Source organism: Nylanderia fulva, unplaced genomic scaffold (genome assembly GCF_048542155.1).
Source record: "Nylanderia fulva isolate GAGA-0341 unplaced genomic scaffold, ASM4854215v1 Scaffold47, whole genome shotgun sequence".
NCBI classification, from domain to species: Eukaryota; Metazoa; Arthropoda; class Insecta; order Hymenoptera; family Formicidae; genus Nylanderia; species Nylanderia fulva.
This window is the reverse complement of record NW_028190554.1, coordinates 1197664-1334468: the sequence shown is the minus strand read 5'-3', so window position 1 is coordinate 1334468 and position 136805 is coordinate 1197664. Positions and strand designations below refer to the sequence as shown.

Sequence of the window (136805 nt, the reverse complement as noted above, 5' to 3'; positions counted from 1 at the left end):
CCGAACGGTACTCGCGTCGTGGAGATACTCAGTTTCCACAAGGTGCACGAGGAACAAAGAATTATGTAATCGCGAATTACGGATACCCCGAAAGAGAGATAGAGTATATAATGACGTACACTTGCTCAATTAGAACTCAGGAATTCGTAGTTAACGAATTTCATTACCTTTTTCGAACGAAGACTTCAAGAGTAAATTGCAAAGAATTTTTTGTCAATCAAATCACCGAGGAGATTGATTAGGATGAAGGATTGTTAGAAACGATCTGTCTTGCGAAATAAAATTTATAGAATAATTAAGTATGCACGGAGGGAATTTTATCTTAGAATTTACCCTGAAAATCATGATAATCGCGTGGAACAATATTGGAAGAATTTTATAAGAGTTTCTCTTATTAATATTTATCGCAATAAAAAATATTAAAACTGAAAAAATTATTAAATTAATAAATATTGATTTCAATACTGCCTGTGGTAAATCATTTATTTGAAACAAATTTTTATCTGTTTTGAAAAGGATTTTCTTATATCAAAAAAATATTTTTTCACACATCAAATCAATATTATTAGTTTCAAATAAATGATTTATAAGACAGTATTGAAATAAATATTTATTCGAATTTAATAAATTTTTTTTGTACGTAGGTATATAGTAAAATTAATCGAACATATTTTTTATATCGTAGTAGATATTAATATTTTTTATTGTAGTAAATATTAATCAGAGAAACTATTATAAAATTCTTCCAATACCGTATTGTCATTGTCCCACGATTACCATGATTTTTAAGTGAAAAAATTCTAAGAAAAAATTCTCTCTATGTGATTAATCTAATAAATTCATAGAAACATTAAAAATGTTTAATTTAAGATATGAGACTTGAAAGACTTGAACTTTTAGGCTATTTTTGAAACGTATTTAAAATTCGATGCAAAGTGTTATATCGAGAATTAAGAATTGAGGTAGCTGCGAATTTGAAAGATTAGAAATAAAGAGACGAAGATGGGGGAGGGAAAGTTGAAGGCGTTGGAAATGAAAAGTCGAAATCGACAGTGAAAAAACGAGAGTTGAAAATCAAGAGTCGAGTATTGAATCGAAGGGAGAATCGAGAGTCTGCGTTACAATTTCCATTCGGATTCATTGCATTTAAACGGTATTAGACGGTTCTAACAGATCTCTCCAGGGTGCATGCTTCTCTCTCCGGTATATAATACCGTAACTCTCAATGGACCTTTTTTCGCGGTGCGATGCGCGCATCTTCGCGTTGATGCAGTAACTATCCCGAGGCGGAAGTTCTGTGTGTGCGTGCGGTAGCGTGCGTACTACCGAGTAACACACACGCATGACACGCGCGTGTGTGTGTGTATCTGTGCAACCGCATGCCTGTATTTTCTGTGGAGCCGCTGGACCGCTCTAGGAGAGCCTGCGTACTCTCGCACGACTCTCAGCTCTTTCCCCCATCTTCAGCCGGATTCGAGTCGGAGGGATCCTTGACGAGAGACGACGGTCGACTCGGATTACGCAGTCTTCAAGGCCCGGGACCGATCGACCATCGCCTTCCGTCAATTGACGCTTGTTCGTTAAGAACAAAAATTCCAATACTTTTAGGGAGACATTTTGGGCGGAAATTTTTTCATAATTTTTTTCGCGATAGAGAATGAGATAGAAGACGGAGAGAATTTTTTCTTACACTGAAAAAACCTATGGATTTTAAATAATAATTATAATCCAGAAAATGTCTAATTTTTTTTATTCGATTAGATTCATAAAATTTAATAATCAAAAGGTGTAACTGCTCACAATCAGAGAGAATTTTCTCTTTGAATTTACCCTGAAAATCACGTGGGACAATATGGTATTGAAAAAATTTTATAAGAGTTTCTGCAAGTAATATTTATATACCGCAAATAAAACTATTAATATCCATCACAATAAGATATAAAATATGTTCGATTAAATTTCGTATGTATTAAACTAATAATATTGATTTGCCGTGAAAAAAATACTTATTTTTGATATAAGAAATCTTTTTTTAAAACAGATGAATATTTATTTGTTTTATTAATATTTACCACAATAAAAAATATTAATATATATATACATAGTAAAATTAATCGAACATATTTTATATCGTACATTGCGATAAATATTAATATTTTTTATTGTGGTAAATATTAATTAGAGAAACTCTTATAAAATTTTAAGAACAACTTCTCTGTGTATAATTACATTTCTTGATTTTTAAATTTTATGAGTCTAATCGAATAAAAATTAGACATTCAATTTTATAAATTATAATTATTATTTTTTCCAAGTTTTGTGCACATATGTGTACATATACTGCTGTTTGTGAAAATAGCAACACCATGAACGAATAATGATATTAGCTGTGTTGCAATTTTCACAAACAGTAGTGTATAAATAAATTTGAACATCTTTTTTTTGCAATTACAATTTTTAGTTGTATTATACTGTGTTTGATATTTTTTGACCTATAATAATACATGTACATTTCTGTTCTTTCGTGTTCACTTTCAAATTCCGCGCATGTCGATACGGTGGTGGCAATTCTATAAAGTTTGCACGCGTCTGGGTAGAAGTTAAATTGTTGATAAACATACCGGGAGAGAGACAGGTATCAACGGTTAGTTTTCTTAAGTCGGATTCCAGACGCCAGAAAGGTCAAGCAAGCTATCGAGACTACTTTCAACGCGCACATTGCAAACTGTCGAGAATTATCATTATCGTTATTTTTATTCTGTCCATCTTATTAAAATCGTTATTATATAATGTGTCACGCGATCAGCGTAAATTCTATGTATTTTGAATTCAAAAATAGCGTGCATTTTATTGCTTCGCCGCTGCAAGACTCTTCTAAAATAATCTTCGATGTAAAATACCAACATTTTCTATCTAAAATCGCTGTTATAATGATGACAAGATGAGAGTCTTTATACCAATAAGACACAGAAAATTAAACGAGCACAATTTATAATCTATAATTCGTTGATATATCTCCTCGTTAATCGACAGTACGACCAAGTTCATCAACGTGCATTACAGTACGCAGTTGTGTGCGTATTACATAATGGAATACCTACAGTATATTCCTCCGAATAGTCGTTACCGTTCGCTATGACTTATGGTCAAAGGGATACCCGGTGGCGACACGAAATTCCGGGAGAGATTCGAAAGCGACCACAGTTCCATTAGACGTGCTGCACATTCCAAGAGGCACGATAAACTCGCGACCTCGCGAAACGACCATCGATCTCGTCGGATTCTATGCGAGGTTTCCAAGTATCGCCGGTGTCGGGAATTCAAGCGATTCGTTGTTCGCTGATTTTCACAATCACTACGTGCGATTAGGTGTTCGAGTAGTTGCATATTCGAGACTTTGGATTTTATTGTTACGTGAGACATAAAAAAAGTAAAAAAAAAGTTTAAACTTGACACTTGAGATTGATTTTTTTATGCAACCGTTTGATGAATTTTATATTTAATTTGGTTGTCAAATGCGATACCAAAATAACATCTAATAATCGAATTTTAATTTTAGTCTCAAGAATGATAGTGTATAATTAACGATTTAGTGCTTTCTAATTTTCCACGAATGTTAATTAATTCGATTTCCTATCGTGAATGAGAACACGTGAGCTCTTGGTGTATAATTTACCGAGAGTCACATGACAGGTATTTAATAATAAGTGATATACGCTCGTAAATGCTTTCGCCTCTTTGACAAGCCAAGTGGCAAATCTTAAGCACGGGACTGTATATCGAGAAAGAAAAGAATTTACTTCACGTAACGTGTTTACTTCGCGATACGTTATCTCGCGGATTAAATGAATTTATAGCGAATTATTGTCGATCGCGTAAGTGTCGTTTTGTACCCAAGCATATATGCTGCAATTGCAACAGCTGTTTCACAAAGAAAGATGTCATCGTTATATTTATTCATTACGATAGTAAAGACTCTATTATAAAGACAAATCGTTTGCATAACAAGTATATGCAATATAATATATATATATATATATTTTTTTTTTTTCATAAAATGATCGTCAAATCCAATTTATTTCGAAATTAAAATTCTGTAAAAATTCTTCGAATATGCTACCGCTCTTCGTGACTTGCAAAAATAATCCAAGCGCAAAAAATATATAGTTTCTTTTCATAAATAGAAAATAAAAAATAAAATAAAGATTGAAATAAAATGAAAATGTTGAAAAACTGACAAGTCAGCTATACGTTTATAAATTTTCGGTCGAAATCGGAACCCGACACCGGAAGGATAATGTCGCACGGATCCCAGCGATTGTATTACCGATAATATTTTGCCAGGTTAATTAGCGACGAACATTTTTGACGTGACCCTTCGTGCACGAAGACGGAATACGGTATGAGAAACGACACGACACTTTATTTGGCTCACACGACGAGCAGGTTCAAGCCGTTCGCTAACACGGTGGTGAATGTAAAATTGTCGAGACACATGCAGGAATGTAGATTTTTCCTGTCGGCTTTCTACGTCCGCGTTGTCATGACGAGAATCATTGTTCGATGCATTTAAAAAATTCTATATCGGTCATATGAAAGTAATGAGAGAAGGAGAATAAGAGACGGAGAAAAATATATACAGGTAGATATATAAAATATATCTATATATCTATAGAAAGATATTCTTATTCTAAAATACGTATTAATCAATATATAATAATATATTATTTAAAATAAATTATACGTTCTTATATTTAACAACAGATTTTTCACACAATCAATATCCAGCAATGGATGTCTGAATACAAATTTAACAGAATATATGTTCCTTGACAAAAAGTCGCTGCTCCATTTGGCAACAGTTTTTTGTATGTACCCATTTTATGGGATGAAAGCATATATGGTTTCAATCTGGCGTCTCGCCATTCTAATTAATATCATATGAAATCATTCTTGTAAGCTTATAATATAAAAAAATGATCGCAGCTGTTCCCTCAAATATTTCAAAGAATTTAGACTCGTTAGTAATTAAACTTAAGATAACATTTTAATAAAATTATATTGAAATTTTTATATCTATTACGCGCATGAACATTTAAAGATAAAAAAGGTATATTAAACATATATTTCCACTATTCTACTCGGCTTTATTTTTATTATGAAATTATTGATAAGAAAAAGCTCTGTCTGCTGACTTCTGACCTTAGAAAATAGAATGAAAGGAAGAAGACAATTTTATGACGATCAGCGAGAAAAAAAACTATAATACGAATACGGTAGGAGGAAATCCACATTCTCGTCGCATATTTAGCGCTAAATGAGGCCATCTGAAAAACGTATTCAATGCAAACACTGGGTGGGAATCGGATGGCGGAGCCTTGTAAGCATTCTGAACGCAGATGAGAATAGACGAGAACAGGTGGTTGATTCGCGCAGTCTACACATAATTAACGATGCCACGTTGACAAATCGATGAATGGTGACAAATTTTTCGCGGTATTTCACGCGCTATGAAATACTGAACAAAAAGGTGGCCAGCAGCGGTTGAATCGCGCTGTCGCTAATGCATAATTCAAACAATTTATTGGCATGCAATAAGTTAACGGTAACGTTCGCTGTCGATCGCGATAGGCATAAATTAAGGGTACAAAATGTGTGACATAAGTGCAAAAAAATAATGCTTTGAAAAATATTTGAATAAAAGTTTACGTAAATAAAAAATATTAATATTATACAGAACATTTCACTTTTATCGGTCTAGTTCCTTAAAAAAATTTTCTTTCCGGCGGATCAAATTTCAAAAAATCGTATATTTTTCAATTACATTGGAAAATAGATTTTATTTTATTTTATTTTAATTTTTGATTTACAATCTGTATATTCTACATAAATTATTTACACCGATTTCTAATAACTTATTATTGCCAACAATTTTTTCCTCATTAATGCAGATACCGTATAAACAAATTTTATTTTAATAGAACCTTAATTTGTGTGCCTTCATGAGAAGAAAATATATATGATTTTGAAAATTGAAAAGTTGTTTACATTGTAAGATTTCTTTCGACATTTTTACTTTCTATAAAAAAAATCAATTCCACTTTGATTAAAAAATCTGTCATTAAAAATATATATAAATAATAGTGATTTACCATCTGTACATTTTACATAAATTATTTACATCGATTTCTAATAATCTATTACTGCCAAAACTTGTTTTCTCTCACTAATGCAGATACCGTAATGTATTTTTGATATTGAACCATCGATAAAATATTGATATACAAATTCAAAAAATTATATATTTTCAATTAAATTGGAAAATAGATTTTTGGTCTCTATATAAAAAATCAATTCTATTTTGATTAAAAAATATATAAATAATATTTACAATCTGTATATTTTACATAAATTATTTACATATCGATTTCTAATAATATTATACTGTCTAAACTTTTTTCCTCACGAATGTAGAATAATGTATTTTCCGTATACACTCAAAAAAATATTTCGCTGATATATTGTAGTTAGACGTTTAGATGTTTTTGTGTCTGTTAAAACTGTTGTTTGTCACATATAGAATTTATAGCAGGAATATATATTCTGTCTCTGTTACTTAGGCAAATTAAGTAATATTACAATACTTGTCAATTACTTAACTGTTTTAGTTAATTTTTTATACCTAGAAAAGTTTTGCTGTACTTGCAATATCATTTTTTTGAGTGTAATTTTCGATATCTCGAACACGGAAAAAAGAATGACCTAAATTTTAGCTGTCCATATATTACAACCTGAAATTTAGTTATCATGCCTAAATTTTATCTACGGTAACCAATATTTTTTAGCCACAGTTTAACGGAGAATGTTAAAGCTAAAAAATCTTAGCTGTCATAGCTAAAATTCAGGCATGATAACTAAATTTTATGGGTAATGTATGTATGGAGAGCTAAAATTGAGCTATATGGTAGCTAATTCTTTTTTATCGATATATACATATTCGCTGGGAAATTGAAACGTCTTCGATAGCGGCAACGCGCGGCATAAAAGCGTACACTCGTAACTGTATCATCTCGCGGAATTGTTCGCATGCACGTAAAGCTAACGGTCTCTCCTCCGGATACATCTCTCATTCTTTCTACCCGCCGGGGAGATGTTCGGTCGCGGAATGCGCATTGGCGCGTGCAGCCTTATTCATATCGCGGCATCCGTCCGGTGCAGATTTTCCGAGGGAATTAAGTCGATGGAGCGGAAATTTAATCGGCGCAAATATCCGCATCGATTACTTAAAGCGGTAAATCGTTCGGATTCCTCGAACCGGGATATATCGCGAGAATGTTTTTCCGTGAACGGTGAATCGTGTAATATCATCAAATCCGAGACACGCGGTGCATAGACGAACACACGATGCATCCAACAGGTACATTTTAATAATATCTATTTTTTCATCTGTGTGCTTATGTGCGAAAACGGTTCCGTTTCGATGACATTTCTTGGACGAGAAATCAGTGTTCGCAATATTTTGCACTTTTTATTGTGTTTATCTAAAACTTTTATTATATAATATCGTAATAGATGCATATAATTTATTATTATATAAAATTGCATTCCACCACTTTATTGACGAGTTAGCCGATTGGTTAGCTCGGTAATCACGTGACGATTATGAATAATCGGTAATAAATCGAAATCCCCGATAACGCATGCCTATATATTTTTTGAAAGTGACGTTGAAGAAATTATGATGGATATGTTATCGGAACAGGGTGCGCGATGTATCTCTTACTCAATTAATTAAGAAAGCCGCGCGTGTAACGGAGCCGCGGGTTGCCGACCTCTAATTTAAAGACGTTACGTTACGTTACATTTATACATATATGCGTACGTTACGTGCAGAATCTTCATCCGGCAGGATCGTTTTTACACGACGATACGATCTTTGGAGTAGGTGATTGCCACTTTCACTCTAAGTCTAACTAAAGAGCATGCACACCGCAAAATAACGTTCCTAGCTGTTTTTCTTTCTTTTCATTTTATATGTCGATATTATTTAAATTCATTATTGCGAGAGAAAGAGAAGTATAATTGTGTATTATTTTTGACGCATTAAATTTATGCAATTAATTGTATTTAACATAAACAATTAACGATTTAATTTTTCGTTAATTCGGAAACTTTTCTGTTATAAACATACACGGAGAGAATTTTCTCTTAAAATTTAGCCGGAAAATCATGGTAATCGTGAGACAATATATGGTATTGGAAGAATTTTATAAGAGTCTCTCTGATTAATACCACAATAAAAAATATTAATATACATAGTAAGATTAATCGAACATGTTTTATATCTTTTTAATAAGATATTAATTTATTTTTATTGTTGTCGATATTAATCAGAAAAACTATGATTTTCAGGATAAATTCTAAAAGAAAATTCTCTCTGTGTAATTTTTCGTACTAGTATATTCTAACACTAAAAATTGTATCATGCATTATATGTATATTATATTTCAAATTTTATTCTGAATTTAATTTAAAATACAAATACTTTATATGAGCAGAAAAATCCCTAGATAGCCAGTGAAATTTTTTTAACATTTGACTCAGATGGAAGTAAAGCATCATTAACTTAACGAACGCTTTTAAATTAGAAGCTATTCAGACCTAGTCGTACATGGTGAGAAAACCTGATGTGCTCTTCATTAGATCAGATTTCTATTAAGAAAACGCTTCGTTAATTTCGTGTTATATATACGACCTGCTTCTTCGAGCAGAGTTGTTAATTGTAATTAGTTCAACGAAAAATGTTCAATGCTGCTATGTTACGATCCGCTAAATTGGCATCAATTCTTAGCATCAATTATCAATATGCCGACTTCCGTTCGGCATGGCTCTTTATTCATTGGACTTTAAATTATCTGTTTATGCTCCGCGTTCACGTTATTCCGCTTTCTATTGTATTCATATCGCCAAATAGAATTTATTCACGCCCAAATATACAGCCGCGATTCTTTCTTAAAATACAAATGCACACTGTAAAAAATATGTAATGTATTACATAAAAATATGTAAAATTACACGATAAATAGTGAAAATGTGTACATTTTTATTTTTTATCGTGCAATTTTATACTTAATTTTTTATATCTAATTTTACATATTTTTATTTTTGACAGTGCAACTCCAAAATGCAAGTTAATATTAAAATTGTCGAAAAATTATCCAAAACAAAAATTGATGCAAATAAGAAACTAGTTTCTATTTTTGACAAAATTTATGAAGCTTTGTTATTAAATATTTTTATAATATTTCATAAAATTTTGTCGAGTAGAAATTGACTTGAAAATTTTCGTATAAACTATACTGTTGCATTATAAAAATTCGGGACTGGGAAAAAGCATCTATATACATTTTCATCTTAATATAAACTTATACTTTCTACAATGATAGTTTTCACCGGTTTTCACAGACGTGGATATACTTATTTCACGTAATGCAACATATTAAATATCAAGCAAAGGAAGGAGAAAGGGCGGACACAATAGAGCGGTAAATATAGCTCTGTCGAACAGGCATTAGGATAGCGCGCGAGATTCGCATAAGAGAAAGAGAATTAAAGACGAATGTGGCACGTGGGAGTACAAGGGCCATTAAGTCGAAACTTACAAAGGACATCTCGTACATGCGTGTCTCATGTGCGAGCGCTTAAGATACCGCAGCTAGATACCGCTACATTGTTGTTGCACTGCATTTTTCGCGAAATACTTAGCATCTTCCATTCACGTCGATCCCCCTTAGTTAGCCTCAGGCTTCGTCAGCCAACCTGTTTCCGTGCTACATATCGCGTAACAACGTATCAGTGAATTTTTTGTTCTGTTTAAATTATTTGGAAATATATATTTCAAGCAAATATATTTGCTTATTCAGTGTACACGATGAAAAGAAATGATTAAATTAATAAATATTTATTTCAATACTGCCTAATAAATAATAATACTGATTTGATGTGAAAGATATTTGTTTAATATAAGAAAATTCTTTTCAAAACAGATAAATATTTATTTGTTTCAAATAAATGATTTATTAGGCAATATTGAAATAAATATTTATTCGAATTTAATAAATTTTTTTTCCGTGCACGTTATTTCAAAATAAGAAAGAAAGAGAGAAATGTATCGAAGCAATAATTTCTGCGTTCCGTTTCTTCATCACAACATATTTTCTTATTCTTTCAACTGAAACGGTTTACAGTATAATTTTTCATATTACTTTGATGAGAAGTTTTCAATGAAAATATATAGCGCACAATCAAAGCAGAGCGTACATAAATTATGCAATTGATGCAGAATGCATACTTATATTTTGATATAAAAATAGAAAGAGAGAAAAAAATATGTTAATTAATTCCGCGCTTATTCCGCTCGTTAAACACTGGGAAAAAATAATTGACCAGTTTTACATGAATGTTTTGATAAAGCACATAGGGAATCTCAAGTTTCGTAATATAGTATAATTTATAATATATATGTTTCGAGAAAGCTACGATTCTCTTAATGCTTGCAGGAAACGTAGCAATGATTCATTCACACGCCGTAATAGGTCATCTTAAGAAGTCGTTCGCCGCAGTAATTACAGTTAATCGCCGTCGTAAATTTCAACCAAATAACGTTATGTCCCTTTAATTTTGTATCGCGCTTATGAAACGCGCCGCTAGGATCGTTTGAAAGTTTAAAAAGGAAAAAGGATGTTGCCTCGGTGGTTTCAAACCGTACGGAGTGTTGCATTTTTTAGAATTTCTAATTGATCATTATTTCAAACTACGTTGCAACACAACTCTCGGCAATTAAACAAGAACGGGAAAGGCGTGGCTCTTTTACGGAATCAGCTCCGTAACCGGTGCTATTTTTCTACACATCGGAATCATAATTTCACGGATAAATCTGTTTATATTTTCTGTCGGATATGTAATATCAGTTATAATTTATTAGCGCGATGAATTTTTCGCCAGGTTGCGATCCGCCGAGCAAAGCTCTCGTTCGCAACATTATATCTCATTATCCCATCAATTCAATCTTCCAGACCGACAGCCATAAAACATAAGAAGGATTATACATTTCCTCTTTATACGGCCGTCCCTCATCTTGCGCGTTATTCAACGTGTGGCGACTCTTTTGCGGGTTTCCTTGCAGGAAACGTCGTCGCGCAAAGATACACGATTCGCCGTTCAGAACTTGTTCTGCGTGTAATCTGCGTGTCGGATTTGTTTGTATTAAGCGATTACCGACGCACATCGTGAAATTAACAAGCTATTAACGCAATGCCGACCAGTCTTTTGCAGTCCGAGCGATGTTCGCGCGAGAGAGGAAATCGTTACTTGCCGCATCTTAGACGTGTTAGACGCATCAATTTTACTGCAAAGTCGCGTCGTGGGTAAATACATGCATATAAGAAGAAAAAAAACTTGTTATAATAAAGCAAGTATTTTTAAATGCGTATAAGTGTTTTTAAATGCAAACCGAGAAAAGATATTTTTGAAAATAATTTTTTTTGCAATCTGGAAAACCGGACAGGGAATTTTATAAATCTGGAATTGTCAGGGAAAAGAGTTAGGAAATTTTACTATTTATCTGGATTTTTTTACATTATTCTACATTTGTCCCAATAAATTTGAAACTTTTTATTAAATAAATATAAATTTTTTTTTGACTCCCAGCATGCTAATTTTTTGTGTTAAAAATTGATTTATATTTTTATCGTCGTGTTATTTTATTTCAATGTGTTTAATAGAGACAAAACTAAAAAATTTGATATAACATAAATAAAAAAGGTGATTATTTAAATAGTTTATAGTGACATGTTTGTTTCGATTATCGTACATAATGCAAATTGTATAATTGATTTAAATTTTGATTTTTTTTTAACTTCCGAATCTTTTCATTCTTGACAAAAATATCTCAAGGATTTTATGATTTAACATTTAATTGATTTATAATATAGATATATGCAAATTATACATATATTTGGAAAAAATAATACTAAAAAGTCAGGGAAAAAATGAATTTTTGCTCTTGGAAAATCTGAAAAAGTCAGGGAATTTTTTTCATTGAGTCTGCTGGACACCCTGTATACAATATCCAGATTTATTTCAAAAAGTTCTAAATTTTTCGAATTTCACATTTTAAAAATAATTAAAAAAATTTTTTTGATTAATACTTTTTTTCTGCTCCGAAAAAAGTTGTCAATTTGATATGAAAAACGAGCTTTCAGTTTAAGTGATGCATTTGACGCACTTGGTGTTACATTTCGTAAAAAGTGAAATGAAATCGAGATAGACATTGAACGATGGATCTTATTAAAACCATCTCTCTTCTTGTTTTTACCGATTACCATAATAAGTATTTCCTGCATTAAACCACAGCGGCTACTTTGTCTTCTGCGGCATCTCTGTACGCGAAGAACTTTGAGAGATTACGGAGCTGGCAATAAACGAGTCGTTGTGCAAACATTACGGCGATTACTGGGTGAATTGTCGCGGTTTTCTATCGCGTGTGATATGCGATCATAGATATTGCAAAATGGAAGAGTGCTTCTTGCAAAAGAACAAAGAGTCGCGTTATCATGTAACTTGCGAGGTAATAAAATTGTTATCATTCCGCTTCGTATTGAAGTTTCGTAAGTCACAAGTAAAATATTTTCGTAAAGTTGTATACAATTATTTCATCAAATAGCGACTTTTTCTTATATTTTATATTTATTTTATATTTAATTTTCTGTTTTATATATATATATATATATAAAACTCGGAAATAATATTGATGAAGTCTAAAAGGTAAACAAAGAATTAATCCCTAATTACATACAATATAATGATAACATGATAAGATGATATGATATCAGACCACAAAGAACAAAATATAATTATAAAAAAATATCTTGAACTTCTTCCACATTTTGTCATCTCTTCATTTATAAAATCTTACGCAATTTTAACGCATTCTCTTAATTTCGTCCGTTTAAGAAGAAACATCACACAGATGATCCATTCGTAGCAGAAAGAACGTCGTTGCGTGCTTGTTTACCGGATATTCAAACCTCTCTTAATTAGGCGAAATAAAGTACATTCATTGGGGTCAATTTCACCGATGGTCAGATTGACAAGTGGAAGATCATTTTGACCTTGCTCGTTGGCGTTATCATCGCGGCTTAATTAATGTTGAGCAGCAATTAGAGATGACTTTAATGAAAAATAAAAATCACCATTCAAAAGGTTGATCATATCAATACGTAATTATGTACGCGCTATTCTATAGATAATAAGAGCCTGTCAATTCGTATTGATATAAATCCTTTCGAGATCAATTTAAAATTATTATCGCGAAAATTGATCTGCATTATTGCATGTGAATAAAAATTTAATTGAAGTCTATTGTACTATAAAGAATACAAAATTCCAATTCAATGCTTGCTTAATTAATAAAAAACCTAATAGAGCATAGTGATCTTCATAAATGAAAAAAATCGAACGTTAATTTTAATTCCTTCAATTAAATATTAAAAGTGTATTTATTTGCATGCGAAATTAGCTGCATTTTTATTTGGTATTTTAAATACTTTATTATTAAACAAAACTGTTATGTATGTATATATAATATTATATTTCAAGTATATTTCATTTTGATGATTCGTTTATTTAGACAGAAATAAGATCCTGTAATACCAGGACAACGAAACTGTTATAATCTTTCGTTCGTTGACGAAGCACGCAAGATAAATATTTAGGGACATGAGGATATGTCGTCACGGTCGAGACATCTTTATATCTCGAAAACGTTTGACCATGAGGCAAAACGGAAACCGGCCGACATTATTATCCGCGATGTTAAATCATCGTAGAAATAAGATATTTACATACTCTTACGTAATATTTATTTCGAGCGATAAGAATTTTATCTTCGTCTAATTGAATCCGGGAATAATTGCAGAACGTGTGAACTAAGCTGGCTGCACATATTCGTAAAAATAGAATATATCACATTATATCAGATTTAATCAGATAATGATGATATGAAGTAAGAAAGACACGTGTTATACAAGATCTCGAATAGTTTCTCGAGACTTTTCTTGAAATTACCAAGTATCGTCAAGTTTTGTACATGCGTTGAATATCAGAAGTTTGCTCCATCTCACTATTTAATTGGAATGTTATTCGACTCGTACACAATGGCTTTTTTACACCAACGGTGCGTTATCGCGTCTTATCGAAACGATCTCGCATACCAAATTTAATTAGGTCGACGTAAATAAAGTGTCAGTGGAATTGAATTTCTATCTCAGCCGTGTGAAAAAATGAGACACCGTCTGTCCGGAGACATACACATACACATGTATACACATACGCGTGGAATAATTTAATCTTCTTGTAAATTAGCGCGAAGTCTGAAAATTTATATGGAGATTACGATCGTCATTAAAAACATTTCGAGTGCGTTTCACGGTGACGTCTTAATAGCGATGGATCGCGCTGATGTTCAGCGATTCTATTGCGCAATTCGGATTCGGATGAGTATGCAAGTCTGCCAGCAACGTCCTTTTCTGCGTTCCGCAATCTAATGGCTGAGTCACTTGCTGCGTTTTCGAACTCTTAGAAGAGCTGCACTAAAGTCATTACGCGTCGGCATGAGCTTGCATATGGCTTCGCGGCTGCGAATCGTTTATCTTCGCTCGCTACGATCCTTAAATCTATATATAAAATATACTTCTCTGTCTTCAGTGTTTGCTGTCATCTAAATCAAATTGTATAGATGAGCATTTAGATGAAATTTTCGCATTATCTTATCTTTATATAGTTAATAAAAATATGTATGTATTATCTGCATCTGCATCTTAGATGAAAAAAATTTTAGATGAAATTTTGGCGTTATCTTATCTATGTATAGATAATAAAAATATGTATTATCTATATCTGTGTGTGTGTGTGCATCTTAGATGGAAAAAGTATTATCTTTATTAAATTATCTAGAATTATTTTTAGCTAATTTTGGTTTAGCACATAAAAATACTTAAATAGTAGAACTTAAATAGTAAGCGATAAAAATTTATAAATAAAAATGTATAAATATATAAATATAAAAATATATAAAAATATATAAATAAATAATATATAAAAATATAAATAAATATAAAAATATATAAAATAAATAAATATAAAATATTAAAATTATAATATAAATTAAAAACATTATATATACATAAATCTAATTTTTTTATAAAGACTGAAAAGTGTTTATTCATATCAAGCTATAAAACAATGCAAATCTCTTGATAAATAATAGTCTTAGAATTGCAAACTTTGAATAAAGAAAAAGGAATTTGCACATCAGTTATCGCGCCTGCTTTTTAATTAGCCTGTTTCGTCTTCTTATGGATATTCATTATTAGACCTTTGAACTTCGTTTTTTTGCATTAAAGTTGGCTTTATTAAAATCGAAGATTTACAAGATAAAATTAAATTATTTTTGGAATATTAATAAAAAATATTATGTTGAAATTTTGATAATGTTTAGAAATATATATATATATAATTATTTAGATTAATTAGATAATTAATAACATTTACATCTTTTTCTTACAATTCATTTCTCTGATTTTTTAAAACTTGATATAAATGGTGATCGAGAAAGCTATATATATATAGTTTGATACATAATGTAGATAATTCCAGAAGAAGCTGCGTGATATTTCATAAAATGTATCATCAACGACATGTGTATACTTAATAAGATAGGATTCTATAATCGTTGTGGAATGTTCAACAAGAGATTATTCCATCGCAGAATAATATGCATATATAATATAATCATATGCTGGAAGATTCCTCTGTTTCTGCGAGAGTAGACAAATATTTTAATTTCTTCGCCATCTCTCTTCCGAGAGTTGTTATAAGTGCAAAGATGACTCAACAAGCTTCGTCATTTGTGAAGGAGTAGCAATACCTAATAGAGAAAATATTTCCTGCATAATTTTTGGTTTATTTTCAGATGCAAATAAAAAGTAAAAATAAAAATAATTTTTTTATAATAATAATAATAATAATTAAATAATTGCAGTTCTAATTCTAACTCTAAATCAACGCAAGACTCTAATTAAAAAGTGGCACGTGTGTTTACTCCTATAATGTCATAGCTCAAAAATAGGCATGTCGTCATTATCGTTTGAACTTCGAAGTCGTCATTGCGTTATTTCCTTGTATGTACACGTTGATATGAAAGTGAATCAGATATTGTACGGGTTATCAGCGTCAATAGAGATAGTCGAGAGACACCTAAATAATTACTAAATGACCAATTATTATATACCTTGATAGAATCAACCGATTGACCAATTGACATTTTTTATTTTCAATAATCAAATAAAATTAAAATATTTTAGTTACTTTATTCTCCAAAATAATGCATTACTGGTCAAATTAACGTCGCTCCTTCTTTAAAAAATTATTTCGTTTTATATTTACACTATATATAAAATTAATCATTAAATACCTTTCGCGAATTTTTAATTGTGTTCTTGGCCATTTCTTACTCTACAATCTTTAATAAGAAAATGTGTATCTGTTTTATAAAAATTTAGAGTGCAATTGCTTAATTACGTTGTACTTTAAATCATGTTCTTGAGCGATTAAATTTCTTCGTTTTTTCGAAGTAAGAATAAGGCGACCGAATGTCGCTATAAATTCTACACGGTACGTTTATCACAAAACTCGCTTCTGCTTTGGATACTCTGTAACATACGCGCGTATATGACGATATGGGAATGAATTAATGTTTGCCTTGGCTATCAGTGTCAACAGAACGGGTCGACACTTTCCAGGACGAGGGCTAATAATACGGCTCCGATTTCACCTGGTCCGCTAGTCTTGCACATGCGGCTCCTCTCTCGGCTCTTTCGGTGCGTTCACCGTATTTCCGGTGCAATTCCGCGCTTCCTGCCGGCAACAACAATGCCCTTTCGAATAGTATCGGTATCATCTTCATACGGTTCGATTTCTAGAGCGTTCAACTCGATCAAGTATATCAATTTGACATATAAAAATTCTTTAGAAATTCTCTCTACACAGAAAGAATTTTCTCTTAGAATTTACCCTGAAAATCATGATAATCGTGGACAATATGGTATTGGAAGAATTTTATAAGAATTTCTCTGATTAATATTTATCACAATAAAAATAGTAATATCTACCACAATAAAATATAAAATATGTTCGATGAATTGTACTATGTACATAGTAAAATTTATTATGTACATACTAAAATTTACTATGTACATATTAATACTTTTTATTGTGATAAATATTAATCAGAGAAATTCTTATAAAATTCTTATTGTCCATGATTACCATAATTTTCAGAATAAATTCTAAGAGAAAATTCTCTCTGCGTACAGTTAAATATATTAAATTGATTATTTATTTTCGGAAAATTACACAATTATATTTTGTCCATTATAATTAATAAATTATGACATGAAAGCGAAGCTATAGCACATAATTTTTTCAATCTTTTAATTTACTTATAGAGTTTATAATATGCAATTATTATTATATATGTTTTTTTAATGTGATTTTATTTTGGTATCATCATCATTATTTTAAAGCTTTTTTGTTTATTTCATCAACTTTTTTAATCTCATCTGCTTTAGTGTAAGCAATATATCTTTGTGTTTCCGATAAGATCAATTTTTATTCGCTTGCTTCATTGGCGCAGCTTTAAATTAACAGTATCTTGTTATATGCGAAGATGGCTTCTGGTAAAAAAACCGAACCCACTTTAGCACAATCGCCGTATTTCCGGTGCGATTCCGCTCTTCCTGCCACATTGACGGCCCCACGATTAAAGGGCCGCTCTTTAATTAACATACTATCACTGATATATTGGCATCACCGATTTTTCTCAGGCGATAATTTTCGATTTTTAATTATATACGTAATTTAAAGTTATTACTAGTTTTCTGAAAAATTCAAGATTCGTAGATGCGATCTTTTGTCAACAAAAACACGAAATTGGAAAATTGTTCTCTTTTTCTCTCTTTCTCTCAGATTTGATTATTATTCTCTTTTTGAGACGAAGGTACACAGCTACCAGGAGAGCTTCTTGAAAAGAGATTTACTGACCTTAAATGTGTATTCAGGGAAGTTTACTCAACAAAAATATACGAGTTTATAGCTTTAAGATTTACTTAGAAAATTATATTTAACTTCAGAATGCTCCAAAATCTCGACATTTAGTTAAAAATATTAAGCGACAGTAAATATTTAAAAGAGGCAATATGCAAAAGTGTTTAAATAAAGTTTTACTGCAATTTAAATTTTAAATAATCGGTGATATAAAAAAATAAAGAAATCTTGAAAAATCGAAGAATCAACAAAAGCAAGGTTATTTGTCTACAATTACAATCTGTAAAAATATAATAAGATAGATACTTGATGATAACCAGATATTGTTAATCTTGCTTTATTTCGCTCAGATTTCCGCTGGCTTCAAATATGAGAAGTCATGCTTATCGTCACGTACGTGTTATTTAAACATTCCATAAAAAGTGTCTTCTTTTAATGGTGTACTTTTTAGATAAAAAGAGATTCGGCTTAAGTTCCACGCCAATCTTATGCAATTGCATTCTTTGCATCAACAATTATAATCTGTCCATTTAATCATATTTTATTTTTTCTTTTACAAATTATATTAATCTTTTTGAAATACTGCTGCAAATTCACATCTAAATATAATTTAAAAAATTATCCTTAATTTAATTGCATAGTATCATATCATTTATTGTCAGCTTAAAAATTTAAATTAATTTTGACACTTAATTTAAAAATCACAACACTATGCATACAAATGTAATATTTCAAATTAATGTATTTTTAACTTTACAGAAAGCATAAATAATATCTTACATTTATATATTAAATGGAATCTTGATTGAATCTTGCAACAATTTTCTCTATTGTTCAATTTAATTATTATCAATTTAATTTTTTTTCCTCTACTTTAATTTCTCTCTATTTACTTTACTTTCTCATCGCAAATCCTATTAGTCCCACGCCTATGTTTTGCCACACACATATATGTGTACTTAGCTTCTGCTACATAAATAAGCCGGCCGACATAATACACATGCGATATGCGTGATAACAGTCCTGTCAGTGGTCTTCGACTGGTAACTGAATCAGTTGGGTGTCACCGTTCGTTCGTGTTTCATCTCGCGAATTCGCCCGCATTTAATTAATATATTTGTAATGAATTTCGAGGATGAAAATTGCGCTGCCGTCTAGATAGGAAGATCATTTCGTGTGTAAAAGCATCGATAATTCTATGGCATACAAACATTATTCTGGTAAATATACATGAGAACTATCACTGCGCTTGCTGCTTCGCAAATTCTTTCTCACCGTGTATATTCCGTTGTTACATAATTAGTTAATGCAATGGAATGATTCTAGCCGTTACATATATCTATATATACAATTGGGCTTGGATAGTGTCTAATCGTACTCTAATGCGCACACTGTTAGGATAATTTCATAATAACCGTACCTGTTTGCACCAGCTTTTCTTCGTAGATAAGACAAGCTGAGTGGAATTCCTGATCTGCCATTTGTCATTAATCTATCAAAGAAATTTTAAATTGTCCGACAAGATAAATTATACATTGAAAAAGTATAAACTACATGAATTAACTACATATAGTTAATTCAAATAAATATCTCAAAAGAGAGTTCATATAAATTATAAATTATCAACGTCAAGTTTCTCTTGTTTGCAGCAAATTCGAAAAAATTCTAAATTATAAAAATAAATTTTCAATATTCATTTACAGTTTTATAATTATAGCAATGCAAACAAGAATGTATGAAATAAATATTTAAAAGACTTATAAATTACGATTATATATTCTTTAGTCTATTATATATATTATATAAATTAAAAATATTTTTTTCCTCAAAATAAATGAGCGTAATTAGGACAGAAATAAAAAAAAACAGAAAATAATTAAAATAAAATAATTAAAATAATTATATTTTTCAATATATCTGTTATTGATCCGGTATGAGAAATTAAGCAGTGTCACCTTGATTGAAATATCATTACTAATACATATACGTATTGTATCTCCTTAATGTAAGCCGTATATCGAAATGTACTTAATGCGAGTTACGAGAACATATGTATGCACGTTGTGCACGTCACGCTTAAGGAATTCAGAATACATGTTACAGTCACGTAATACAGTGAGGAATACCGACTACCGTGTAGGAATACTCAGTACATGTCCGTCCAAGTATTCTAATCAAATCCGCCAAGATGTTACCTGTCATTAACCTTGCATTCTCTTTATATGTACGTATGTGTGTATGTCAGAAGCATAATTTCTTCGTACCATAAATCCTCGGTATCATAAATATTTAATTTTACATATTTGTTGCATTTTAAATCTGTATGGTCTTTATGGCTGTAATATTTTTTCTCGTCAATTTTGCATGCATTTCTAATAGATCTTCGGCATGATAAATTTTCGATATCATAGATTCGCTACCATCGTTATAAGAAGACGCTTGGTATCATAAATCTTTGACATCATTGATCTACGATACCATAAGTCGCTGATGGATTCTTATGGTTACCGGTTTACACCATAAATCATTGATATTATAGATTCTTGGTAGCACAGATATAGATCCAGGTACCGCTACTTCAACTTTTAGATAGACCGCAGACCTTTAGCAATCACTATTCTTGTTATCATTCTCGGTACTAGAAATTTTTCTTAGATATATCTCATTGTCGGTTCCTCGACATATAGATTTTTTCAATGATAACCATTTTTAATATCACATTTTCCATAAGATAATATTTTTTATTAGAAGAACTACTTTTCCACTCAAAATGCTGGCAGTCGTGAGTCTCCATAAATTTCCAACTTCCATTTCGATAACCGATATCTGTCACATTCTGTTTAATATATCGATATGTGAAAGCGTTCAAAACACGACTCGTCGCAAAGATGTCGCATTTAATTTACTTTCGAAACAAGCGGCCCAGGTGCGCGATTCTGGGCGTGATCACAAACCAGACGATATATGACATTTAAATTTTTCGCTCATATGTATATAAACGAATTTCGTCGATTTGTGAAAGCGTGTCCTTTAATCTGTATTCGGTGAGATACGTCCTTGATCCTTCTCTTCGTTTCTTCGCGAGGAAAGAAAGAAAGAAATGACACGTTTTCTATTAGCAAACTTTCTAATACGTGTTTCTAGCGATTGACATCATTAACACTAATTCTCAAAGTCGCTAATTAATTAACGATTATTAATATTAAATATATTGACGCATTCATTAAATGAAAAGTAAAAATAATATCAAAATGATACATAATATTGAGAAACCAATATGTTTATAAAAATTACATTAATACCGCAAATTAAATCTCTATGGATATTGAATAAATCCTATTGCTAATTTGTATCAGTTTTCTGTTTTGAGTCAAATAATTTATTTTATATATATATATATGTATATATATAACGGAAAATAAAAATTAACTACTGTAGCTAAATATTTTAGCTGTCCCTACATTATAATTAATATTTGTTATAGAATTCTTCATTAAACTACAGCTAAAAATATTAGTTAAAAAAATTTAAAACTTATTTTAGTTATAGTTTAACGGAGAATTCTATAGCTAAAAATATTAGCTGTCATAGCTAAAATTTAGGCTATCATAATTAAAATTTATGATAATTAAAAAACAGTTAAAATTAGTTATGGTGACTAATTCTTTCGTGATATTCTGTCCAAATGTAGATTTGTTCATACATGTATGTAAATTCTCAGACTTCAATCTCCTCCAACTCTCAGTTCTTCTGGGCTTTCATGCTACTTTAGTAGTAAACGGCTGGAGTTAATTAAAAGTCCAGACTCTACCTCTCTTCTCTTTCCTTCTTCTTATAATGGAGCAAGTAAAAGTGAAAATAAAAAGTCCACGAGATATTAATGAAAGAAGACAGAGCGCGACAAGTTGAAACAACGTTTGGCGGCCTAGCGTTAAATCGCGTGGATACGGAACTACAAACGCGTCACGCACGTGCAAGTGCACATTAACTATCATCCTGCTGCACGTGCAGTCGCATGCGCGCAGCTGCTATAATTGACACTTGAAAGTTGCGCGTGCTTTTTCCACTATATACGCATGCATCCCTTTCTTTTGCACTCCCTGCATGCCGGGCCAATTTACGTTCCCGCTAACGCGTCCTTTTAAAGGCCGGGAGAAAAATTTACGACAGAGCATCTCCAGAGCACCAAAGTGACAATAAGCGAGGACAATAATCCCGCCGAGTCACGAATGCTCGGCAGGAAACGAGTCGTCCTGCCTTGAGCGCATACAATCGTCATTCGTGCACTTGCTCGTATTATCGAACTGTGGTAATATGGAGTATGCGAGCTTCGCATTATTAGCATTCTGGGATCATTTCGGAGAAAATTAAACACGGTTCGTCCTTTCTATTTCGTTTTTCTTTCATCCAGTAAGAAATATTTAGGGTGTCTAGCGGTCAGGGAAATCTGGAAAACCGGGTATTGTCAGGGAAAAGTCAGGAAATTTTACTATTTATTTGGATTTTTTTACATTATTCTACATTTGTCTCAATAATTGAAATTTTTCATTAAATAAATCTAAACTTTTCCTTGACTGTCAGCACGCTATTTTTCTGGGTTGTTAAAAATCGATTCATCTGCAGCGTGTTTATTAATTTATATTTTCATCGTCGTGTGATTTGATTTCAATGTGTTTGATAGAGATAAGACTAAAAAGTTTGATTCTAATATAAATAAAAAAGGTGATTATTTTTAAATAGTTTATAGTAACATGCTTGTTTCGATTATCGTACATAATGCAAATTGTATAATTAATTAAAATTTTTGTTTTTTTAACTTCCGAACCTTTTCATTGTTGACAAAAATATCTCAAGGATTTCATGATTTAACATTTAATTGATTTATAGATATATATACAAATTATATATTTAGAAAAAATAATATTAAAAAGTCAGGGAATTTTTTTCATTGAGTCTGCTGGACACCCTATCTGGGATAATTTCGGAAAAAATTAAACACGGTTCATTCTTTCTATTTCGTTATTCTTTCATTTAGCGAGAAATATCTCGTATCATTTTTTATTATTAATGAGAAATTTATTTCATCAGAGATGTGAATCCCGAAAGAAATACTAATATTCTGAAGAATCCCTAATTAATTTGACAAGTCAAACTGGTCATCAAATAACCGTGAATTCTTTTGAAACGTCAAATTCGTTAATTTATTTTTATTAGTGCTGATATACCCCATATAACAGCTATTTTGTTTAGAAGTATATTTATGAGCTTCATCATCATAAAGAAGTTAATTCATGATATGCGATGATCCTTGCCCAAATTTATCGTCTCGTCTTTCGGGCAGTCAGAATTTTTTTCCCGCAACAATGTCGATATTTGCATTTCTGCGCATTTTCGATTAATATTTAATCCACGTAATCCCGTAAATTTGGATTAAAAATGTCGCGAATATTTTTACACGCGACTTTATTCTCGAATATTGATTTTGGCGTGTACGAGTTTCGATTCTCCGCTTATCTGCCTGCTGCGTAAATATTGCTACTCGTAAAAGTTATCACGACTCGTTAATCCTTCCTCGAGAAGGAGATGCCTCGTTATTCGTTCTGTCGCACGAGAAAAGTCGACGTGTGCTTTCATCTTAAGCAGCATACAATGTCCACTCTCCCAGTTAAAAGCAATCAATCTCTTTTATGATAGATACGTTTCATTACGTTATCGCGTAGATACCGGAAAAAAAACATACAACATACTTCTTTAGGCTCTCCGACTTCTTTAATTATCTAAAGTACAGAATATATTTAAAAAAAAATTCCGATTAAATACAATTGTGTAATGAAAAAATACAATATTTTTAATCATTGTTATATATATTTTTTCTATAATTTTTTTAGAAATTTTTGTATTTTGTACGAACAATAGAAATAATTGCACACGATATGTTTTAATCTAAAATTAAATTCTATAGAGAGAGATAATTCGATAGTTCCTTATCGGCATGGCTATTCAATGCGTCATAATGAATCGACAATGCTATATTGCAGCGGATAAACGTGCTAGAGTATTATATTTCAAAATAATAAAAGGTTATAACTTACAGGAGCTATATCGAGTGTCTTTGTCTCTCGGTTATAATTAAACTACTCACGCCAGTAAATCAGCATGTCCAATAGATACAGTAAACCCCTGTTTATTTGAATCGGAATCTGAGGATTAATGAGACGATTCTTGATATGTAATTTTCCTCGCTAAAGGTCACTTGTAAAGAGACCAATTTAAAATTCGTCGCCTCTTTCAAAATGCAATACAATACTATAAATATTATTCGCGATTAAAAATACACAATTTTAAATTAATATATACTGTAATCAATTTATATTTCCCTTTTAATTATGGACTTGCATATTTTCGTAGTGCTTTTGCATAATTTTATTACAAAGTGCTAAAATCTATATTTTTTAGGAACTTATTTAATTGAAAAAATAATATTGCGTTTTATACATTTATATATAATATTTTTACAATTAATTTTCTTTTATTTTCGCTCGAGTCTTAAGAAACAGTTACTCCGAAAATTATTTTGTACATCTTGATTTCGTTATTCGTCGCTGATTAATTCCTATTTATAATCTTCATGGGGCGAACCGCTGCTTACGAAAAAAGAAAAAATCTCAAGCACGTGCTTGCCAAAAAGAAAATACCGTTCATCCCTCGTCCGCGGGGACCATTTACGGTCGTGTTTCCGTCTTACGCACTCTGTGTTTACAATACGTTTAGCAGAACGCTAACAGAATTAGTTTGAAAAAGCGGATGTTTTTTGTTTTTTTTTAGGGGCGCAGTATGTGCCCGGCGCCGGGTCCAGCGTCGCATCCCAAGAAAGGATCCGTAGCCTCGAATACGCATATCCGCCACCTAGAGTTGACAGATACAGGGGTGGTGTGCAGATACAGAAGAGAATGACTCAGAGGGAGGACGTTCTCAAGTTCGAGCAGGGCCGCATCAAGGCCCTGCAGGAGGAACGTCTTCATATTCAGAAGAAGACGTTCACAAAATGGATCAACTCGTTTTTGTTAAAAGTAAACATTTTCTTTTAAATATAAACATTTATTTATTTAGCAATTATTAGAGTTGTTCAGTCCAATAACATTTGTTTCATGTATAAATTATTAAGCTACAATCATTCAATATGACAACTTACGCAAAAGAGTTTAAAATGAGGTGTCTTTTTATATTGTTGGTTTGTCTTGTGTCATCTTCAATAACTTTTTTAAAAAGAGACGTGGTTAAAATTGTCAAGAAGGATGATGTCAACGTCTACGGAACGTTTTAATTTCTCGCATATTAACGATGAAACTATTCGAGATCTGAGTAAAATCAAAAATCATATCGAGGCGAACATTGTTGGACATGACGGATTAAAACACGCGTAACTGCTCGTAAACTCTCGACTCTGAATAACTAAAATTAAATTCGATATTATGTAAATTTTTTTATGACTTTGTAATTATACTGAAGAAGACCGCGTGCGGTCGAAACGTTTATTTTATTATTTTAGAATGACTGTATTTTTGCGTAAGTTGTCATATTGAATGATTGTAGCTTAAATAATTTATACATGAAATAAATGTTATTGGACTGAACAACTCTAATAATTGCTCGATAAGTTGGCCTTTCATTTATCACTTTTGTATTTCAATATACGAGCGAATCTTTATATCAATTGATTTATTTATTTATTTTATCAATTTATTTCAAATTTATTGATTTATTATATTATGTACAACTAGCACATATACTTTCATTTTTGTATATTTCAAGAATGTTCTCTCAAAATATTTTGCGATATAATTAGTTGTATGTGAGAAGCGTTATTTTTTCAATGAATAATTTTTCGTAATTATGATTAATTTTTCTAGGCGCGCATGGAGGTGGACGATTTGTTCACCGATTTAGGGGACGGCAAGAAATTACTCAAACTATTAGAGATCATCTCCGGCGAGCGATTGGCCAAACCCAATAATGGGCGCATGCGAGTTCACAAAATCGAGAACGTGAACAAGTCCTTGGCGTTCCTCCATACCAAGGTAATGTGTATTCCCGAGAGCATGGCTCGCCTCTTTTCTGTCTCTCTCTCTCTTTCCATCTTTTCGGGTCTCGAGTGTGTGTTTCTTCGAACGTTGCTCTCACTCTCGAAAACCTCTCGAGAGCGAAAGATCAACTGCGGTCCAGCGCGGTTGCATGCGCCGGGCGCACGAACAACTTTGTTCGCCGAGGAATAAATAAAGGCCCGAGGCGAAAAAGCTCCCAAGAACGAAGTCGAGTGCTGGATAAATTAGCGGGGCAATAAGCAGGCCCGTTAAATCCCGCTCGTAACTTTTCCGCCGGATTGTAGATCGTCGTGACAGTGTACATTTCGATGCAAATGTGTTAAATATATTGTCCCAGACTTCAATTTTCGCTAACTACCAGTCTAGATACAGTTTAAGCAACTCGAATACTCGAATTATCGATCAATATTATCGGTATCGATACATTATAATATTAATATTCGATTTGTCACAGCATGAATATAATTGGCGTTAATGATGTTTTATTGCACATATCGTAATCAATATTAATATAAAATATCATTCGGATAATTAATCGAAATTATAATTAAACAAAAATCTAGACGATTTGATTTCATTCGGTTTCTCTCGGCATATAATACATACATAATGGAACTTGGTATAACCCACAAAGTATAGAGGCCATTCATGAGAAATTTACACTTGATGGGTTTCGTCGGGCTCATTACGACGTGGTGCCGCTGGCTTCTGCATCGAATTCACTCGAGAAAGAAATGTCGCGGAATACGCGAAATACCGAATGTCGCACGAGATGGTTATCTCTTTTATAAAGCGACTTCATAAAATTGAATTATTTGTAGATTTTACAGCGAGATAAGGTAAGATCGAGCGATAACGATCTCGGTAACTTTGATAAATAATAATTATTTTTAAGAGCCTCATTACTTGTCTAATTCAGGTGATTCAGGTAAGATCTTACAGATGCTGCTATTGATATACAGAATTCACCGGAACAGATTGCGCGATATCATTTCTTAATTAAGATTATGATCTTGTCATATGCAAAATATCTTACAACGATAGAATTTTAAAATCAAAATTAAATTGCACTTTTAAATATTTTTGTTAATTAAGTAGCGAGTGAAAAGTGTAACATTTTATGATACTAATTTTTCAAAAATTATTCGTGAAGTGATAAATATAAGAATTAATTGAATATCAAGTAATAAAATTTCATGTTACTTTCATAAGAATATAACAATTCTCAGAATTCGATGGCAACATGTAATGTATGTAGTCTCAAGATGTTACCACTTGCAGTAACATCTTTCAATGGCGAAATGATGCTCGATTGTATGCTTTTTACCAGACAAGTGTTTTATTGATATTACGGTATGAAATGGACGTAAACGTTAGGCATCATTATTGAAATCTTGCGTTTTTTACATATAAATTGCTTTTACATTTCAATTGTTAAATTGAGTACAGCAATCGTGTGCATGTGCAATCGATTGCATGCATTGAAAAAAAGCTTGTTTTTCGACATATTTCAACATATATTCATCGACTATAAAAACTGACTATGATATCATTGTTTGTTTACGAACGAATTTTCATTTTTTTAATTATACTTTTAAGATGAAAATAATTATATAACTTTAAAAAAGTTATATAATTTATTTCTTTTATTTTTTTATTTTTTTTATTTTTATTTGTTATTTAATATTAATCTATTTTAAATTTATTATGTGTATACGTGTGTGTGTGTGTTTATCTAATTATCATAAATCCATTTCTACTAAATTATAAAATAAAAAATATAATTTTTTAACTATACACGTTACACAATATAGTGGAATTGACAGTTTCGCATAATCTGCGAAATACAAATATATCTAAATTGAAATAAAAAATGCTGTCCAAAATATAATTAGTATTTCAAAAAATAATTATCAGACGAAATTGAATTTTTTATTCTTTTTTTAAGTAAATCTCCAATAAAAGAACTGAATAATTTGTAATGAAAAAGAATGTTTTCTTATATATGAAGTTTCATAAAATATAACAAATTCGAAATACAACGTTCAAATATTTCACATGTATCTTTACAAAAATATTAATTATTATTTAAATATTTTAAATATTTTGAAATAAAGTCTCATATATTTTGCTGTCACTCGATGTCTCTTGTTCAGTCTTCATTGCTGTGTTATATGGCACTCACAAAAATATAGTTAATTATGACGTGCGTACTAATCAGCAGAATACAACGATCGACACTTTATGGCACTCTCGATCACACGCATTTTATTATATCACGACAGAAAAATAAATCTCAAAAATACAATTTGCTTGACATTCAAAAAAGAATGCAGCCAAATTTATGCACTATTCGCCACGACTATTTTTGTTGTTGACGGAAAATATTTGTATCTCAGGACATTTTTATTATTTCACATTATAATGTAAATAGATAAATATACAAATCAAAATTGTTGAGAATTTATGTGATTATTAATAAGAACTGTATTCATTAATAAAACGTATTGCAGCAATATTTCGTTATAATCGAAAAACACGAAAATATCAGCTTCTTGATTACGTAAAATTATACGATAATATGCGATAAATCGCTAGAAATTATATAATTGAAATTTGAAATATAGCAAGTGTGATACATTTACTACACATAAAAATCCGGAAAAATATACATAAAAATTAAACAGTCAAAATGTATACGTTTTTTCGTTATTTGGATCGAATAGCTATATGCGTATGCGATAATTAATTAATTGCCGCTTATCGTGGGAATTAATCAATTGCGCGAATTAATAATCGTTAATGGAATAAATAATCGCGGAGAATGATCGCGTTTCAAAAGATAATGGGACAGAGAGCGAACTGCGTTGCTGCCTGCTCACTCGAGTGTCGCCGCGCGAATGACATCAAGGCCGTGGTATGTAAACACCACTATTCTATACCGCACACAGCAACACCGTGTGACGATTAATTTGTTACAAAATATTCACAAAATATTTCACGTATTATAATATAAAAACGCGTGAAATATTCCGTTGCGTGAATTTCAAATTAATTATTGACAAATGGTTGATGTCCCTGCTTTTTTTACGTTACTTTAATCACTCAATTCTGAAACTCGCATATTACTGCGTATTCTTAATCCGAAAATGTGATTGGCGCGTTACATCTAAATTCGCGAGACAATATCATTTTGAAGTAAAAATCGAAGTATGATTGGAATTATATGTTATTAGTTTATTATGATAATTATCTCTTTAATGCTTTGATTTAAATATATCTTCGTCTTACATGTGTTCAATTTCTCGCTAATTTAGATAATGTGTCAATTTTTAGATGCAATACGCAGTAATGTACGAATCTCATATACAGGATCAAATTATTAAAGTAACAAAAAGTTGTGATTACATTAATTGTTTAATAATAATAAATTAAAAATTTCAGAAACAAAATATTTCGTATACTTTCATTTTATAATACGTATTAAATCTTTTCTAATAATAACGAATTTAATATATACAGTGATGTAATTGGAAGTATATTATTTATTTTTGTGGCATAGCTTATTTACCTGGCCTTGTTATCATTCCAGGCTCGACTGAGCAGGTAGCTTGTTCTCTTCGAGAGAAAGAAACGTGATCATATGATAAATATTTTCTATCATTATTTTAAATAATTATAACAGTTTATAAAATTTATTTTTACGACAAATGAATCGTAAAAATATCACGGCTGCTTGATCCAAGTAACAAAAAAGATATAATATATTGATTGTTTGTCAATAAATTTATCGAATAAATTTTTTATTTAAAAATTATCGATAAATTTTACGAAATTTATGTATAAGAAATGTATACTTAGAAATCTATATTTACGATATTAAATTTTGATTATAAATTTTCTAGCGATTGATTGTACGTCTTAATTTGACTCGTCTATAGTATCGCACAATGTCAAGTAAAACCGACGTCATTTTCGTATTACATTTTTCGGTGATTAACAAACCATCAGTTAAATGATATTCAAGTCGATTTTGATGTCGTATATATTGTTTATTTAGTACATGCAATAGTTGTATATTTTAATAATTATCAATTTCATACCATATAAATTTATTTGTGCATCGTTGTCAAGAAATGTATTTTGCGCGAGATTTCTTCGATCGAAATCTATTCTTCAAGTAATCGACAAACGTAATTATATTTTTAATATGATCCGTACTTATTTTTAATTTTAACTTGTTTATTTATTTACTATATTAAAATGATTTTATGATGCAAGCTATATTATTCGTCAGCTATAGAAATAACATTGTCAAAACGAATAGCACATAAATTTGATCTAATAATAATGTTTAAATGTTGAGCAAGTCATCGTAGATTTTGTATTTATTTTCTTGTTATAATATAATATCGTATCACGTGTGATCATAAGTGCACATGCAAAATATTGCGCTCTTATTGTATTCTGTTGATTAATATACACGACCAATCGTAAACTATTTTCGCGAGTATATCATATGAATGCCATGAAGAAGCAATGAAGAATGAATAAAAGAAAAGAAAGAGATCTGAACAAGCATTGGATGACAGCGGGAGAAATCGTTTAGGATGAACAATTTATTAACTTAATTTATTCTTTATTACTTGTGAAATTAAAATTGCTCGTATATCTTCGCAATAGTGGTGCATTTTAAATTATTATACATGTAATACAATTCATAAATACATTCCTAAGTTTATTTTTAAAATTATATTTATATTTATAAAATATTTATATAATATATATGAATATTTTGATATATAGATACATGTGTGAAATATTGACATAATATGCTTAAGATTTAAAATTATTTAGATAATTATTTATATAAAATATAGATTTTTGTTATATTTTTGTACAATCTTTTTTTATTAAAAAGATAATTTAAAAAGCGGATGCAATTTTTTTAGTACAATTAATTATTTTTTGAAATACTAATTTTGGACGCTACTTTCTATTTAATTTGGATATACATTTGTATTTTACAGATTTACATTGATCAACTCTGCTATTACGTATCGTATCGGTAAGTTGAAGATTACTTTTCCTTCAATTTAAAAGTGATAAATTTATAAAATTTGATACATATACGCTGGTTGGGGATCTTTAAAACTTTTTGATTTTTATTAAATTTTTCCATCGATTATAAGATTACACAGTTAGGAAGATTTCCGTCTCTCGTCGCGCGCGAATTATTTGCACGAGCTATTCGCATAGCTTTGATAGGCGGAATGCGACTGCATCTGCGAGCAGTAATCCATAGCTTTTGCTAAATAATGCATGACGTCGTTTACCGCCGTGTCTTAACATCGAAGACCATCATGGGAAGACGGGACAGTGCGCGTTTTTGCGGTGCAACTTTTTGCGACTCCAATCGGCAACGGTACATCGCCTGCTTGGCCAAAGACGATTTTCATCGGTTTCTCGTTTCCCTTTTTTCAACAACGCAGGAAAAGTCTCGTTTGGATACAAGTATGGGGAATTTACTCACTTCTTAAAGACCTTGAAACATACATATATTATAAAAATGTACAGACATCTCTTCATTCATTTGTCTAATCAGCAAAACCTTTTTAATTATAGGTTTTATATCGCCTAATTATAACGAAAACAAGTTGCTAACGAGTTTTTCTGTGCGATATCTTCGTATGAGTATCTCTTACTTTTTTCTTCAAGAAATACAGATGATATTCTATACAGCTAAATTATAACGAAATTAATATAAATTATGAAGTGTATGGAAAGATTATTTCTTTTACATTGAAAAAAAAGCATTTTAAAATCAAATTGATTAAATCTTTAATGAGGAATTTATAAAAATGAAGGAAAGCTTATGTGGAAAAGAAATTAGTCGCCATAGCTAAATTTTAGTTATCCCTATATTTTACAATCTGAAATTTAAGTATCATACCTAAATTTTAACTAATATTTTTTAGTTATAAACGGAGAATTTTATAGCTAAAAAGTATTAGTTATCATAGCTAAAATTTAGGCATAATAATTAAATTTCATGTGTAATATTGGGACAGCTAAAATTTAGTAGCTAATTTGTTACCGTGTGTTTAAAATTAAATAAAAAATATTAGCCTCTAATTATTGATTTAAATTCCAAATTTTGATTCGCCAAAACACTGAATAATCAGTAAAGTAATAAGATTATCGATAAAATTGAAGAACTTGAGATCGAAAAGCAAGCATTATTCTTCTCGATTTATCCTTCGCAAAAGGAAAGGCGTTTATGAAAGGTATTAGAGGCAAAAGGATTAAAGGCCACACCCCGAGCGTATGTCAAATTTGATTCATGCATTCGGGCAGCGCACAAATTGAATCAAGGTATTATTGCGCGGCTGTCTTTACGGTGACGATCTCACCTCTTACTTCGGGTCCCGAAAAAGGACACGAGTTATTTCTGGAGGATGATACGACTATATAGCTGCCCGTTACGAGCAAACATTCCGCAAGCGAGTGTGTGTCAATGGTGAATCCTTCTTCGTTTTCGCCTAAGGATGCTTTGATATACTATAGTGCACAGGGAGAATTTATAGTGCACTCGTAGAATTAACCCTGAAAATCATAGTAATCGCGGAACAATATATGGTATTGGAAGGATCATAAGAGTTTCTCTGGTTAATATTTACTACAATAAAAAATATTAATATTTTTATTATGTACTGAAAACAATTATTAAATTAATAAATATTTATCTCAATACCGCCTAATCAATCATTGATTTGAACAAATAAATATTGTTCACGTTCAATCAGTATTAGTTTCAAATAAATGATTTATAAAGCAGTATTGAAATAAATATTTATTCGAATTCAATAAACTTTTTTTCAGTGTAGTAAATATTAATCAGAGAAACTCTTATAAAATTCTTCATTGTCCCACGATTATCACGATTTTCAGGATAAATTCTAAGAGAAAATTCTCTATGTGTATTTTAATATATATATTTCGTTTCCGATATTAAATGAAAAGCAACGTCAAACGATTCGAGACAGATTTACATCTTGCGTGAACGATAATTGAAATGATGGACAATGAAAACAAACTCAAAAATGAAAACTGTTTTGAAAATGAATTTATTTAACATATCAATATCGAAATATAATAAAAAATTTATTGATAGCCGATTAAATTTATATACATACACTCAGACTCTCACTCTTTCTTATACTACAATACACGCGTGTAGAAAGTCGACGAGATTTTCGCGGCGCGACGAATTGATGAGAAACGCGCGTGTTCTCGTGCGTGAAAAGTTACCTACGAGGAAAAGTCACGATCCGGCACGAGTTTCTTCCTGGCATTCGCACGTTTCATAATAACGATACCGCTCGGTAGGCGAAGGTAACTTTAATGCTTTAAATAATGAGCTCTCGTTACTGCAGAATTATCTACATCGTGTCGTAATATCTACATAAATTTTCCTTTGAATGAATCCCTGAGAATTACTTAATTCATATTGTACACTGAAGATATACCGTGTACTAAGATAGGATTATATTACTAAGATCAATAACATTTTTTATAAATAAATTAATGAAATTCTCGAGATTTTTTTATTAGAAGGATAGTAATAGAGATCCAAAAGTTCACATGTGAGTTTACTGCTGTAAACTTCGAAGGGGATTTCAAAAATATGAAACTTTCAAACATTTATTTCATAAATTCTTCTCTTATTTTGTATACTATGCTTGTCTAATATTTTTCTAAATATTCTTTACGAGACACCAATCAAATATGCAATTAAAATCGCTATTGTGATACAATAGTATTATACATAAATGAAAAATAATCAAAAGAATATTCGATCCAAATATCCGAACATATGACATGTTACTTGTCATTATTATATAAGGAAACACAAATTGACTCAAAAGAGCGCCAAGAAGACGAGCTTTGGAAAAAACGGCGGTTCTCTTATCTCGCCCAAGGGCTCTTCTCAGGCAAAAATTCAACCCTGAAGTAATTAGGAAGCTATCCGTTTGGTTCTGAGAAGAGGACGATCCTTCTCGAGTGGTCAGCGCGCATTACACGCAGGCAGGAAATCTGTGAGAAAGAGAAGATAAAACAAAAGGCTATAAGAAGAAGAAAAAAAAGAGAGGAAGAAGAAAGCAAATTGAACAACTGTTTGATCTTTCCTGCTTCTTCTCGGCCAATTTTCGACTACTCATAAATCGGGAAGGAGGACAGGAAGATGCAGGTGGGTGCGACGCGAGAAAGAAGCGAGAAGAACTCGATAAGAGAGCTCGAGGAGAAAGAAGAAGACAAGAAGAAGAGCGCAAGGTGGTCGATGGAAGACGGAGGAAAAGGAAAGATGAGAGGTGGAGGTCAGCGACCGGCAGGCAAAACTTGCTAGACCGTCGCGAGGCTTTGCAGATGTGAAGTGAAAACCAGACAGCACCATCATAGAGAGAAGAGAATACAAAAGAACGGATTACAAAACATGTCTATTTTGACAAAAGATACGAAAAGGAAGCCCGGGAGAAAGAAGCGGAGCGGTGATTGTTGATCTCGCGTTAGAAGTAGATCGCGATTTTCAATATCAGTTTCTTTTATGAATCATTCTCTGACATTTTATTGCCTTCACCTCATTGCTATTTTTTTATGAAAATAATCGTATGTGATTATACACGGACAGAATTTTTTTTTTAGAATTTATCCTGAAAATCATGAGAGACAATATGGTATTGGAAGAATTTTATAAGAGTTTCTCTGATTAAATATTTACCACAATAAAAAATATTAATATGTACACATAGTAAAATTAATCGAAATATTTTATTTTTTGTATTGGTAAATATTAATATTTTTATTGTGGCAAATATTAATCAGAGAGACTCTTGCAAAATTCTTCCAACACCATATTGTCTCCCATGATTTTCAAGGTAAATTCTAAAAGAAAATTCTCTGTGTTTAACATTAAATATCTTTCTCTCCTCTGTCTTTCTCTATATTCTATTTTCTACGATATTTTTATTAATATTTATAGAGATATTCATGGCAGATTATATTCTCAATCTGAGAATCTGATTTGCGGTGGCTCTCCGTTGGCTGATTTAAGATTTAGACACGTTGCCGTAGACCGCAATTTCCTGCTGCCCTCAGGCTTCATTCTTCAGACTCAACACTATTCTCTCTCTGCTCTGTTGTGTTTTTATACTTATATGCGGATCTATGCTGAGCTTTGCGTGTTAGACAATGGCGTTTAGAACTGTTTAGAGCTCGACCTCGTCTGAGCTAACGTCCGTTACATCTTCACCTTGGCGAAACGTCTCCATCGCGGTTGAAATCTAATGGTCAAAGATGAATAGAACGATCTGGCAGGAAGGAATGATTTTATTTAAATTGCCAATATAACAAATATTGATTTACTGCATAAATCTCGCATCATAAATTTCCTGCAAACATATAACAAGAGAATATAACATTTATTCTTCTAACACAATATATATATTACTCTAACAATATATATATTACTCTAACAATATATATTAAAGAATAAATTCGCAGCTTTCAAGTCTTCGTTTGTCATTTATTTTAATCTCATTGACACTGTCATCGAATATATTATTTGAGCAATAACGCTAATGATTCATATTGGGAAAGAGAAGCCATGCGTTTATAATCTTGACAAAAATTTTATTTTTCTTGCGTAATTTTTGCACAGACTACATCATAATTTTTTTATCACTATGATAATAAATATTTGGGATGTAAATAATTATGGCTGATCCATCAGTCGATTTGATGCAATATGTAAATCCAATTATTTAGTCATTTAAAAAAATATCTCCGGTTGCATAAATCTAAACATTATTTTTCAGTGAAAAATTCGCTGAAGAAACGCAAAGTATGATATTAAAAAATCAAGATATTCAATCGATCATTGCGTGATAAGCATTTGACAGAAGCAACTTTATTTGAAGAATCATCGCTAAATTCTGATCATGATGAATATTATTATGAAGAATATATACACATTAATAATGATACGCGTAATCGATCATATAAGAAATAATTTCTGCTGAGAGGAAACCTTGATTGATTATTACACGTATCAACCAGTCATTTATAATGTCAAGTGCATCCTGCATAATATGTTATTAATGCTAATACGGTTATCTAATTTTTTTAAAAATATAAATAATTGCTATAAAAATTTTTTCCTTGAGGATGATATCTATATATAAACAACTAATTTATTTCACTTTATCAAAAAGAAGAATATTAAATCTATTTACGATGTGATATAGCAGAATCTGCATCTTAGCTGGAAAAGATTGTATTAAGCAAGTCACTGATAGCGCGAACATTGCATAAAATAGAGGTGAAAGTATAGCAAACGAGTTTAGAAAATTATTTCAATAGGAAATTAATACGAGACATGTGAAACTGATACGAGCCTAACATATCAATGAAAAAGTGGATATTGCTGTTGATAACTCTACGCTACTCTTCCCTCGCGACACTAAGAGAAAAGTTGTTTGCCTGATTTAACGTTTTATCGAACAATATGTACGTACTTAATAATCCGTAGATAACGTTATCTACATATATAAAACATCAGCTAAACCAATCCGAGAAGTGTAAAGATTAATATAATGCAAACCGTGATTATAATTCCAACTTTTCGAACAAATAATGAAGTCCATAAAACCAACGTTCAGAAGTCTTGAATAATTTCAAAATTATTTGTAAATATTACATTTTGCACTAATATTATTACTATTAAACAAGTTTAATAATTTAACTTAATTATATGTGAAAAACTTTATTTTTAAAATTTACACGGAGAAAATTGTCTCTTATAGAATTTACCCTGAAAATCATGATAATCATGGGACAAAGTATTGGAAGAATTTTATAAGAGTTTCTCTGATTAAATATTTACAATAAAAAATATTAATATGTACATAGTAAAATTAATCAAATATATTCTATATCTTATTGTGGTAGATATATTAATATTTTTATATGATAAATATTAATCAGAGAAATTCTCATAAAATTCTTCTAGTTCTATATTATCCTACGATTGCTATGATTTTTCAGAATAAATTTTCAGAGAAAATTCTCTCTGTAAAATTAATTTATTCAGACAGATAGATTTTTTAAACATTGTATTGAATATTTCTCAATTTTATAATTATTTTTATTATTTTTATGTTTCTTTTTTCGGAAAAATCTGCTTAAAAAAACAGTCAAGGATCGCACGATTATGTAACATTCTCAACTTTCGCAGTTTTTCCGGACAATCCTTTAGTCCACGACTACTACTATCATCTCTGCGAGAGAATCAGAGAATTTTTCTCTTACCATTATTCCATCTAATTATATATAATTATTTCGTGTGATTTATAATAGTTCAATTTGGATTACTTTACTAATATTTATTATTTAAGTAGCTTAATTGGTTTACCTATTTGGAAATAATTAAATTATTCAATAGAATTATTTGAAAATGGGACATCAATTTGGATTACTTTACTAATACTTTTTATTTAAGTAGCTTAATTGGATTAACTATACTTGGAAATAATTAAATTATTCAATAGAATTATTATAATAAGATCCATCTTTTTTTCATCTCAATATTATTTAAAGTTAAGTTTTTCAGATTGATTAAATTATTAATTAATTTTGAAGTGAAAATTGAATTCTGAACGAATTCTGAGCGAATGACCAAATCGAGGCTTTAATGCGAGGCAATCGCATAGAATGGAGAATCGGCAGTCAATTATCGCAAATGCATATTACCGTCGATCGGCGAGTCATGCATCTCCGAAGAGAATTCGATAGCTAAAGCTTTCCTGCCCTTTCATCTGGCATCATTGCGCGTTAGAATCAGCCTCGTCCTTACGTATCGCATACACGTTTAGAGTTCCCACAGGAATCACGCAAATTAAAAGAGCGCCGCTCCAAAGTACCATCCGAAAGCCATGATTATGTTAATCCCTCTTGATGGACCCGCGTGGCTTAAATTTGTACAATATGATAGACGTTTCATCTCTATTTACACGTTTTTCATCACAATTATGAAGTTAAATGCGAGGGACGTCGAATTATGAAAATGAAAAATTCCGAAATCAAAGAAACAAATCAATTCCGGCGCGTATATTTTCTATAGTTATACTTTTTAGTCTTTGAAATTTAAATTCACATTCTAAATATAATCGCGCGCGATATAGGATTTCCAATAATCGATGATTTATTGATGATTCATAAGGAAGGAATAAACGATGAATCGTGTGAAATCGTTTTTATCTCTTTTCACAAAGCCTTGATGAAAGGATATTACGTAAAAACATGTGACTAATGTTTTTTTTTTTTTTTAATAATGCATACGACATTATTACCATATTATGATTTTGATGCTTAGACAAAGTGGAAGTTATAAATGTTTAAGATTAATTTTGCTTTCGCATTACACGCATGCGTGAAGACAATACGTTCAATTATTCAGATTGATTGTAAAAGCAAGAAGACATCGAGTATCATATCTCAAAAAACATTTCAGAATACGCCCCTTGAATGACGGGATGTTAATGACGCCATTAGCGGAAAAAATTGTATAGGAAAAAGAAGAGAAAGAAAGATTATGCGATAAACGCGTGAGAGACTTCTCTTTCCCTATATGTGAATCATTAATTGTGAAGCAGTCCAGTTCTTGCGAATAGTGATGATTTTGTGATGATAAGCTCGACAAATACCGATTATTATAAATGTATCCTCCGAGATGGAGTTGATTAAAAATCGGTTAAGCCATTCGTCTTCATTTTATGGAATTCTCGTCAGCGCTTATTAACTCTTTAATTAAAGTTGTCTGTTATATTTTTTTGTAATCTCTCTATCTTTATCGCAGAACCAACATACTCGCATCACTATAAACGAAAATGTAGGTTATCGCAATTTTTTCTCCAAGTCTCGTTACAGCTTGTCACCATCGATCGTAAATCATTAATTGAGAACATGATATTTTATGATATACAACAGCCTGATTTTATATTACTTTATTGACTTCGAAAATTCTAACTTGCAGCTTCGTACATATCTATATTAACCAATTTTTATATTATTATTTTTTTATATATCGAAAACGAATAGATATTTAATAATCGTCTAAATATGATGAAGATTTTTAATATTTTTTATCTTTGCGAGATTGTCGTTTCCCAGGCCACATATTTTATATATTTATTATCTGTACACTGAAAAAAATGACTAAATTAATACATATTTAATTCAATACTGCCAAATGAATTATTTATTTGAAACAAATAAATATTTATTTACTTTGAAAAAGATTTTCTTATATCAAATAAATATTTTTCACGTCAAATCAATATTATTAGTTTCAAATAAATGATTTATTTGGCAGTATTGAAATAAATATTTATTCGAATTAAATAAATTTTTTATACTCATCTGAAAAATTACAAATGAGGATGAAATCATAAAGAGGCGGACGTAATGAAAGAAAAGATGGATCGCGCGCTGATCTTGAAACTTCCAAAATTCCAAGACGCTGAAGGGCTCTTTTCGCTCGAGTTTGCTTATACGCTTTGCTTTTTCTTTATACATATACTACACACGGACTTTGCACGTTTCTCTTTTGAGTGTTGTCGCAGAGAAAGCTTTCTACGCGTCCTTGTTCGGCTGCGCCCGCAGCATTTCCCCGATTTTACGATTCCGATTGCTACTTTATGGGCTCTCTCTCTCCTAGAAAACTGCACCCGTTGGCACCTCTTGTGACTCTCTTTATATGTATGCAAGGTGCCTAGCGAGCAGGGAAATCTGGAAAACCGGACATTGTCAGGGAAAAGTCAGGGAATTTTACTATTTATTTTTGCACATTATTCTATACATTTGTCTCAATAATTTGAAATTTTCTATTATAAATAAATATAAACTTGTCCTTGACTCCCAGCACGCTAATTTTCTGTGTTGTTAAAAATCGATTCATCTACAGCGTGTTCGTTGATTGATATTTTCATCGTGGTATTATTTTATTTCAATATGTTTGATAGAGATAAAAATTTGATATAATATAAATAAAAAAGGTGATTATATTTAAATAGTTTAGAGTGACATGTTTGTTTCGATTGTCGTACATAATGCAAATTGTATAATTGATTTAAATGTTTTTTTTTTTTTTTTTTTTAAACTTCTGAACCTTTTCATTGTTGACAAAATATCTCAAGGATTTCATGATTTAACATTTAATCGATTTATCATATATAGATATATGTAAATTATATATTTGGGATTATATTTAAATAGTTTATAGTGACATGTTTTGATTGTCGTACATAATGCAAATTGTATAATTGATTTAAATTTTTGTTTTTTTTTAACTTCTGAACCTTTTCATTGTTGACAAAAATATCTCAAGGATTTCATGATTTAATTGATTTATCATATATAGATATATGTAAATTATATATTTGGGAAAAATACTAAAAAGTCAGGGAAAAAATGAATTTCTGGTCTTGGAAAATCTGGAAAAGTCAGGGAATTTTTTTATTGAGTCTGCTGGACATCCTGATATATATATACCATATATATAGAGAGAGAGAGAAGCAAGTATGAGATACGGTCCGTAAAAGTCGAGGGACGTCTTTTCTAACGGATTTCTCGCATCTCGATATCCCTCTGCTCGCTACATCCCGCATCCTTCTTCATCTCATCGTCCTTCGCAGGCGGACACCAGTTGTTCAACCTTGTACTCCATGACCATTCACAGAAAGCGCGAAAGCCGACACAACATATGCGTGCACGTGTGCGCTTCGAGGCTTGAATGACGTCCGAACTCGTCGACGGATTATTTTCGAGACATCCGTCGTCAAGGATGTCTCGACACCGTAATATTGAGATTATTCTCTTTTGAAATTATATTGAAAAAAAAAATTCACATTCTTGATAAGACCAAAAAGTATTTACGATATGTAATATCTTAGCAAACCGAAACTGATAACGTGATTCTTAAATACTTACGCACAAAAAAGAATTTTCTCTTAGAATTTACCCTGAAAACTGAAAATCGTGGGACAATATTGATATGGTATTGGAAGAATTTTATAAGAGGCTCTTTGATTAATATTTATCGTAATAAAAAATATTAATATATGTACATATACCGACAACAAATTATTAAATTAATAAATATTTTATGATATACAACAGTCTGATTTTATATTACTTTATTGACTTCGAAAATTCTAACTTGCAGCTTCGTACATATCTATATTAACCAATTTTTATATTATTATTTTTTTATATACCGAAAACGAATAGATATTTAATAATCGTCTAAATATGCCGAAGATTTTTAATATTTTTTTTCTTTGCGAGATTGTCGTTTCCCAGGCCACATATTTTATATATTTATTATCTGTACACTGAAAAAAATGACTAAATTAATACATATTTAATTCAATACTGCCAAATGAATTATTTATTTGAAACAAATAAATATTTATCTTTGTTTTGAAAAAGATTTTCTTATATCAAATAAATATTTTTCACGTCAAATTAATATTATTAGTTTCAAATAAATGATTTATTAGGCAGTATTGAAATAAATATTTATTCAAATTCAGTGTAGTAATTTTTATTATGTACATAGTAATCGATTAGTTAATCGAGCATATTTTATATCTTATTGTGGTAGATATTAATATTTTTTATTGTGGTAAATATCAATCAGATAAACTCATAAAATACTATTGTCCCATGATTACCATGATTTTCAGGGTAAATTCTACTTTTGATCTCTGAGAATATTTTTTTTCTATTTTTTCATATTTTTGAAGTACAAATATATTCAAAAATTCGTATCCAAATTGAAAGAGGAAAAGAAAGAAAGAGAAAAAATATCAGAAAAATAAAATGTCATAAGTGCAGAATTTGAATTTTCGAGAGAAAAGAAAAATATATAATGTAAAGGGATAGATACCGCGATAGAGTTAACAGAGAGTAAATAACTGAATCTTTCCTTCTCGACTATAAATCAATCAATCTGAAAGAGGGGAACAACTTAATTATCTAATTTATTCCATCGCGATACCGATCAGTGAATTTAGGATCATGTCACTTTCCTCTCGGCGACTCGCGATACGATGTTTACGATAATCACGAAGATTTCTTCAGCATGGCGCGGCGTTTCGATAGAACGAGGGATAACGATGTAATCGGCCTTTTTATTACCTCGCACTTTATTGTGGCATAAATTTAACGCGCGCGGGATATATATTGAAGTCACATATAGCGATTCGTCGGGAGTCTCATTCCGACGAGAGCTTCATTAACCCACTTAGAACCAAGGAACTTCTGCGGGACTCGTTAGTTTTCTCGAAACGATGACGAAATAAACTGAGAATCTCGCTGTGAATGTTAGAAGCGGGAATTTCCTTTTTTTCACAGATGTCGTTTTTACGTGTCTGCGATCGGTATTCCGCATGTCTGCCAAGAATGTGCGGTTAACGTAGAAAAACCGTCACGTACGACCTGGTCCTTTGCACTTTCCCGACAAAATCTTTGGGAATAGATATTACCTGAACACTCCGTGTCTTTTCTTAAGTCACAATCTTATCTCGAAGTCGAGGGATCGAAAAATTGAACTTGTAGGTTTTTAATCCTGACTAATTGTCTTTTGTGAAATCGAGACTCTTTGAAGAATTTTAAGAGATTAAGTTATCTTCCCTGCTATCATTTATCGCTCTGTTGTTTCTAGAAAAGACTTTCCAGCTTTTAATTATTCTCGTAAACTCGTAAGAAAAAGAGAGACAATTTACTTAAAATGTTTACTTTGAAAGACACTCTTTCTTGGGGAAGAAAAATGACAGAAAAACATGTAAAATAATATACAGCCTATTACTGATCTTCCCTGCTATCATTTATCGATCTGTCGCTTCTAGAAAAGACTTTCCAGCTTTTAATTATTCTCGTAGACTCGTAAGAAAAAGAGAGACAATTTACTTAAAATGTTTACTTCGAAAGACACTCTTTCTTGGGGAAGAAAAATGACAGAAAAACATTTAAAATAATATACAGCCTATTACTGATCGCATGTTGATCGGTATCGAAAGAGAAGTTTGAATTAACCGCATCATCTTGCAAACGCCTTTACTTGTTACTTTTCCACGATGCAGTTACTGTCTTCGACAAGTAAACACGAGCGAACGGTTGCCTACGGCCGATTCAGAGTGAATGTCTGTACGTAGGAGTCGCATTCCACGGTAAATGCATTAGAATTGCTATTCTCATTCCACCGATTTTACAAGCCTGGCGCGGCCGACCGCAACTCCTAGCGAAATTAATTCCCGTGAATGTTTCCATTAACTCGCACCGCGGATGCGACATGCGGACGATAAGATCGCGATAATCCTCTTCCAATTAACTGTGAGAATTGGAAAATTCAATTTGAATCCAAGTCATATTAAGGGATTGCTTTCTACTGTGATGTCGCATATTTTCAAATTAATTATTAACAAAAAATATTCTTTTTAAATCTTGTAAAATCTTTGGTGGAAATTTTTTAAAAATCCAGTATTATCTCTATGCGTTAAAGGAGCTCGCAATCAATCCTTAAGAAAACTGGATTTCGGTGAAATTGGCTAGTTTTTTTTGTATATTGTTGCTTATAATCTACTGAACAAAAGATGTAATAGGTTCAAACACGGAAAATAAATTAGCCACTATAGCTAAATTTTAGCTGTCCTTATATTACAATTTGAAATTTAATTATCATGTCTTTAGCTATGATAACTAACATTTTTAGCTATAGTTAATGGAGAATTCTACACGGAGAAAATTGTGGTAGATATTAATGTTATATTAAAAAATAAAAAATGTATAACAGCAAACAAAAAAATTTATATCAGCTGATTTTTCTATGATCCGCTGAACAAAAAATGTAATGGACTCAGCTAAATAATAAACAGATTTACAGTCAGTCAAACATGAAAAGCTCGGAAACTGTTCATTATTCAGCTTTGATGAAGTTATTACATCTTTCTCTCGTTTAGCAGATTATAATTGTTCACCGAAATCCAATTTCCAATAAAAATTATTGGAGATGGCTCGATTTTCTTGGGACCACTCTATATTCTCTTGGCGCCAAAACAGCGTAGAGTAATCTCTATAAGTTTGGAAACACCTTACATTTTACAGTTAAAGAATTGCATGGCAGCGATTCGTTATAAATAAAAATGTTATTTAAATATTTTATGTTAATTTTATGATTTATTTATACAAAAAAATCTGCACAGATCTGTCAAAAGGATCCTTTTAATTTAAGAGAAAAATTCTCTAAAGAAATATTCTTTAATTAATTATTCGTAACATGCAAGAATATAAACTTAATGGAATGTTTTTTATCAGTATATTATTTGAAATATTATTAATCGTGATAACAAAAAACAGACTTATAAATGGACATGTGTTATTTATTGCATATACAATACCCTCCACAAGTTTGGAAACACTTAACATTTGACAGTTAAACAATCGCATGGCAGCGATCTGTCATAAATAAAAATGTTATTGAAATATTTTACGAATTATTGATAGAAAAAATCTACACATCGCTGCCATACGATTGTTTAACTGTAAAATGTAAGGTGTTTCCAAACCTATGGAGGACACATATGTATATAACAATTTGACACTTCTCTCGTGCAAAATGCCAGACTCGCGCATTATGCAATTATCAATTGAGACGATCGTATTTCATCGCGACGAGCGGGGTCGAGGCTCGAAAATTTAATCGACTCGATCGGGCACGCTTCAACACAATACGTCAATTAGGGGAAGGAAAGGCAATACAAGAGGCGCTCGAGGCGCTTTGAAATCTCGCGTAAATTGCGGTCGGCGTGCAACGCGCAAAAAGCGATCGCCGAGAAGAATGGGCGGCTGTAATCGGTCCGGTTGTTATTTAACATTGTTGCCCCCTTATTTCCAACGTATATATACATATATGGTCTCTTCTCTTGCGCGCGCGCGAGTTTTAATGCCCGGCATTTTAACTCGTGACGAGACGCATAACAGTATCGCGTTCCCCTATGGCGCTTTACTATGCAACTCATTCATTATTCATGCATTGCTAAAACTCAAACGTGAATGCACGCGTCTCGTCTCGCCTCGTCTTCTCGTGGCGAAAATTCGAAGGTACCTCTCTCATCGCTCGCCTCCACCTTTTATGACTAACGGACTGTGTGTCTACATCATTGTTAAGATAAATCGCGAGGAGAGAATATTGAAAAATATCGATCTACAATTTTTTCACAATACTTGATTGTTTGAAAATTAAGGAAAAATATTTTTTTTTATATTTGTGCTATTAAAAATACTATAAAATTTAGAATGTTCCTTTCCTTAGGATTTTATAATCGTATAATTGTATAATGCTGAATGCTAATTGTAAAATTTTAATTATAAACAGACACAAAAACAGGTATTTCAATAATTATATCTACAACAATATAATCGTATTTAATTCTGATATACAGATTTCAATCATGAAACAAGTATCAATTATTTTTTCAAAGATCAATTCCTGATAATAACTTGTATTACTTAAACTTTACTATGAGCTATGTTTATTCTATTTATTTCTCGTGGAAATATTTAAAAATACTTCGACATACAGTTAATTTGCCGAGTACAATTTCAGTGCATATAAACTGGAGTAATTGCATGGCTGCATTCAAGCATTTATCTCGTTTTTTTTTTTTTTTAATTTAATCCATTTTATGAAATTTGATGGTTCAATAAAATATCTCTAACACATAATACAAATTTTATGCAGAAAAATCGAATTCTAATTTATATATAATATTATATATTTAATTTCGTATTCGCCACTTGATTAATAACGTAATAAAAACGTAATAGTAAAGCCAAATTTATCTCGGATAAAATTACAATATAATAATCTATAAATCTCTCTCTCCTTACAAGAAAACATTAAATTACTAAAAAATTTCAGAACAATACACGATGTACAATTGAAATCTGTCCGTTGTAAGTGTGGATTTAGTTTTTATTTACGTTCCGTTTTTTATTTCACAATAAAATCCTGAGATTGAATTTGCATATATATTTTAATCAATTTTTTCCAACAAATCAAAGAGAGAGAGGTATCAAAAAATAGTTTGCGTGGTTTCAAAGGATTCTGCGCAGTTTTTCGCAGAACATACACTATTATAACATTACCTTATTGCGCTTCGCTTCGGATCGCATTTCAGCTTCGCGATGCACCGTATTGTTGAATGACAGCGTATCGCGTATCGTTGACAGCGCATTAAAGTTCCAGAGTTAATGACACGTTCGCGGGACGGGAGAGCGCGCAATCAGCTGATCGAGCCAGCTACCGATCATTGCGCCAGTCGACAGGTATGTCGCACATTGTTATTGAGGCCTCGCTCTATCATTATCGATACTCGGATACCGCTCGTAAATATATTATCCGCTCTTCTTTCGTCATTACGAACATAGATGTATAATGTTCACGGTAGCTGCAAATTGCACGGTGACAGCGGGAATGCGTTTGCTCCGGCGTTCTCGCCACGCTATTTAAGCTAAGTAGATCATTAGTCGCGCGTCCCGTTATCGTGTGTGATGAGTCACGTCACGAAGGGATAGACTTTTTTTATTACTTACGACAAATCGACTGCGACATTCCACACGCGCATGCTTAGTTAGCCTAATGCACCTCGTTCGCTACTTGTCACAGAAAGACTGTCTAATTCGGACAAATATGAGAGCATCGAGTGTAGGGATGATAAAAGACAATGCTTAGGATTTTTTCAGATTTAAAAAATTCATAAAGAATTAATGTAAAGAATAATCGATATAACTTTTATTATATGTATATAATATAACAGAAAAATATAAAATAAATATGTAATATAATATATAAGAAGCGTGCACATATAAATATAAAATAAAGACCTCGTCTTAAAATAATATGTGGTAAATATGAGATAATATTCACTATAAAAACTTGTCTTGCTTTCTCAAGTCAAACATGCTGAGTTTTCATCGACGTTCTAACTTTAAACTTAATTAGATAATAATAAACCGGTTTACCTAGATTACATTACACTCTTATCTATATGATCGTAGAGGAAATAAAGAAATCGTGTTATGTTAGATGTACGTGAACGTTGATCAGGTCCGGAGGAATCTAGTCGTTCCTCAGGCATCTGTCAGGCGAAATAAGTCGAGGCAAGAGAGAGAGCACGTGGCTAAGAGGACATGAGGAAGTCCGGTCTGATAGGCCGAGATGACGTTAGGATTCAGCAGCATTCGGCTCGTTAACTTTGTCCAGGATGACGACGACGACGTCGTCGTCGTCGTCGCCAACGCTTAACGGTTTACGTTACGCGTTCTTTTTGTTTTGGATTCCGCAAGCTGTCAGCCATCCCGACTGGTGCAAACGCCATAATTTCCATTTCCCAGTGGCCTTGATAGACCCTCTGGCACAAGTGATCGGACTGCATTCCAACAGCAGCCGAGGAACGTCCGCCCGTCGACGGGCGTCCGCGATTAACTACAATAGCGTGGCGAGAAACGCGAGCGAAACTGTATCGATCCCCTCAATATTTTGCGGTCAACATAATCGTATGAATTTGCAATTAAAAGCATATAAAGCAATGGTTCTTAACCGGAACATTAATGTTCCGCGAAAGTGTTACACAAGTGTTCCACGAAATTATGAAAGCACCTATACATAGAAAAAACTAGTATAATTTTTTTTTAATTTTATGAATATTATTTTTTAAATTTAAATTTAAATTTTTTTACATAATTTGTACTGTATAATTTTTAATAAGAAATATGTTGATGCATATTATTGCCTTTATAATCTTAATGATTTTGATGTTCCGCATATTGTTTCACGATTACCATAATTTTCAGGATTTTAAGAGAAAATTCTCCCTTTGTACTATGAAGGTAATCTATATATACAAACACACACACATTAGAAAGAATGTAAATCTTTAGATTATTTAATACATTGAGCCCTTTTACTTCGAACGGATCTTGCCTTCTGTCATCACGATCCAGTTGCTACAAAAAAAAAGTAATCCACTCTGAGAAGGAAGCGTTTTACAAGAGTACCTTGTTAATCTACCATACGTGCCTCCTATGCATGTACGAGCGTGACACCCACAATTATATCATCAGAGCTTACATCCGCGAGCGTTAAAGCGACCATTAAAAACGCATCGAGTATCATCGCAGAATTATTAGCGATCGACAAACATATAAAGACGCTCGATGATCTAACGCGTTACTTTCACCATCATCTCGCATCGACAAGAGATTATTAATAATGGCCCGAGACCCGAGCTGTCGCTGCCGATTGGGAGCGTAACAAATGTTGCGTTATCAATAAGACACCCAATTACGACTGAATTAACCGTAATGTAGTGACACACACGGCAATCGGTTCTTGCTACCGGCTGCTCTACGAGTATTCATTTCACCGAGACACCAAGAGATTCATGGCCGGAATAATTGAACCACTATTTTCGGAATCTTCTTCGGTCTGTCAGGGCTAAATTGGAATTTATTATATTTATTATCTCTACAACGCACGCACACATATTTTATTCTCTAGCTGATTCCTTGCTATTCGATTACCAGGTTCCTTTGCATGTCAATAAATTTAATTTTATTCCAGCCGTGACATACAGGATGTTTCTCAAACATATGTCAAAATATATTCAAGGGATTATTCTTTGGGTTATTTTAGGAAAATTTATATACCTGATAATTTTTTTGAAAATCGCTTCGTTTCTTGAAGATACAGGAGGAACAATTTACAAGAAACAAAATATTTTTATTGCATAAATATTACATGTAATAAATATAACTTCTTATTGATTGGTTTATTGGAATATCCTATACTGAACAAAATTATTAAATTAATTAATATTTGTTTTAACACTGACTTATTAATCATTTATTTGTAACAAATAAATATTTATCTGTGTTGAAAAGGAATTTCTTATATCAAATAAATATTTTTCACATCAAATCAATATTATTAGTTTCAAATAAATGATTTATCAGGCAGTATTAAAATAAATATTTATTCGAATTCGATAAATCTTTTTTCAATGTAGGAGTTTTCCGTATTAAATTTTCGAAGAATTATCAGAATATAAATTTTCATAAAATGACCCGCAAGGAACCACTCCTTGAATTTTTGACATATATTTAAGAGACACCCTGTATATGCTACGAATCGAGAAATATCGTTCCGCCTGTGATTTGGACCTTAGAGAGATTTAATGTATAACGGCCAGGTTCATTACTTTAAATAATTACGAGACCACGAGGGTCATAAAACACGAAAGCAGGTCACGGGCAGAAAAAAAGGGTGTCAAAAAAGTTTCACCGTCCGTTCCGCATGCGTTCCTCTTCGATCGCGCGGAATAAAATGCAATTATTAAATCGCACCGCGGTTGTAATTCATTACACGGCGCGGTCGCATAATTACTTCCGCCGCAGTCGAGTCCGCTCTCAACGGGATTTTACGCGCTTCAAAATTAATGATCCGAAATAAATTTCATAACCGTCCGTGACTTAAATAAAATTAAAAGGAATCCCGCGAAGAGAGTAGTACCGATATTTGTATTCGTTTCTCTTCGACCGCGTGCAAATGTAATATATTGCCGCTAAAATTTCACGCCTTATAATTATATACAATGCGAATGTGTTTCGAGATTTTTTTTATTTTAATTTTTGATACTGTGAAATATTTATTTTATTAATTTTTAATATTCGAAAATTATTAGACTAAAATGATAACATTTGACGTTTCATCATGACGTACATCGAGATTTTTTAGTTTAATCTTTGATATTCATAAATTAATTTTTTATTATAAAATTAAGTTTAAGTTATTTGATATTTACAAATTAATTTTATTAAAAAATTAATAAAATTAATTTAATAACACGTTTTGTAATAACATTTTTTACATTTAAAAATAAATAAACTAAAATGATAATTTCGAGGTTTGATCATCCGTATAACGAGAAATGATAATTTGCGGAAGAATGAGATAAGCACACATAATTCGAGTTACAAACAAAACGGCAAACGCATCTACCTTTTCTTTTTCAGATCTGTAAAATTACACCATTCTCGGTGGCAGTTTACAATTTTGCCGGTACAAGGCAGCGCCTTATTACTCTCGATTACTCAGAATCCATCGTGTGATTATGGCTACGTGCCTTTTCTATTCTTACAAATTACTCATCCGTTATTAAGACCTGTCATTTACGCAACCTGCGTCGAGCATTCCGCCGACGTAGGTATATTGGACGTGCAATAGATCGGAATGCAAATAATTATGCGAACGGCATGTCGCATAAATTACACGGGCGCATTATTCATTTGCTGATCGAGTACCGCAAAAAAAAACTTGCGAGGTCTCGCCGCATAGCGTTCTAAGTGGAGAAACTTAGAATTTACTGTATGTTAATGTAGGCGTTGTGAGAGAGAGAGAGGGAGAGAGAGAGAGAAGTCGAAAAGAGGAAAGGTACACTTTGAAAATTTCGCAAACAGTCTTCTCTTCTTTCTTATGTTTGAAAAAGTTTTTAACTTCATACTAAATATGTGCACAAAACATAATTGTATTAGCTTCTATAAAAGAACCAACCCATACAGCACCGATAGATTGCAAAAACATTACAACAATCTTTCACTGCAATATTGCAATATTGCAAATTCACTGCAAAATGTTGCTACATCATTGCTGTTGAATTGCAGCAATGTTAAAATGTCCGCTTTTTGGAAGATTGCAACAAAATATTACAACAACATTGCAATGTTATGAATTTGCAATAATGCATTGTTATTGCAACCATAAACTAATGTTGCATATACAGGTATATAAATGTAAATAAATCATTAATGAAAATACGTTGTAATTAATTTATATATATTACAATATATAAATTATAGAATTTGGATTACATGCAATATTTCCGAAATATTAATGTCATGTTGCTACAAGTGTGCTGGAATTTTGTGCACCTATATCTCTGCAATGTCTTTATAATGTTGCATTGCAACTTGCAACATTGCAACGTTGCTGCAATATAATTGCAATAATCTGTGCTGTATGGGAATATTATTGTTCGGTTATCGCAATTGTTAGAATATTATCTCATATCAAAATATCTTTTTACACAAAAATTTACACCATAGAATTATTCGCAAAAAAAAGAATTAGCCACCATAGCTGAATTTTAGAGCTGTTCTTATACTACACTTGAAATTTAGTTATCATGCCTAAATTTTAGCTATGAGAGCTAACATTTTTTTAGTTGTAGAATTCTCCATTAAACTATAGCTAAAAATATTAGTTAGTGGTAATTAATTTTGTTCCTCTTTTTAATGCTTTCCTCAGCATCTCAAGAATTACATTATCATTTTCAGGTTCGTTTGGAGAGTATTGGTGCAGAAGATATTGTGGACGGAAATCCTAGATTGATCCTTGGTCTCATTTGGACCATTATTCCGAGATTCCAAATACAAGAGATCGAGATCGATGTGGACGAAGAGAACGACAGCAGCGAGAAGAAGTCTGCCAAAGATGCTCTGCTACTCTGGTGCCAGAGAAAAACAAATGGCTATCCCGGTGTCAACATTCAAGACTTTACCGGTGAGTCGAGTTTTCTTGCATATGATTACGCGGCATGAATATTCGATCTTTGAAAGTCGCAAAACACTTTGAGAAAATCTCGCGAGATTCTTGAATTTAAAAAAATATTTATTACAGTTTTACAAATACCGCATATTTGTCTACAAATTTTATTCTGCATTTTTGAATATTTGACAATTCGGCAAATATGTCTGAGTAATATTTTACATTTCTCTTTTTAAATATAATATGCAATATAATAAAATAAAATTATATATACGATATCTTAAAATCTACGGAACCACCTGTTAATAAGAGATTCCTAAGATTATTTGGAGACTATTTTTCCTTAGTGAAAATGTCGACGAAGGTCATCATTTTTGCCATCATGTATCTTTGTATCAAAGTTTTAAATTAAAATTCTATAAGTTAATATATAAATATATTATAAAGTAAACTAAAATTAACTTGAAGATTTTGTTAATATTTTATTTTCACGAGGCTTAATTTGCGAAATATCTTTAATTTTCAATCTCTTATAACTTGAAAATTATTAGTGCATCGACATTTTTACTGAGGAATAATAATTTCCAAATGATCCTAAGAATCTGCCATTATAGAAATTGAAAGTATAAGAAAAATTCAAAATATATAATATTCTAAATTTTATACAAACAGGGTCCTGGAGAAGCGGTCTTGGTTTCAATGCTCTCATACATGCTCATCGACCAGACTTGGTCAATTGGTCGGAATTGCAGCAAAACAAGAACATCGATAATCTCAATTGTGCCTTCGACGTTGCCAATTCAGAACTCGGCATACCGCGACTCTTGGATGCGGAAGATGTGGACACGGCCAGACCCGATGAGAAATCCATTATCACTTATGTTGCTTCTTATTACCACACGTTCGCCAGAATGAAGAACGAGATAAAGAGCGGCAAGAGGATAGCGAATGTACGGTCACTTTCAAACTTTATTCAATTTATGTATGGAAAGAATTTATGAAACAAAATATATTTTTAACATTTTAAGATTTGATACATATTTCTCTCTGATAATTTTGTTTAAAATTTATATAAAAATCAGAGAATATATATGTATCTAGAAATTCCCATCATATTTTATATAAATTTAAGAAAGTATCTTATAGTTTCTAAAACATATCTTTTATCTCTGCAAAAAATGTGTCAGAATTTAAATATTCGCATTTCAGAATTAAAATGTTTCGGAAAGAACTAGAACAAAATTCAGGAATTTCTAAGTGTTCATTAAATTAAATTGAATTTTATATTTGTACAGATCGTTGGCCAAATGATGGATGCAGACAAGATGAAGGTTCACTACGAGAAGTTAACGACCGACCTTCTCGAGTGGATCAAAATGAAGATCGAAGTCCTGGAAAGTCGCAGTTTCCCGAACTCGCTCGAAGGTATCCAACGGGAGCTTTTAGCGTTCAAACAATATCGCACCGTAGAGAAGCCGCCGAAGTACAAGGAACGATCCGAAATAGAAGCATTGTATTTTCACATAAACACCCGGTTAAAATCTCTGAACCAGCCAGCGTTCACTCCGCAGGAAGGCCAGTTGATTCACGACATCGAGAGAAATTGGGTGGAGTTAGAGAGAGCAGAACACCGTCGCGAGGTTGCTCTGAGAATCGAGCTGTTGCGACAAGAGAGGCTCGAGCAATTAAATTATAAGTTCGAGCGAAAGAGCGTACTCAGGGAAGGCTATCTGAAGGAGATGATCCAGGTGTTGACGGATCCTCGATACGGCAGCAATTACGCGCAAGTGGACGCGACGGTGAAGAAACACGAGGCCATCAGTGCCGACATTGTGGCGCGCGAGGAACGTTTTCACGATCTAACGAATATGTCCGAGGAGCTTGTGCGAGAGAACTATCATGGCCTCGAGAGAGTCCGTAGTAGAGAACAAGAGGTGTTGCAGAGATGGAAAGAGCTGCTGGCTTTACTAGATCATCACAAATCCAATCTAGTCGCGCTGAGCTCCTTGATGAGTCTGATGAGAGAGATCGATACGACTCTAGCCTCAATCCAGGAGCTTCAACTGAACTTCCAGAGTACCGACGTAGGTCCGCATTTACTAGGAGTTGAAGATCTTTTACAAAAGCACAGTTTGCAGGAGCTTCAAGTAACGGCTCTGGGCGAAAGCCAGAGGCGACTCGGTAGACAGGCTGCTCAACATATTACGGCACAGCCGCAAAGTAAGGAAGTGCCACTGTTGCAGCAAAAACTGGAATTGCTAAATCGCACCTACGACGAGCTTATGGAGAACAGTAAAGAGCGCAAGGCTAGATTGGAGGATGCTCGAAACTTTTTTCACTTTCTTCAAGATCACGAGGACGAGGAGTCGTGGCTAGTAGAGAAGCAACGAATTTGCAAGGCTGGCATCTCCGCGAAAGATCTACGAGCCGTGATATCGTTACAGCAAAAGCATAAGGCCCTGCAGGACGAGATGAAGGTGCGCAGGCCGAAATCCGAGCAGCTCTGTGACGCAGGCAGGAAATTAATAACCGACAATCATCCGTCTGCACTGGAAATACAAAATCGAATAGACTCGTTGCAAGAACATTGGAGAGTCTTGGAAGAATTGGCGGCGTTGCGGAAGAAGCAGCTGGACGACGCGGCCGAAGCGTTTCAGTTTTACGCCGACGCGAACGAGGCGGATTCGTGGATGAATGAGAAAATGGCGTTAGTCGCTTCCGAGGACTACGGAGTGGACGAGCCAAGTGCTCAGGCCTTATTACAGAGGCACAAGGATCTGGAAGGCGAATTGAATGCTTACAGAGGTGACGTCCAGTCTCTGAATACCCAGGCGGAGAAACTTATCAAATCCGGCATTTCTACTTTAGAATTAACCGCCGATCCGGAACCGGTTGCCGAATTGGAACAAGAAGAGTGGAGCAAGGAGATCAGATTGGTGCCGCAAGATGAATGGGTGGACGAGGTAATTGAACGAATGGAACCGAGAATTGTTCATGAAGATAGAATGGTGCCGCAAGTGAAGAGTTTATATGCGTTCAACGGCCAAGATATACATATTGTGAAGGGTGAGGTAATGTTTCTGTTGAATAAAACAAATCACGATTGGTGGAGCGTTAGAAAAGCCGACGGCACGGATGGATTCGTGCCTACCAACTACGTTCGCGAGATTGAGCCAAAGATCGTACAAGTGCAGGTACGTAAACTCGAGAAAATTAAAACGACACAACGTGTGAAGAAGACGAAGATGGTTAAGCAGGTGGTTCCAGTTCGACGATTAAAATCCATTAAATCTACCGTGAAACCGATCAAGCGAAAGACGATGAGCGATGGCGACAGCGTGGAGAAACGACAGAAGAAGATCAACGATACTTATAGCGAGCTGCAGGAGTTTGCTGTGAAACGTCACGCATTACTGGAGGACGCTATCAGGCTCTATGGCTTTTATCGGGAGTGCGACGACTTTGAAAAATGGATAAAAGACAAAGAGAAGATGCTGAGGGTCGAGGATCCTCACGATAATGTCGAGACAGCGAGAAGAAAGTATGAAAAATTCTTAACGGACTTGTCGGCTTCCGGAAAACGAGTGGAGGCGATAGATGCGGCGGTTGACGAATTTGTTCGTCAAGGCCACAGTCAACTTGACAAGGTCAAGACCAGACAGAGGCACATTCATCAGCTGTGGGATCATCTAAACTGGCTGAAAACGCAGAAAGAGAAGAGTTTGGAGGGTGCGTCAAGCGTCGAATTATTTAACAGAACCTGCGGTGAGGCTCACGATTGGATGTTGGAAAAAATTACTCAGCTGGACACAGCCGAACTCGGACCTGATTTGAAGACTGTACAAGCTCTGCAGAGAAGGCATCAACAATTAGAACGAGAATTAGCACCAGTCGAAGAAAAGGTAAAATATCTGGAGCATTTTTTAGAATAATAAAAATAATAGAGAGAATATTTATATTTCAATTCTTATAAATTAATATGCTTACAGGTACGAAAAGTAAACTTGTTGGGCAATAGTGTCAAACATTCGTATCCGCACGAATGTAACAACGTGAATGTGAGACAAGACGAAATCCAGGAACTCTGGAATAAAGTCCAAACGAAGGCCAAAGATCGACGATCTCGTTTGCAAGACGCAGTCGGTCAACAAATATTTATGAATAGCTCGAAGAACCTGATTAACTGGGCTACAGATGTACAGGAGACGATGAAGGCCGAGGAACCAGTCAGAGATGTAGCCACGGCCGAGCAGCTCAAGAAGCAGCATATGGAGCTCGGAGAAGAAATACGAACCAAAGAAGACGAGTAATACATAATTTTATATATATTTTTATATATTCTAATTTAATTTAGAAAAATTTCTATAAATAAAAAATATTATATAAATTATATATAATTAATATATCTAAATATATATTATAAATATATATATATATATATATATAATTCATATATGCAATAATATATTACATATATAATTAATAATCAAATTATTTAAAAATATATTGAATTTATTATAAACTAGTTTTTATAAAACGATATTATTTTATCGAAAATTATTTACAGTAAATAATGATACATTGATATAATAATATTGAATAGAATTTCTTTGAACATAACTTTTATGAATTATATTTTTTGTACTTATAGATTTTGTGAAGTTGAAAAGCTCGCTCGACAGCTGTTACAACGTAATCCAAATTTGACGGATGTACGCGAACGTCTGGATAAACTAAATGGATTATATCCGGCAGTATCGAACAAATGGATGACAAAAGAAGAATGGCTACGACAATGCCTGGAATTACAACAATTTAACCGAGAAGCCGATCAGATTGAAGCTACTACTAGTTCCCACGAAGCTTTCCTTGAATTCACTGAATTGGGTGAATCTTTGGACGATGTCGAGGCTCTATTGAAACAACATGAAAAATTCGAGAACACTCTGCACGCGCAAGATGACAGATTGAAGGCATTTAGCGACACCGCTGACAAATTAATTGCCCAAAATCATTACGACAAAGATTAGTAAGTATCATGCAGCAACAGTTAATGATTAGTTATAGACATATATCTACTTAAGAGTAAATATATCATACGTTATTTTTACGTCTAATGACGTCAGTTTGCTGCTTATCTTTCTTACGAATGTCTGAAGTTATAAACAAAAATATTTTAATCGTAATTTTTTAATTTAATGTTAATAAGATTTTATAAGTTTTTTTATATAAATAAAATTTCCAGCATCAACGAAAAAAGAAACCAAGTACTAGCCCGTCGTATGGCAGTGAAGGACGCTGCTCAACGTCGAAGAGCGGCCTTGAATGCGTCCGAGCATTACCAACAATTCTCAGCCGAAGTGGATGACTTGCGCGGCTGGTTAAGCGACAAGATGAAGACCGCGGCCGATGAGAGTTATCGCGATTTGAATAATCTTGAACGCAAGCTGCAGAAGCACGAAGCTTTCGAACGAGAGTTACGTGCCAACGAAGGACAGTTAAGAACAGTCAACAAAGCGGGCAAGGCGCTGATATCCGAAGAAAATTATAGATCGGACGACGTAGGAAAAATCTTGAAGGATCTGAATGATCAATGGGATCGACTCGTAACACTATCGCTGGAGAAAGGTCGCAGACTGCGACAAGCCTCTTCGCAACACGGATACAATCGCACTATGGAAGACGCCAGGTTGAAACTAGAAGAGATAGAGAGCTGTTTGCAGAGTAAGCAAGTAGGCATAGATCTTCGTAGTTACAAGGAACTGCTGAAGAAACACCAGATTCTCGAGAGCGACATGTGTCAGTGGGAGCAGAAGGTGGACGATCTCGTAGCCATGGGTCAGGAAATGGCGCATGAAGGTCATTTCGATGCGGCGAATATCCTGAAGACCAGTCAAGCCACGCAAAAAAAGTATGTGAGAGTCCTTTGTCATTATTTAAATTTAAATTATACCGTCATTTTCTCTTATCTAATAAAATTGATTTTTTTTAATGATCAAATTCATTCATTGCTGAAGTAAATATAGATATGATGATACAGATAATATACGAAATTCATATTTACAGATTCCGCAGCTTAAAGGAACCGGCTAAGAAACGTCGAGATGCATTGGAGGAGAGTTTGCGCTTCCATAAATTCGGCTTCGAGTTGGACGCAGAATTACATTGGATCAAGGATCACTTGCCGCAGGCATCCTCGACGACGCTCGGACAAAATCTACACCAGGCCCAGACTTTGCATAAGAAGCACAAGAAACTGGAAGCGGAGATCGCCGGTCATCAGCCTATGATAGATAAGACTTTGACTTCCGGACAGGCTCTTATTGATCAGATTCATCCGGAGAAAAAGAAGGTGAATTGCGAGAAATTCTTTGTCAAATAATAATTTTTTTCTCTCGTGGATTCGCATGATGATCGGACATAACACGAGATTGGAGATAAGAAATTGTGATTTTTGCACAGCTGGAGCATCTCGAAGAGTACTGGGTCCACAGAGGTAAGGTGGAAGCACTGATGCATGGAAATGTTGTCACTGATGTCTGTTGCTTTTCCGTTAAATGTTATCAATCGCGTAATTAATAAATTATTATTTTTATAGGATTTTAATTGTATTGGACCACTTGTAGCGCAGTCCCTAAAATTATATTTCTTATAATTGACTCCTGATACACGAAAACTCTTCCTATTATATTATGAAAAGTAATATCAGATGTATATACAGTAATTACATATATAAAAATTGTGTAATTAATTTTTTTATTTCGATTTAAAATCACATGTATCCAGAGTCAATTATAAAATGTTTTTTTTTATATATACCTACAGGGATATTGAACGAGTATTTTATATAATTTTTTTATTTTTACTAAAGTCTGATTTTGCAGCTTATATCTATTCAAAATTAGGAATATAATATTTATCATTAATAGAGGATTTATGTAATTCTAGTTGTAAGTGGAGCTTATTGATTTTTTCCCATAGCTTGATAAGTAAGCCTCAATAATCGTGCGGTTGAAAATGTATATGTATTGCATGCAAATATTAAATAATATTTCTGCCACAGCAACGGAACTCTGGGCAGTGTATAGATTTCATCTGCTGAAATCAAAACTTAGCTTTTAAAAACAATAATTATTGAATAAATTAATTTGTATTTGTTTTACGCAAGTAACACATTGGAAATATAATAAATTGAGCTATTATATACGACCATAAGTAATCGATTACATTGATGCGTTTAATAGATCCAAGAACTATGCGATATTTTGGATGATGCCTGGAGGGACTTGCAAGATAAAGCGGGAGAGCGTAGTAAAGCGTTGGATCTGTCTCTGAAAGCGCAAGAATTTCTCTTCGAAGCCGGTGAGATCGAGAGCTGGCTGAACGAGAAAAACGACGTGCTAAGCTCCACCGATTACGGCAGAGATCGTGATGCCGCCACAAAATTATTAACGAAACACAAGGTATATATTGTAAAGCGTAACATGAAATATGACATCGATAAAACAATTCTGTTATTTTATTTATCTTCGCGGTAGGAATTTTTATAAGTTATAAATTAAAAGGCCAACTTAACGAGCTGATTTTTATATTATAATTTATATTAATTTTTATAGTTATAATTGTGTGAATATAATATTATTAATTATATATATAATTAAATTATATTATTAATTATGTACATGATATATTATCAATTATATATAATATATTATTAAATTAATTATATATTTAAATATAAATTTAACATATATAAGATAGGCAATAAGAGCCAAATCGCGGATGACAGTGCGTTATTCTAAACGAAACTAAATTTTTTCGTTAGAATTAAATACCTGTGCACAAGGCACCAAATTTTTACTTGGACACGGCCAAGATATAAAATTGGAATAATCTCTACAAGAGATTTTTAATTCCATGTATCCCCTATTCCCCCTAAAGAAATAAAGTGCGAGAGAAAAATATAGATCCGAAAGTCGCAGAATCGGGAATCGAACCCGTTCGGATCTATATTTTTCTCTCGCACTTTATTTCTTTAGGGGGAATAGGGGATACATGGAATTAAAAATCTCTTGTAGAGATTATTCCAATTTTATATCTTGGCCGTGTCCAAGTAAAAATTTGGTGCCTTGTGCACAGGTATTTAATTCTAACGAAAAAATTTAGTTTCGTTTAGAATAACGCACTGTCATCCGCGATTTGGCTCTTATTGCCTATCTTATATATGTTAAATTTATATTTATATATTACAGAGCCTAGTTAAACTCTTAATTTAATTATATATTAATATTGTTTATATTATTACAACTAATTGAATAAAATATTATATGAAAAATTCTGATTTATATCTACAGGCTGTTGAACTTGAATTGGACACATACAATGGCATCGTGACAGAAATGGGTCACACCGCTTCTGCGATGATAAATTCGAAGCATCCTGATAGTAAAGCAATAGCCAACAAGCAGCAAGCGATCGTTCAACAAATGCGCGCTCTGCAGCGACTAGCTACCGTGAGGCAGCAACGTTTAATGGAGAGCATGTATCGCCATGAATATTTCCTGGAGAGCAGAGAGTTGGAGCAGTGGATCAAGGAACAAGAACAGACGGCCGCGTCGGAGGACTACGGCCAAGATTACGAGCATCTGTTATTGTTACAAGCGAAATTCAACGACTTCAAACATCGAATAGAGGCAGGCTCCGAGAGATTCAATCAGTGCGAAGAATTGGCCAGAAAACTGATCGCGAACGAAAGTCCTTACATCCAGGACATCGAAAAACGTCAAGAACAATTAGGGTAAGTTTCTGGGTTGATCAAAATTTTTATCTTTATTTCTGCTACTTTAAAACTTTCTTTATTACTTTTATAAAACATTAGTATCACCTTATTTGCACGAAATAAATTAACAAGATGACATAATTGGTATATAAATTATATATACATATATATAATATAATATTGGCATCTAAAATATCTCTTTCTCTTTCTCTCTTTTGTATCTTTTGTATATATAATTCATCTACATTAATAACGGTAACTATATTTTAATATAAAAAAATCTATTTCTATTTTTCTCGGTGTTGGGTCTCACTAATATTCTTCCTATGTACATAATCTATGCAGATCGGACGAAGACGATCCGGTATTTCAAGTAGAAAAACAACATACAGTAATGAAGTGAGTACACTTTGCTTGGTTGCGGAACTCAGATGCACAAATTATATCATACATAAAATAATTCAAAGTTTATACATATGTTTATACATATATGCTTCTGCGTGCAAATTTTTGGAACTTTGCAATTTTTATATCCCTAAACTCTGCATATTTTACTTCTTGGTTTTTCTTTCTACTTTTTAACGTCATTTTTCAATTTTATATTAAATAGAATATTTTTATAAAAATAATATAAAATTTATTTAAACTTGAATAATATTTTTTAATCAGTTTAATCAGTTTATTAAAACGTTAATTTGCTAATTAAATTTTAAAGTAATATGTTAAGAATATTTAAATAGTGATATGTAAATAATATGTTATAGTACCTTATCCGCGATTAATACTTTTTGACAGAAATCAGCTGATAGCTGTCAAAACTACTCCAAATTAAAAAATGTATATAATTTTCAAAAAAGGTAATACAAAATTAATAATTTCTAATTTACTCTTGTTTAGGGAATCATGGCAACATCTCTTAGGTCTCATTCAAAATCGTGAACAGCGATTGCAAGCAGCAGGCGAGATTCATCGGTTTCATCGCGATGTGGCTGAAGCGCTCTCACGAATACAGGAAAAGGAGGCTGCTTTGCCAGAGGATCTGGGTCGCGATTTGAATTCCGTTTTGGCGTTGATTAGACGTCATGAAGGCTTCGAGAATGATCTAGTCGCACTGGAGGCTCAATTGCAAGTTCTAGTCGAGGATGCGTCCAGATTACAAGCTCATTATCCAGGCAACAACGCGACGCACATCGATCAGCAGCAACGAATCGTCGTTATTCATTGGGAGGAATTAAAGAATAGATCCGCTCATCGAAGGGATCAGTTGCAGGCTAGCTGCGACCTGCAACGATTCCACGCTCAGGTATGCTTCTTATTATTATCTTCTGTTTATGCTTAATGGTGTACATTGTTTCTAACGTAAAACTTATCCAGGCTAGAGACTTGATGAATTGGGCAGCTGGATTACGCGCTACGATGTCGACGGAGGAAAAGGTCCGAGACGCGGCCAGCGCGCAGACTTTGAAGGCGGAACACGATGCTCTGAAAGGAGAAATCGAAGCGCGCGAGGAAAATTTCAGTTCGGTACTCGATCTAGGCGAGGCCATGGTGCAAACTGGTCACTATGCCGCTATAGTAAGTTTAATAAATCTATGTCTTATCTTGTTTTTAAGGATTGCGGGACTCCCCGCCTTTCAGTCATTAGCTGGTTAAAGAAAGATTTATAAACTGCACAAGATATCTGTACATTTTCTTATTAAAAATTTCAAACTTTTTTCTGTAAATTGTAAACTGTCCAAATTTAAGTTTGAGTACTTATATTTTAGATCTAACAGATTTTCCAAAAAATATATAAGGGTTTGTCCGGAAAGTAATGCGTCGCATTTTTTTAAAAAAGAATTTATTGATCGCATAGGTAAAACAACTTAAAATTGTTCGAAGTATGACCCTTCTGCGTCAATACATTTTTGCCAACGCGATTTCCATGCGTCATAAGATTTCTGGAACTCCTTGACTGGGATGCTGTTCAGGGAGGCCGTCGAAGTAGCTTGTACGTTGTCAACCGACTCGAGCTGTTGTCCTTTGAGCTCCCTTTTCAGCCGAGGAAATAAAAAAAAGTCCGCCGGGGCCAAGTCGGGACTGTAGGGCGGCTGCGGCACCGTTGCCACACCGATCCGGGTCAGGTAGGCCGTAATATAACTTTATCGCATAGCGTTGCTCTATCGTTCTCTCCATCACAAGTTCGACGCGACCACTAAGCAGAGGTTCACAGAATAAGCCGTCCTAACCCTCCAAGCGCATGGAAACAATTGAGCGACCTACCGTTGGAAAGCTAAGGGTACCCCCCTTCCTCCCCAACCGGTCCCATCGCTCTGCGATGTATAGTCGCGTCACAAAAAAATGCGACGCATTACTTTCCGGACAAACCCTGTACACATGTGAAAACGCGATGAAACATATCCGCACATGAGACTGATCACTGATAATAAGTCCAGTATCCGTTAATCACGACGATATATCTTTCAGGATGTCGAAGAAAAATGCAATCAACTCTTGGACGAGCGACAGAAGTTGCACACTGCTTGGCAGCAGAAAAAAGTGCATTTGGATCAATTGATCGACTTGCACTTCTTTTTACGAGACGCCAAACAGCTCGACACTTTATCCAGCACTCAGGAGGCTGCGCTGAGCGGCGACAACTTCGGGATCTCCGTCGAGGAGGTAGACGCGCAGATGAAGAAACACAACGAGTTTGAAAAATTGTTGGTTACCCACGAAGAAAAACTAACTGCGCTGCAAGAACATGGAAACAAACTTTTGGCGCAAAATCATTTCGATTCGTCGACAATCGCCCGGCGATTGAACGAGGTCATTCAAAGACGTGGAAAAATCCGAGACTTAGTGCGACGTGCGAAGAAAAAAGTTGGAGGCCAGTCTACTGCACGCGCAATTTGTCAGAGATGTGGGTGAGGCAGAATCTTGGATCGGCGAGAAGCAGAAGAAATTGGAAGCGGAAGCGTCAAAAGGCGAGGTCTCCAGTTTGGAAGACAAAATCAAGAAATTGCAGAAACATCAAGCATTCCAGGCGGAACTGGCGGCAAATCAAAGCAGAATCGAAGAGATTAAAGGTAATTGATTGATAAATAAGTTGTAATTTTTCCGCTTACATACATCGGATTGATAATAAATTTATTTAAAACAGCAAAAGGAGAGACGTTGCTAGCGCGAAAGCATCCGGCTAGCGTGGAAATTCATCAACAATTGGAAAATTTGCATACGTCCTGGCGGAAATTGCTGTTGGAATCTGGAAATCGAGGTAGAGGTTTGGAGGAGGCTCAAGATATCTTGGAATTTAATAATCAAGTGGAGAAGATCGAGGCCTGGATCAGAGACAAGGAAATGATGGTCCAAGCCGGCGATACCGGAAAGGATTACGAGCACTGCTTGAGCCTTCAGAGAAAACTCGATGATGTGGACAGCGATATGCGAGTGGACGATTCCAGAATAAAAACTATTAATGCTTTGGCGGATAAACTTATAAAACAGGTAAAATTTTTTAATTTAAAAAATTTTTTAAATACATTTTTATTATAGTACATTAATTAAAACGTAAATTTTATTACTGAAAAACGTTTTTGCTGTTTTGATCAACAGGGTCGCGATAACGAATCAAAAGCAATTCAGCAGCGGCGCGATAACTTTAACAATAAATGGAAAGGTTTGCAAGGTGCGCTGAGTATGTACCGTGAAACATTAGCAGGTGCATTAGAGATCCATCTATTTAATCGGGATATAGATGATACAAACCAAAGAGTTATTGAAAAATCAGTGGCCATGAATACGAGCGATACAGGAAAAGATCTACCAGCTGTCGAACAACTACAAAGAAAACAAGAGGCTATGGAGCGAGATATGACGGCAATAGAAGGGAAATTAAAAGTGAGTCAAGAATTAATGTTCTATAAATTATTTTATTTTAAAATTAATAATTATATATGGAATAATTTAAATGAATACTAATAATTAATAAATTTATTAATTAAAAATATAAAAAATAATAAATTTATGTGCAATAATTACATAGTTTATAATACATACATTGGATATTAATAATAATAACTGCATATACATTTTATCTCTTTAAAGCTCAATCTTTCTATTTAAACAAAAAAATTATTACAATATTATTTATTTAATTTAATTTAATTTAATTTAATTTTATTATTAATTTTAAAACTATTATTTATATATATATTATATGTGTGAATATAGTTTGCGTGTACATTAAAGTATGATTAATTGTAATAATTCCAAGTACATTTATATAAACATAATTTTAAGTACAAATAACATTTTATATTTTAAATTCATTTTATATATTTTTTTAGGAGCATAAGGCAGAGTCACGAAAGTTGTCGCACAAATATCCGGACAAGGCATCCGAAATAAATGGAATACTGTCCGAACTGGAATCTAATTGGGACGATCTACAACGTCTCACTCGACATCGACGCGATGCTTTAAATCAAGCTTATACATTGCACAAGTTCCAAGCTGATCTGCACGAATTGGACATTTGGGTGGCCGATACTATCAAACGCATGGACGAATCCGAACCACCGAGTACCATATCCGAAGCTGAGGCTTTATTAGAACTGCATCAAGAGAGGAAAGCGGAAATCGACGGTCGACAAGATGCATTTAAAGGTCTGAAGGAACATGGTCAGAAGCTTCTATCGATCAATGAAGATATCAAGGATAATCTCGAGCATTTGAAAGAACTCAGACAGACATTGGGAAATGCCTGGGATGATCGTAGACAGAAATTGACGCAAGCGCACCAGTTGCAACTGTTCAAGGAGCAAGCCGATCAAGCTGATAGCTGGCTGGCGACGAAGGAAGCGTTCCTCAATAATGAGGATCTTGGCGAATCCCTATCGGGAGTAGAGACACTGCTGCGTAAGCACGAGGAGTTCGAGAAGATGCTGATGTCTCAACTGGGACGTATCGACGAGCTCGAAAAGTTCGCCAATGACATACTATCGCGCGAACATGCGGACTCAGGTATAATAAAGCAGCGAATTGCTTCCGTTTGCGCCAGACGGGACAAGCTAAAGAATAGTGCGACGGCCAGAAGGAAGAAACTTTTAGAGAGTCATCATCTGCACCAGTTCCTCAGAACATATACGAAGTGGAAGGTTGGCTGCACCAGAAGCAACAGGTAGCGAGCGATGAAAATTATAGAGATTCCTCAAACCTGCAGAGCAAAATACAGAAGCATATCGCGTTTGAGAGTGAATTGATGGCGAACAAGGCGAGAATCTTATCAGTGGCCAACGAGGGTGAGGCGCTCATCGAGGAAAACCACTACGCCTCGAAGGACATACAGGAACGGTTGGACGAGCTGGACGCAGAATGGAACCATCTGCAAGGCACCAGCGAATTGAAGAAGAACCGACTGAACGACGCGTATCAGGCCTTGTTGTTCGGCCGTAGTTTAGACGAATTCGAGACGTGGATGGACGAGGTGGAGACCCAGTTGCAGTCGGAGGATCACGGAAAAGATCTTTCGAGCGTGGCGAATCTGCTGAAGAGACATACCAATTTGGAGAACGACGTGCTCGGTCATAACGAGGCGTGCGAAGTCCATCAAAGAGACAGCCGCTAGCTTCCAGAAGTCGGCTCACTTCATGCGCGACGAGATTCAGGAGCGAGCATCAGTCACGATAAACAGGTATCACAGTCTCCAGGAGCCGATGCAGATACGCAGGGACAACTTGGAAGACGCAAAGTTGTTGCACCAGTTTGCAAGAGACGTCGAGGACGAGTTACACTGGCTGTCAGAGAAGGAACCATTAGCCGCGAGCAATGATCTCGGAAGTTCTCTTACTACCGTGAAGCGATTGCAAAAAAAGCATCAAGCTTTGGAAGGAGAATTATTGTCCAGAGAACCTGTAGTAGCTTCTTTGGTTAGCAGAGCAACCGTGATGATTCGAAGTGGACACTTTGCGGGAGACAAGATTGAACAATTAATTAAAAAGCTGCAAGAGGAGTTATCGCATCTCAGAGATCTGGCGAGCGTCAGAAAACTGAGATTACTCGATGCCGTGGAATCGCAAACGGTAAGATTAAATGTACCTTTATGATAATGTTGAAAATCATAGTGTTATTAAATGATAAGTAATGCATAGATAATTTGAAGATTTGATAATCATAGAGAAAAATGCATGATTTTTATATACAATATAAATTAAAAAATTTGCATTTTATGTACAGTTTTATGCTGAAGCCACGGAAGCTGAGCAGTGGATTAGAGAAAAACACCCGCAATTAACGTCAACTGATTACGGCAAGGACGAAGATTCCGTGCAGTCTCTGTTAAAGAAACTAGAAGGTATCGAACGTGACTTGTCCGGTTTCGAAAGCACAATTGACAACCTAAAGAAGCTATCACACGGTCTGGTCGAGCGGCATCACTTTGACAGCAAGAATATCGCTCAGAAACAGGCCGATATCGAATTCAAGTTCAAAGAATTGCAGAAATTGAAAGAATATCGATTGCAAAGATTATCAGAGAGCGAAAAGTTTTACAAATTTATCAGACAGGCGGACGAAGTGATCGAATGGATCGGGGACCAAACAACGGTAAATTCAAAGATAATTTTTAATAAGCTAATTATATAATTATATGTATACGCACCAAACATTTATATTCATAATTAATATTAAAATATAATTATTAAAGATATTTTAATTATACATATGGAACTACTATATTTTTTTACACAAATCTTCAACAATATTCTGCATAAAAAGTTAGTAAAGAATAGGATAAAAAATCTCATAAACTATTCACTTTTTGATCATCCTACCCTTATAACTTCTTATGCAGAATATTGTGAGGAATCGAGTTATATAAAAAATGATGGATTTATTTAAGAAATTAAAAGTGATCTTTACATGACTTAAACAATTAGCCAAGGTTGAGTCATTTTTATTTGAAACATTTTGTTCTAAAATTAAATGATATCGAGATATTTAATTATTAAAAATAAAACAAAACATCTTGTATACATAATTATTAAACTAATATAAAATATGACCAGGTTGCTGCATCGGAAGACTACGGCCGTGACGTGGAACACGTGGAACTGCTGATTCAGATATTCGACAATTTCTTATCCGGATTGACGACAAGCGAAAGCCGGGTGTCGGCTGTACTTGACGAAGGACAGAGATTGATAGAGCAAAACAATCCCGAGAAGAGCAAGATATCTCTTAAGATCGAAGAAACGAAGCAGCAGTGGGAAGACTTGAAGGAATTGGCGCACGCTCGGCAAGACGCGCTGGCGGGCGCCAAACAGGTTCACATGTTCGACAGAACGGCCGACGAGACCATCTCTTGGATACAGGAGAAAGAGGTGGCCCTTAGCTCGGATGGTTACGGCCACGACCTGGAGACGATTCAGGCTCTGGTGAGGAAGCATCAGGGATTCGAGACCGATCTCGCGGCCGTGAAGGAGCAAGTGGAGTCTCTGACGGAGGAGGCCTCGAGATTGATCGAGCTCTTCCCAGACGCGCGTGTACACATTGATGTGAAGCACCAGGAGGCCGAAGCGGCGTGGACCGAACTGTTGGAGAAGGCGGCTCAGAGACGAAGCAAACTCGCGCAAGCCGAACAGCTGCAAGCCTATCTGGGCGAGTACAGGGAGCTGATATCCTGGATAAACGAAATGGTGGCCAAGGTCACGGCGCCGGAATTGGCGCGCGACGTTCCCGGCGCTGAGGCGCTGATCTCCAGGCACAACGAGTACAAGTCGGAGATCGACACTCGCGAGGAGGCCTTCGACAAGTTTTACCGGATCGGGCAGAAGCTGATCGAACAGGGACATTTTCTCGGGAAAGAGATCGAGGATAAGATATCGGCACTGCAACAGCGTCAACAGATCTTGAAGGACACGTGGCAGCAACGGAAACTTATTTACGAGCAGAACTTGGATACGCAGCTGTTCAAGAGGGACGCCGAAATTTTGGAAAACTGGATAGTCAACAGGGAACCGATGTTGTACGACGATAAATTTGGAGAGAGTATCTCGCAAGTGGAGGAGTTGATCAGGAAACACGAGGATTTCGAGAAGACCATAGAAGCGCAGGAAGAAAGATTCAGCGCGCTCAAGCGAACAACAATGGTATGTTTGCTAATATGATGATATGAAGATAATATGAAGATAATACGGTGAAAATAAAAAGAAAAGAGATTGTTAGCAATTATTACTAATGACTTTTATAATATGTATCTATCTAATGTTATTAATTTACTTTCAGCTGGAAGAAGCCTTCCGGAAACAGCAAGAAGCGGAAATGGCCGCGCGCCAAGCGGAAAAAGAACGTGCGGAACGTGAACGAATTGCGGAACGAAAGCGTAAAGAGATACAGAGGATAACCGAAGAGCGAAAACGCGAAGGGGAACGTAGGCGATTGTTAGACAATTCTCATCGCGCTCAACACGATGAGATTAATGGATCTGTCGACGAACACGAATCTGTGAATATGTAAGTAAAAATTACAATTTTATTCAAGATTAAATATTATAATGAAATAGCTGAAATAATTTAATATTTTAACAAATGCTCTGTTGTCTGTATCTATCAGATCAGCTCCGCTGAAGGGTGCTACTTCCGAAACAGCAGAACCCGCGATACCTCAGAAATCTCATGGTTTATCGCACGTATTTGGCGAAAAATTAAGACGAGGTATGTCATTTTTATGAGGAAAGATCGAAAAAATATAATAATTAAATATAAAATATAATTATGTAATATATTATTACATTATAAAATATAATATATATTATATTATATAATAATAATAAAAAATACAATAATAAATAAAATAAATGGTTTTATTATTTATTAATATACGTTTCTATTAAAATTTCTTTAGCAACTTCGGATATCAAGAGAGCCGAAAGCATGAAAGTGGATACGAAGAAGCCAAAACGGACCCCGAGCTTCACGACTAGACGAAGAACGCAAAGTTTCAGAAAACTGCAACGAATGGAGAATATGGACGCGTTGCGGCCGGTCGAAATTCAAGGTTTTCTCGAACGAAAGCACGAGCTTCAGAGCGCCGGCAAAAAAGCAGCAGTTCGATCGTGGAAACAATATTACACCGGTACAACTTAATTATTTATAAAATTTAATAGATGGAAGCGTAAAGCTTTTCGTTTTACAAACATATTTTTATTTCTCGGTCGATGCAGTACTATGCGGGCAACTGCTGTGCTTCTTCAAGGACGTGGAAGATTTCTCGTTGAGCAAAGCCGCTACTGCTCCGATAACGATTTTCAATGCCGTGTGCGAAAAAGCGGAAGATTACACGAAGAAGAAGAACGTGTTCCGATTGAAGTGTACGGACGGCTCGGAATTTTTATTCTTAGCTCCGAGTCAGCAGGAGATGGAAGACTGGGTTAACAAAATTTCGTTCCACGCGAAACTACCACCGAGTCTGCAGCTCTTAAGCTACGACGAGTCTCAGAAGGTTTGCGAAGAAAAATTAATTTATATTTTTATATATGAATTTTTCTGGAGTATTATTTTTATAATTATTATTTTAATCTTGTCTACAATTATTTTTGCATTTTTTATTATTTCTTTTTTTATTATCTTATTGCAAAATAATTCAGATTTTCTAATCTCTTAAATTCAAATGCAGCAAGAAGGTTTGGAAAGGCTGCAAAGCTCGGCACTGGATCACGTGGACGACAACGTGTCGACCGGAAGTAGTCGCGTTTCTACACCGGAGATGGAACGCAAGAACTCTGTAATCAGGCGTGATCCCACGTCGTCGAATCAGCATCACTCATCGAGCAACGTGCAGATAGAGTTCCTGCAGACCCATCGGCAGAATCAGCAACGACGCAACGACGCGCAGAATGCCGATGCATTCCTCGCGTCGCAGAGATCCGAGCCGCAGACTCAAACTGAGTTTCTGCAGATGCATAGGCAACAGCAACTGCTTGCGCAACAACAATTGATGCATCAGGAACAGCTGGCGGCTCAGCGGGATCAGTATCAACACAATTCCGCGATGCTGGAAACCGATAAACCACCCATACCGCCGCGAGGAGCTCCTCCACCTATTCCCATGAGAACACCGAGTTCAGAAAATATGATGCAATATAGGCGCAATGGTACGCTAATTAATGTAGCGTATAATTAAAAAATTTTTTTTAAATTTTTACTTTGCACGTATCACTTATTTTTTTGTCTCTAATAATCTAATGTCTTTTTGCACACGTTATAATTTATTTCCTCCTGTAATTTTTTATATATTAATATTAAAAAAAAATGTTTTCTAGATGTGGAACACCATATGCAACAAGGAAGACCTGTTTATCAACAACGCAGTGCAACGTTAAATCATAATGGATCTGGCCAGTATTCATCAAATGAGCCAACAACATGGCATAGACAAAGTAGCGTGGATCTTCCTCCGCAACATCAAGGTACATATTATTATACAGATAGTATACGTAATTTGAAAGATATTCTCTCAAGAGATTTAGGAAGATTCTCTACTGATATTCATGGACACGTGAACATTCATCATCATTTTATAGAATTAGCACCTCCATTGCCATTGAGTGCCCCTCCGCCGACTAGAATGACTCAGTGGAACATTCCTCAGCATCTTGGTCAGTCATTACTCACATTCGATGATGCGCAGAAAGATTGAATGTGAAAAAGTCGCATGCAACCATTTTATATATTTATATTGACACTTTGTTTTTTATCACTTATCCGTATTTTTATGAGAAAAAGTATATTTTTTATCTACCAAAATGCTTGGCCAGGAATGTAACATACTAAAGCAATGTATAAAAATGATCAATTACACATTTATATACATGTATCTTTAACCGAAACACATAGCCATCTATATCTTTTATTATAAAATATTAACAGATTTTTGCTACTTGTTTATAAGCACTTTAAAAAAATTATATAATTTAATATTGCATTCTGCGTTAGTATCTGCACTTTGATTTTCTAACTCTATAATTCACATGATCAGCAATAACAATTGTAAATAGCTGTTTAGTATATAATAACAATATAGCTGAATGCAAATGTTGCATCAATTTGTGATGTCAATTTGTTGAAATAATTTTTATTAATTGTATCTTTTCTTTTTTGTTACAGCATACGGGAATGTACCAGTAAATATTAGACAAGTAAGTTTCTTTTAAAATAAATTAAACACTTAAAATTGAGTGAACAATTAAAAATAATTTCTATATTTACTATGTGAGATGAGATCATAATTATCATTATTTTCATAAATTTCTTTTAAAATAGATGATTTATAAAGAATATTGATAAAAAAATTATACTTTATTTAAATTAAGTTACAAAAATAGCTATATAACATTTATAAACAAGTGATTGCTTAGTGACTTCTTGTGTTTTAAGTTTAAATTTATCAGTCTTTCGTTTACAAATCTGAATAATAAATTCGCATTTTTTTTTAGGGTATGCAGCAACAAAATAACACCTACACCAGTAGACCGACCTCGTTGCCGCCTTACGTCGCTCCGCCAGCAGCTCCGCAAACGTCTCCCTCAAATATCACAGTGGTGGATGGCGTGAGAAGAACCTCAGAAAGCGGATCGGAAAGCGAGCAAAGCTCAGGCGGCAGTCGCAAAGATCGCGATTACAAACGAAGTTCCGTGTTGAGCAATTTATTCGGAAGACGTAAAAAACCTTCTCAATCGTAACGCTGATTCCAAAAGCTCCTTCGAAGCGCATTTATGTAACTACGATCTTTGTAGTCATTTCATACGAGTTATTACTTACTTAAACGTAATGCAAAAAGTGCGATCTTTCTCGTATAAAATAAACGACGAAGTTCCTTGAAAATATCATTGGGATTTTTAATACTACTATGGCATATTTTTGCTAAGCAGTACATTGATAGTAACTTATTTCTTGTAAATTTTATAGCAATTTTATATATATATGCTCTTATCCCGATAATTTTAATTTGATATATTCCAATAATTCCGGATTTGAATCATTAACACAAATTTTCCAATATTATATATCAATATTTTCAATCAAAATCATAATTGATGATTAATTAAGAAATAAATTCTGAATTATAAATTTATAATTTGGAAATAATTAGAAGGTAAAATATTTTTCATAAAATTTGTATGTTCTTCGAAAATATGAAGTTTTTCGTTATTCGAATCCTTGGACAATGTTGCGAATCAACATTTATTCAAGAATATTTAATTCTTGATTTTGTTAATCTTATTAAAATATTCATAAAATTTAAAATTATATCAACTGTTATAATTCTAAAGATTAGTTGATACATACTGTATTTCAATTATATTAATAATTAGAAATTTTTTAAAAAATTTACAAATTTATTAATTATAATTTTTTACATATGCTATTAATTATATATTAATTGAAAATAGTATAAAAATGTACACAACTACTCTCTTTTTATTTATATATATGTATATATGCATTTATATATATGTATATGTATATATATGTATATATATACATATATGGATATATGTATATATGCATGTACTATTACAATATACGTTTATATATGTATATTAATAGAGAGTAAAGAAAATTTTACACGTATGTACAAACAACATTTTTAGAGATTATAACAGCTGAAAATTTTCAATTATTAAATTAAAAAGAACAAATACATATAATTAGTAAAATTATACAAATATATTAATTTCATATATATTATAAATTCATTATTTTTTATATTTAACTTTAGTTTCGGATCTACTAATGATGAATTTTCTGCAGTTTTTGATACATTGTAATGATAAAATTGTTGAACTGAAGGCCTTTAAGAATATATCCCAACAAATAGCGACGTTTTGTAATATAAAAAATTGTATTTAAATTGCACGAAAACAGAGATCACAGATTACCGAGTTTATTTGAGATGTACCTGACTTTGAGAACAAAGTGTAGGATGACTTCTGTTTTCGGAGAGAAAAAAAGAAAGAGAGAAAGAGAAATTATCCCTTTCCTTTTTTTCTTTTTAAGTTAAAGTTAAAAATTACCAGTAGAGACGTTAAAATGTCAGAAGAGCGTATAATGTTTAAGTTGTAGATGTCATATATAATATATATTGCAAATATATATATTTGTAGACCCATATACCATATATGTGGGACCAATGATCTTATATTGTATTAAATTTCATAGATATGTCGCCGTATTTTTGATGAAGAAAAAATATATTCTTGAACGTTATACCATTTTTACGATAATGGTGATGTTACGAAAATGTAAAGTATATTTAATACAATATAGAAATTGTATACTATGCAGGCCTATCATCAGCCCATATGTAGTTATAGAGAGAAAGAAGGTCAAAATATAATATCATATAAACAAAAAAATCAAATGCACGTATTTATTTATAAAATCCAAAGTTAAAATTTAAACTAAAAAAAAAAATAAAAGTAAATTCTTTGCATATGTATTTATGAAAGCAATTAATTTTTATTTAATTTTATTCTATTATTTATTTAATAATTTTATTATTTATTTTTAAAAAAATTTGAACATTTTTTATTTTCAATCATTAATTAGGTAAATATTCGAAGGTACACAAACTGTTTTATATATATATATAAATAGAATAATTGAAAATTACATATTTAATGAAACATCTTACATTTTATACATATAAAAAAATTGATATAAAACTTTTATATAAATATATATAAATTAATATGTAATATTCTTAATAATATCACTAATCTCTAGTTAAAAATTAAAACAAATCATGTGTCAATCATTAATTTTTTTGTATTGAGAAAAGCATGTTTTACGACCTGTTTGCTCAATATACACGGATTCTACTGCGCCGAAATCGTAATAAATTTCAAATTATTTCGAGCGATCATGTAATGGAAGCTTGTAGCACTTCGGATTTTGGCTATTTTCATCTCCTGTTCTAGTTTTGTATGAAATATATCCTATATAAACTTGCTAGGAAAATAGAACGAATTAATGATGGGCAGTGTGTGTATGTGTGTGTACAATGTAAATTATGGTAATTACAAAAATATCACAAAAAATATATGACGTTAACGTAAAAAATAATGATGGCTTATTACATATAGCTTACATACTCAAAAGGGATTCATTTTTGGAGTGATTTATAATACATTCAATTTTAATTATAGTTCAAAGAAATTAAATTATATACAATTATATATGAAATAATTCCTAACATTGATTGAAACATTTTTAAATAATGATTTACAAAAAAATAATTCGCAGTAAATATTACTTCAGGGATTTCTCTGGATGAGCAACTTGAAGATTTATACTCCATAAAACTTTTGTTCGGGTGAAATCAGGCTAACTTTTGACTCATACTTTTAAAGATATTGAATACATTAATATATCAATAAATTATTAGTAGTACAAACATTCATGAAACCTTTAAGTTTAGAGAAAAGCTACTAGGTCAATCAAGATATCATAAACCTACTCTACCTTATTCCGGATCATCGATAGCATTATTTGACAGAAGATCCTTGTTACGTAACTGTGACAGCAAATCTTTATAGTTTTCGACTCTCTTTGTTAGTCGCTTAACTTGCTTTTGGAGACTATTTATTCGAGTATTGTGTTTTTTTAGATATTTCCTAACTACATTATAGCATTCGGGCGAAGTAAAATCTTCAGGGCAAAAATCTCCAAGAAATTTGACAGTTCGTACCTTATTGCATGTGGCAGCTTTGTCTGCAGGTCGTTTTCTTTTTCTGTAAAAATAAAAAGAAATATGAAAATGATGCTGCTGTTAAGAAATTGTACATATTTTTCTTACTACATGTTACAATTTACTTTGTTGACATTAAATGTTTGTCCTGACTATTGTCTGCATCATATAGAGGACCAGGAGATGAAACATCTTTAGTAATTCTGCAGTGTTGGACTGCTGAATTTTCATTATTGGAGATATTTACTGATTGTGATTCACAAGAGTCTGACTTTTCATTTGTTGGCAAAACTTCGTTGACCAATTCCCTAATAATAATAATTTTTTTTTATAATAAAATAATATTTCAAAATTTTATCAGATAAAGTATACATACTTTTCTTACTATATGTTGTGACTTACCTTGTTGATATTGAATCGTTCTCACTATTGTCCGCATTAAATAGAGGCTCAGGAAATAAAACATCTTTAATTACTTTGCAGTATTGGACTGCTGGATTTTTATTATTGGAGATATTTACTAGTTCTGATTCTGATTCACAAGAGTCTGAAGAGTTTTCATTTGTTGACGAAACTTCGTTGATCAATTCACTAATGATAATAATTTTTTTATAATGAAATATATGTTATTCCAGAATTTTATCAGATAAATAGCTTATGATAAACTTACCTTGGATCGTCTAAATCGTGGCATTTTTCTACTGTAGGAATTGCTCCTATTATTAAATGTCTTTGAATGTTACCATGTTTATTGATTTTATAGTGAAAAAAATGTGGTTCAAAATGATCACTGCACACTTTGCTGTGTTTAGAAACATTTCTTCCGATCACAGCAATCCATTTTTCTTTGAATTCTTGTGACCGTGGTATGCTTGAAAAACATATTTCTATTATTATACATATACATTGTAGATTTAAGTCTAAACCATTTTTGTTCCACAATTCAAAATAATATATTTACTTATGAAATGTAATATCTTCATGAGAGCCAGAATGCGATTTGCAAATGCAACAATAAGACATTTTTTTATTTTGTATATATTTTAGACAAAATAAACTTATAAAATCTATATTTACGCCATATCGTTATGTCATTTAGTAGAAGACGCGAACAGCTGACGCTGATAGCTCCGCTCACAGATGGCCCATGATACAAGTAAACAATTTATTTTATTTGAATTACCGCCGAAAAATGGACGAATAATAGGTCGATCTCTGATTGGCTGTAATCACAGAGAAACCTGAGAGCGGCCATCGGGATTCAGCGGCCGCTTTCAGGTTTCTCTCTGTGTTTACTTGCATCGTGTCTATATTATATATATCTATGGTCTTAACCTTATGAATAATCTCAATCCGCTGAATTGCGGTGCCGTTTTCAGGTTTCTTTCTGCTAATACTAATCGACAAATTGTTATATTAATCGTCTACGATGGTGCGAAAATTAAAATATCATGAGCAAAAGTTGCTGAAGAAGGTGGACTTTTTATCGTGGTCGGCCGACAATAATCTTCACGAGGTTAAGATCTTAAAGCGATATTGTATTCAGAAAAGATCAGACTATACAGTGTAAGAATATGAGATTATTTTATTTTAATAAATTTATATTATACTTAATATAATATATTATTTTTATATTTATTTTTTTATATTTAATATTTTATATTTAATATTTTATATATTTATTATATATTTATATTTTATATATTATATTTAATATATATTTATATATATTAAATATCATAATGTCATAGTTTAATAATTTAACTATAATTGTAGATATAACAAATTGTCACGCGAGATACGGGAATTGGGTAAAAAAATTAAGGAAGTCGAACCAGACCATCCTTTCCGCATAGAACAGAGTGCTCTGTTGTTGGAGAAGCTGTACATGATGGGTTTGATCTCTACCAAGTGGGACCTGTCTCAAACACAAAAAGTAACCGCCAGTTGCTTCTGTAGACGAAGACTTCCAGTTGTTATGGTACGCAACAAAATGAGTCAAACGATATCAATGGCAACAAAGCTGATAGAACAGGGTCATGTCAGAGTTGGGGTTGAAGTTATAAAGGATCCTGCATTTCTGGTAACAAGGTAACATGCCTTACTGCATTTTCTCTTTGTTTTATATAAATATGTGGAATAAATAAAATGTTTATATACATTTTCGACAGAAATTTGGAAGACTTTGTCACCTGGGTAGATACCTCTGCTATTAGAAAACATGTACTAGAATACAACAATGCGGTAAGCATATCTTTTTTAGTTTTCTCTCTCTTATATTATATATATATTATTACTAGTTAAATTACATTTATGTATTTATTTTGCAGAGGGACGATTTTGATTTGGCATAAATATGTATGTTGATTGAACGTGTGCTTGTAAAACTATATTTTTATAAAGAAAAATGAATTGTTTATTAGATTATTTATATCGTGAATATCTAGAATCTAGAATTAAATTTTTTCAACAAAGTATTTTGCTAATTATTATACATAACTTCTCATCTTATAATTATAAACAGATATTTTGAAACGAAAATTAATTAATATCTTAGAGGAATTCTTTCTTGATGTTTACAAATAATTACATTTGAGATTATATTACATTAATGATTTTGTTTATTAACCTGAGTTTTGATATTTGAACATACGTTGTACACACATTTCTACATTTCTCCCTGGTGGGATTTCTATATAGAATAACCATGATTGATTTCCATTATAATGAGGTAAAGTTTATTATTAAAAGTCGGATTAGAGTGATCGCCACTTTTCAGATTGTACGTAATCATTTAAACGTGTGCACACAAAGCATGTTTACATAATTATAATAACAAAGCATCTTGTTTTGAATTTAACACAAACACAACATGATCTCTGATTCTCGCTTACATGAATATAACAATTCAAGATAAATACAAAGTAGAATCGAGATAAAGCCACGTATTTGACACAAGAGCAAGTAGTGGAATATATATTTTTATACAATTCGCTAAAAACTATGAAGATTCGGAAAATAAGAGACAGGATCTCAAATTTATATAAATGTTAAAAACAATCTCATCATCTTATAGAGACTTATACATATTATATGTATATATATTATTAAAAAACGCAGTGTACAGTGACAAAAACTGATGATAGAGCACAATGAATCATACCACGTGCATTTCGAGCAGCCACTCATTCATATACTTATAATGATATAATTAGTATTTATTTATGATATTATGATACAAATGTTACATGTTAATATCTTTATAGTAATCGGCAGTCTCTGTGCTGGTCTCTGTGACATCGCCGCCGCGTTAAATAATCTTCATTACGTTCTACAGAGAGTTCTTCACAGAGTATTCCACTTCTCTAGGACGTAATTAACAGATCAAACGGGGGCGTGTGTCGGCTCAGGTCCCTAAGTATCTCCTTCTCCTTCTTCTCCTCCTCCACCGTCATCAACTATTTACATAAATGCCTTGCGAAATCTCTCCGTAACACGCTGCATTTATTCGAGAAAGAACGAAAAACTCATTTACATTATATTGTTTCCTTATCTTTTTTCTTTTATCTCTTCAGATTTTATATATATATATATATATATATATTTTTTTTTTTACATAAATATATATATGTATATATTTTTCGCAGCGTATATTCGCCGCACACACACCTCGTGAAATGTTTATCAATTCGTTCAAAAAATGAAACATGAATCATGATCACGCGTTTTTGTTTAGAGGTGATCCGCAATAAACGTGACATTTATGTGTGATATTTCAGATAGTTCAGTTAATGAAATATCGTACAAAAGAAAGAAGCAAAGACGAAGTGAAGAGAAATTATGAAAACAAACTAGTAATATAATACATACATTTTGCGCGATTATTAATAATTATATAAGCCGAGACAGTCACTAAACTCACGAGAGATACAATAATAACATGTATCTCTCGTACCTCTATCGTTAAACGTGTTTCATATTATACTATTGTTCATTTCTTCTTACGTGTTATATCTATTGTTCATTTCTTCTTACGTGGATATGTTGTTATTACATTTAGAATTTCGCATCGATCTTTTTCTCTCGGCGTTATTCGCGCGATTTCGCTTCCTTCTCAAAACAAAAATTTATATTTTCTCTTGTCATCCTACTGTTCTTTATACAAGTTCGTAGACGTATTCTATTCTATCGATTAATCTTAACGAGATACTCAGTGAATTATGTTGCCTGTTATGTATACGATTCTGAGAAAAATCAACTTAACAATATGCAAACAATTTCCATGATGATTGATTTTCATTTCATATATATATATATATATATATATATATATATATATATATATATAGATCTCTATTTACACTTTGGAGACTATACAAGACTCTGAGTATCGCGCTAATTACGAATTTGCAACCTACATCGCTATATCTGATCACCCAAATTCTGAGAAATTGTGATGATTCTTTCTGGCTCTATATTTCTCAGGTTTTGGAGAATTCACCAACTTAAGTATCCATGCTTCTCTCGACATTCAAATGTCAGAATCAAGCTGTACATAATTTCAAAAAAAATTAAAAAAGTGACAAATTTATTTTCATAGAAAGATTGCACGATACGATTATGATAAAAAGAAAGAGACCAAATAGATACAAAAATTTTGAAAAAAGCGTATGTGTATATAAATGTGATAATAATCTACAGCAATAAAGTTGAATTATGAATCGCAATTTAAAATGGCCAACTTATGTAAAAATATTAATGTGAGAATTTAAAGAAAGACAAATGGATGACTGCCTTAATGGAAAAGAAAGATTCTTACAGTTGTACGCTACTATCTACAAAAACTTTGATATTTTAATTTTAATATGCTTTCCATATTACGCTTTGTGTTGCAATAAATAGTATAATTTTTACATAGGCAGTTTTACATATGCTACTATACAAGAAGAAGAATGTGAAAAGATTCTCTTATACTTTCCCCTCCACTCCAATTTAAATATAAATTTATCAATATAAAAATAAAATCTATACAGCTTTAAACACAAATGTAATTTTCGCATAATATCTGACATTGAAAAGATTTTGTATCATACCATCAGAATTTTAAAATAGTGTTATCATCCATTATGGATTGCAGTGAGACATTATTTTTTTCTTTGTTTATAAAAGATCACTTAATTTATAATTCAATAAAGTATTTATCTTATAAGAAGCATATATAATAAAAAATTAAAGCTGCTTATTATTATTTATTACGCTATATTCTCAACTCCCAGGACCAATCATTCCATTTTTGGAGATGACATAATTCTTTGAAAAATAAATCTCTATCATATATCTCTGCTTAAATCGTAACACTGGCTATAATACAGACAGAGTAATAAGATCAGTGTTAATGGAAAGACTGGTCCTTAGACAATATTGAATTTACGCTTTTGTTAATCCTCCAATATTATGCTATCTGATGTAAAACTTTAGTGTTTACATTCTTTATAGACTGTGGAGTTAATAAAATTAAAAACGAACATATTAAAACAATATTTCCGCATATTATATATTAATTCAATTGTGTTAAAAATTTAATTGATATTGCACATTAACTTAATGGTTTAAAGAATCTCAAATATTAGATAGTATTTTCACTGTAAAATCATAGATGAAATGAATGCAAATTATATAGCAAGAATATCAGATGTGAATCGCGGATAGACATAAGCTTTGGAAGATTGACAATGTATCCATTTTGTTCATTCAATCATGATTTTTACAAATTATATTTTTTTACATACCGAAATGCACGTGGTGATATTCATTATTGTAAAATATAATTACGATTGCGAAATGTATCAAAGTTTTCCGTGGCTTTAATATCAACTATTAAGAAAAAGAGATGTGTGCACACATTACAGGATTACATATAATCGACATGATTTTTAATGGGTACAGAACTTTTTTCGCCCTCTATATTTTTCGGAAAATGTCAATGCATTTTTTACTTTATCTATGTATATGTATCCGATATAACAAATTGTATTTTTTATCAATATGTTGTGGCATAACAAGATAGATAGGTTATTGCAACAATTTCACTTTGTAACATAATATTTATGTCACAAAAGTATTTCTGAAGAAGTTTTCTAGCACATGTAGAATATCTACATATACCAGACATATCTAGTTTAATAAAGAATAAAAGAACAATTAATGTTTATTAACTCATGTAAATATATGAGTAGTATGTATAAATTATATTACTCAAATTTCTACCAAAGAATTCGAGATAATTAGTCATCTTTTAATGCTCAAGGAACAATATCAATGTTCCTCTTGCGCACATAAATATTTAAGTAAGATCTAAATAAGTTTAAGTTGCATTTTCTCACGATTGACTTGAAATGTAAAGATTCAAGCACAACAACATCTATAGCAAATATCTAGTATTACATAGATCTTGAAACATTTCTTTCAGTTGCTACTTACAGATATGCATATTGAATAGTTTTTGTCCAATACGCACGGTGTATATATATATATATATATAATATGGATGGACTCCGTAAAACGTTGGTAACAATTTATAAAAATGGAAAATTCGTTCATTGATGTCAGCAACAATTATTTCGTGCTATTGCTTTGTAATCTGACGATAATAAAATGGAGCGAACTTCTATAACCCAAAATGAATTTATACCGATGTGAAACTTTACCCTCTTGTTTTGTAAATTTCTCTGAACAAATAGTTGTTAGTACATACAAAACAAAATATTTTTATGTAATCACAGTCGGTGCGTCGCGGCAAGTGTGTTGACGAAGTTCGCTTAATTCTAATGCGATATTAATCAAAGGTTTTAACACCAATTGTGCGTCTTTCTCGAAAGTAGCTGGATCATTCTCATAACTATCGATATACATACGGATAGTAGCGCCTGAACTTCCCGTTCCGGATAAGCGGAATATAATGCGGGAACCATCCACAAACAATATCCGTAAACCCTAATGTACAAAACAATGTAACTATAATGCTTGAAATTATGAAATCATACCATAATAAACATGTTTGTAAAACATACCTGTTTCGTAGCTTTGCTACCATCAACAGGATCCGTGTAGGAATAATTGTCCGCTTGCTTAACAATGTATTCTTTACCTTCGTGCTGCAACTTTCTGCTGATAAATTCTGGTTTCTGAATCAGAGCTTCAAGGTTCTGCATCATCTTGTCCGCGTTCGCAGAGTCGCAATTTTCATAATCATATCTAAAACCAATAATAAGTTTAGAAATTTGAAAAAACACTAAAGGAACACTATGAACTGAAGAATATGTAATTAATTTCCAAAGATATAGTAAAGAGAGATCATATATTAATATTATATATACCTAGTAGATAAATTAATATATAATGTATATACCTAGTAAAAAAATTTCTTCCATAAATTTTCCAGTGATCCAATAAAATATTCTCTACAGATTTCCCAAGTCCTGCGATGACATTGAGCCATGCCAGGCATGCCCATATTCCATCTTTCTCACGAATATGATCAGAACCTGTACCAAAGCTTTCTTCTCCACACAATGATAGATCCCCAGCATCCATTAAATTTCCTAAAATTTAAAGAGATTGCTTGTATGATTTATAGATTTTCTTGAATAAAAAGTAAGAATCATACCAAAATATTTCCATCCAGTAGGAACTTCGAAGAATTTCGCTCCGTCTTTAGTAGCAACTCTATCGACAGCTGCAGCCGTTGGCATAGATCTAGCATATCCTTTAATGCCAGTCTTTTGGAAATATGGAATAAACTTTAGATTAGCAGCTAATACTGCTAAAGAATCAGAGGGAGTAACAAAAAAAGCTTTCTTGCCCAAGATCTGTAAGCACAAGTAAAATTTGTTGAAACATTAATCTAATTTTGAAGGATTTAAAATTGTTTTTTTCTAAATTGATTTTGCTCACCATATTTCTATCTCCATCTCCATCAAAAGCGGCACCAAAATCATATGGTCCTTCCTTTATAGCATTCACTAAATCTTTGGCATAAGTTAAATTTGGATCAGGATGTAAACCACCAAAATCTTCTAACGGCTTTATATTTACTAAACTTGAATTATCGACGCCTAATTCGCTACTAAATATCTTTTCTACATACGGTCCCGTAACTGAAAATCAATGAGAATTTATTATAACATTTATGTTCATCCGAGAGAATTTTTCACAAAAGCAAGAATAACATGTAAATTATGTAATAATCTAACCTCCATTCATCGAATTGATGAGAACTTTAAATGCTGGTTTATCAGCATTACCTTGCAATAATTTCTTAATACTTGCAAAGTCAAAAATCTCTTTCATAAGTTCCACATAATCATTCACAGAATCAATTATATCGATGGTAAATTGTCTACCATCCACTTCGATAGAAGTGCTCTGTATTTTATCAATATCTACGCTAATATCAGGAATAATTTTATAACATTGAATTGTTTTAGTGATTTCGTAGATTTTATTCGTCACGTTGTCCGGAGCAGGGCCACCGTTGTCGCAATTAAATTTAATGCCAAAGTCGGCATCGGGACCACCAGGATTGTGCGACGCTGTTAGGACAATTCCGCCTTGTGTCTTGTACTTTCTTATTATAGTTGATACCGCTGGCGTTGAGAGAATACCATTTTGACCAACAATTAATTTTCCTACCTAAAAAAAAAAACAATAATTTTGTAATACAATCTACTTTTTTGGTATCTATATACTATAAAATTTCTTTCTACACCTAACTCTAGATAACCTTTTATAGAATTATCTTTAACTCAATTTTATTACTTTTTCGAATAAAACTGTCAAATAATTAAATGACATGTACTTTATAAAAATCAACAGAATCCTGATGGAATTAAGACACATTGCATGCTATATATAAACGATGCGATATTACCAAAATTTTCTCGCACGTTCAGTCCGCAGACCTCTCATGGAGTTTCCGCGATCTTACCCCGTTTGCCGCGGCGATCCGGATGATCTTCTTTACCGCTTCCTTGCCGTAAAACCGTCCGTCACCACCGACGACGAGAGTGCAGCCGATCAGCTGATCGCCCAGGGCCTGCAGTATCGCCTGGACGAAGTTCTCCGTGTAGTGTTCCTGCTGAAAGACCTTGACGGCCTTGCGCAGCCCCGAAGTGCCCGGTTTCTGGCCTTCGTACACCCGGGTGTTCACCGTCAGACTCGTCACCGGCGTCGTCGTCGCGGACATGGTCTGCAAGCGCGCTGCAAAACGGGAAGAAATGTCAAAGAGAAAAAGGGGAACGTAACTGGAGACAAGGCTAGGAGGAAGACGTGTCGTAATCGGCGAACGCGCGGACAAAAGGGAGAGCTCGTACTCTCGCGATAGCCGTCCGATAACTGCCGGCAGCCTGAACTCCGCCTGTCAATGACACGCAAGGGCACGAGCGCCCGGTCGCCGCCATCTTGCAAAAGATCGCGCGCGCCAGCTGTCGCGCACGTGCACCGCACGGCGTGGTGTGGCATGGCATGGCATGGCATGGCATGGCATATAGGCATATAGATAGGTCAGGGGATCTACTGCGTCAAGTAGATGCTCGAAATCACAGATTAATAGACAGATCGCCAAAGGTCTGGATGAAGGAGAGACCAGCATTTCTCACTGATTTCAGCGCCATATCGTGGTAGTGGTCAATGCAGTAACTATTAATACGTTCCCAAGATAAGAGCGTCTCATGCTCATGAACTCGTCCGGCGGCATGTACGAGATTTATCTTTTCGTAGCGTTCGCGTATTTCGGAAAGGACAGAATTTTATGATGTTATAAATAAATAAATAAATAAAATATTAACCTGACCTATTATAATTATTTTTTAATAAATGTTTCATTATTATTATCATCTAAGTCTAAGTCGTTTAATTAATTTTTAGTTTTTTAATAATTAATTTAATTTATTCTAATCATTTTAATATGTGAAAAATACTAATACGTATACGTTTTATAATGAATTAATATATTTCGAGAGTCGAATTATATATTTTTAATAATATAAAAGTGTTCAAAAATTATATTTGACTTTTAATTTTAATTATTGTAGCAAAGAGTTCCGAAATCTCTTACACACATAATAGGGATTTTGTTCATCCATATAATTCGCAATTAAGTATATATGTTAATTATTAATTTTAATAAAATACAAAATTAAAATTAAAGGTCAAATATAATTTTTGAACATAAATATATTTAATTCGTTATAAAACGTATACCCGTGATAGTATTTTTCTCGTACAAAAATAATTAGAACAAATTAAATTACTCATAAAAAAATAAAAAAATAATTAAATAATTTATATTATATATGATAATAATAAAACATTTTATAAAAAAAACAGATTCAATAAATATAAGTATATATATAACATGTACTTATATTTATTGAATCTGTTTTTTAATAAAATGTTTTATAAGCTTAGAAAACTTGACTTTGACATAACTAGCAAATTTTATTTAATTATTTCACGACGGTTTGACGTAATAAAATGTTTTATTATTATTATATAAAATATAAGTTTAAATTCTTTAAGGGGTTATACCTACCTGCAAGGTCTGAAAAACACGTATTTTTGGGAATTTTTTTTTAAATATTTGAAGTGCTTTGGAAAGGAACATTTATGTTTTCAAATATATATATTTCAAAGATTATTTAGTATTTTTTTTATTGCAAAATGTTGATAAATAAAAAAGATATGCTTAATCTTCCAGAAGCAGTTTTTTGAAAAGCGTTTTGCGGTGACCACTCTAACTTTGAACTGGTTTACCAGAAATCAAAAAACCCGAGAAATTTAGTTAATATATAAGATTATCTAGTGCCCGATCGTTCATTTTTTTGAAAAATTAATTTGCGACAAAATGGCGGCTGTTCAAATTTGAAGGTATGATTTTGCTACCAAAAATTCGCTCGTTTTTTTATTATTAAAAAAAATACGCAACGAAAAAACAAAAGCCACGATCGGGCACTAGATTTTTTAGTATTAAAGATGTCTACCAAATTTTATTTCAATCGATGCAGCGGTTTTCGAGATATTTTGGTCACCGATTTTAAAAATGCTGTTTTGAGAAAAACGCATTTGAAGTTTCAAATTAAGTTCACAACCAAATAATATATTTATATATATATTTATATATATTTATATATATTATTTATTTATATATATTTTGGCTTTGTATAGAGACCGCTTTTGTCCGCGTCGCAGCTGCCGTTCGATACCTGAGACCCGTTTCTGTACCCTGCTTCTAAACAGCAGGATACGTTCACACCAGTATACCTTTAAACTCACATAACTTCGTTAATTTTTGTCGAATCGACTTGAAATTTGCAGGGAATATTTTTGAAAGTATGTACTTTAAGAAAATATCAAAATCCAAAAATCGATTTTTTTGAAGTTTGCAGATAGGTATAACCCCTTAATTAATTTTTAATCTTTTATGATTAATTTAATTTACTCTAATTATTTTTGTACGAGAAAAATACTATTATGGGTATACGTTTTATAATTAATTTAATATATTTGTGTTTAAAAATTATATTTGACCTTTAATTTTAATTTTTATTTTATTAAAATTAATAATTAACATATATACTTAATTGCGAATTATATGGATGAAAAAAATCCCCATTATGTGTGTAAGAGATTTCGGAACTCTTTGCTATAAAATAATTAAAATTAAAAGTCAAATATAATTTTTGAACACTTTTATATTATTAAGAATATATAATTCGGTTCCCGAAATATATTAATTCATTATAAAACGTATACGTGATATTATTTTTCTCATATAAAAATGACTAGAATAAATTAAATTAATTATTAAAAAACTAAAAAGTAATTAAACGACTTAGACTTAGATGATAATAATAATGAAACATTTTATTAAAAAAAGATTCAATAACTAGTAGGTCAGGTTATAATTTTTTATTTATTTATTTATAACATTATGAGCTATTAAGCTCATCATCTCGTTCGCTCTCTGTCTTGCTTTCATTCGGCAAGTCACAAACGATATATGATACTCGTATGTTCCTACTTCAACTCTCGAGAATCTGAAACAAACGAAACTCGTGTCCAATATACAGGGTGTCCGGTAACTAACAGACCAATGATTACAAATGGATTCTTTGGTCAATTTGGGAACGATTTTTCCTCAGCAAAAATGTCGAAAAAGGTCATCATTTTTTACAACTTTCCAATCTTTGTCATTATGTATCTTTATAACTAAGTCTTAAATTAAAATTTTATTATAGTAAACTCTACCTGAAATTAACTGAAGAATGTAATTATGTTAGACTTTTAACTCCAAAACGTTTAGTTTTCAAAAAACCTATTTTTTTCAATCGCTTATAACTCGAAAATTATTGACTTCTCAACATTTTTGCTAAGGAAAAATCGTCTCCAAATTGGCCAGAGAATCCGCCCTTAATCATTGGTCCGTTAGTTACCGGACACCTTGTATATATTATATAAAAGTGTATAGCACGTCAGAAGCTTGTGAGCTTACAGCGATAAGTAAAAACAATTGCGTATTTATTTCATTGCGTTTATCTGTTTAAACGCGCGCTTTAATTTTTCCAACGTTTTTGCCTGTTTATATTTTAAAGGTCCTCTCTTCTAAAAATCTTGTTTTAAAGATCCTCTCCGCGAGCAAAATTCGAAAACATAAATTATTTAATATTTTTACTTTATTATTTGTAAATCCTCGGTAATTTCAAAATTTTTCTATTTGAAAATTATTAATTTTCTATTGCCAATTAATTTTATCACAGACTTTACTCTTACTCCCATTGCACTTTCGTTTGCGGTTTTCAGTATACGATTTTTTATCGTAGTTACTGCAAATTATTATTGTGAATTATACTTGTGCAGTGATTTGAAGAATTTACAATTTCGTTGAAATTGTTGATTTTTCAAAAAAATTACGAGATTCGCGGAAATTGCGTGCTTTCTTGGCATTTTCCGTTCGCGGCAGGCGGTTTATTTTTGATTGTTGCAAGTGTTTTTGTTTTTTTTTTTATTAAAATAGATAATAATAATGTGAAATAAATCACGATATTTGACAGATGTGCATATATATAGAAATTGTAATAATAATAATATTATATCATAAAATTGTAAATTGTTTCAATTTTTTATAGACTGCGATAAAAGATTTTACATTTGGATAAGAAACTGCGGTAAGTAAAAATATAAAATTCTTGAAAACGTACCAAAAATATTTGATAACGTAAAAAGGTGAACTTTGAAAAATAAGGAACTTAAAAATTGCACTAATAAATGGGCTATATGTGAGCCGTGCGCGGATGTAAGGTGTGTTATATCGAAATTTAATTAATAGAATTGAGAATTAATCCCAATTTTAAGTCTTACAAATGTCCAAGCTAATTTTTTGTACCTCGTGTACATTTTTGAAAGTTATATCGAAAAATTAAATTTCAATATGCGTCTTACATCTCACATTTCGCATACGGCTCACATATAGCCTATTTATCTCTTATACTTTATTTCAACTCTTATAGAAATTTATTACTAGTAACGCCAATTTATCACTTATTTCGAGTAATTAATCACTTTTATTTCGAATACTTAAATTACTGTATATTATAGTATTTTAAATACTCAAAATAAGTGATTAATTGGCGTAGTGATAAATTTCTACAAGAGAATAAGGAGCCTTTAAATTCTTAATGTAAAAAATTTCAAGTAATTTTCTTTAATAAAATTTAATTAAAAAATTTAATTAAAAAATTTTTGAACACTGTGTTATATCACATTTAAAATCGTGATTATTTCAATAAAAAAACATTTTATGTGTAAAAAATATATTTTTTATTAAGAGTTTAACTAGGCTCTGTAATATATAAATATAAATTTAACATATATAAGATAGGCAATAAGAGCCAAATCGCGGATGACAGTGCGTTATTCTAAACGAAACTAAAATTTTTTCGTTAGAATTAAATACCTGTGCACAAGGCACCAAATTTTTACTTGGACACGGCCAAGATATAAAATTGGAATAATCTCTACAAGAGATTTTTAATTCCATGTATCCCCTATTCCCCCTAAAGAAATAAAGTGCGAGAGAAAAATATAGATCCGAAAGTCGCAGAATCGGGAATCGAACCCGAGACCTTTCGCTTGCCGGGCGACTGCTCTTCCAACTGAGCTATTCAGATCCTTTCGATTCTATACTTTTCTCTGTTATATATATTAATGTTGGTAAATAAACGCCTTTAAGCCAGCGTGTATAAATTAAGAGTTTAACTAGGCTCTGTAATATATAAATATAAATTTAACATATATAAGATAGGCAATAAGAGCCAAATCGCGGATGACAGTGCGTTATTCTAAACGAAACTAAATTTTTTCGTTAGAATTAAATACCTGTGCACAAGGCACCAAATTTTTACTTGGACACGGCCAAGATATAAAATTGGAATAATCTCTACAAGAGATTTTTAATTCCATGTATCCCCTATTCCCCCTAAAGAAATAAAGTGCGAGAGAAAAATATAGATCCGAAAGTCGCAGAATCGGGAATCGAACCCGAGACCTTTCGCTTGCCGGGCGACTGCTCTTCCAACTGAGCTATTCAGATCCTTTCGATTCTATACTTTTCTCTGTTATATATATTAATGTTGGTAAATAAACGCCTTTAAGCCAGCGTGTATAAATTAAGAGTTTAACTAGGCTCTGTAATATATAAATATAAATTTAACATATATAAGATAGGCAATAAGAGCCAAATCGCGGATGACAGTGCGTTATTCTAAACGAAACTAAATTTTTTCGTTAGAATTAAATACCTGTGCACAAGGCACCAAATTTTTACTTGGACACGGCCAAGATATAAAATTGGAATAATCTCTACAAGAGATTTTTAATTCCATGTATCCCCTATTCCCCCTAAAGAAATAAAGTGCGAGAGAAAAATATAGATCCGAAAGTCGCAGAATCGGGAATCGAACCCGAGACCTTTCGCTTGCCGGGCGACTGCTCTTCCAACTGAGCTATTCAGATCCTTTCGATTCTATACTTTTCTCTGTTATATATATTAATGTTGGTAAATAAACGCCTTTAAGCCAGCGTGTATAAATTAAGAGTTTAACTAGGCTCTGTAATATATAAATATAAATTTAACATATATAAGATAGGCAATAAGAGCCAAATCGCGGATGACAGTGCGTTATTCTAAACGAAACTAAATTTTTTCGTTAGAATTAAATACCTGTGCACAAGGCACCAAATTTTTACTTGGACACGGCCAAGATATAAAATTGGAATAATCTCTACAAGAGATTTTTAATTCCATATATCCCCTATTCCCCCTAAAGAAATAAAGTGCGAGAGAAAAATATAGATCCGAAAGTCGCAGAATCGGGAATCGAACCCGAGACCTTTCGCTTGCCGGGCGACTGCTCTTCCAACTGAGCTATTCAGATCCTTTCGATTCTATACTTTTCTCTGTTATATATATTAATGTTGGTAAATAAACGCCTTTAAGCCAGCGTGTATAAATTAAGAGTTTAACTAGGCTCTGTAATATATAAATATAAATTTAACATATATAAGATAGGCAATAAGAGCCAAATCGCGGATGACAGTGCGTTATTCTAAACGAAACTAAATTTTTTCGTTAGAATTAAATACCTGTGCACAAGGCACCAAATTTTTACTTGGACACGGCCAAGATATAAAATTGGAATAATCTCTACAAGAGATTTTTAATTCCATGTATCCCCTATTCCCCCTAAAGAAATAAAGTGCGAGAGAAAAATATAGATCCGAAAGTCGCAGAATCGGGAATCGAACCCGAGACCTTTCGCTTGCCGGGCGACTGCTCTTCCAACTGAGCTATTCAGATCCTTTCGATTCTATACTTTTCTCTGTTATATATATTAATGTTGGTTTATACACGCTGGCTTAAAGGCGTTTATTTACCAACATTAATATATATAACAGAGAAAAGTATAGAATCGAAAGGATCTGAATAGCTCAGTTGGAAGAGCAGTCGCCCGGCAAGCGAAAGGTCTCGGGTTCGATTCCCGATTCTGCGACTTTCGGATCTATATTTTTCTCTCGCACTTTATTTCTTTAGGGGGAATAGGGGATACATGGAATTAAAAATCTCTTGTAGAGATTATTCCAATTTTATATCTTGGCCGTGTCCAAGTAAAAATTTGGTGCCTTGTGCACAGGTATTTAATTCTAACGAAAAAATTTAGTTTCGTTTAGAATAACGCACTGTCATCCGCGATTTGGCTCTTATTGCCTATCTTATATATGTTAAATTTATATTTATATATTTTTTATATTTAATAAATTTTATATATATATATGCATATATGTAAAATATTCTCTCTCTCTCTCTCTCTCTCTCTCTCTCTCACACACACACACACACACACACACAACGGGGGCCAAATCTCTCAAATTGGTCTCATGATCAATTAGCCTGGATTCGCACCAGGGGCAAAGTCTGTTGGTAATGTCAAACGAATTTAGCCTGGACTTGCACCAGGGGCAAAGTCTTTTGGTCGAGTCTACGAAATTTAGCACGGACTCGAACCAGGGGCAAAGTCTTTTGGTTCAAGTCTACGAAATTTAGCACGGACTCGAACCAGGGGCAAAGTGTGTCGGTAAGGGGCAAAGTCTATCGCACGAAGATGGCGGTCTCTTCTTTAGGCAGGCCTTTGGCGATCTGTCTATTAATCTGTGTCGAAATATACGGCGATTGACGAAAAAAAAGGTAATTTGATCGAGAAATTTTTTAAATATTTTTTTCTGCGACTCCGATTCTTTCAAAAATTAAAGTGTGTCCGCAAGTGTATCGTGTGGAAAAGGGAAAAAAATTATATTTACAGATAGGAACGATATATTAAATTCGACCCAAACTAAACAAAGTGTATCGTGTGAGAAAAGAAAAAAAAGAGAATATATAATATTTATAGGATATAAAAATACATCTAAGACCTGTCAGTTTTTCGAAATTTACGACGATTGACGAACAAAAAAGTTAATTTGATCAAGTTTCAAATATTTTTTTTGCAATTGTTCTCCGATTCTTTCAAAAATTAAAAAGTATATACGCAAGTGTATTTTGTGTGAAAAAAGGGAGAAAAAGAAATATATATTTATAAAAGATATAAAAAATAGATCTAAGTTTTGTCAGTTTTTCGAAATTTACGGCGATTCGTGGAAAAAGAATTAAAAAGGTACGCATAAGTGTATCGTATGAAAAAAGGGAGAAAATAAGAGAATATATAATTTATACAGGATATAAAGTAAAAAGAACAGATCTAAAACTTGTCAGTTTTGTCGGGAGATACACAATAATTTTCTTGACGATATTACCATATATATAGTGATTTCCGATTATAAGCACAATTAATCTTGTTTATATACGTAAAGCGAATCGTGTTTATTATAATTCTCAAACAACCGCGTTTGAAGCTTTTTAATATCTTTAATATCAAAAGCTGACTTAATTATCTTAGGCAGTGTATAAATTTACTTGAGAAGATTTGCGGAAAAATATTTGCGAGGTAAACAAGTTTGCTGTTTCAACCGAAGAAAATGAACGTATAATCAGAATGTTCCGTGTAATGTTAATAAACTTTTAAATTAACTAAATAAAAAAAAAATTAAAAATTGTCATATATTTTGATGTAAATGTAAAGATTCCTAATAATTCTATAACTATTGTATTTGTATTTAAAAAATGCTGGATAAATAATAATGTATCCTATAATCAATTAAATTATTTACATGAATAAAATTAATATATATTAATATAAAAACATAAAAAATATTTTTATATAAAGATCAAGAAAATATATTTATAGTATCATTGATGATATATATAGTATGATCAATGATATGTGTGTGTATAGCATCAAGATATTTGTATTTGAGAAACAAAAAATAGTATAAATTTCAGTTTACCTACGTTGATTTCTAAAATTCCAATTTGATCATTTTTGATCGTAGTGGCAATTTTCACAAAATAATTCTAATACTTTCGTCAAACAAATAAATAAGAGAAGGATTGAATAAATGCAATAAATAAGAGAAGAACGATTATGAATGAACGTCATTCGTAATCAGAGATTAATAAATAATGTATAGATTAATGACGGAAGTGAGAGAACTAGAGATAGAGAGAAGATAGAAAAATGGATGTATGTCGTGATTTTTCCGATTTGCAAATACATCATGAATATACATGTATAATCTCTCAGAATTTGCGCTTTGTCATTTTCGAGACAATAAATAAACGTAAAGAAAAAAGAAAAAAGAGAACAATTACGTTAATGACAGTTCTGTATATAGAACTTAACTCGACATCGAACATAATAGAAATTGCGTGCTTAATCCAGTTTGACGTCACGGATCGTACATTACTTTAAATTAAGATAGCAAATACGGAGTTTCTCTCAAGTATCATATATACATAACACACTCGTTGAGAGATAAATGAATAGGGTCGCGAGTTCGATGTTTTAAGTGGAAATAATAAAAAGAAAACAGCGCAGTTATTAACTGCTGTAAAAAAATAGCGCTCGAGAAAAAGGAACTCTTGAATACTTTGCAAATGCTTTTGTTTAATATATATACTTGGTAACTAACAATAGCTAAACATTTCTTTCGTAAGCGTTTTGTTGTTCCAAGGAATACCGAAATGTTAGACAGTTCACGATAGGAAAACATGATTGACCAAATGATTGAAAATAAGTAAATATAAAGATAACGATATAAAGATAATTTCGACTGGTTTTCCTGACAATGACTCGTTGGGTACATTGTATATATAGTATTGACAGATACTTTTCGTTGCACATTTATAAGCGAGCCTTGCTTTCAGAAACAAGATCTCCGCGTTAACAGTGTATTTATATTTTGATTTATAGTGACTCCTTGAAGAACTGGTGTATATAAGGATTTCCTGCCCCAGAAGAACTTGTATGTACGTACTACATGAAAAGACCCGAAGTTTATTCAGTTCATTTAGTTAATCATCTTTGTGCGGAGTTGATGAAGAGAATTTCAGTAAACATTGAAATTGGTATCGCTAACGACGGGAAGCTAACGATACTTCATAACATGTGCTCAAAGATTCGTATTGTTCTAAATATCACATCATTCGAAATTATTTAAAAATATAAAATTATTTCCAAATTATATAGCATATAATCCCAGACAGCAGCAAAATTGAAACATGTCGAAAATTGGGACATGAAACGTCTTTAAGATATCTTTTAGATATCATATCATAAGATGTCTCCTTCTTCTTAAAGACTTCTTCTTAAAGACTTCTTCTTAAAGATGTGTCCCAATTTTGGACATGATGCTGCGTGGGAATAAATCACGTAAGAAGTGAACATTTAGGTCGATTTGATAATTAAGATTAATTCAGAGTGAATAGATTATTTCGATCGATTATTCATTTGTCAATTCTCTATCTAACATAGATTTTCAAATAATCTCAAAGAGCTACTGTGCATCGATACAATTTTTTTTGAGGGATTAAAGTCGTGATTGGACGATCAGATCCAAGTATGTCGCGAAACAATAAGAGAGAGGGAATCGTGTGCTCTTACGAAAATCGTGCTCGTAACGACTATTATCTTCCCGCGAGCCTCTTATTCGGCTATTAAGAGGGCAACGATAGCGCAAGGGAGAAGGAAACGAAGATCGTCAAGCAAAAAATTGCGATCACTTTGTGATCGGCACCGAACGACGTCGATTACCGCCGTTTTAGCGACAGTGGCGCGTGCGCTGGCTGGCAGTTGAAAAACTGGTGGAGGGAGAGTGAGTTAAGTCAAGGATGGCTGATATAAAGTTCGCGAGTTTATAAAACAGAGATCAACTTGCTCCAAAACCCAGTTTTCCAATCGACCGCGCGAGCGGATCAGCCGCGCAGAAACGATAATAGGGCGATTATCGGCGGCAGTTTTGAGCCCGACGATATATCGTCAGTCATTCATTCCACCCGCCGAGACAGGAAGAAATCAGTCGGATTAATTGTATATTAAGAAAAAAGAGAAAGAGAGAGATATATAGATAGATAGAGTGAGTTGGAAATTTTTCAATTTACGTTACGACTCACACACACACACACACACACACACAACACAATCGCGGGATATCGTTCACCCTAAACTTACGATAAACTTTTTTTGGTTTCTTAATCCTTTTTAATCATCGACTGTAATTTGGATCAAGCAAAAAAGAAAGATACATTTATCATTTCGATAAAGCCATGCTATATGAGAAGTAACAGTTATTGAATCCGCTATCTGCGCTCGCACCTTACAAAATGATATGAACACACGGTATACTTTTATTTAAAAAATAAAAATAAAAACAGAGCTCTCGTATGTAGTAATTACATGATTGCGTAAGTGCAATGAATGTCCTTATTTTGCAAGTTGCTCCGAAAGAAAGAAAGTAAAAACTGCATTTACGTCGAGGTTTTAAACTCTCTTTCATTACAGAGCCTTTGATCGTCATATATATTATGTATAAATCTCGTGTTTACCGAAATGGCAGCGACATTTCGCCACGAGACAGCGGATCCGAGAGCACGCCGTTCCTCTCTTCGGAATCTCGCACAAGTCTAGAACTGTCGACGATATCCGACGATTTGGAAACGAGCGACTTAGATCTGAGCCCGACCAGTTGTTCCTTCAAGTACGGTATCTCTCTGTTCTTTCTCTCTTTTTCTTTTTTTAATATACAAATTTTTTATATAAATATTATATTTATATTATTTATAGGAGATACATACCCGTGACTTGTGTTGACATATCTTCGTTGTCTTGCCTAGATACGGGAGCATCGAAGCCGCTAGTTATAGCACAACCCTAACAGCTGTATCAAAAAGGCCGCCCTCTCGAACACAAAATAACGAGTTGTACCTTTCAGCAGCGGCGCATTCGCCTTGCATCGCGAATCTCGTCCACGAGAAGAATTACGAGGCGCGGAACATTGACCTGGTAAAAAAAGAAAAAAATTACAGTATAAAATGAAAAAAATTAAATAATGATATATTTACACTCAGAGAGAATTTTCTCTTAGAGTTTATCCTGAAAATCATGAAAGTGGGACAATCCGATATTGGAAGAGTTTTATAAGACGTTCGATTAATTTTACTACACTGAAAAAAATTATTTAATTAGTCAAATAAATATTTATTTCAATATTCATTTACACATCATTTATTTGAAACTAATAATATCGATTTGCCGTGAAAAAAATATTTATTTGATGTAAGAAATCCTTTTTCAGATAAATATTTAAATTCAATAATTTTTTTCAATGTATGTACATAGTAAAATTAATCGAATATATTTTATATCTTATTATGGTAGATATTAACATTTTTAATTGTGGTAAAAATATTAATCAGAAACTTATAAAATTTTTCCAATACTATATATTGTCCCACGATTACCACGAGTTTCAGAATAAATTCTAAAAAAAAATTCTGTAAAAAAAAAAATATATATATACATAAAATAGCAATATAATTGATAAAAGAAAATCGAGAAGAGATCGCGCAAATGCAAGAATGCAGTATCGTCAAATTGTTTTTGCATGCATGTGTATCGTTTCTTAATTCCTTACAGATATTGACGAATGAAAATGCCGATCCGAAAAAAGCATATGGAATAGACTTTAAACCTGGATCGTTACAATTTCAACCCGACATGGTGCTCGCATCTTGCAAGGACCTCAAGCCGAAGCAAAATTCACTGGTCACCATGTGAGTATATTTTATATATGGAATTGTCTTTGACGCATAGGAGATATTTTTAGAATGGCGTTAATATATTTATGCAATGATGATTGCACTATGTGTGATAATCAACCGTTTTCTTAAAATCAATTGAATTACCCCGAGCGATAGATCACGCTTTCGTTATATATACACAAGTTCCGAAGTTTCAAATTCAATAGATTAGAGAAGAGATTACACGATTTATCTATTATTTGAGTAAATAAGTATTTCAAAACTCGTCAAACTTCAAACTATTTAATAGTATATATTTTTAAAATTATATATCATTATTTTTATTATCGATAAAATATTCATTTTAATATATTTCTGCATTAATACTCGATTCGTAATTTTCGAGAGCTCGTAATATAAATAAATCTCCATAATAAAATTAATTTTATAATTAATTAAAATTAATATAATTAATATAATTAAATATTTTAACATTTATCAATACTTGAATCTATTATGTAAAATGGAATGACTCCGATTCTTCCTCTATGTCAAATGATTTAAAGGCCTTTTTTCTCGTCATAGAATCATCTGATTTTGCAATATAGACACACGAAGGGAAAGAAATAGAGATCGATACAAGGTATTTTATCTCGTATTGTTTATCGTATTTCTGCTTGTATATTCTGCGATACATAGCGTGTATCGCGGGTCTTGTTTGCTTTTTTACGTGTTATGACGCACTCGTTTATCTCCCATAGATGGCTGATGGCAATGGGCTCGTAACTTGCATCAGCGCATCTTGGAAATTGATTTCTTCTTCGCTGATACCGTACATAAGGGGGCGAAATTGTGTATGACAGTGCTATATTTCAAACATTATCGCGTTCAAGTAATCTTGTGTTTTAAAATGTGAGAGCGCCGTTAAGATAAGAATAGTTGCATAAAACGACAATTAATTAATAGCTAATTATATCTGTACTGAAAAACAACGCATAGATTTCGAAAATAGCAACGTTTTTCCAAAAATAATCCTTTATGTCACGGAAAGTTATATACATTAATTTGTAATTTGAAAATTTATATATATAACTTTTGTATAAAACATTTTTTGAAAAAAACCTTGATTTTCGAAAAATTCAAACCAAAAATTAAAATGAAACATCCTGCATATTATAATATTCTGTGTAACATATAAATAAGAAAATGTAAAGAAATTATTTATTTATTAAAATAAAAATTTATATATAACCCTTTTAAATAATTTTAAAATTTTATAAAGGATTGTATATAAATTATTTTAATAATTATTTTAATAAATAAATAATTTCTTTATATTTTCTTATTTATATTTGTTACACAGAATATTATATATGCAGGATGTTTCATTTTAACTTTTGGGTTGAAATTTTTCGAAAATCAAGGCTTTTTTTCGAAAAATCTTTCACACAAAAGTTGTAAGATTTCAAGGGGAACATCTTGTTGTAAATATAGTCTTATTCGAGGCAGAGGTATTTTCGAAATTTTGAGATCATTTAATTATTTTTTTTAAATGAAACCACTATAATTTTTTTACACAAATCGACTTCTCGTAATATTTAGCGTAAAAAATTGTTAGAGTTGAATAGTTGAAAAATTAATTTAAGTTAAGGTTTAAGAGATATTTTATACTTCACCCTGACACATTTTGATAAAAAATATGAAATATCTAACTAATGTAATATATAACTCACGAAAATCTTATCTTAATAATTTTCTGCATACAATAATGAGATAAATCAATTAGTGCAAAAAACATTGTTATTTAAAAAAAATAAAGTTGCAAACTACAAAATTTTTTTTTAATTATAAAATATATTTTTCTTACACCAATTGATTTGTTTCATTCTTCTACGCAAAAAATTATTAAGTTTTTTTATTAAAAAAATGAATATGTTAAAAGTTATTTTTTGTAAAAAGATATTGGGATAAAGCATTATCTCGTTAATCATTCATTTTTCGATTATTCCACTTTAACAATTTTTTACACTAAATATTACAAGGAATCGATTTATGCAAAAAATTTATAGTGGTTCTGTTAAAAAAATAATAATGATCTCGGAATCTCAAAAATGCCTCCACTTGGAATAAAACTATGCTTATGACGAAATGTCCCCGTCGAAATTCTATTTTGTTTGAAACATTTTTTAAATCCCTTGATTTTCGAAAGATCTATATAATTTTATACAAGCTTATATATAGATAAAAAGTGTATACGAAACCTCGCATACTCGTTATATTTTTATTACAGGAAAATTTTAATCTGAAAGTTAAAATAGGAAATCCTGTGCATATTTTATTATAAAATCCGTAATATTAATTTAAAATTAAGAAAAATCCAGTCAAATTTTTTAATAAGATTTCATCTTTACGTTGTATCAAATAATTTTAATCTTTATTTGTATGAGAGTAGAATTAAAAAATAATTTCTTTACAATTTATTATACAAAATCCATAATGTATTTTAATATTTTAAATTAAGAAAAATCTAATTAAATTAAAAAAAATCTATATAATTTTATACAAGCTTATATATAGATAAAAGGTGTATACGAAACCTCGCATACTCGTTATATTTTTATTACAGTGAAAGATAAGGGGAAACGAATCGATGTGTCGTAATTATTTTTTTTTTTTTTAATTTCACGTAAAAGCATCGGTATCAGCATAAACAATTTATGAGCTTCCATAAAATTAAACATCTCACGTCAAATCAATCAAAATGCGAGATAATGCACGTACTTATGAAAGAGAAATAATATAATCGGCATCTAACACACATATACATATAATACACACGTATATATACATATAACCGCTACACGTGTGACAGATATAACCTAAATATCTGCACACGCTAGACGCCGAATGAACGATAACGTTTGACACTTGCTATTCGGCTACTCGCTTCAATTTTGGAAGAACCAGAGAGAACTTGACTCACCATTTCGCGAAATCTCCCATCTTTCGTCACGCATCCTTCCTCCGATATCGAATCCCAAAGACCTCTCTCTCACTCGTTCAGCTCTTTCGTTCCCGCGTCCAGAGAACGAGCGTCGAAGACGTCGCTCCGGGTTCTCTCCTCCACGTCCATCCGTTCGCGCGGGAGTTCCGGCGAACGTGCACACTTGGATCCTCGATCGAGGGAGTTCAGGCGAAAGGAAAAACGCGGCGCTCGTTTTCGAGACGTGGGAACGAAAGGTCGGCCTCTCTTCTCGCGGCCGAGCGCGGCGATGCGCGCCGCGCGACTGTCCCGGAACGTCTACGGCGCGGCGCGACAGGACGCCCAAAGGGGTTACCGCTCTGTCTGTTGCCCGGGCAACAGACGACCGCCCCGCCGTAGGTGAATGCCCTTAGCCGCGACGATCCGCCACGCCGCGCGCCGAGCTCCCGTTTCGCACATCCCGGGCACATTCTGCAGGCGCGAGAGCGCCGCAATTTCCAGAGAAACTTTGTTTCCTAAATCATCCTTTTACGTTTATGACGATCGGACAAACGTGAAACCTTACCCAAAAATTAGACTGGATGTTTCTTTATTTTATATGAAAATTTATCAACACGCGAATCTTGTAATAAATTTTTAAACAATTTTTTAAATTCTACTCTTAAAAAATAGGGATTAAAGTTATTTGATACAGTGCAACGATGAAATCTTATCAAAAAATTAGACTGGATTTTTCTGAATTTTAAGATTATGTCATGGATCTTTTGTAATAAATTTAAAAAAAAATAAAGATTAAAGTTATTTGATATAGTACAACGATGAAATCTTGTCAAAAAATTAGACTGGATGTTTCTTTATTTTATATGAAAATTTATCAACACGCGAATCTTGTAATACATTTTTAAACAATTTTTTTAAATTCTACTCTTAAAAAATAGGGATTAAAGTTATTTGATACAGTACAACGATGAAATCTTATCCAAAAATTAGACTGGATTTTTCGGAATTTTAAAATTATGTCATGGATCTTTTGTAATAAATTTAAAAAAAAATAAAGATTAAAGTTATTTGACATAGTACAACGATGAAATCTTGTCAAAAAATTAGACTGGATGTTTCTTTATTTTATATGAAAATTTATCAACACGCGAATCTTGTAATAAATTTTTAAACAATTTTTTAAATTCTACTCTTAAAAAATAGGGATTAAAGTTATTTGATACAGTACAACGATGAAATCTTATCCAAAAATTAGACTGGATTTTTCGGAATTTTAAAATTATGTCATGGATCTTTTGTAATAAATTTAAAAAAAAATAAAGATTAAAGTTATTTGACATAGTACAACGATGAAATCTTGTCAAAAAATTAGACTGGATGTTTCTTTATTTTATATGAAAATTTATCAACACGCGAATCTTGTAATAAATTTTTAAACTTTTTTTTTAATTCTATACTCTTAAAAAATAGGGATTAAAGTTATTTGATACAGTGCAACGATGAAATCTTATCAAAAAATTAGACTGGATTTTTCGGAATTTTAAAATTATGTCATGGATCTTTTGTAATAAATTTAAAAAAAAATAAAGATTAAAGTTATTTGACATAGTACAACGATGAAATCTTGTCAAAAAATTAGACTGGATGTTTCTTTATTTTATATGAAAATTTATCAACACGCGAATCTTGTAATAAATTTTTAAACAATTTTTTAAATTCTACTCTTAAAAAATAGGGATTAAAGTTATTTGATACAGTACAACGATGAAATCTTATCCAAAAATTAGACTGGATTTTTCGGAATTTTAAAATTATGTCATGGATCTTTTGTAATAAATTTAAAAAAAAATAAAGATTAAAGTTATTTGATATAGTACAACGATGAAATCTTATCAAAAAATTAGACTGGATGTTTCTTTATTTTATATGAAAATTTATCAACACGCGAATCTTGTAATAAATTTTTAAACAATTTTTTAAATTCTACTCTTAAAAAATAGGGATTAAAGTTATTTGATACAGTGCAACGATGAAATCTTATCCAAAAATTAGACTGGATTTTTCGGAATTTTAAATGAAGATTTATTATCACACAAATCTTGTAATAAAAAAAAATTTTTTTTGAATTCTATACTCTTAAAAAATAAAGATTAAAGTTATTTGATACAGTGCAACGATGAAATCTTATCAAAAAATTAGACTGGATTTTTCGGAATTTTAAGATTATGTCATGGATCTTTTGTAATAAATTCTAAAATAATTTTTTATTCCATTCCTAAAAAAATAAAGATTAAAATTACTTAATATACAACGCGTAAAGGTATAAAATCGAAATTATTTGTATTATTACTGATTTTATGATGCATGAAAAAAATAAATATGTATTTTTACGAGCGAGATAAGATTGTCATTCACCCATATATGGAATAAATATATAAAATTAGGACGAAAGAAAGAAATATATATACGTTTAGTGACGTTTGTGAAATCGGATGTTGTGCATTCATTTCAAAGTTCATCTTGGCGAATATTCTGAAAATAGGTGATTATCTCGGTCGTAAAAAAGCCATATTCGCAAAATTGCTCTGGTCACAAGATGATGAATCAAGTTCAATCGATATAAATATATGTATTATAAATGAGATAATTCTCCCAAAATATAGAGATACGACGATAATGCACATTCTAATGCGTAACGCGGATCTTTCGAAGAAATAGAGATAGGGAATATATTTACGAGCTCGAACGTTCGAGTACAAAGTATAATCAATTATCGGGAGAAATGTTTGCGTATATACGCGAAAATAACGTATATGCATATTATATATATCAAAGAGGAAATAACTGATAAGCGATAAACGAGATGTCTCAATCATTATCATAAATTTAGAGATTCTATGACGAGAATTTGCGATCTTTTTCTTCTCTAATATTCGCGATTATTAAACGTCGTTTAATAAATTAAAATTATGAAATAAATTTAGTCAAAAATACGAATTCTATACAATAACGTAATATTATTATATGTAATAATATGTATATAATAATATTCAGCATTGTGATAATATGATAAGAATTTAGGTATTAATTTATATATATCCTTTTATATCTTTTTAGATTTTCAATATGGAATACGATATTAGGATCGTCGTTATTGACTATGCCATGGGGAATCGCGAAGGCCGGATTATTTCCTGGGATTATCCTTAATCTACTGATGAGCGGTTTATGTCTATACACAGCTTATCGTCTCATAGCTGCACACGCGTATCATGGTAAGAGAGATAATCTTTCTCTGTGAAACAACAGATTATAACTTACCGATATAATGTTACAAATCAGCCGTTTGTATTTCCAAAGGTGGAGGAGACAATATAGAAGTCCAAAACTTGAGTCGAATATATCTCGGCAAATGGGCGGAATATATTGCCAAAATCTTTAGTATTGCCGTATTGTTGGGCGCAACTATAGCTTATTGGGTGTTGATGGCTAATTTCTTATACAACAGCGTAAATTTTATTTACGGTGAGGATCCTCGGTTTAAACATTAACATATGAGAGATTGCTTATCCTTATGAAAGTCCTTTGAATCGTCCTATAATAAAGTACGTCCGTTTTGCAGATAGTATAGCTGGTTGGCCGACACATTCTGTACCTGAAAACATTTCACACACAGAAGGTAAATGTAAAAAGTAAAAAAATTTACTTTAGCTTGTTCGAGAATAACAAGTGCTTTTTACACATTACTGATTGATATTTTTGTTTTAATTAGTCTTATGTCCGAAGAAAGAAACCCAAGATAACGACACAATTATAATACACGAGAAGACATTTGATGCATTGGGACCAGCATGGGACTTACGCAACACAGTTCCTGTGTTTTTAGCTTTACTGATATTTCCGTTACTAAATTTTAATAGTACGACATTTTTTACAAAATTTAATTCTCTTGGTGAGTATGCGTGGTATTAGTCACACTTTCATATCTGAATATCTTCATTCAATAGTAATAAATTACATGTTACAAATATAGTTCTAATTTATTGGAAATTATTATTAAAATCTTTATTATTATTATAAAATTGTAAATCTTCATAGGAACGGTATCAATTATATATTTGGTTATCTTCATTGTGATAAAATCTTCATTATGGGGTATTAATATGGACCCAACCGAATGGGCAACAAGTTGGGAGATACAAGATACATTTCCAGCCCTCACTGGATTGCTGGCAATGTCGTTTTTTATCCATAATATTATAATCAGTGTAATGAAAAATAATCGCAATCAAAAGAATAATGTAAGTTTAAATTCTTCAAACTTTCTTGTTGAATATCTGTGCATATCAGATAGAAATGGGTTTATTTTTAGGGAAGAGATTTAACTATAGCGTATATCCTCGTCACGTTAACTTACATCATCGTTGGAGTAGCATTTTTCATATGCTTCCCTCTGCAAAAGTCATGCATAGAAGATGTAAGTACATATATGCAATATTTAAAAAAAAATAATATTTAATATACTATAATATGATAGAAAAGTTGTGTTAATATGCTCTCTAAATTGGAATTCTTTATTCCACAGAATCTATTGAATAATTTTCAAAAATGGGATGGCTTTACAATAGGTGCACGTATATTACTACTTTTCCAATTAATGACTGTCTATCCTTTATTAGCTTTTATGCTACGTGTGCAATTGCTCTCATCGATATACAAAAGCTCTAGTAGGAGTTTAGTGCTCATCATTAATCTTGTGTTAGTTTTTATATGTATTTTGTTCGCGACTTTTATGCCTTATATCGGAACTATCGTTAGATATACAGGTGCTTTAAGCGGATTCATCTACGTTTTCACTTTACCAAGTTTATTGCATTTGTCGATTTTAAAAAAAGAAAAAAAGTTAACTACATGTTCTCTATTAATCCATTTAAGCATACCTGTTATTGGAATTACCAATCTCATTGCTCAATTTTTCATTACAGATCATTGATCACGTTAAAATCTTAATATTTGTGATAGGGTTTATGATACTTAAAATTAATTATATATATATATATATATAAAAGTAATTGTATGCATTGTCATATATATTTTAAGACATAAAATTCTATACAGCTTTGAAATCACATTAAGAAGAAACAAAAAAAAACATTAAATGTAAAATGTGATTTGACATGTATTGAATAATTGATTTAGCAAAAAATTTCGTAAAAATTGAAAATTGTATTAGAATATAAGAAACCATTCCTAAGATTAAACGTATAAGTTTATCATAGTAGATATAATATAATTTATTCAATGTTCAAGAGAAATAAAGAGAAACATACATGTCAACTTGGTAAAAATGTAAATTAATTTTTTTATAACTAAAATTGCTAATGTAAGTCTTGTTCTGTAAATGTAATATTAAATATGCAACAATTATCTCTACATTTGCTATTACAATTTATTCAAGAAATAATATTACTAAAAATAATACCTTTGTGATCTCACACAATTCAACTTTAACGTATTTTGTAAACCCAAACAGTGTCAATTCCATGTCCAATCGTCGTAATAGGACGTGTATTAGGAAGAGGATATCTACATGCAATTACAAGGGAATCTTTGTACAATTCGCTATTAAATTTTTTTTCGATATCTTTCATCTGTAACAAACAATATGATTGTATAGTATACATATATTTTTATAGCATCTAGATAATCATAATAAATATTAAAAAATCTTACCATTTCATCTACACCAAATATAACAACATTATCATATTTTCCCAAATTATATTTCCATAAATCTTGCTTGAAAAAGGCAGTATTATTTGATAGACCGCTAATCAATGCCTTAAACTTTGAATACCATACTAGCCAGGTATTCAATTCAATACCATGAGCTTTAAAACCGTGCTTTGCTGCTGCAAGAACCTATTTTTAAATTAAAAATGATTTAAATTAATTTGAAATATATTTAAATTATTTTTTACTATGTTAAGAATAAAACATTTATCCTGCCTTATTTTATTTATTATAACATTAAATGTTTTATTCTCACAAGTCATAATTATAAAAAGTATTATCAGACTCACAATACGTCCATCTCCACTACCAAGATCAATTAAGGAACCAGAGCGACTGTTTAATGCTTGAATAACATTTTTTACTTGTTGATGTGTGGCTGGTACATATGGCAAACATATTTTACGAAAGGCAGGGCTTATAAATGGAAAGCACACAATACTAATCGCCGTTGCAATTCCACCTAATAATGCATAATAGACAAATGTAAAAATAATATTTTTGTTATATATGAAATTAGCATTAAATCATTGACACATAAATAACAAACCTGTAACTGCAATAAAAAATAAGCCAATCTTTGATGATCTTTGTGATGTACTGATTTTTACATCATCTTTTTTGACAGAGAAATTTTCCATTATAATATATCCTGTTATTTAACATAACTTTATGTGAAGTGTGAAGTAAAAATTCAGGCACCGAATGATTGTTTTAAAATATCAAATATGAATATGAATAGAACTTGAAGCTATCATTTTACAATGATGTTTTAAATTTCGCATATAGTCAAAGACTCGTCCCCACAAACGAAAACCACGTGCTAAATTACTAAACAAAAATTGGATTGCGATCAGCTGATCGCTGGCGCGTTACGTTTATCGCAGATCAAGTTAGGTTATCACTCGCCGCGATCTTATTTACGCAATATATTACATCAAATATACATTCTACTTTATCTGACAATCAGTGTACAATTACTGAATTACGTATTATAATTGTGTAAGCAATTTCAAAATATTCCCTTTCGAAGAAAGTGATATGGCGAAGTCTTTGAGCGCAAAAATCGGTCCCTCGATTTTGAACGCTGACTTGGCACAACTTTATGAAGAATCACAAAAATTACTCGACAATGGCGCAGATTATTTACACTTGGACGTGATGGATGGTCATTTCGTTCCTAATCTCTCATTCGGTCATCCGATTGTAAAGTGTCTTCGTGGTAAAATAAAAGATGCCTTCTTCGAGACACATATGATGGTGTCTAATCCGGAGCAAGTATGTAAGAGTTTAACAATGTTAAGACAAATATTTTTTTTCAAAAAATGCTTAAAAATATAAATTTTTATATGAAATAAATAAATCTATATAAAAGAAAACTAAATGAATAATTACAGTGGATTGAGCCCATGGCTGATGCTAGTGTGGATCAATATACATTCCATGTCGAACCAGTAAAAGATGTTCCTTTAATCTGTAGGAAAATAAAGGAAGTAGGAATGAAGGTAATGCTATCTAAAAATTTATATATTTTAAGTGGAATATTAATGGATTATGAATTACTTTCAAAATAGGTTGGTGTGGCACTTAAACCAGGAACACCTGCAGATGCGATAATAGATTATGTCGATCTAGCTGATGTGGTCTTAATAATGACTGTGGAACCTGGCTTCGGTGGGCAGAAATTTATGGAACCAATGTTACAGAAAGTTGCATGGTTGAGGGAAAATTATCCTGGATTGGACATTGAGGTAGATGGTGGAGTTGGACCAAGTACAATTGAAGCCTGTGCAAAGGTATAATTGAAGATTATTTCAATATGTAAATAATTTTATCAAGAAAAGCATTAGTTAATCTGAAATTATATTATCAACAAATTATACATCAATTATATTATTTTTTTTAGGCTGGTGCTAATATGATTGTGTCTGGCACAGCTGTCATAGGTTCTACTGATCAAGCTAAAGTAATTACAACTCTTAGAGATACAGTAAATTGTTATTTGAGTCACAGTCATGCAAAAAAATAGCTACAATTGAAAATATTATAAATATGGAAAGCATTTTTGAGAAAACATTTAACATTTTTATAAAAATATATATGTATAAAGCTCTATTCTTGATATAAAAACAGTTGTGACAAAATTCAATATAATTTTAAAGACAAAAATACTTATCTGTTTCTATTATTATTTATTTTAAGAAGTGATTTCTTTAGGCACTAATTTAGTTCTTAATTCAGCTAGAGTCAAAAGAATAGCTTCTTCTGTTCTAATTGTTCGTGATCCTTGTTCAGGACATGTGTTCACATATTTATGAAATATCAAGGATGGATCGTCGACGTCTAAATTTGGATCCACGTCCACGGCGGCTTCTAATCCGTTGAGACCTCCAAATACTATAAGACAATGTCGATATTCTAAACTCTTTGTTTCTATTTCATCAATCAATGTTCCCTTGTCGGATGTTCCAATTGTCAAGTCGTATCCTCCCTTATACTGACAATTTGTCAGCACTTCTGACAAATGCTTGACTAGTTTGACTGTGTAGCCCCAATAGATTCCAGTTTCTGCACGTGGTACATTAGGCGCTACAATGATACCCTTCAATTTCTTTGGATTTGATTGTTCTGCTGGTATCTTAACCGTCACCCTTAATCCAGGCATCAGCACCTTATCCACGTGAACTTCGTTCAAGAGTCCTACGTTCACCTGAGATCCTTTGCCGATCTTTATAGGTTTATTAGTAACTATCCCCTCTCGATACAGAGAAGTTTCTTCCTGTCTCAGATGATGTGGCGTATCCAAAGGATTCAACAGCCCTGCATACTGCAAGTTCTTGTGAAGTGGAAAGAAGTACTTCCTCAGATACTGCGGGCATTCCAAGTACTGCAGTATCCTGGCCAATTGCAGGCATCCGATCCTAGCCTCGCCCAGCGCATCGTCCTTCCTAACTTTTTTTCTCTCGCTCTCCGTAACGTCACCCTTGTCGTCGAACACTATGATTTCGTCGACCTTATAAATACAGGCTGTGCGCGCGATCTGTCCCGCTAGGTATGCTCGCAGCTCCGAGCTCTGCGCGTTATCAAGGATGGATCCTGGCACCGCGATGCTGATAGTACAGACGTTCTTCCGTTCGCACTTGACTCGCTCCACGTGCTCCAACTCGTCCTTCGACTGCCTCTCGAGTTCCTCCTTCTTAAGCCTCTTCGCCAGTTTCTCTTCCCTCCATTGTTTTCGTAGCTCCTTCCGCTTGCGATTGTATTCCTTCCAATTTTTTAATTCCGGCTTCGCCGCCGACATTTTTTTTTTTTTTTTTTTAATTCTTCCAAATTCGAATTTTCCAATTTTCTTGCAACGTTTGCTGTTAATAAGAGATAACCTAAAATGTCAAACGTCTTAGCATGCGCATGACAGTAGCATAAATATACATGCAAGTATAAGGAAAATTTATTTAAGAAAATATTTACCGCCGTTGAACAATGTGCACACATCTAATTTGCTAATTCCAATTATTTTTAATACACATTTTGCATTTTATTCCCACATTGAATTACGCGCCGCATCTTATTGTTGACCGTCGACGTTGACGACCACGTGACCGCGCGATCGAGATATCTCGAACGATCGATCGTTTCGATATATCCCGACCGCCGCAGTTCTTCGATAGATTTCGAATCGCGTCAGATATCAGACATAAAATTCGCTGCCGCGAGTCACGTTCGAGTCCGCACATTTTTACACTCACGTTCACATTTTCACGCGTAAAAGTGTGTTTTTGTGCATAGAAAACATCGACGCAGCTTATTGCATCGCGAGCTAACCGAGTATTCGATTGAAAATGAGAAAATTCTGACATGTCATTTCTGACATTGTCTGTATCGGACAACTTCGCTAAAGTGTGACACCTTATAATTACGCAATTCGGGATACCTCGTCGATTTCTCAACATCGCTGCTGCTCGATTCTAGTCCATTCGACTTTTATTATGAAGTGTCGACTCGGCAAATTGCGCTGACACTTGAAAGCGTTATTGACGAAAGTCCCGAAGTAATACAGTGTGACAAAGTGTGGTAGAATGCCGAAAGCTAAGTGTGAGTATCTGACAGTGTAAAAATTCGCAAGTTTCAATGTTTATTTTACATAATTTTTCTACAATCGCAAATATTGTGTGTGGCTCTTATAAAAGTTCTTATCAGATATTCTTATCAGTCATTATTGTTATCAGTTAATTTGTCTGCGCGAAACAACATGAAAATATTTATGTAAATAAAGAAATATTGCGAATATATATTCTTTTATAAAAATATTTATATTTTCACACGGAAAAAAACTGATAAGAACTTTTTATAGAATCATTTAATACATAAAAGAAAACTTAAAAGAAAAGTGGAATATTTTCAGATCTTGACGAGGACAGACTTCCTTTTTTTCTGGATGAGAGCGAGGCTAAGATTGTTGATCTTCCGTACATGTACTTCGAAGGCCCGATTCAGGGTGCTCAGTATAATTCACCGATGCTCAAAGGTGTCGCACATCAGTTAAGAAGATGGCCGAACGATCTGTTCTCCTCGTTTATAGCAGCGTGTCTCATCATTAGCGGCTTGGTCCTTTTTGCTTTCATCACGGCAATATTTTGCACACCGGTAACAAGCAATGATAATTACTGGTACGTATTAATCATTATCAAGGATTATTTTAATACTTTCAAAAAAGTAAAAATTATTTAATTTTAATAATATATGTAGAAATCAATTTTAATATTTATTTCAATAATATTATATTGTTTACAATATTTTAAATTATTTATATTTAATGTAATAATTTAATAATAATAATTAAATATAATTAAATATAATTATTTATATTTAATAAATTATTTTAATAATATTAATTTTAATAGAATAATTTATATCAAAACATATTGCTCACGTAAAATATTTTGTATCTTTTTTATGAATTGACAAATATGTAAATACTAATAATGACAATCTATATTAATATTTTAGTGAATACAATATGTTGGAAGACGAGCATTCATTCAATGTCTATTTCGTGAAGGAAGCTGGGCAAGTCTGGTCCAGAAAAGAATTCTGCTATATCGAGGCTGCGGCGAGAGAACAACCCGATTTGAACGTATGTCAACATTTTTAAATTTTTTATTAAAGATTTATTTAAAAGTAATTTATTTATTTTTGTAAATATTGGTAAAATATTGGTTTTAATACGCTTTATATAGAGTAAATATTTTCTATGAGAGATATGGAAATTTTACAAACTCTGACAATATTGATTTTATCTTTTAAGAAAAACATAAGTAGTCGATCATATTATGAATTCTCCAAGTAGCAAATGCATATTATTTGACGTAAAAATAACGAGAGCTTATCACATGAATTTTTTTCCTTTTTCTCGTCATAATAACAATGTTATCTTTGCACATCAATTTAATAAAGTATATATCTTTGTAGATACATTTGATTAATTTGATGCGCACTTCCGATACATTAAATATTCCGGAAGCTCATATTAAAATGGCACTAGCTACTCAAAATACCAATATTCACATAGCCGATTTATCGATTGACGAATTCTTCAGCAAGTAATTATATAACACTAATTAATAATATACAATATCACTAGCGGATCCTGGAATTTTGGAAATTAAAAAAATTTGTCGTTGATTCTGGAGTAAAAGCTAAACATGAAACAAAAAATATTAATTAAATAATTTTGCAGGACCCTCCCTCTTATTGATATCAGGATCCGATAGTATACAATATAATTCTTAACATGTACACTCAGAATCTATACAGGGTATTTTTCTCTCCCTGTAAAACAATGTTTATAGTATAATATATACTATACATATATTTTATTATTGCGTGTGAAAAGTAGCTCAATACTTTGACGGCCGTTCTTACATGTGTGATTTAGTTCTGCCAGCGATTTATCGGCTGATGTCACGTATTCGTGATTTTCCTTGTAAAGCCTCTTATCTTCTTATGCAGCACAGTTATTTCATGTTTATTTAAATTTGTACTATTTTTTGTTATAAGATTTACGGGACTATATTTAATATATTTATATATTTTTATAATAAAACTGTTTCTTTTAGTTTAACTTTTATCAATCTAAGAAAGTATTTTGTTTTTTTTGCATCAAAACCACAGATATTTATATACTATTACATTAGACATCTGTAATCAAATCATTCAGCCAGTTTTAATTCAAAAATTTTCAGAGTCTATAAATTTAGCATTTTTGCATGTGTATAAATATTATAATATTTAAATAATAGTAATTTTAATGATTTTTAAGCAACGAATACATATAAGTTTTTGGCGAAAAATATCAACGACAAACAAAAGCTTTTATGCAAAAAGTACGGCCATCAAAGTATTGACAAGAAATTAGTACATAACGAAGAAACATTACTCTGTAATTCTCAATTATATTTTAAAATTATGAGGTCAAATTTATCGAACATTGCGAAAAGTTTGAGCAATGGATTGTTGCTGATGGCAGCAAGAGCATATTTACTCTGGAATTCTCCCGGAGTCGCTATGCATCCTAGTGCATATTGCAACCTGTCGAGTATCAATAAATTTCGGTGGAGGTAAGTGCGACGATTATAAATAAATAATAATGAATAATTGATAATCTCTTTTAAGTGATTCTATTTTATTCCTGAAGTAAGGAAGAGAAACGAAATTACACGCCTAACAAATTGTTCACGATTGATCCGACAATCGATTTGCAAGCAACAGGAATACAATGTCAAGCATTTTTAGGATTTTTATTACAGGAAATATCAAAAAATACTACGCAAATTTATAATTTAAAAGATGTTTTGCATAAATTTTGTCCAAGGTATTTACAGTTAAAAATTATCTAAATTTTTCTTTTTATTTTCTATAAATATTTTAATAGAGATGATAATATAGTTAATAATAAATACAAAATATATATAATATAATAATAATGTGATAATATAAATATATAACACATATAGGATATATTGTAACATTTATTATACACTTTTATATTTTTTAGAATTGATAAGTGTCCTGAAGTACAAATACTTGATTTAAAATCACGATGTTCCGTCAACGTTCTCGACTGTCCTACCGTCCTATCAACTAGAAATTTTTAGAAATTATATATAACTAAAGATCTTGTTTTCTCTCCTTGTAAAGCCATGGAAAAGTTCAATATAACTGGACCTGAAAATTAAAAAAATAAAAATGAGAAAAAAAACGTGATATTTAGATTTTTATACTAAGAATTTACGAAAGATGATAAGATTTTACGAAATTAAAAGATAAGACAAAATTATATAGAAAAGAAAATATATTCTTCTTTAATTTAAATACTGCTGCAAATTTTGTGAAAAAATGTGTATGATATATACAGTACAGAATACAAGCTATATATATATATATATATATATATATATATATATTTGTGCATTATACTCATCGTTTTGATGTCTGTCATTTAATCAGTAATTATTGAAATTTTCGATACTCGTAGAGTCGCAAAACACCCAGCCACGTCCAGATTTCTGCCACTAAATAAAATATAAAAGACTCAATGTATATAGTAGCATTTACTATACAATTTACAATGAAAATAAGAAATAAAATAAATAGTAAATTAATTAAATCAGATAAATTAAATAAATAATAAAAGCAAAGCTGTAAAAAAATTTTTTGTAATTGTGACATATTTTTGCATATTTATCAAAAATAATTTTTCATATTTAATATTATTTATCAAAATAAATTCTCTTTTTTTATTGTAACAAAATTTTTTAAATTTAATCTACTTTTAAAATAATTTTACAATAGACAATATTCTTTAGAAAAAAAGACAATATTTTAGTAAATATTAATGATTTGTAAATTTTAGTCACAGTACACGATAGCTTGCTTGCAGTGATTAAAAAAATATATAAACATATTTTTTTCTATTTTCGTGTTACGTTTTTTTTGTAAAAAGAAAGAAAAGGAGATTAAAAAGAGAAAAATTTACAAATCAGTAGAAGAATTCCTGCAGCATAAAGCAGCGCAGTTTGTAGCCGAAGATACCCAAAGAGATACCAAACCATTTCAATCGCATCGCAGGAATCGTAGACAAGTTCGGCCATAAAGAGACTCATAAGGGGCCAACTAAATTTTGGCTGTTTCTGCAAAATGCGTAATAATTAAAATAAAATAAATATAAAAGAGTAATATACAAAATATATAAATATATAAAGTAAATATATGTAAATATACATATATAAAATCAAAATTTGAGAAGAATAAATAGACATCAAAAATTATTATTATATTATTTACCAAAATAATGGAATAGATAAGCATGCCAGTTGCAATAGCGGATATTATGGAGTGCGAAAGAGAATAGCCCAAATTAAAGGTCATGATCGTTTTTCTCGAAGAAAGACCATGAAGGATCTGACCATTCTCCAAAACACTATATTGCATTGGTCCGTGATAACACAAGAATAATATTAGTAAGGCTAACAACATTCCTCTGACTATCTTGAAAATTTCACTGTCAAAGAACGTCTTCTTTTCAATCTTTCCGATCATTTGAGAATTGTCAAAATGATTCTTAAACATATGTGGTGATGTTTTAGACTCAATCATCTGCGAAAGAAAAAATATGTGAAAATTGAAAAAAATTGTATGAAGATAAAATAAGAATTCAAAATTTTAATAAATAAGTATGGCAATTTTTATATTCTTATTTATAATAATGTATTTTTGCGTGTATACATCTATCTAAATTCTAAATATTTATATGCAAATTTGGTTATTTATATATTACTCTATAAACAGATAAAATTTTATTTTATTTATAAGTTTGCAAATTTTTCATATATGTACATGTACTTATTTTTAATCACTTTATTTTTAATCTTAGCATGCATGTTTGCATCTTTCTTAGGAGCATATTAATTAAAAGAAGGGAATAAATCTTATATTAAGTAATGTATATTAATATATTAAATTTAATTTACAAATATTGCAAAATACCGTTTTTGCCTGATGACTGCACATTTTCGTTTTTTCTGAATAATCTTCGTTATTGTTGCGAATACGACTTGACACATGACTCATCATGACTGATAAATGGTAATAAATTTTTTAAAACGGATGATCTATAACTTTAACATAAAAAATATATATTTGTATGTATTTTTGTATGTATTAATATGTATGTGTAAATTTTAAATTATTATTTTATATAAATATAAATGCCACATAAATTATATATATATACATAAGAAGAGAAAACAAGTACTTTTTCAAACATATATGACTCATAAATTTACAAAATAAGCAACACGAAAAAGATTGTAGACACAGAAAAATATTAAATAGAAAGAGAAACCAAATAATGAAAATAATATAATTCAGATAAAGCGAAAAACTATAATTACACACAACTATTTTGCAATAACAGCAAAACTCGCTCACTTCATATTATTGATTTATGATTTCACATAACTCGATACAGCGTGTCTATATATTTAAACTTTATAAGGTTGGAAAATAAATGTTAATCATACATTTATAATTTGTTTAAATAATAAATAACTATAAATATTTTATTTTACAACATAACAGGTCACAATTTATTTATTCATAATAAATGTTAATAAAAGAAATGTGTTATTTAAAAATTTTCTACATTATATATATTACAAATACATATATATTACAAATATCTTATCAAATTAAGTTGATTTACAATCAATTGGCGTTAGTCAAATTGCGATCAATCGAAAGATAACAATAAACCATATGCTATATATACATATTCTTATATCTATGCAATAAGCAAACCTCGAAAATTTGCGGAGACATATTGCGAGTACAATGAAAAAATCTATTAATCGAATTGCTTAGTACATTTGTATATTTGAAATGAAAATATTATTAAACAAATTGCTTAATAATTTGTATTTGGAAAAGAAATGCGATTTTTCCAGACGAAGAATTGGGACATGAAGCGAATAATGACTTTCCGTGATCGACGAAATATTAAAATCCATAGTGGACAATTTGTAATTAAATATTTATTGCAGTTAATTAATTATGACTTAAATATATATATATATATAATATAAAATATATATTTATTTTTATAAAAAAAATAATTTAATCATTCAGAGATTTTCGATTTCTATATGTTCTAATATGTCATTTAAGTATTATTATTTTAATATTATTTTAGTTATTAACAAATTAATATAGTTAAAAAGATTAAGAAAGAAAGTATACAGATAGAAAAATATAATGATTTATAAACAAAATATATACTTTCTTAAGAATATTTGTATATACTTTTATATTTTGCAGAAAATTGGTCGAATAGCTTGTTCGTTGTGCGATCATTATGTCATGGGCAGTTCGTTATATGTAATCGTTTTAGGCCTCATTGAGACCGTTAGTCTATCGTAATACTCTCAATACGTTAATTTAATTATTCATCTGTGTCAAATAAAGAATAAATATTTAAATGCACTATTAAAAATTTCGTCAGGTAATCACGGCTCTTGATATAATACGCACAATAAATTATAAGAGTCGCAGAACATCGCGCCATAGACTTAATCAAGAAGGTAATAATCTATTTCACGTTTTACATTTTAATAGATATTTTTAAATTGTTACATAATTAATTAGATATTAAAATGATAATTGCAGTGCCCTTTACCGTTGAGAGAGACTTGAAGTTGATGACATCGATATTGGGAATCGAACATTATACATTAATTATGTTAGGAGCCATCACGGTAAGTATAAAAGATTAAAAATAATATAATTACCCAGATAGCCACAGTAATTATTATGACATCATTTTGACATCAAAATAATGTCATAATAATTACTGTGGCTATCTGGATAATAAACTAATTCAAAGACTTTTTGAATGAATTAAATAGCTCTATTTCTTCCATAAATATATATAACTTTGCTTTAGCAGGAATATCCTATGCTATATACACCTTGGTTATTGATGCAACTTTGCGTTATCATCGTGGAGATCATTGTTTTTTTCGTGAGATTCTTTCTGGATGGTTTGCATATAAAACGCAACGAATTATTGCAAGCGATATTTACTTTATATAACTGGTTGCAAGTCTTCTGTCTTTTTCATCGACAAACACGAGCCATGTAATGACTTGCTCTTTTATATGCTAAATTAAATTATTACATATTTATATTATTTTGATTACAAGATGTGTTTTTATGTAACAATGTAATATTTTTATGCGTCTTTGAGCAATTTTTATTTAAATAAATTAAAATTTAGTTTTCAAATATAAATTAGATTGATATTTTAAATATAAATTAGATTGATATTCTCAAATTTAAAATATGATATGTTAATTTATAACAGTATCCTTTTTTTATAAAAGGCATGTTAATTTGATTCTCGAATGTATCGATTTTTATCTCCAAAGTTTCGAAATGTATTGTTGCCTTTTTTCGCCATGCCGATTGGTTTTGATTATTGATTGCTATATTAATATAGAGTAACAATTTTCTTATAAATACTAAATTTATATAGCATATATATACATATATATTATTTTATTTAATCTAACCGAATATAATTACGCACGCAAAGCGAAGTTATACCTATTATTCTTTGATAATAAAATCTCAAAAATTGCGACGCATGCATACAAAAATTATTATTGCAATTGTTGCTATAAGAATATTTAAATTAGAAAATACTATTCGTTATTTTATTCGTTAAATTAAATTTTTAAAATTATTTATATATTATAAAATAGAAAAATTATTTATTCTATCTATTTAAAAAATATGAAATGAAAAAAAATAAAAAAATTTTCAGAGAAAATATATTTTAATTAAACTATATTTTTTGTTTTTTTTACAATTCAGTTCTTAAAAAGAGGCAAAGATATAGTTTAATCGGAGGTTAAATTTAATCGACGTTGGTAGAAACAGGTCTAAACTGAATATATATTGTGTAAAAAAACTTTATAATTATTTAAATGCTTAAGTGCAGAGCACTAAACATTTTTTTATATTTTCTGGTTGGGAATTACTGCAGTCTCTTTTTTTCAATTAACTAATATTAAAAACTAATATTAAGAAAAATAAAACTAACCCGAGGAAAAATAATACTAGTATTAGGAAAAATAAAACTAATATTAGGAAAAATAATATTAATATTGGCAATAATAATACTAACATGAGGAAATAAATACTAATATTAGGAAAAATAAAATTAATATTAGAGAAAAAATGAAACTAATATTATGAAAAATAAAACTAATATTGGAAAATAAAACTAATATTAGAAAAAAATAATAATTAGGAAAAATGTATTTTTGGCAAGTTCTAAAGTATTAAAAGTTAATACAAAATTGAGAAATGGTGCGTTGTTCTAGTCAGATTATAAAATTGAAATTAAAACTTCTAGGCATGTTTTTATTTACTTAATTTAATTATTTTATGATTTTATTATTTTATATATTGATTTATATTATTATATATTGGTTTATATCCATACATATGTGTATATATATATATATATATATATAGATATTTTTATTTCTATTTCATTTTATTTTATCTTACAATTTACAGAGAATACTTAACAGAGTCATTTGGTTGATTCTTTTCTATATTTTTAAAATTATCCTTCCCTTATTCTAAGTTAATTCTTTTTAAACTTAAGTAATAATATCGATAAACTCATGAAGATGCTGATCCAAATGAGGGTGGCAGTAAAACCATAATATACCGTAGGTTCCGATATCGACCAACCTCTGGTTAGCATTGATCTCAAAGATTCTGTACTTTTTGTCAGAGGTAATAGAAAACTAATATACTTTAAAAAAGGATGTATGCCTTCTATAGGCCAGACGATACCGCACAACATCACAATTGGAAGAAAAGAACCCATAGCCAGATATGTAGCGCTTCTTTCGTTATCGCAGAAACAGGCGATGACAAATCCTAAAAATTGAATTGTGTTTTTGGAAAATATTTCTATATTTTTAGATAAAAAAATGTCAAAAAAATATATATACACATTACATACATATATGTATAATTGAAAAGAAAAACGACATTTTCCAATTTTTCATACGTTTTCGCAATTTTTTTAAACAAGTTATTTAAAAAATCACAAACATTTCGCAAAACTTGAAACATATTTTGCAAAAAATTTGTATAGCTCAAATGTAATGCATATAATCATTACATATATTATACATAAATTGATCATTAGAAAACGTTTACTTTATAAAAGAACGATTTAAAAAAATTTTTTAAATATTTTATGCGTGTGATATTTCATATACTTGTCTGTACGCTCCAATATAAAAATAATAGTCAATGACTCACCAAAACACATGCCGCAAAGGCCTGTGAGAACAATCAAGAGAGTGATCCAGCCTATGTCACCTTCGCAAGTGATATTGAAGATGCCGAATGCGACTACAAGAACCATCACGCTTTGTCCGAACATCACTGCGAATTCCGTGATTAGGTGACCGAAGAAAATCTCCGTACTAGTGAGACCTGAATAAATTATATAAAATTATAATTAATTATGATAATTACAAAATTTATGAATCCGATTTTTATTTTTTATTTTTTTGCCTACATGTTCTAATTGTAAGATTAACATGCCTTTTTTTAGAAAGGCATGCTTATTAACGCACCTATTACAAGACCTCTTTCCAGTAAACCTTCATTTCTTTCCAATAACATGGCGCCCGACGTCAATGCGACTGAGAGAAAGTAGATAATTCTGAAAGAATTACAAAATTTTATTTAACCTGCCCTTTAAATCACTAAAAAAAGTCTAGAAAAAAGAATATTTATTTTAACACATGTTATTATACTATTACATTAATGCAAGTACTTACGTTAAAATTATTCCAGGAGCTGCGAAATCCGTAAAGTTGGGCTCCGCAGGTCCATAAATTGGCGTATTAAACTGATATAACGACAGAGATAAATTATTGTCAACAATAATTTAAAACATTATAAAATATGAAAAGAAGATAACACCAATATATTATAATATCATAAGTTTAACAAATAAAAATAGATATCTGCATAATTATTCTCTTACTTGCACAGGTATGCTCGTCAACTTCGCGCTATAGTTGCAAGCCACAGTAAGCTCTTTTGCAAAGTCTTGAAACGCGTAAATCAGATCTCTTTGCAACAATTGTCCTATTTGTTGATCTATGTAAAAATATGTCGCGTATTAAAAAGTGTATGTGTCTCGATGTTAGATTATCGGAAAAAAATTGATTTACAACAACAAGGAATATTATTAATATAAGTATGCTGTCTTCTAAGCTGGGCAATAGAGCCAAGGAAACGAAACGAAAAATTAATTAAACGGAACTGTATCTCAATTTGAGATCCCAAAGTTCCACATATAAATTAATTTCGAAACTTACATATGGAGAAATAAGCGAGAAAAATATAGGTCCGAAAAGTCGCTGAAGTGGGAATATTATATACAAGGATTTAACGTTCGGAGACTTACTGGACATGTCCATGACGACTTTCAACTCTCCAAATTCGACGTCCCAGTCCGTGGTACTTCTGCCGTAATCTATCCTTGCCCTAAGACAGTCGGAATAATTTGATGGAAACGTTATAGCACCCCATGCCCAGCCATGTCCCACTGCATATTCGGCTTCTTCGTCGCTGTCGTATGGTAAGAAACGTATGGTCTTCTTCTGCAGATACTGAAGATAACGACAACTCAGTAACGACCAATCGCATCCGGTTGTGGGAACACAAGGTTGCATGCTGCTGTTGAGTTCGTTGTTAACGATGGCTAGATTTAGACCTACGGGATCCTTACCGATGGAAAGACAGAAGAGGATTATCTGGGCGACCGGCAGTGCAATGATGAACAACATTATTCTGCGAAAAAAAAGCGTAAATGAGAGTGGAAATAAGTATTGCATTTGAAAAATAATAAACAAGAGATAAAAATGGATTTAATGTAAAAAAATGTAATAGAAAATTACGCGACATTTCGCCACATCCACAAGACGTTCTTCCAAAGAAGTGCCTTCATATGCATCGGATCGAGCATAGTAAATTTAGAGGAACCTTCTTCATCCGGCGGCAATCCTTCCACCTATTAGGAAAAAAATAAGGCGGAAATAAATGGCAATTGTTTTGCATAGAAAGAGCGGAAGAGTTTTTAATCATTTAAAAAAAATAAATTTTTCCAGATAGCAAAATAATATTATTATATATATAAAAAAATTGCTACTCTATTATAATTATTAAAAATAATTATTTTCGCAATTATTTTAAATTACATAAAAATGGAGAGAGTGTGTATTATTTCTTCTCTTTTTCTCTATTTAGAAATTATTTTTCTATTATAGAAATTATTACATTGTCATCTGCCGAACGTCTGACTATACTTTTCCTTCGACTAGATATGCTCACGTTGTCGCCGAATTCACCACTCATCTCGTCCACGTCCTATGAAAAAGAGGAAAAATTTAGGTAATAAAATATCTATTTTATTTTAATAAAATACATACAATAAATATATGTATATCACAAAAATATATAGATGCGCGAATGCCAAATAATTACAATCAAAACGCGTCAAAATTTTTTCCCATTTATACTTACTTCTTCGGGCGGAAGGCCCGTTAAATTGCTTAGAATACTGCTTCTTCTCCTTAATCCTAAATTCTGTCTCTTACTCAGTTTCAAGAAAACCTCTTCCAAAGTCTCTAATCCGTGCATCTCCATTAATTTCGTCGGTGATTCCTCCGCCAAAAATTTGCCGCTTCTCATCAAGCCAATCATACCAGCTTGCCTATGGAGGATTTAACAATTATCAGTAATTTTCTGAATTATTTAATAGAAAAAAAACATGTATTATTCATTAATATTGTATTATTCATTAATATTGTATTATTCATTAGTATTGTATTATTCATTAATAATGTATTATCATTATTATTGACGCATTATGTACATTTTATAATATATGTATAGCAAATAACTTTATATATTTGCAGACACTTGAATAAATACATTTTAATTCACAAACTAATTGACTTTGGGAAAAGAGAATAAATAAATATAACGTTTTTCTTACTTTAATTCAAGCACAGAGCATACGCGCTGTATACAATTAGTAGTCAAAAACACGGTAAAAATTTTTAATATTACGTATTTGATATACATCTGTTTAATCTCAAAAAGACGATATTAATATTATAAAATATTATATAAAAATATAAGTGATTATTTTATAACTTGCCTGGTCTCCTCGATGTAATGCGTGGTGATAATAATGGTCTTGTTACCATCTTTGGTTATATGCACCAAGTGGTCCCAAATACTCTGTCGGAGAATAGGGTCCACTCCAACCGTTGGTTCATCCAAAATCAAGAGCTCTGGATCGGCTAAAAGGGCAGTAGCGAAGGATACCCTTCTTTGCTGACCACCAGATAGATTTTTGACAACACGATTCGCCGAAGGCAATTGTAAAAGCTACAATTAAAGTGTAAATTTTATTGAGAGTCAATATTGTAAGATGATACAAATATTTATAATAAAATAACAAAGAAAGTTAAAAAAATTTATGTGTATAAGAAAATATCACATATTATTGAGAGGATTTTATTTTTATTGATGAATAAAAATTTGGAGTAATTAGATATTTTTTAAATTATTTTCCTAAGTTTAAATCTCTTGAAGATTTTGCCCTTTCGTGATTTAGGTATTTTACCTTTATAAGAAATTCCAGCTTATCGTCCACTTGATCTGTCGTCATGCCAGCGCACCAGCCAAAATAAATAAAAGTTTCTCGAATGGAGAATTCGCCATAAAGTGCGATTTCCTGTGGCATGTAACCGACTCGAGGACCGGGTACACCGGATCCTTTAGAGCCTGGTCGGCCTCCTAGCACCCAAATTTCACCGGAATTCAAGCGTCTCCGGCCGACGATGCATGACAATAAAGTGGTTTTCCCGCAACCACTTGCACCAAGTAATCCATAACTGAATAAGAAAATATATTGCAATTGTAACAAAGAAATATTATAATAAATAATAATTATTGCATACAATTTTACTACATATTTAATATTTACTACATATTGTATAAATATTGATATAACGTAACAACTATATATACATTCCATTATAGTTAATAACAAAATTATATAATATATTATATGTATAAAATATTGACATTATATATGTATATATCGACATTTGTTCATATATCATTATCATATTTATAATATAATATATTGGAAGTTGTGCAAATTTATGTCAGTTTGGTCGGAGAAAAATAATATAAAATTTATATATGCTTAATTATATTGGCTAAAAAATTTTACGTAAATGTCACAAAAAATGTCAATGATTGATAAATTAACATAATAACAAGCTGAATATATTACAAATTTTTAATATTTAGCTTGTTATTATCAATTTGTTAGTTTCCTTTTTTTGCGACAAAAAATTTTAAATTTATTGACGTATTATAAATATGATAATAATGTAACGAAATAAATAGTTGCTAATACATTACTAGAATTTCTCTTAAATAATTATGTATATGTACTTTTCAGTAAAAAAAGACAAAGATGAATTCTTATACTAATATGTTCTTTTCGTCGCAGCATGGAATTTAAAAATTGTTTCTTGAATGCTTATTTGTGACATCAAAAGATATATTATACATCGTGTGAATAGATTTTTTCTATTTATCTTTTCATTTTTTTCTCTTTCATAAAAAACATATTGTAGAAATAATATCAAAAATATTATTACAGAAATTATATTATTATGTATAAAAAATTATATGATTGAAATTTTGGTTAAAAAGTTTTAATGTCGAGTAGTTTCATTAGTTTTTCCATAATTTAATAAGTATATATATATATATATATATATTGTATATTCCTGATCCTTTTAATTTTTTTCCTACAAAATTAACATTTTTTATTCTACTCTTTTGATATTTAAATTTAAAAAACATTTCTAAATATCCAAGACTTTTATGTTTTTAAAAGTCTTAGCAGAAGATGAGAACAAATGATACATATTTAACTTCTCCTTTTATTTTTTTACTAATATTAAAAAAAAATGTAAATGCAATTGTCTAATCAGAAATGGACGGAATCGGTTTGTTTAAATCAATATTAAAATTAAATTATTTCTTTTTGTATTAATGTTGCAGGAGGATCACTTACATCGTACCCTTCGGCACGGTCATGTTGAGACCATCTAGAATGATGTTAGGGTTGTTCTTCGACCCATATTTCTTGAAGGCACGTCTGACACAAACCGCTTGCTTTCTTCTTGTATCCAAGGTTGATTGTTGTGGCCGGAATTGCGTTCTTCGTGTTTTTAACTCCATCACCGTGCTCGGTACGGTCGCACTCTCCATCTCTTTAAATTTACAAACAGGTATATATGTAATCATATGTATTTTTATTGCACTTCATTAATCATCCCGATTAAACCAGCTGTTTGTTTTTTTTTTAATTCTGGATTGATAGGCTACACTTTTTTCTCTGCTGACACGCTCGTGACATTTTCATGCAATCAATCTTTCATATTTTTTCAATTATTGAAAATGATAAATTAAACACGACGTGATCGACTTGAAGCCTACTCGTGAGAATTCAAAATCTCTCTTTTCTTTTTTCTCTTTCTGGTCCAGTTATATAAATGATAGTATCTGTTACGATGTTACATCATTGGCAACTTATGATTTATCGTTGACTGAACATAGTATCCCGTTGTTGAATAATAAAAAAATTAATTTGATCATTAATAAACTGAATATACGATTAACACATACACACACATCATTCATTCATTCATCATTTCGTCAATTTACTATTAAAATTACTTATGTTCAAAAGAGGTGAGATTAGTTTCAATGTTGCTTAAACATTTACCTTTTGTTCAGTCAATGAATTATCTTACAAAAATAAATAATCATCTCAATATTTAACATATATATCAGTGATCAAATAGTCTTAAGTGATACGAGTGACATCATTAGAGACAAAAGTCAATATGTTTAAAAATTGTTTAATTTTTTTATTTTATTAAAAGACAAATATTTAAGAGAGACAGTGTCGGGATTTTTTTTTGCGCTTTAAACAAGCTAATATTTTTTGTTTTTTAGAAATTGCGATTTTGTAGAAATTGATGACTCGATCAAATTCTTAATCTGTTAAGAAATATGTTACATCACGTTTACCATTGTTGCCAATTAAGTGTGCCAATTATTAATTAATGTAAAGGAGTTTTTCAGGAGTTTTAATGTGAAATTTTATTTTCTTTGTGTTAATTGTCTTCATTTTATTCGCGGTGCATTGTATGTGATATGATATTTATTAATAAAATATAATATAAAAAATTTTCTAAATTTACTTTAAATGTATATATTTATATTGCTCTATTTAATTTTACTTTTTTTGAAGGAGAGAAAAAGAGAGAGATTTTACTTTTAAAATAATAATTATTGCTTCCCATTTACATCAAAACTCAGATAAAGCTCACTTTTGTTTTTCTTCAACATCTATGTTAAAGAAAGACAAAAGTGAGATTTATCTGAACTTTGATGTAAATGGAATGCAACAATTATTACAACAATATAATTAAAATATTCTATTGCATCTGCTCATACATTGAACAATAAGTTAATATTTTTATTCAGCGCGATACGATAAAATATTTCAAGTTTTTATTTTTCGAAAGTAGAAATAATCGGAGTCATTGTGACTCGAATAATCTTTAATAGAACTCAATAGACTCCGAGAGATTTCATAGTACCTGTGCGCTGAGAATTCATCGCAAAACTCGCGCATCGCAACAATAAGTATGCAACCAAGATAGGTATATGAACAATTTAACTTACGAAACCCGCATTAATGTATTATTACATCAAACTAACCGAAAAATGTAAGCGATGAGTAAGCTACATGCTACGCAACGCAGCTGCTTTCACGTAATTTGTTCATTTCTTTTTGCGCGCGCGCGCGAGAGAGATATATGTATTACGAAAGAGCAGACCAACGAAGAGAGACCGGCTAAGGTTACGTCTGATCGCTTTCCTTTCTTTCAACTCTCCGTGGCGGTTTCTTTCCGATGAACTTGCTTACATTGCAGACATACGCAATCACTGATCGAAGGAGTATATACGTCAGTATTGCGGGAAATACCTTGTCTCGAATTATTGAATTTGAATTAATTATGAAGGAGAATATGAAATAATTATCGATATACAAATAATTCAAGCTTTGCTCCTATTATATAGGAATTATTTTTGAAATTAAGTTAAAAAAATTAACATTTTTTTACATTATTAAAAATTCAATGACAAATGTTTTAGATTGTGAGTTTTTAAATAAAACTCTAAATGTGTATTAAAATTTTTGACTAATGGTATATAAGTCAAAGGAAAATTGTCGATGCGATAAAAAACTCTACATAATTGTACTCGACATGTCAACAAATGTAACAAATCCGTTTTATTCATTTTATAACGTCACAAATCACTAAAATTACAATGCAAATCTGTTATTTATTTATTTATTTGTTTATAGATGTTATAGAGTTCTTATAGTATCAAATTTAAAAATAACACAATTAAAGATTATAATTATTTATTATAATTTTTAATTGTATTATTTCTAAATTTTATTTCTAAATTTGATATTAAGAACTATCTTTAAATAAGTAAATTAATAAATAATAGATTTGCACTTTTTTTATCAGTGACTTTGTGACGTTATAAAATGAACGTAAGACGTATATAAAATGAATAAAACGGATTCGTTACATTTGCTGACATGTCGAGTGCAATTATGTAGAGTCTTTTTATTGTATCGACAATTTTCTTTTGACTGACTTATGCCATTACAAAACAAAAAAATAACTGGCAGTCAATGATGCTGGCGCAATCGTCAATGATCGTTATCGCAAGGATAATGTCAATGTCGATCGAAAAAGACACAATAATGGTTTTAGAATATAATATTATACGACTAATATTTTTATTTGTACGTTTATATATATACATATACGTAACAGTAATTTTCATATACAATATATGAGATAAATTTTTTATGATTATTATATATATATATATATATATATATATATAAATATATAACTAAATAATTAAATTATAACGTATATAATATACTTAAAAATATAAAATATAATGTAATTAAAAACACACACACACACACACACATACATACATACATATATATATATATATAACTTATCTCTTTTTTCAGAAAAATGAATCATTAATATATTCAATGTGCAATGACATTCCATGTACAATGATTCATTAAGATTTGCAATTTATGGCTACACTAACCTGGAGGATTTTATAATGACAATAATTATGATGCCTTCGACTTTTCTGCACACAAGGTCTCTTAGAAATAAGATCAATGCGAGATCAACTCTTCAGCGAGCACCTTTAATAATTTTTTTCTTTTTTGTTAATTCATTCTCTTTGTTCGTTTTCCACTCGTTTGACTTCTCGAACTTCTTGATATTCTTCTTGATAAGTATTCATAGATATTCTTCAGAAATGTTTTTCAGCAGCTATTATGTTATTTAGTCTATTTGTTTCCTTTTTTAGAACATATATCTTCTTAATTGATATCTTTTCGGATTATTCAAATAACTTTAGAAATTATTTTATATACAAGCAATCTTTATTCTCTTTGTTTCCAATCGTATTGACTAATTATTTTACGTGTAATTTATTTTTTGCTAATTTTTTTATTTGCTCTGTTGTTGCGCAAAACCAGTTTTCGAGACAATTATAGATGCTCATTGATGACTTTTATGTTTGTTATTTAATAATTACGATATATCTTTAGCTTTTGCTTCTTGTTAAAATGTATATTTCATTTCTAGTATAACATTTTATCAGGATTAATTTCAGTTCAGGCAAAGAGTAATAAAAATTTTAAATATTTAAAAAAAATTGGATGGGGAATTGTTAATTTTAGAAAATTCAAAGTAGAAAGATTTAAATTTACAGACTGAATTGTTATTACGTCTTATCTGCCAGTTAAGAATGGTGAGATTCTTTGAGATTCTTATTGACTTTTGCATCATAAGGTCCAAAGTTCACTATTGTAATTGAGAAGATCTTATTTTTGAAACATTCTTTTACAAATTAAATTAGTAGATCAATTAAGTTCTTATAAATTTCTAAATTAATTAGAACGAAAACAAATGATAAATAATAAAAATGTTAAAGTATGAGATTTAAAAACAATCTATTTTTGAAAATTATTGCGAAAATATGTTTTATTTAAAATAATGTGGTAAAGAATGCAAAACAATCCTTCAATGGCACTTTAAATTTCAAAGATATGAGTAATAATCTTGCACAATTTCTTATAAATCTTGAAGTAGCCTTGAATGATAAAAAATAAGTATGTAAATTATAAAAGTTATATCTATTCAAAGATCAAATTCCAAAGTTTATGAAAGTCTTTTAAAAGAGCAAAAATTCAAATTATTACATTATTTTAATGCAAAAATTACGCATTAATTAAATCTTTCAAATGTCAAGCTTCTTTAGATTTTTCTTCAAAACCATATCAAAATTAATTAGAAGACAAAAAGTTTTTTCTTGAAGATTTTATCATTGACGAACATTAAAAATACTACATTTCAAATTTCAATTTTTTTTATCACAACATCAAAATTAAATCTCAAAGAATTTTAGTGTAAAAATCTTGTTAAAATCAAAATTTAACTTAAAGCTTTTTACTTTGAAAAATTCTCCGAGAAACACTTTTGCATTATCAAATCTCGATTTGAAATAATATATTACATATATAGCAAATCAATTGTCGCACAAAAAAATTGCACCAAGTAAGTTTCAAGATATTAAATTAACAAAGATCTATTTCTCTCTTTAAAATCACAGTTTGTTATTATTTTGAACGATATTTGTAATACACACTCCAACATAAAAATATAAATATCGATTAATACCATTAATATCAGAAATTCGATTTAAATATTTGAAAAGATTTTGACAAAAGCACTTTTTGGGAAACTTAAAGTTTCACTCACAAAACCGTATTAAAAAGAACTAATTCTAAAAGACCCTTCCGAATGACGTAAAGACACTGTGTAAAGACTCGATCACGATCGCGAGATTCAGTTTGTTTCACCTACTTATCTCGTCAAGAAACTGACTGGCGGAAGATCGAATTCGAGAGCGCGACTAGTAAAACCCAGAGGCCGTATGAGAGTAGAAGTGGTCGCCTGACCGCGACGAGACTCGGAGAGAACTGACTTTGCTTGGCCCAGTCAGACTTCGCGGACACATGCTGTTTGTGCAATCGTTCTTTTTGAGCAAAACAGTTTCTCTTAGAGGGGCAAGCTTGAACGCTGCTTCAATGTTGTCTAAACGAATCTTGGATTACTCCGAGAATATCCAAACAATACGTGTCCGAGCCAACATAACTTTTAATTATAGACTGATAAGAAATTCATTTAGAGAAAGATATTATCAGATGATCGAGATGATCGTGATGATTCAGGCATCAAAAATGTTAAACAAAATATTGTAGAATGTTAAAAAATACTTCTTGAGGAACAAAGAAAATTTGCTGCAATTATTGCATATAGTGAATGCGTTTTGCTACTTTATATACTATATTATTCAAGATAATTTTTCTGTGTTATATTAAAGGAGAAATGATTCGAAACCGGTTTTCTGTCTACATTGAAAAAATTGAACAAAAGAGTTTTTGTTCTTATTAAAAATTACCTTTTTTTTAAGCAACAAGAAAATTACGAATGATATGACGTACTTAAAAAAAAAAGAAGTGAATAATTATACTGATATCGTACAGTTTTTACAATAATATTAGAACTGAAACTATTGTATATTTCGTATATGCAACGATGCAATGGTAGAATAAATAATATTTGTAGAGAATAAAAAGTACTAAAAAATTTTAAATTGAATATATTAATACCTTAACAACTTCTTGTTGATTCAGGTTATAAAATCGAGAAAGACGGAAAAAACTGATTATGTTATATGTTCAAAATGTCGATCTTTTCCTCAAGTTTTTTATATACTTTGTATTTTATGTTAAAAAATTCTAAAAAAATAATATATTTATTTAACAAATATTTTATAATTTCATATTACAATTTTCTCAATCTAGAATATAAAGTATTATTTCTACTAACTAAGTTTTCTACTAACAGTCAACATCTATTTATTTCGGGCTGACTTCTGTCAGTTATACATTGTTCATCAAAACAATGGTTAATTTTGTCGGGGGTTTGCTGTAAATATGATTTATTGTATTAATCTGGTATGTAAACATATATATTTTTGTAAATTTATAATTATTTGTATGATTAAGCGCATTAAGATTATATTTATATGTATATAATTGTTTATGGATTACTTGAAAAGGGCTGCAATGACAGCCGAAACGTTGTAAATTAAACTAATTATTTAAAATAAATTATTGCCAGTCTGGTCGACTTTAAAATTGGAGGAGAGATTTTCATTATTTATTACTGGCGACTCTTAAGGATTATCATTTATAAAGTATTATAACAATATTATATAATTTGACATTATATCATTTATTACATAAATAAAATATAACATGCTATTTATTAAGGTAAATTATGAGACAGTATAATATAGCTTGCTTGAAAATTTAAATGCTCGATATATAGAATATTTATAATTTACAACTAAAAAAATCTAATATAATATATATATATATATATATATATATATATAAATGAAAAAAATATCTGCACTCAAATGAAAAAACTTATTTACATGCGATATGCGCATTATAAGGAATATTTTATCATAAATTCTATTAAATCAAAAATCCTATTAAACCAATTAATTCAAGATAAAAAAATTGATTTGTAAGTTGCTTTCAATTCATTTAATTTTTTTTATGCCAGTTATGTAATTGCACAGCTTTTCACGATGAGTTTTTAATTTTTTTTTTTTAATTTTTATTGAGATAAATATATATATATATATATATATATATATATATTTATCTCAATAAAAATTAAAAAAAAAAAATTAAAAACTCATCGTGAAAAGCTGTGCATATATAGTGTGTATATATATATATATATATAGAGCCAAACGCGATGTCATTGCGTCAGATTAAGATAAGAAAATTTGGAAACTAAGGAATTTGAATCCTATGGTTGGGATCTCAGAAATTCCCCTTGTTCCTTCTCCTAACATCCCCTGTAAAGAATTAGACGAGAAAAATATTGGTCCGAATAATTTTATTTAAAAAAAAATAATTAATATTAATATTTATATTATTTTTATCATAAATAAAGATAAGATATTTTTAAATGTATCTTAAATTAGAAATAATAATTATAAATGACAAATATAATTATTAAGAATAATAACAATTAGAATAATAACAAAATTGTTGATTAATTAATGAATAAAACAAAAAAAGTAACGCTCAATGTTTTTCTTACAATACCGAATGCGTGTGAAATTCGATTAGAAATCGGAATTACGCTCTGGCAACCTTTATTGCGATGTTCATCAATGATAAGCAATACACGTGTATCGGTGCGCGTTTATAAAATCGCATCTATTTTCAATGCAAAAGTTCAAACAAAATAATGAATAACGTAGTATAACATCATAAAAATGTATAAAAAGTATAAAATTTATAGAAATATATAAAAAAATATGAATATATATACTTATAGCAAAAGGCAGTATACTTCAATAATTTTTCTTTATTTACTGATGAAAATATATTATAGTTACATGTGGATGTTGAATACGTCAAGGCAATCCTCTTTTTTTTAGAGCTCTGTTGTTAGCAATTTTTTTTGAATAATTATGGTAATGATAACATTGAAGAAAGCACTAAAATGATTTTATGAATTTATTTTTTATAGCTCGTTTAATTCTAAAATTTGAAAATTAATGCTGTAAAATACATATAAAAACTGCATTATGTGCAGAGATACATATAGATAATCTCGATATAATTCCAATTTATGAAAATTATTATTTAAATTGTTATATAAAATATAGAATGGCTATTTCCACGATAACATAGTTATATGAGATTATTATAGAAATAATAAATGTATTTAATAAATATTACGCAATATAAAGATTATTTCTGAAATTTTATATATATATATATATATATATATATATATATATATAAATGTATACATAAATGTATATAGAGTCATATTTATATATATACACAATATACACAGTGTATTTTTTATTTATTTTTATGACTATTATTTTCAAAAACTTTAGATAGCAATATATATATTAAATATTAAATAGTAATATTATATATTTCAAAATTTATATACTAAATTCTATATAATCTATATAAATTTATAAAATATTTATATAGATTATTTTATTAAAACAATATTCTTTATACAAAAATTAAATAATTATGTATTACATAACAGCAATTAAAAATCTTCTATACTTATTATTTGTAATTACGATGAGATTTTATTGTTAAGCTTTTGATATTATATGAAATATCTGTAATATTATTTTATTTAAAAAATTTATTGAAATGGAAAAATTTATGAAAATAAAATAATTTTTAGTATATATTACTACGTATAAGACTAGTTGTATAATTCATTATTAATTATTCATTGAAGTGTTCTGTCTCCACAATACTTGAAGGTTAACTTAAGTCAGCCTGTATGCGAATTGCACAGTACTCTATAAAAGAAATAATAACGAGTGACAAAATGAACAGTACATCGATATTTCAAGTTCACGCGACATAGCTTACATAGCTTCGTTCAATATTTGATAATATGTCTATATATACATGACGATAGATGCGCGTAGGTGAAATATACACAGGATTTATCGTGTAAATATACACAGTGTATTGGCTCACAAATCGTTTTTGATATATTGATATAATCCCATACAGCACCGTTAGATTGCAAAAATATTACAACAATCTTTCACCGCAATATTGCAATATTGCAAATTCACTGCAAAATGTTGCTACATCATTGATGTTGAATTGCAGCAATGTTAAAATGTCCGCTTTTTGGAAGATAATAAAATTATTGATTATCGTTAACATCTTTTATTGTACAATATTGCAAAAAATTATTTTATTACAGTATTATACCCAGCAAGTACCAAGTTATAGTTATATAATTGTTAGTTGTAATTTTCCACTCAACAATATAATTGTTATAATACACGTATTATTTTTGAGTGGAAAATTACAACTAACAATTATATAGCTGTAACTTGGTGTTTGCTGGGTATATATATATATATGTATATATATTACAATATATAAATTATAGAATTTGGATTACATGCAATATTTCCGAAATATTAATGTCATGTTGCTACAAGTGTGCTGGAATTTTGTGCACCTATATCTTTGCAATGTCTTTATAATGTTGCATTGCAACTTGCAACATTGCAACGTTGCTGCAATATAATTGCAATAATCTGTGCTGTATGGGAATATATAATATATATAAATGTGTGACAATATGCAAGACAAGTTTCTTGACATATGATTGTAATCGGTGTCATATTTGAAGTTATGATACAAAATAGTATAAAAAATTAATTTTTATTTATATAATTTTCGGTAGATGTTACAAAGTTTTTTCTATCTTATAAAATACGTTGCTGTTTAGAATTAATAGTAAAATATAAAAAATAAAATATTATAATGTTTTAATCACAAACTGTTGAGTTAAAACAATTTAAATAAAAAAAACAAGAAAAGAATTAGAAATTTTAAAATTTAGATTTTATTTAGATTTTATTCTTCTTTTTTTCTTCTATGCTATTGCATTATTTTTTCTGTAATTACATCAGCTATTTGTTGATATATAATTATATCCACACGCGCTACAGACATTATAATATGACGTGTATTACTGAGAATACTTGATGATCCTCAATGTTCAATTTACGAATTTTTTTTACAAAAAAGTAATAAAAAAATAATTATCAGTAATAAACTATTATCAGTATAAATGCCAACAATAGGTCGAGGATCTATAATTTAAGATTTAATTACTAAAACAACATACTAAGATTAAAATAAATATTAAAATGTATATATATAGTTATTAAATATAAAACAATTCACATTTATAGATTTTTAACTTACGAGAAAATATAACATATATAATTTAAAAAATGTAGTAATATTTTTCTTCTTTTCTATAAAATAAACTTCATACACAATCTCACTTTATTAAATATAAAAAATACAAAAAGAAAAAGTTGAAAATCAAATCCATTCATTTACATAGTGGGTTTACATACTAACTTTATTGTAGCTGATAATAAATTTTGTTTTCTATGTAGTTTTTTAATTTAATAAGATTTTGTTAAAATGTACAAAATTTATATTACACTGATTCTATACTTATATGTTGGAAAGGGAGAAATTAATTCCCGAATTATGATATATAGATTAGACAAAAGTTTTATAATTTTTGACATTTTTCTTATTTTCAAAGATTTATTGTGTGACTTGAAATATCGGAAATATTGTTCAAAAGTTAAAATATATTTTCGTAAAAAATTACTTTAATGTGATATTTAATTATTATTTAAAATTTAAATCTATCATAAAGCTGTATATATTTTAATATCTGTTGAGATAACATTAAATTATATAAAAAGTTTTATTTTATCATCTGAGTACTAAATATGTCAAATTAGCATAGCATTCATGCATCTTTCTTTTCTATTCACGTAGTGCGTAATCTTATTTTTATCATTTTTTTAAACAAAAAAATTTTAATTTTTTTTTAAACATGGAAAAATAATTTCACAAGCTGTAAATGCTTATATAAAAATTTTCTCGAACTTTTCATTATTAAATGAATTAGTTTCTGACATCTCAAGTTTATATTTGACACTAAAATTATATAACAGTTCTAAAATGTGCCATAAAATCGAATCTTTCAATATTTGTTGAGATTTAAAAATAGGATCGAAACAAACTTTTAGATATTATTTCACATCAAAATCACCGTCAAAAATAATTTGCATTTCTCTTAGTAGGTTTGTTATGCAACTCGATAGTTCTAACTTTCTTTCGTATAGCGGAAATAGCGCACAAAGAGAATGCTCGAGAAGCTAAAATCATCTTGAAATACACCGATCACACTTTCGTTTTCTCTCAGTGACAACTCAGTGCTATAAGATTTGTCTCATCAAGTAGTTATATAATATTTGAACTGTTTTTGAACCGTAGTTTCTTACTCAATTGCGCAAGTAAATCGCGTTTTTATTTTATAAAGTGACGCATTAAAAGTCGCGCAACTGATGATTATATGCAAAATTGTCATCTGTAATGTAAGTCGCGAGTCTTCTCTTTAGAAATAAAGTTGCTGCTCCTGTTTTCCAACCAGAGACAAGGTCGACCAGGTTGCTACGCAAACCAGTTTTCGTTTCGGATTATCTGATATTTTCTACCGGCGAGGAAATTCATTTTATTTTTTGCAACATAATCCTAGAAATCTGAAATAAATTAGAAAGAATTTAAAAGTCCACTTTAAATGAAAATAACGACTTTACAAATATTTATAAATATCACAATAAAGATGATATTTAATTATTAAATAAAATCAATTAACTTCAGAACCTGTTTGATTGACCCTGTTGCACTTGCCTTTGCATCATTTAGGCAGGAAAGTATATTTGGTAGCATAGTAATAGGTGCACGTAAATAATACTCTGATGATAAAGATGGTTAGAGCCACATGATTATTTCAAGATGCTTACATTTCAGCCGTGAAGACTGTGAGTTTATCAATATATCGGCGCACTCCAATCTCGCATTTTTTATTTTTATATTTTCAAACTTTGTCTCTATATATAATGTCGAACACTAATAATAGAAGTTACTGAAGCATCAAATCCACAAAAATATTAATAACAAACTATATTATATATTACATTGTTTTAAAAATTTAAATAATAATAATTATCAGCTCACTTTTTGATAGTATAGAAACAATAAATTTATAGATATTTCTGAAACAAGAATATGTGTGCGTGAGCGTTATATAATATTGTATATAATATATAACATTAACTGTTTTTTATTTTTAAGAGAAAATCACACAAAATCAAAATCTGAAATTATCAAACTTTTTTGTTGCGCGATACCTTGATTCGTTTTTTTGCTATACATTTTATGAGTTACAGAATTATTAAAATTAATGTTAATAAACAATTATTTTGTAATAAATAATTGCATTATAAAAACTTTTTAAAATATTCATTCTCCCATAATTTTAATAATAATCATCTATAAATAAAAAATAAATCAATTTTGGTGAAATAAATAATATTAAGAGAGATGTGTGTGTTTATGTGTAAAAACAAACATTTTTATGAAATATCTTCAATCTGAAATAATAATTAAAACTTAAACTGCGCATACATAAATGTGAAAAATTAATTTGTTTGATAATAAAAAGTGAAAGAAAATTATATATAAGCATTTGCTGTTTAAAATTATGTTTCCATTAGAATTTGTTAAAAATAACGCTTTTCTATATATAGTTCTTTTTTTCTTTTTTCTCTTTAAAAAAATTGTGATAGGTGTAAGATCATATATATGCATAAATATT

General features: G+C 31.1%; 11 protein-coding genes and 1 long non-coding RNA gene across 23 annotated transcripts; 6 read left to right on the top strand and 6 right to left on the bottom strand.

Moving 5' to 3' along the window:
* Positions 1-19220: 19220 nt before the first annotated feature.
* On the top strand, positions 19221-74874 carry kst (spectrin beta chain, non-erythrocytic 5 kst). Its single transcript, XM_085486720.1, is given in 33 exon segments — positions 19221-19385; positions 24991-25235; positions 26076-26243; positions 51780-52005; positions 52663-52940; positions 53286-55892; positions 55980-56296; positions 56642-57019; positions 57236-57901; positions 58057-58342; positions 59235-59453; positions 60345-60787; positions 61115-61168; positions 61667-62072; positions 62144-62344; positions 63236-63610; positions 63612-63837; positions 63912-64255; positions 64364-64648; positions 65098-65884; positions 65887-66353; positions 66355-66831; positions 66986-67354; positions 67816-68898; positions 69035-69261; positions 69362-69462; positions 69653-69883; positions 69972-70249; positions 70424-70901; positions 71070-71216; positions 71331-71405; positions 71914-71945; positions 72243-74874. Coding segments are annotated over 33 exon segments (12744 nt in total). The 5' UTR covers positions 19221-19363; the 3' UTR covers positions 72489-74874.
* On the bottom strand, positions 74412-76664 carry LOC114942198 (uncharacterized; the record flags this gene model as incomplete). Its single annotated transcript, XM_085486692.1, has 6 exons — positions 74412-75542; positions 75625-75807; positions 75902-76090; positions 76170-76370; positions 76461-76476; positions 76577-76664. Coding segments are annotated over 6 exons (945 nt in total), but the record flags the coding sequence as incomplete, so codon positions are not given.
* Positions 76665-76789: 125 nt separating this feature from the next.
* LOC114942199 (U3 small nucleolar ribonucleoprotein IMP3) lies at positions 76790-78107 on the top strand. The gene is made up of 4 exons (XM_029317515.2): positions 76790-77065; positions 77276-77590; positions 77671-77743; positions 77830-78107. The coding sequence occupies exons 1-4, from the start codon at positions 76929-76931 to the stop codon at positions 77851-77853; spliced, it is 549 nt and encodes a 182-aa protein (XP_029173348.2). The 5' UTR covers positions 76790-76928; the 3' UTR covers positions 77854-78107.
* Pgm1 (phosphoglucose mutase 1) lies at positions 78098-96397 on the bottom strand. Of its 2 annotated transcripts, none has more exons than XM_029317503.2 (8): positions 96339-96397; positions 84486-84757; positions 83752-84190; positions 83453-83655; positions 83166-83367; positions 82908-83100; positions 82570-82753; positions 78098-82492 (listed from the first exon to the last, which is right to left on the bottom strand). In XM_029317503.2, the coding sequence occupies exons 1-8, from the start codon at positions 96355-96357 to the stop codon at positions 82268-82270; spliced, it is 1737 nt and encodes a 578-aa protein (XP_029173336.1). In that variant the 5' UTR covers positions 96358-96397; the 3' UTR covers positions 78098-82267. The 2 variants fall into 2 exon arrangements, with proteins under 2 accessions (XP_029173336.1, XP_029173333.2); XM_029317500.2 differs by lacking the exon at positions 96339-96397 and adding an exon at positions 84871-85009.
* LOC114942195 (ATP synthase subunit C lysine N-methyltransferase) lies at positions 87452-107337 on the bottom strand. Its single transcript, XM_029317510.2, has 7 exons — positions 106610-107337; positions 106350-106522; positions 106000-106188; positions 105749-105917; positions 103588-103921; positions 96339-96543; positions 87452-87594 (listed from the first exon to the last, which is right to left on the bottom strand). Exons 1-4 carry the CDS (start codon positions 106698-106700, stop codon positions 105774-105776), a joined length of 597 nt encoding a protein of 198 aa, XP_029173343.1. The 5' UTR covers positions 106701-107337; the 3' UTR covers positions 87452-87594; positions 96339-96543; positions 103588-103921; positions 105749-105773.
* Positions 92218-106060, top strand: LOC114942191 (neutral amino acid transporter 9). 2 transcript variants are annotated; one of them, XM_085486722.1, is made up of 12 exons: positions 92218-92297; positions 94459-94514; positions 96046-96241; positions 96378-96546; positions 97180-97316; positions 103384-103541; positions 103627-103791; positions 103889-103945; positions 104039-104218; positions 104365-104567; positions 104639-104743; positions 104852-106060. In XM_085486722.1, exons 3-12 carry the CDS (start codon positions 96069-96071, stop codon positions 105257-105259), a joined length of 1755 nt encoding a protein of 584 aa, XP_085342848.1. In that variant the 5' UTR covers positions 92218-92297; positions 94459-94514; positions 96046-96068; the 3' UTR covers positions 105260-106060. The 2 variants fall into 2 exon arrangements, with proteins under 2 accessions (XP_085342848.1, XP_029173337.2); XM_029317504.2 differs by lacking the exons at positions 92218-92297; positions 94459-94514 and adding an exon at positions 94965-95620.
* On the top strand, positions 106939-108230 carry Rpe (ribulose-phosphate 3-epimerase). The gene is made up of 4 exons (XM_029317509.2): positions 106939-107337; positions 107457-107564; positions 107634-107855; positions 107966-108230. The coding sequence occupies exons 1-4, from the start codon at positions 107101-107103 to the stop codon at positions 108086-108088; spliced, it is 690 nt and encodes a 229-aa protein (XP_029173342.1). The 5' UTR covers positions 106939-107100; the 3' UTR covers positions 108089-108230.
* On the bottom strand, positions 107906-109673 carry LOC114942192 (28S rRNA (uridine-N(3))-methyltransferase). 2 transcript variants are annotated; one of them, XM_029317505.2, is made up of 2 exons: positions 109528-109673; positions 107906-109439 (listed from the first exon to the last, which is right to left on the bottom strand). In XM_029317505.2, exon 2 carries the CDS (start codon positions 109358-109360, stop codon positions 108257-108259), a length of 1104 nt encoding a protein of 367 aa, XP_029173338.2. In that variant the 5' UTR covers positions 109361-109439; positions 109528-109673; the 3' UTR covers positions 107906-108256. The 2 variants fall into 2 exon arrangements, with proteins under 2 accessions (XP_029173338.2, XP_029173339.2); XM_029317506.2 differs by having other exon boundaries at positions 107906-109421.
* Positions 109674-109709: 36 nt separating this feature from the next.
* LOC114942193 (uncharacterized) lies at positions 109710-113534 on the top strand. Of its 2 annotated transcripts, XM_029317507.2 has the most exons (7): positions 109712-110151; positions 110462-110726; positions 111067-111193; positions 111529-111659; positions 112530-112676; positions 112754-112930; positions 113114-113534. In XM_029317507.2, the coding sequence occupies exons 1-7, from the start codon at positions 110136-110138 to the stop codon at positions 113211-113213; spliced, it is 963 nt and encodes a 320-aa protein (XP_029173340.2). In that variant the 5' UTR covers positions 109712-110135; the 3' UTR covers positions 113214-113534. The 2 variants fall into 2 exon arrangements, with proteins under 2 accessions (XP_029173341.1, XP_029173340.2); XM_029317508.2 differs by lacking the exon at positions 113114-113534 and having other exon boundaries at positions 109710-110151; positions 112758-112919.
* Positions 113535-113539: 5 nt separating this feature from the next.
* On the bottom strand, positions 113540-115191 carry LOC114942197 (uncharacterized). Its single transcript, XM_029317511.2, has 4 exons — positions 115105-115191; positions 114403-114714; positions 114095-114248; positions 113540-113630 (listed from the first exon to the last, which is right to left on the bottom strand). Exons 1-4 carry the CDS (start codon positions 115189-115191, stop codon positions 113569-113571), a joined length of 615 nt encoding a protein of 204 aa, XP_029173344.2. The 3' UTR covers positions 113540-113568.
* Positions 115192-116297: 1106 nt separating this feature from the next.
* LOC114942203 (uncharacterized) lies at positions 116298-117268 on the top strand. Its single transcript, XR_014925650.1, has 3 exons — positions 116298-116696; positions 116782-116870; positions 117062-117268. It is a non-coding gene; the product is annotated as an uncharacterized LOC114942203 (long non-coding RNA).
* Positions 117269-118635: 1367 nt separating this feature from the next.
* On the bottom strand, positions 118636-129453 carry LOC114942212 (ABC transporter G family member 20). Of its 8 annotated transcripts, none has more exons than XM_085486693.1 (14): positions 129129-129452; positions 127483-127776; positions 124328-124526; positions 122855-123125; positions 122384-122616; positions 121744-121933; positions 121498-121587; positions 121119-121231; positions 120626-121011; positions 120200-120315; positions 119991-120061; positions 119784-119872; positions 119464-119640; positions 118636-119073 (listed from the first exon to the last, which is right to left on the bottom strand). In XM_085486693.1, exons 3-14 carry the CDS (start codon positions 124522-124524, stop codon positions 118772-118774), a joined length of 2235 nt encoding a protein of 744 aa, XP_085342819.1. In that variant the 5' UTR covers positions 124525-124526; positions 127483-127776; positions 129129-129452; the 3' UTR covers positions 118636-118771. The 8 variants fall into 8 exon arrangements, with proteins under 8 accessions (XP_085342819.1, XP_029173363.1, XP_029173365.1 ...); XM_029317530.2 differs by having other exon boundaries at positions 127483-127743; XM_029317532.2 differs by having other exon boundaries at positions 129210-129452.
* Positions 129454-136805: the final 7352 nt, after the last annotated feature.

Excerpts from the sequence above, each read along its gene's own strand:
- LOC114942199 (XM_029317515.2), top strand. The coding sequence starts at position 76,929 with ATGGTGCGAAAATTAAAATATCATGAGCAAAAGTTGCTGAAGAAGGTG. Across the intron at positions 77,591-77,670 it reads CCTGCATTTCTGGTAACAAG|AAATTTGGAAGACTTTGTCA; the intron begins GTAACATGCCTT and ends CATTTTCGACAG. Across the intron at positions 77,744-77,829 it reads TACTAGAATACAACAATGCG|AGGGACGATTTTGATTTGGC; the intron begins GTAAGCATATCT and ends TTTATTTTGCAG.
- LOC114942191 (XM_085486722.1), top strand. The coding sequence starts at position 96,069 with ATGTATAAATCTCGTGTTTACCGAAATGGCAGCGACATTTCGCCACGA. Across the intron at positions 103,542-103,626 it reads AGCTGCACACGCGTATCATG|GTGGAGGAGACAATATAGAA; the intron begins GTAAGAGAGATA and ends GTATTTCCAAAG. Across the intron at positions 104,219-104,364 it reads TACAAAATTTAATTCTCTTG|GAACGGTATCAATTATATAT; the intron begins GTGAGTATGCGT and ends AAATCTTCATAG.
- Rpe (XM_029317509.2), top strand. The coding sequence starts at position 107,101 with ATGGCGAAGTCTTTGAGCGCAAAAATCGGTCCCTCGATTTTGAACGCT. Across the intron at positions 107,338-107,456 it reads TGGTGTCTAATCCGGAGCAA|TGGATTGAGCCCATGGCTGA; the intron begins GTATGTAAGAGT and ends GAATAATTACAG. Across the intron at positions 107,565-107,633 it reads TAAAGGAAGTAGGAATGAAG|GTTGGTGTGGCACTTAAACC; the intron begins GTAATGCTATCT and ends CTTTCAAAATAG.
- LOC114942195 (XM_029317510.2), bottom strand. The coding sequence starts at position 106,700 with ATGGAAAATTTCTCTGTCAAAAAAGATGATGTAAAAATCAGTACATCA. Across the intron at positions 106,523-106,609 it reads ATTTTTTATTGCAGTTACAG|GTGGAATTGCAACGGCGATT; the intron begins GTTTGTTATTTA and ends ATGCATTATTAG. Across the intron at positions 106,189-106,349 it reads GTAGTGGAGATGGACGTATT|GTTCTTGCAGCAGCAAAGCA; the intron begins GTGAGTCTGATA and ends ATTTAAAAATAG.
- LOC114942193 (XM_029317507.2), top strand. Across the intron at positions 110,727-111,066 it reads ACAAGCAATGATAATTACTG|TGAATACAATATGTTGGAAG; the intron begins GTACGTATTAAT and ends TTAATATTTTAG. Across the intron at positions 112,677-112,753 it reads ATCAATAAATTTCGGTGGAG|TAAGGAAGAGAAACGAAATT; the intron begins GTAAGTGCGACG and ends TTATTCCTGAAG.
- LOC114942212 (XM_029317536.2), bottom strand. The coding sequence starts at position 124,524 with ATGGAGAGTGCGACCGTACCGAGCACGGTGATGGAGTTAAAAACACGA. Across the intron at positions 121,012-121,118 it reads TGGATGTGGCGAAATGTCGC|AATAATGTTGTTCATCATTG; the intron begins GTAATTTTCTAT and ends TTTTTTTCGCAG. Across the intron at positions 119,641-119,783 it reads GGAAAGAGGTCTTGTAATAG|GTCTCACTAGTACGGAGATT; the intron begins GTGCGTTAATAA and ends TAATTTATTCAG.
- Pgm1 (XM_029317503.2), bottom strand. Across the intron at positions 83,101-83,165 it reads TACTGGATGGAAATATTTTG|GAAATTTAATGGATGCTGGG; the intron begins GTATGATTCTTA and ends TTTAAATTTTAG. Across the intron at positions 82,493-82,569 it reads GTAGCAAAGCTACGAAACAG|GGTTTACGGATATTGTTTGT; the intron begins GTATGTTTTACA and ends TTTGTACATTAG.
- LOC114942192 (XM_029317505.2), bottom strand. The coding sequence starts at position 109,360 with ATGTCGGCGGCGAAGCCGGAATTAAAAAATTGGAAGGAATACAATCGC.
- LOC114942197 (XM_029317511.2), bottom strand. The coding sequence starts at position 115,191 with ATGATGAGTCATGTGTCAAGTCGTATTCGCAACAATAACGAAGATTAT. Across the intron at positions 114,249-114,402 it reads TTATCTATTCCATTATTTTG|AAACAGCCAAAATTTAGTTG; the intron begins GTAAATAATATA and ends CGCATTTTGCAG. Across the intron at positions 113,631-114,094 it reads AGGAATTCTTCTACTGATTT|TGGCAGAAATCTGGACGTGG; the intron begins GTAAATTTTTCT and ends TATTTTATTTAG.